We start from the raw sequence: 113,185 nt of genomic DNA on the forward strand, positions 1-113,185 counted from the left end.
CAGTACAACACAAGGAACCAATTCAAAATGTTTTTAGATGGGAACATTGATTTTAGAAAAATAGAAAGGAATGCAGAGACTTAACTTTTTAACATTTTAACTTCGTTTTATTTAACATATTAACAAATCTCAAGGCTAAGAGGAATGAGTTATTCAAATAGGTTGAAGAAACATAACCTATTTAACCTAGAATGAGGGGAGTGTTGACAAAGTTAACCACTAAGCACAGCACAGACACAAGGACCAGAAGACAGTTGGAAACTGAGTTGAGACAGACTTCGGGCAGGGGTTAGGTTTTTTGGTCATGTTGTTGATGTTGACTCAATCAGCTAGCAGAACTGGACAAGCATGCATGCCTTTGTAAATCTTAAAATAATAAAATAATAATAATAATTAAAAAACTAATGCTGAATAAAGATTAATGAGTCTTTAATGTTGTACTGGATTAAATTGCCAGGTTGTATTTTGTACAGCAAGCAAACCTAAAACCACTGCCAAGAAAGAAAGTCAAATTTACCATCTATGAATAACATAATAACATAACATCTTTATTTTTATATAGCACCTTTCATAGTGGACCACCGTCACAAAGCACTTTACAGAGTTAGGCTGTGAACTGCATTATATGCAGAGTCACTTACAACAGGACACTGATTTAACATTTCACCTGCAGGATGGAGCACAAGATGGTTAAGTGACTTGCTCAGGGTCACTAACCACTGAACCACACTGCCTTCTATAAATTAAAAGCAACATTGTGCCATGTTACTGCTATACTATAATTACCTTCTTATAATCAAAGGAAAAGAAGACACAGTACATCAGTTATAAAGAAAAAACAAAATACCATTAATAGGTCAAATTGGCAGTAAAAGAGTTATCAATAGTAGTTATGTATGTTATATAATATATATATATTTATATATATATATAATATATATATATATATATATATATATATCGGATATAGTTACAGGAAAAATAGCTATGTGGATTCACTCAACATCTTCCGTTTCCCCCTTTGTTGTGTTTGGAGTCTTTCTGTCAATACCAATCAAAGAGTCTATAGTCACCAGACTCCTTGCACAATGCAGTACTGAAACCAGAAGCTGGTATTTACAAGACACCGACTCTAGTAACCCAGGGCCATCAATTATACATCCCTTGCTTTGAATGTCATTTCTGACTTTGGTATAAACTTGTAGAAAACGTCTGTTTGTGCTTTTAGTGTTGTAAATGTTCCTGGGAATGTTTAGCACAGCGTCTGCTACAAGGCTGCACATTGTCTTCACTTCAGGCTGCAGGCTGTGCTGGGCGTACAGCCGGAGATAGTGGTGTAAGAGAAATTCAAAGCTGCCTCCTACTGGCAAAACACTGCCAGCTTCTATTAAGACATCTGCATGCTCCTGTGTGAGGGCACTGCCTCGGATATCCCTTTGCGTATTTTTAGCTGCAGTGCTGTCTTTTTGAATGGCACAGCTGCTGAGAGCACAACCATGTTGTCCTAACACACTGCCCACTTCTCTTGCTTTGTTCACACAATTCATGTTCCTTTGCTTTAACTGTTCATCCAAATTATCACCTGTGGTCTTGCATCCTGCTAAAATACCAGTCTGTACGTTCCTGATGTCCAAATTTACAGCACCTGCAAGGCTGTTTTGATTTCCCCTTGGGTCCTCCCTTATAACTTCCCCCTGCACTTTATCACTGACCAAATTACTGCTGGCACAAATTTCCTCAGTTGTAAGGCGGGGAATGTCATGTCTGTCGCTGGTTTCGTTAAGTGTATCTATAATTCTATCTTTTTGAACAACTGTTTCCAAGCTGCAATGGGCTTCATTTGCATTACCATTGTTTGGATTTTTGTTGCACGGTCCCTGCCCTTGGCATAAATCAATAGACTCAAATAAATGCTGCAGCATTTTAAAACCACTGTGAAAGGCAGAGACACACTGCTCGGTTAGACCAGGAATGGGCCCGCAAAGGATAACACAATGTGGGGAAAAATCACCTCTATTCTTCAAACCAATGTGAGCATACCTATGGGCTCCGAGCAAAACAGGTTTGCAGAACACTGCGTTTGCCAGGTCTGTGTCTCTACTGTGAAGAATGTCCCAAGGTGATGAAAGAGGAGCTATTCCAGCAAGATAACAGAAGAGAGATAACTCATCAGCCTCTATACATTGCACAACAGATATACCACACAACTGTGCATGATAGAGGACCACATCAGACTGCTTTACACTGGATAATAATAATTTCACTTGGTTCTGTTGCAAAAAGTTCATTATTTCCTCCACTCTTTTAGCGATCCAGATGTTGGAAGACTGCAATTGAAAGTTGGAACGGTGGAGCAATGTTGTTCCAGCATCTGAAAGAGGAGGCTGGATTGGTTCTGTGACAACCAACACTTTTAACTGACCATCTGTCTGGCAGTAAACTGTGAAATCTCGGTGCAGCACCAGCCCTTCCAGGATCCTTGAACTCCTTATAGGAAAACCCTTCACTGCAGTGTGAAGGTCTAAAAAATGTCTGCAAATTAAATTCAGAGTCTGACCTCTTCCCTGATCACAGGTGCACTTGAAAAAGTAATCACAGGCCATCTCACTTAAAAACTTGTAATGAACATTTCCTATTTTGCCACAAAAATAGGCTTCCATAATTGACCCCATTTTGTCATTTGTCAGAGTCATCTTATCACCTGTAAACAAAGATGTGACATGCTGATTAAGGTGATGTCTGATAATTTGGTCCAAAACTTGTGTCTGAAATGTAAGCAGACAATCGGTCACATGCGTCACCTCTTCACTTCGCTCTTTCGCTCTCCCTAAAAAGTTGTGACAGGTGGATTGTTCTGCTGTGCCCTTGTCTACTGAGGCTTGAAGTCCTCGGAGCAATGCAGACAGCAGTAAAATGAATGACTTGGTGCCATCTCCAGTCACACTGCAGTGAGCAGAGACACAATCCACGATCATTCTGGTAGAAAAAAACAAAACAAAGCAAAGGGTTCTTAACTCATAGAAGCCAGAGTACTGGTACATTTATACTGTTAAGCAAAATTGTTATTTTTATTTATCTTTTTGTTATTTTTGTTATTTTTTACTTAGATTTTAAAAGCAAGAAGCCAAAACAACAAATAAATAAAACAAATAAACAAAACTAAATTACTGTAAAGCTACAACAACAAAACATATATAATGCATTCCGTGTTAAGTTAATAAATAGCTTTTCTAGAGATTGATTCAGAAATCATGAAAATTTGAGGGGTATCATACTCTAGGGAACTTACTGATCTGTCCACTGCGATAGTTCTTCAAGGTTATGTGCAATTCAAACACTCAGTCATAAATGTGAAGAACATTAAATAAATACTGTAGTCCAATAGACAAACACTTTAACAAGATGCCTTTGTGAGGTCAACTTACCTTGTCTTGGAATGCCCTCCATTGTATAGATAACAAATTACAACTCTGCTCATGTTTATTCATCTAAATACTGTAGTAGTTTCTCTAGGTTTCTGTATCAATCTGCCCTTTAAAGAGGACTGTATACTGATATTAAATCTTTGCTGAATCTAATCAAATAGTCATGAAATATTATAAATCCAATCTTATAAATCTCAAAAGGGCTCAAAATGAGCACTGCATGTTTTTCATATGTCATGCAGCAGACAGACATCACCATACTGATCTATGGTGTTTTTATTGCATGTCTATCGTTGTAGCAACTGTTTATAGAGACAGGAAGGGTCTCCAACTAAGTTTTCTGAATACCTGGCAATGGGATGGTCCAGAAGAAGTGAATTCAGTACCCTCTTTCCATCTCGTGTAACAAGTAATTCACCTGTGGCTTTAGTAAAAAGCACTTGGCCCCCATTCGGCCCAAAACATTGACAAACAACAGATTCCAAGGTTTCAGAAATCTGTATCAGAGTGCCAATATCCAAAGAATGCACATGGTTCATTTTAGAATATCACATTTGTTGATCTAAAAAAAAACAAAGGTTCAAAATTACTGATTTGTATGTTAATATAAAGTCAACAGTATTTTGCATTCAGTAAACAACAAGTAGGCCTGCCATTTATCCTAAAATAGCATACTGTACTAAACGATACTGCAGATTAATACATAAATAAGTGTAGTGTACAACCCACTTACTGATTTCAAGACTACCGTAACTAACTTTAGATAACTATGAAAATACATTTTTATTCATAATAAATCTTCACAGAGAATAAACAGGACTAGTGAAACAGGTTCAGAATGCTTGTCAGGGATATACAGTATTTAAACAAATGCTGTGTGTGTGAGCTTAGGATTATGTGTTGCACTATGTATGGATGTGTAATCTCTCAATATAATATGCTAAGGATGGATACAAAATAAAACACTGTACTTGACTCTACTCAAAGGCAAAATGTTGAGAGTTATGCATTTATTAGGGAGTACTGAACTAGATGTGACTCTTACCAGTCCTCTTTATTCTTGGGGGACTGATTCAAACTGGATCAAAAAAGCGAAAATATCATAGGGAGATAGAAGTAGAGGCTGACTTTTGGCAGTGAAAGCTGTTGAAAAGTGACATATTTGGTAATAACAGTATTGATCTTTCCAAGCAGAAGCTTCAGTGTTAACCATTCACACATCACCACACAGTGTTCAGGTTAGATGGACACAAAACCCAGACAAAACATTAATAAACATTAATTCTTCATTCTGTCTAACATATTAATGGAACTTTATGATAATTATATAATGTATATTCCTAACATAATAGCACAGGCATAAAGTAATCCCCCAAAGTGTTTCTATTCCATTTAAATTATTAAATTATTACAAAACAGCCAAGGTATTCTAATTTCTTATCTTGTACATTGGGAGTAACAGGAAGGGCTTGTGTATATATTAACACCATTATTTACACAGAAACCAACTTCTGTTTTGTTTGTTTGTTTTTGTTACACAGACTTTGTCAAACATTCTTTCTGCCACAGCCATTAATCAGTATATATTGGCTTGGCAGAATAGGTTGTAAGGGAATAGGCAGTTCTACAAAACTCACCTCGGTAAAAATGGCAGGGGCCGACCCAGCGACCCTTTAACTTCAGAAGCCAAACAGTGTAGATCGGCAACAGATTTCTATCAGAAACTAGAAGGCTGGGAGGCTGAAGAAGAGAGTATGTGTCAAAATGCATCCCGATACACGCGTTTGAAACACAAGCTTTCTTCTATAATTCACGTACTTTAAATATAAACAGGCACTCTGTGCTAAGCCAATCTTGAATTCCGCAATTCCACCAGTACAGTATATTTGTATACAAATGTTTAAAGCTCAATTCTTTTTTCATATAAATGTAAAGACGCCAAAGTTCAAACCCTTGCTCAAACAAGTTAGACCTCGTAGTTTAGCAGTATTATTGCCCAAACGTTGCGTTTTTATTAATATGTGCACGCTTTATATTAAATTAGTTTATGAATAAATACGACTACTAATATTAATACAATAATAATAATAATAATAATAATAATAATAATAATAATAATACATGGATTCACATTATGGAAACTTACCGCAGAGGCTCCTTTCTGCCTTTCCCATCAACCACATTCCATCCTTTAGATTTTTTTATTCAGAAACAGAAAAGCGTTGAGCGTTCTGCTGTATCCTAGAAACCCGACTCTTCCAGATCCTGTCAGGTGAAAGACTGAGACAGGAAGGACTTTTGACTGTATGTAGAATTCAAAGACGTGAGATATTTATAGATTGTTTTTCCTGAGCAATGCTTTCTTCTGTGTATGTCACTAGTTTTTGGTATCTCCGTCTTAAATGCAGTAAAATACTAAAATTCAAGTATTTTTCAATGTCATTAAATAAAATTAAAAAAAAAAAAACTCTACTAGGGTACTCTTCCAACCTACAACTACAGTACATAAATGCCACCAGTACCTCTCCAAAGATGCCTGAAGCGTCAACAAAATGGTTTATAAAAACAAACAAACAATACAAATATGAAACTGTGTGCGCTCAGAAAGTTTTCTAAAATAAACATGCAACAAGTTAACCCTTTACGGCATAGCGTTTCAAAATTGAAAAGGGATAGAGGGATAGAACAGAATTTAAACCAAATCCTGAATGGAGAGCCACCCAAACATTTGACTGAAGATCTCTACCCCAGTGGAACTGTGAACTTTTCTTAGAAGTTGAAGTCACTGAGTTGATTGTGCATGGCAAAAAGGAAAAGCCAACTTCAGTGTCACAAAACCAGAGATGCAGGTTTTTCTTGCCATACTGTTCATTTATGGATATGTCCCACTGCCAAGGCGAAGGGATGTTCTGGGAAAATGAAAACAATGTGATAAATCAAGCTGTTATCCAAGGGATGTCCATCACATTCACTGCGCTGACAACACCAACCTGCTTCAAGGTTCAAACTTTTTTCCTCACTATCTTTTTGATGTGCTGCATAGCCAACGGATTTTTGCCACAGGTACACTCAGAGTCAACAGGACTGAACAGTGGCCACTGAAGGCTGTTGATGCTACAAAAAAAGAAAAAAGAGGAGGCTTTGACTTCAGGAGGGAAGTTTGATTCTGACCTTGTTATCTGTAGATGGAATGACAGCAGTGTTGAAACAATTGCCGGTACTGCCTTTGGAGTGAACACACTACAGACAATCGGAAGATGGTCACAAAAACAGCACATTGAAATTGTTCAGCCGCGATTGGTGTCCTACTACAACATGTACATGGGAGGAACTGATCACATGGATCAGAATATTGGCAGCTATCAAATCGGCGTCAGAAGTAAGAAGTGGTGGTGGCCCTTTTTTGCATTTTTGCCTGATGTTGCCATGCAGAATGCTTGGCTGCTTTAACGCCGTTCACCTGCTCACAAGACCAAAACACTTACACTTGGATTTTTGACGGGAGGTAGTGAAAACCTACTTTTTTCCTTATGCCTCTCGACCAGCTATTGCACATCAACTGGGTAAACCACAGCTCCTTGACAAACGAGTACCACTGAGTGTGTACAAGGATGGAAAGGAACACCTTGTTGATGAAATTGAGAAGACAAGAAAATGTGCTACTTGCAACAAAAATACAATGTTTATATGCATCAAATGCCAATTTGGGCTTCATACACGATTCCGCTTCAGATAGTTTTACCATTAAACTGGCTGGAGAATGTCAAAGATAACAATGGGAAAATAAGTGTTGTTTTTTTCTTCACATGGTTTGGCAGAAAAGTTGTTGTATTCTGCTATTAACTGGTTGGGATCTTGTATTCATATCTAAAAACAACAACATTTTTAGTATAAGTTATTAATATTATATTTGAATTCAAATCCAATTTTAGCTCTGTATGAAATATAAAATACAATAGAAATTATACTGATTAGAAAAAAAATTCAAAAGACACTTTTAAAGTAAGCTATATGTGCTTATTTATTGATGAAATATCTACTTATCTGTTTTAACCTTGAACTAAATTAAATGTTATTTATTGGATGGTTAGATGTTCAAATAATTGTTTTTAAAATAAGTTGCACTGAATTTAGAATTTTGTAATGTATAGCAGTTACCTATGTGAGTTATTTATTGTGCTATGTATATATTTTATTTAGTTTTAATTGAGAAGAAATTTAATTTAGTTTGTACTTTTGCAGTTTTACAAAGGTTTTGCTATTTTATATAGCAAAAGCAATCAATAAAAGAGGTTTATACATTTCCATATTTAGGTTTTTGTTGCTGTAAATTAAATCTGTACTGCAAGGGATTAGAAAATGAATGCATATTCATTACAATCTACAGCAATCTTAGCATTTTGATCTTTGACCAAAATCAACCATGTATTACATTAAATCTTTTTTATTGACAAAAAGTTAATAAGTAATAACTGAAACTATAATGTAAGAACATTCATAACTAGACACCAAAAAACCTGTACCCTGTGGTGCATAGCGTTTCAATTGTTGCTATATAATTCAGCAACCAAAAAAACAAAAAAGTCATGCAGTAATGGGCTAACTACATTCATCATAGTAATCAAATACTAGTATACGTCATCGGTAATTAAAGTCTTGCTGGTATTCAACTGTTCCTCGAATCAACTAATGTTTTTTTTTTTTGTTTTGTTTAGTTTTTTCAGGTTAGGTGGCTAAGTGATTAGCTCAGGGTCACACAATGAGTCGATGGCTGAACTGGGTCACAAGCCTGTTTCTTTAGCCATTGGACCACACAGCCTCCTATAGTGGTTCTTTTTGCAGTTAATAATATTTTGTATTTTGTGATATGATTGTGTTAAGGTACTTTAACTATGGGTTAAGGAGTGGCCCTTCCACTCTGGTTGCCCTCTATAGACACAGGTAACATAGGCATCTGCAACACTAATGTACCATGAACTTTGTGGCATTTGCCTTTTGCTCTGTAGCATTCTTTCTTCAGTATCACATTGAAACAGTTGGAACAATGCACAAACAAAACCATTTAAAAACCAATGCTGCGATGATGCCAATGAAAAGATTTATTTTGGTGATATGTTAAGATATGATACAGTAGATGATAAAAGCTTACAGAAGTGTTTTACAAATAAATAGTAATGTGAGGACATACGCAGGCTTGACAGTTACACACATTGACTGGTTCCACATTGTTAAACAGAATCTCTATTTAAAAAAAAAATAAAAATACTGATAGTTTCAAATTATATTCTATAAACGACATTCATGTGGAAAACAGACAGTTACAAAACGAAAATTGTATAACGAAAAAATGTTATAGATTATGGAAATAAAACAGACAATTGCCTCTCTTTGAAGGTGCCTTTTCAGTTAACAATGACAGTAAACTAATAAAACGTAGAAAATTAGGCTGCAGTGGCAGGAATAAATGATGAGAAATTCTGCAAGTGAAACAGAAACGCACAGTCACGGTCATGTTCAGAGATTTCTCAAAGGCTTTTTATGGCACAACCACATGACAGAATGTATTCACCCCTCTCCCAGTCAGATCCATCCTAAAGGCACTGATCAGCAATAGTTCATTACAGAATTCTGAATTCTCACTTTCAGCAACAAGAAATGATATGCAGAAAACTTCAAAATGACAAAAGCAATGAGCAACAAGGTGATCTTCACCGATTCAGTGCTCCAAGAGATGTGTTTATGGACCAATAGAAATATTTCTTTGTTAAAAAGTTTACGCACAGTAACACAGTGTATTTACAATCACTGTACCAGCGCTCCATGTCCCTCTTACAAGTGGCATTTGGCATTTTCTATGAGCTTGCACTATTTAGTTTTGTTTATGAGTCTAAAGTTATGCGTCTATAAGTTATAAGTTATGTACATTGCAAGGGGTGCTTTCTAGTAGCTACTACATTAGAAACAATTTGTTGTCCTGCAGGCCTGCATTTCCATACATTTCTACTTATCTGTGTTACAGAAACACCCAGTATTACCTAAGAACGGATTCAAAAAGTTCTCTTTTCAGATTGGTTTCCTTTTTGTTTTGAAACGGTATACCAAACTGATCCTAAAAGGATTATTTTGACATTCAAAATACATGTTAGGGAAAATAAGCAGATCTAGAGAGCTAATGACCAAGTGGTTTAAAAACCATGTGCTTAACTCCCAAGTTCCTTATTGCGCTGCTGTAAATGGTCTTGTTTTCCAGACTACAGTAGAACCGCCGTGTCAGGAATAGAGGTTGTTTATGCGTCTGAAGTGTCTGTAACTTTACATTTCCAATGATTTAATATATGTGCAAGGCCTACAGATTTAATTTGAGGAATAACAACAAAAAAGTAAACCAGGAGGCCTGTGTTTAACTTTCTGATCTTTATGTCTTTTACAGCAGCCAGGAGCCATGTGTCTGATCTCAAGTAGTTTGGGGTTGACTGGCCAGTTTGTAAGTGTGGGCATCCTAACTCTGAGGTTCTGCTGTGTATTGAAGCCACTTTATCAAGCCCCATCACATTAGGCACATGACTTCACGGTTCTTGGTCAGCTTTCTGCAGCACTGTTCAGTCCTAGTACACTGGAATCTGGTGAGATCCAGAACACTGTGTTTCTTTACTGAAGGCGTTAGCTGAAATGTTTGTCCAGTTGACTTTGTTTCTTACATGTTTTACTCAACAATCTGTAAGTGGCCAGGTGGTGTACTTTTAATTAATTTTCCCCCACACAGGATCTTAGAGATATGTCAGTAGTAAACTAAAGGATCCAAATTAAATTATTGTATTTGCCTGTCTTCACAGCAAATTGTACATGACCTATAAATAATATTTTTTTTTTTTAAATTGTAAGGAATTATAAAATCTCTACCCAATTGTTTTTTTAACCCTCCATTTTGGTTCCCTGTACTAATTTACAGAATTCTTATTGGCTTCATTCAGGAGCTGTTAGTGGAAAGGGCAGCACTGCCACAGACACAAATCTGTCTGGTTCTCCTTCAGCATCTGTTCCTCCTCGTTCTCCAGCTCGGGTTTGGAGCAGCCTGACTACTTGAACAGGAAGTTCATGAAGATCTGGACGAAGATGAGAAGGAAGATGATGATGTAATCCCTCTGCTGCAGGAAATTGCTCTCTGGTGGAGGCTGGCCTGCCAGGGCACGACTTCGGAGAGCAGTGATGCTTCTGAAAATTAAAGATGAAACAATAATAAAAAAGATATATTATCAAATGTGTGTGGGGTTTGCCTAACCAAAATACTTTTCCAGTCTTCCAAGAGGAGTTGGGCAATAGAAAACAAACCATACTGGGAGACAAGAGGATGGTTCTGTGTGGGTAACCCAAAAATAATGATTGAGTGACTGACTGAAGACAGGGCCGTCACATACCTCCAAGACATGAAACAAACAACAACAATGAACTGTTATTATTATTTAACCACAGCAGACGTGTAGGGAAATATGCCCATATACATTTTTTAGTTACTTATTGCTGTATAAGACACTGAAACTAATGAGTTAAGCGAATGGATTAAATCCGTCATAATTTTGAGTCATTTCGACTTGCTGAGCACAAAATACGTAGTAAAAAAAAAAAAAAAAAAAAATTAATCTGAAAAAATAAAAAATAAATTATATACATTCAGTGCCTTGCAAAAGTATTCAGACCTTCCTATGGTGCCCCATTTTGTGAAATTACAAAATGATGCATACACATTTTTTTAAACTTAATATTTTATTCAAAACTTGAATGCTCAAACTGAAGACGTCTAAGGGTAAGATAAGTTACAGTAAATGTCAGCAAAAACTAAAGAGAAAAAACTGAAATATGTTGCAAGTCTTTTTGGGTAAGTCTCTACCAACTTTGCACACCGGCTTGGTGCAGTTTGTGCCCATTCTTCTTGGCAGATTTGCTCAAGCTCTCTCAAGTTGCCTGGGGATCGCTTATGGACAGCAGTTTTCAAGTCTTTCCGCAGATTCTCAATAGGATTCAAGTCAGGACTTTGACTGGGCCACTCAAGGACATTCACTTTCTTATTCTTAAGCCAATCCAGTGTATCTCTGGCCTTGTGCTTTGGATCACTGTCCTGCTGAAAGGTGAATTTTTGCCCCAGTTTTAAGTCTTTTGCAGACAAACAGGTTTTCCTCCAGTATTTGCCTATACTTTGCTCCATCCATTTTTCCATCAATCCTAACACGCTTTCCAGTCCCTGCTGAGGAGAAGCATCCCCATAGCATGATGCTACCACCACCATGATTGACTGTAAGGATGGTGTTGTCTGGGAGATGTGCTGTGTTGGGTCTGCGCCAAACGTAATGCTTGGCATTTAGACCAAAAAGTTCCAATTTGGTCTCATCTGACCACAACACCCTTTGCCACATTTTTGCAGGATCACTCGATTGCTTTGTTGAAACTCCATGCGGGCTTTGAGATGACTTATTTTTAGTATGGTTTCGTTCTTGCCACCCTGTCATACAGGCTACTTTTGTGAAGTGTTCTGGATATTGTTGACTGATGCACATTATCTCCCATCTCAGCCACTGAGCTCTTTCAAAGTTGTCGTTGGCCTCACAGTGGCATCCCTCACCAGTTTCCTCCTTGCCTGGCTGCTCAGTTTGGAGGGACGGTGATACAATGCACCTTCCATTTCTTGATGATTGAGTAAACTGTGCTCACAGGGATATTCAGAGACTTTGATATTTTCTTGTACCCTTCTCCTGATCTGTGCTTTTCAATGACTTTATCCCTGACTTGCTTTGAAAGCTCCTTGGTCTTCATGGTTGAGTCTTTGCTTGAAATTCACTACCTGACTAAGGAACCTCAGAGAGACAGGTGTTTTTATTCTGAAATCTTAAGAACCACTAATATTGCACACAGACAGAGACCACTCAACCAATTGTGTGGCTCGTTAAGGTCATTTTGTGCACCTGAATTAATTTAGGTTTACCACAGCAACAGGTTTGAATACTTCTGCAATCATGACCTTTTTCCATTTTTATTTCATATTAATTGTCTATTTACTTCTTTCTTTGTGTTTTTGCTTTGAATGTGTGGAGTAGGTTGTGTATATAACACATATTAATTCCTACTTCAAAGTGTCATGACTGCAAGCTTTAAAGCAACAAAATGTGAAACTGGGAGAGGGCCTGAATACTTTTGCAAGGCACTGTGTGTGTGTGTGTGTGTGTGTATATATAGATAGATAGATAGATAGATAGATAGATAGATAGATAGATAGATAGATAGATAGATAGATAGAGTTTACACCAAATGGGATTAATTTACAGTATTCATGTTCTATAATATAATACCAACACAGGAAACGTCCCATCAGCGTGCTTAACCTTTAACTATATATTACATTGCTTAGCTGCATTTCAAAAGCATATCACAATCAGAGCAGAAGGAAAGAGAATTGAAGAATTCAATAATCAAAGTGTTACAGTACTGTATGTCCTACCTCATCTCCCTTTAATTCAATAGATTAAGAGAAGGTCAATGGAAAGCCCTATAAAAACGTATGCTACTTTATTTGAGTACTATGACTTTGTTACATGCTCAGGTTGCATTAGGATCACCACAGACAATAACATAGTAAACGGAATTCCTGAACACCACACGTTCCACAACAAACACTGGCTTTTTACTAGACAACATGAAATGCAAATAAACAGTATTATTAAAGAAGAACTCTCTTTCTCTTGCCTGTTAATTTCCTCTTGGGTGTGTTTAATAGAGTCAATGGCACTTTGAAGGTCATTGAAGTCGGCACCTTTTTTTCTTAACCTTGAGCTGTGCTTTATTTTGTGTCCTGAAATAAAAATAATACAATTGTAGAACAACTCAAAACAACATCTACTTCACTGTGAGGCATCACAAGTTTCCCACACAGCCTGCAAACTTTTTAACAAGCAGCCTCATTACTCAAGACTAGCTAAATATATCTTGACCAATTATTATTTCACTTTATCTGGATTTTGTCTCTGTTGTATGAGGAAAGGTATACACAAGCACATGAAAGCAGCCTTTGTTTAAATTAAATACATCATGTGACTTTTACAACACTTTCTATTCCTCACCACCACCAGTGCTAGTGTTACAGCTGAACCTTGGCTGCCCTGTTCCATTGCAGTCTGGGACTCCATTATTGATGCACGTTGGAAAGAGAGGCAGAGTTTCCTTACTTTCATTGCCTGAAGAGTCACGTTGATCAGGTTCGGGGGAGGAGCCGCCACTCTCCACACTTTCCGGCTTATCAGTTTGCTTGTGCTTTCTTTTAGGAACAGTGACCTGCAATGCATCAGTTACCAGCAATAAAGGACATCTGCAAAAACCAAAAAGGGCTGAAAAAGACACACATGCTGCACATGATCGTTTGACCAGCCTTGCAGCAAAGCATGCAAGCGTGCTTATTTGTGACATTTTTTGGATGCTGTAGTGCCCATGTTTCATGGAAATGGATTGTCAAAAACAGGGAGGAACAAAAAGATATCCTTATACAAGACTGGGTGGGGATGGTGCAAAAATAACAGTATAGAGTATGACATGTTCAAGTTTTTTACTGCCCCCTTTCCTTTTCCATGAAGTTGTTTTTATTAATTTATTCTGCAGTTTGTGTAAGATGAGTTGTGAGGGTCAGATATTAAGGTTTGAACTGACTTTTGACTTCCTTGCACTAAATACATTGACCAGACGCAAAAGTAAAGCTACATTAGCAAAAGCCAGTAGAATGCTCAGAGCCAGCTCCACCTACTGCACTGACATGGTCAATTAGGTTTCCTTTTATAGCCGTGCACTAGATGGCGCTAGCACTGTCAACGCTACAGAGTTTCAGAGCTTCATACCTGCTGGATTTCTATAGGGAACAAGGACAGAATTACAAAAGAGCGAATTACAGAGCAAGGCAGTTACACCTAAATGACAATCCTCAAATTCAGCTCAATCAGACAAAAAATAATATTTGAGTATTCACAAACATCTTAAAAAGGGGGCTGCAAAAAAAAAAAAAAAAAATATATATATATGTGTGTGTATGTGTATATATATATATATTATTTTTTTTGGTTTGGAGCTATTTACTCTTTACTCTGTTAAAAAAAATCTAAATAGATGTGTGGGTTTCTTGGGAGTCACCAACAAAATACTGTATGATCGAGGTAAAACAAAAATGACCATGGGTTTGGCACTGCGCGAGCAACAGCGAGATTGAAGCAAATGCTCTAGCCAACAGAAATGCACCAACCTACCTGACATTTGCAATTGTCCCGCCTTGCCCCCTGGTTACTGAGACTAATTACACTCCCAGAACGTACCATAGGTGTGCGGTGCCTGACTTTTGTCTGGATCCAACCCTCTTTCTCAAACTGTACCATATCATTCAGAGGATCCCAAGGTCGGGTACTGCACAAAACAACAATACAAGGTTAACAGAAGTCCTCTGGCTAGGCAATAAAATACCATATTCCTTCCAATTTAAGTGTTTTTTAAACCAAATTGTTTCTTCTCAAAAAATGGCCTGCGTCTCAAATTCGAGTACAATATAAGGAGGCGTGTATTTAAAATCACCAACAAAAGATGTGACTGCCCGAGAACACAAACAGGAACGTGACTGGCTGCCAGTTGAAGGGTTCTGTAGTATTTATCCTGCGGAGTGGACGCTCTCCTCCTCGATGTAAACAAAGCAAGCTTTCGCTCAACGCCTGCCTGTGTTGCTATGGCTGTGATGCAGGAGCTTTAAACTGGCACTGCTGCTGCATTCTTAAACAGCATAGGCTCCCGACATGCCCCCCAGCCAATCAGGACGTCCCAATCAGCTGAGCTCTGGGCAAGCCTTCCTATTTACCACAGCAGCAGCACAGCTGAACCAGCGACAGGGTCCTCCCTGTCAAAAAGCTTCACTAGCTTCCTGAGGAATTTGAAGAGAAGCTTTTGCAATTTCAGTGTCACGTTATTAGGCTCAGTTCTAATCAGACCCCCGTATTTTTCTACTTGCCAAGCAATACCACAGTTCACAAAAAACATTTGCGAATAATCACAACTGGAAATGAGAAGCAGCACATAAACTGTAATGCTCAGTGTGACAGCAGACTGCTCCAAACTACCTCATATGTCATTTTCTTATATGAGTAAATGCATCTTTATTTTTCCTCAAGTTGAGGGTGGGAAATTTGGGCTGCATCTTAAATTCAAACAAATACGGTACTTTCCAGCTAACATGTATAAACTCCAGAAGCCCTGAAATACAACAAAATACATACATATTTTCAATGCTCTTAAAAGTCCACTGATGGCCCCATTTTATAAGAAACCTGGGGCAATTTATTCACCCTGAGTTTTCCCTGATGATTTAATGATTTAGAAATTTGATTACAGATGGACTGTAACCTGGGAAAAGCCATTTATCCATTTTTTTCAAAGGGGTGTAACTTTAGGATACACTTTTTATATTTTTCTTTCATGCAAGCACACCAAAATAAGTTTGAAAAAGTGACTTCAGCTTTACAACTAGGTCAAAAAACAAGACCCACCCCCTCCCCCAGACAAAATGTGGTGCTGGATGTAGTGGGCCGCATTGCCCTGTGCTTGCCCGTGCTTACTCTGCATATCTATACTGCCACTCTCCAGTGATGGGGTCCTGCTCAAACAGCCTGCATTTCCACTCCTCGCACTTGGCTTTCCTTTCCCGGGTCGCCTTCCTCTGTGCTTCCTCCAGGATGTACTTCTCGTTGGTGGCTTCCACCTGGTCTTTGTTATGGATGGCTTGGGTAACGTGCTGCCACAATCTGATCAAAGGAGAGCACGAAACAGAGAAAGGGCATCAGTGGAATGATAAAACTGCTTTGTTCCAAGGGGGCGTGTTCATCCCAGTGGATTGGCAATGGCAAACCCGCTATCAATGAATCGCACTGCAGTTTATGCAGCTACACTGAAAAACAAAAAGGATTTCAATGAAGGATCAGCCTTGCTATAAAATATTTGCATTTCCTACAGTATACTCTTAAAGCAGTTTTTTTTTTTTGTGTAAAGCTATGAATGGAATAGTTATAATGAAGAACCTGAAGAATCACAAAATAAATTACTCCACAAGCCTTTATACTGTCAGAGTGTGCCACAGGAGTATGCTACAGGCAACCATACTGATGGTTTGTGTATTTAAAAGTTCCTCAATTTGGCCTTTAAGGCTCCATAACCACTCAAGTGGCATTGCAGGCCGTCAGCTGCATTGAAGCCTCAAAGCACTCAAGCATCCTGTGCATCTGCTGCCTGATCCCTCACTTTTCCGATTCCCAGTCCTCTTGCTCCTCGGTCACCACGGTGCACCTCATCAGCCGGCTCTGCCTCAGCTCAGGAGTCGGATTCCAGAACGTGTCGGAGATTCCGGTCTTCTTATCATGGATAATGACCTCACTGTCCTATATAATAAATGCAGCAGGAGCTTCAGAGTTACTTGTGGCTTCTGTAAAACTATTTTACAACAAAACACCACACATTATACAGTACTGTAATTCTATTGGTCAACTTTTACGCATAGTTTTAAGCAATAATTCCCAAAGCGTTACTATAGGTTATGGTTATCGATTCAGTGTTTTAGGGCCACTGACTCATTACAATATTCAATAGGTGATCTGACATCACAGAGATTGAAAAATCTCTCACCATAAATATTCAAATGGACACACTCACCCAGTGGCCCTCCAAAGTAGCCAGTACTTCCTTGCCAAGTTTGATTTTTCCAGATATTTGGTTAACACTGTCGTTGTTGCCTAAAAACGGCTGTGAAAAGATTCAGCTGGTTACTTTCATTAGTAACTGAAAACAGCTATTTAATTACAAGTAGATTCAACCCTGGCAGCCACAGAAATCACTAAAAACTTCTTCTGTGAGTGTGTGAGTTTGGGTCACGATGAACACATTAACTGGATTTGGCAAGCACCTCAGCTGAATGAACGTATGCCAGCACAGTTCTTTTAAACACACAGGGATACATTCATTACGCTTTTGTCATGCTTTTCTTTTCTACATTTTCTTTTTGTTCTTATTTCTTTCAATGCGTTTCGATGCATCGCAATCAGCCAAGCACACAATTACCTTCAGTTTGAATTCAAGCAAAGCGCTGTATCCCGTTTTCTCACACATGATGTTTATCTGCCCTCCAAGCTCCAGAGTCAATGTACCATAAAGAATTCCTTTAAAAAATAAACACATAAATCACAGCATTCAGCATCATGCTGTCTGAAGTCTGTATTGGGCACAAGGAAGGAGGATCAAACATAATTTTAAAACTAGACTACAGAGATACATGCCCATTTTTTATTTATTTTTCAGTATACACTGTTTTGTCCCCCTACCATACCAGGTAAACTGTATGGCTATGGCCAAAGGTTTTGCATCACCTTATAGAATTAACCAATGTTACTTCATAAAGTCGAATGAAACCTGCTGAATAATGTTACGTCAATATATTGAAAAAATGCCGCTTTGTCGTTTCCCATATACTGATTTATACCCGGTTTTTGTCTAATATTCAATATTTTCCCAGTACTATTTTCTAGGAAATAAACAATATTTTGATTAAAATACTGCTTTACTTTCAAATTGTAATAGGCATCTCTACACTGTATCCTAGGACACTGCAGACACTTACAGAGGATCAAAAACCTTCAAACGTGGTTCTCTGACACTTCACAAACACATTATCACCTGATTATGTTAGTCAATCAAAGTCTGATTATTGTGGCAATTCCTGGGCATGCTAACTACTAGCTTGATCAAAAACTAAATTGAAATACTTACACAAATATAATATTTTTAGTGGAGGAGGAATGGGGAGAAAGCGTAAATCAGTTTATGATATACAAAAGAAATATAGAAAAAGCAAAAAATAGCAGAAGTGGGTCGGATGAGGTAGAGGATGCATAGCGCTGCAAATACAGCTGCATTGAGGTGCATGTTCACGCTGACAAAGAACAAACTGAAAAATAAACGACACATTAAACTAAAACAAGAAATGAACTGAGAGTGAACTGATCAATTTATGCAGCTTTTACAGAAGATTTAATAAAAAGAGAGTGCAGAATGACTGTGTTAATGAGTTTATCAGAGCGCTGTGCTTTGCTGGACAGTCACTGTTTATTGCAGAGTGGTATGTATTGGTGACTTTGTGCGAAGGGACTGTCTGCCCGTCGGCTAACACACTGCCTAACACCAACAATCCTCATCGTAAATATCTGACAAAAATGGTGATGCTTTAATTGGTAAACTTATGAAACGCATTAATGGAAACGTCCAGTGTGATTTTTGATACGTCTCCCGATGGCTTGCACTGCCCAGTTCTGTCAAATTTCTTTTCTTTTTAGGAACCTGGCTTGTTTTGTGCTGATGTCATGTGCATACCCTCTGTGATACTATTTCAGTCAGTACATCGATTGCCCAAACGTTCGCAGCTTACTTGGGAAAATGTGGCTTCGACTTGCACAGATTCTGATTCAAGACATCCCAGGGACATTACAAAACAACTAAACCCCCTACAAGAAGATATCTTCGGCCAGCCTTCGGGTAGCGCTAGAGTGACCAGCAAAGCTCCTCTGAGTTTAAGTTTTCACCATCCAAGCTGAGGACGAGGTAAACAGACAGCCCTTGTTTTATCCCCTGCTGGGTTTGCTTATGTGAAGGACTGCTGTGCTTGTAAGTAGTTCATCTTGGGTTGTCTGTCAGAACTGTACCATAAAATACAATGTGCTGACTAAGGTGTGTGTACATTAGTTTGTATTACATGGTGGATTGAGGCTGCAGTCTCTTTGAGGGCGTCACATGCATACAGCCGTTTCTTTCTTTATGTTTTGAGCAGGGGTAAAAAAAAAAAAAATCTTTACACTTCGTTATTGAGAGCAGTGTTTATTCGAGGGCGGTGTCTAATAAAAAGCTGATATCCGAGTGAGGCGTTAATTCGAGGGCGGCATTAATTCAAGTAATACGGTAAATATATATTTTTTTTCAATTATGTCTCAATCCTAAAAATCTAGGTGATGCAAAACTTTTGGCCACTTTTTCAATATACGCTATTTTGCTGTAACTGTAGGTTCAACCAAGCTGCAACAAGATTCAGCTTCAGCTTTTATAGTACAGACAATTTTTTCCAGTTAATCCAAAAAGCTCCTGGCACAGCTGGTGATAACCATGGCAGCTGCATTCGGACACTTTCTTCAATGTGCTGAGACGATAGAGACATCTGTATATCAGTGAACTAAACCCACGATTCAGCTCCTATCCTATCCAAGAGGAGCAGGTGACACGGTGTGCAGGGCATGGTCAAAAGTGTGGTTCAATCCCTTCGACAAAACATGAGGTATACCTTTGCAATGAGCATAAGGCATATTCATCACATAATCCTCCCCCCTGTTCAGGAAAGTCAGTCTGGCTTCTCCGTCCAGTATGGCAGATAATGAGTTGCCTGCAAGAAAATATTTTATGAGTAAATCCCTTGAATGACACCAGTGACTTGTATTATTGCATTGATACGGTGCTATTACAGATTCTATTACAAGTGAAACTTTTCAGCTATTAATTCTCATTGGGATCGTTCAATACCACTACACGATACAGGGTCCACTGTATTATGGGTATAACTAGAGGACTTCGAGACAACGGTCTCCCTCACTAGTACACAAACCTCAGGCATCTCTTGTTGACTCCAGAATACTTGTCTCCTTGTATAATTGATGCTTCTTGTAGTTACTAGGTAAATATACTAGAGGTGCAGGATTTCTTGCTACTCATCTGCATGCTTACAGGTTCACCTTTAGTTATTTTTAATGCAACTTATTATATCCAAGCAGATTCACAAACATTCCAGTATCTCATATGTGACATTCATTCAGTTAAACCAGACACTTGACCAAATGACCAGAAAGTTGTCCCAAACCCTGAAATATTTCATTTGGTTAAAACGCCTATAATGAATACGATTGACAGTATAATGCTTTCTAATGCTCACGAGAAAACAGAAAAGAGGAGTATTATACAGCAAACACATGATAATTAGGAGTCAAAAAAGAGACACTTTTTAATGTTATTTGCTCTACTCTAATATTCATAGAATAGTATAATCTAGTGCAGGACAGTAGTGTGTATGAGCACATAGGCTGGGTTTAAACTTGCAAAACTACAATGTGTTAATTAATAGAACACTACGAGCTGCAGCTGGAAGCAATGTAGTGGCTGTGACAATGTTTCCATACAGGAGTGAATAGGAGCTCCACTGAATGGTCATCAATAAAAGGTTTCTGAAGAGGGTGCTGCAGCCACAATCAATGGAAAGGATAGTCATACAAAATGACGGGGGTAGTGTGAATTATGGGGGCAGTCAAACACATGCATAACCTGTGTAGAATATATAAATGAACTCACCGTAAAACTTTGATTTGGCCAGGATGCTACCACTGAGGCAAAACCCATCTTTTCTATTACTTACATAGAAGGCAGACACTGGCGGATGATGGGACACCTATTGAGCACACAACACACAGCACTTGAATGCATTGCAAGCGGGTATGAGAGAAACTCTGCACAGCACACATCGCATTAACAATGAGAAACAACATTTCATATCAGAAAACACCAAGAAAAAAGCTTTTCAAAGTAAATCATACCGATACATTTTTAAGGGTATTTTCGTTACCTGTTCAGAAATGTAAAACGTCTTGCTGTTTGTCTGGGGATGGATCCACAAACACCTGAATGTTTCACCAAGAATTGGATTGTAAGGTTTCTTCAGTCCCTGAGAAGAGAAAGCAAAGGAAGGGAACCTTATTCAAATGAAAACCCTTACGGTGAAATTCCAGATTCAACTGTAGAATGTCTTCAAATATATGAGGAAGAACTGGAATTACTTAGAAGAGCTGGAGATTATTATATATTATATATATATATATATATATATATATATATATATATATATATATATATATATTTTTTTCTAAAAATCGTCCCTCAAATCGCTACTTGGGCGTTGAGCACATCCTTGTGTAAACGTGCAGAAACCCCCCATGTTATTAATAATTACAAAACAGACATTTCACTGTTTGTAGTGCTGCTTAGTTGCAGATATTTAGATCAATTTTAAACACTGCAGAAAAGCCCACCAGGCCAACATTAAAAGGTATAGCACCTTTTAGTTCTTAAGAGAATCATATTACTGTTGCTCTTTGAAAAACAGCCATGTGAAAAGGCAAAAGCAAATACCAGTAGTTTTTTTAATTACCTGTGGCTTTTTGTAAAATCCTGAAAGGTACCATTTCACAACCTTCTTCAGTCGATTGTAGGCATTTTCTTCAACAGCAGCCCTGTTGGCACAAACAAATGAATGCCGATCCTAGCAGTGTGTTTTATCAATCAATTGACTGGAACTGTGCGTCATGCTTCTGCAACACTAGTCTAGCTTCCCATATACAGAATCTTCCTGTTCATGAGAATAACCAGTCATAGCATGGGCATTGTTAACATGAGTGGCAGTAATACAATCTAATTGGCACAGGGACTGACATAATGTTAACACATATCGTAATATATCAATCTTCTGCTGACAACAGTGCTAATACAATCAGCACTGGTGCACGCAGATGATCGAGGCATGAGAAACATCAAGTAGAGTAGCTAACTAACAAAGTGTTGGACTGCACAGAGCGCAATGGGAGTTAATACTTCTGCAATAGGAAACACAACATGTGAACAGACTGCCTGTGACTGGATGTGATTTTTGAGCAAAAAGATAAACTTAAGCAGGGCCCGGTTTAATGTGTTTCTTAAGAACTCATCAAGTGCAGCTTGATGTACGCTTTAGTATGTGAAAAATATGCAGCAGCGGGAAGCAAAGTCACTTCTCAGACACTTCTCCTAAGCAGGCTAGCAATCAATGAGACTCCTGTCTAACTAGCTATGTACATTTAAAAGGACTGGTTTTCTTATTTAATCCAGTCCCTTCACTATTTAAATCACCCAGTTCCATGGCCATAGAGGGGTACTCACTCCGAGAGGAAGTTGGCGTGATAGTAGTAATCGGAGAGCTTGTCCAGGAAGGAGCGAGGCTCCAGGATGAACGTAGGCAACACCACCTTGGATAGGTCCATCCCAGGACGCACCTGCTTCAGTAACGTCCAGATGAGGCTCTTGTTCTCCTCGGACACTGTCTCTGTCTGAGAGGCCTCCCCAGCCTGCAAGCAAACAATCAATGAATCAACCAGTCAAAACCTTGATTTACAGATCAGTCAATTGAGAACAAATTCTCATTTACAATAACGAGCTGGCAAGAGACTCCCACCACCAAAGCAAACAACATCAAACACAACAATTAAGAAGTAAAAAACACATCATCAATCATAAAACATAAAACTCAGCAGGTGTCAGTCAGCAATGAGTCAACCGTACAGCTAAAAGCAACCTCACGTATGAACCTTTCTAATTTTAACTTTTGTTGAAACTCATTCCAGGCATGGCTGCTGCAAACTGAAATGAGTGACGACCAAAAACTGGTTTATAAAATAACAAGAAATCTACAGAACATAAAGAAGATCAAACAGGATGGGGAAAAAATGGGTCAGTGTCGCTCTTCTCAAAATCGTTTCTATTCATTCGATTTTCTTTATTGTACGTTTAGTAGAAAATAAAGGTAATGACCCATACAAAAAATAATAATCTAGTTATTAGCATGAAGGATTGCAAATCAATATGATATTTAAAATGACTAAATCCGAGTTGATTACTAATGACCGATTACTTTAAAACAAAACTGTGTTATGATGGCCTTACAAAAGTTATAATAAGCATTTGAAAAGAATCTTCAATAACACAGAGGTTTATAGAGCGGGCTACACAGAATCTGTACAACCATATCTGCCAGTAGATGGCATTGCAACTGATGAACAAAACACAGACTACTGTTTTGTTCACAAGAGATCTACTTGAACAACCTAGATCGTAGAGGATTAATAACAGCACAATAATTTTATTAATAGCCCGAGGAACATCATGCAAAACAACATCAGTTAAAGCTAGGGAACTCGCTTCAGGACCCGAGACAACACACGAGAGAAACAACTTGCAATGGAAACAAACTGCTTTGTGCTCGATTACTGACATTCCCATCCTCTAGACTAATGAATAATAGCGCTACAGTCAAATGCTACCTCTGCAATTGAGGGAAGGGGTGTGTTACATTTATTTACAATTAAATTAAAAAGATATTTCATTGGCAAAAGACCTTGAATTATAGACATTGATACCTGGAGCAACAAGCCTCAGCAATTAAATGTTCTGTTATCGGTGTTAAGAAAAAAAAAAAAAAAGCTGTAGTTTGTTGTCAGGAGCACTGGATTATGAATTGGCTTATTCTAAGAAGTTGTTTCAATTGAGCTATTTGATTATGAAAAATCGCTTGAGTGAGAGTGAATAAAACTGAATTTTTGGGTTTGTTCTTCTGGATGAATAAGGTTTGTGTTGTGTGTCTCTGTTGTCCAGTCTAGTCATGAATCAGGAGCCATACGAACGTGCATTGCAGCGAGGACTGCTAGGAAGGCTACAGCCCTGCACTGTGCCAGACCACTGCCTCTCCAGACTGTTCCAGGCAGGTGGTCTCGCGCAGCACCTCAGCCCTACACTCTGCCAGCCTGATCCCTCTCCCTCGTGCGAGCACTGCTGCCTCACCTCCCCCAGCTCCTCGCGAGACTGCTCCAGGTAGGTGGTCTCACGCAGCACTTCGATGGGCTCGGGCTCCAGGTAAGAGTCATCCTGCCGCTCCGAGGTGTCTGTGTCGCTCTCCTCGCTCTTCTCCAGCCCGTCATTGTCCGACTCCTCATGGTCCTGCTCGTTCTCCCGGTCCGACTTGTCTGAGTAAAGGTCGTGGTCCCTGAAGTGCTGCGTCTCAATTTCATTGTCATTGAAGCTGCAAAACACACAATTCATTTTTTTTTAATGGTGGGACGCACTGGAGCTTGGAAGTTACCAAGAGTGACACGTTATATGTTTTAAATCCTACAAAGGACAACATATTTTGGGTTAAGTAACCTGTTCAGCCACTGCTGCTAACAAAAATTAACTTATTTGGGAACCATGCCAGATTTATTTATCAAATTATTCATTTATAAGAATAAAACATTTTACTCAAATAAAATAGGCAAACACTGGACACAGGCTGCTGATGTCACTTTTATTTGGCCACTCTTAAGCTATATATTGAGAAGTAACTCTTTCAACAATATAAGACAACTCAGCAAAAGATAACACTACGGCAGTAGACCTATAAGAAAGAGATCCATTGGAAACAGCAGGCGATTAAACTAAATGTTGAATATGCCTATGTATGCCCTATTTTTAATCATCACTATTCAGTGTCAAGCTTTTTTTTAATCACAAGCAGATCAGAGAATGTTTTTAAAGGATGGTAATGGTCAGGAACAATGCTTATGACCACTCAATTACAGACACGCTGGTGCACAATCCTGGTTTAATCCAGTGCTAGACTACAGAGCAGTAGGATTCTCACGAGAAGTTGTCGGGTCCTTGCAGGTTGCTGGCTCGCAGCAGGCTGTAGAAGTTGACCTGGGAGTGCTCTCCTGAGGATCCCAGTTCTAGCTCCTTGCCTTCCCTGATCATGGTGCGCTTAAGGAGGCTTGAGCATTTCAGTGCCAGCTCCAGAGCATCCAGCCAGCACCTGCCTGCCAAGGGGAGAGCAGGAAAGTTAATTCTTGTAATGTTAATGTATGGCCACCAGGTGTCACTGTGGTTTAATTTTTCTGGCATCTCTGTCCCAGCCATGGCATCCCGCCAGTGTCCCTCAGGCAGACAGGCAGTTGCTATTATGATGATCACTGATATCCACGACTATGTAAAGGTTGTAAATTCACTGATAAAAACCGCCTCTTACCATCTGACTCGGAAGCAGCCCGGAAGATCAGGTAACTGCTGGGTAAAGGCTGAGTGATGGATCCTACCGCTTCCCCTTTCGGACCCTGCAATTCAACAGACATGTGCTTCAGAAAGAGAGTTTGGTATTGAAAATGTCTAAAAACAATACCATGGCAACCACAGAGTTACTGTTCAAACACAGCACTTCATGGATCTTTCAATGCCATGCCTGAACAGTAACTCAGATGCTCAGCAGTGCCTGCCACATCAAAATACCAACCCGCAATACAGTGACATCACAGCGTCTGTGGGCTACTGATAAAAGCATTCATGTGGAACTCTGGCAGATGCTGATAACTCTGTGCAGCCTCCATGGAACTGTGCTGTCCAAAAACACCACTCCATGGAACTGTGCTGTCCAAAAACACCACTCCATGGAACTGTGCTATATAAAACACCACTCCACGGAACTGTGCTGTACAAAAACACCACTCCATGGAACTGTGCTATATAAAAACACCACTCCATGGAACTGTGCTATATAAAACACCACTCCACGGAACTGTGCTGTAAAAACACCACTCCATGGAACTGTGCTATATAAAACACCACTCCACGGAACTCTGCTGTACAAAAACACCACTCCACGGAACTCTGCTGTACAAAAACACCACTCCACGGAACTGTGCTGTATAAAACACCAAACAAAATGTCCAAAATGAAATGCATTCAATCTATTAAAATTATACATTATAGTGTGACATTTTGGTGGAGAACTATATCGTAGAGGGTATTATTGACCATTGCCTGTCTTTCTTGCCGCAAACCTTGCCTATTTTGCAATATTTTTCTGTTTATTCAAACTTTCAAACTAAAAATGCTTTAGTTCCTTTAGTGATAGGGGCCAAGTGACTGCAGTGCTCATCTCATATTTGATAAGTGAAATCCTCGATCAGGTATGACGTATACATTTTCCACACACACACTCCCCGGCCACTCAGTGGTTCAACTACAAGAAGTGGACTGTATTTTCCACTGCGGTCAGGGGTGCAAATGGGGTTGAAAACTGGTGCTAAACTATTCAGTACAAGACAGCCTACTGGTGCGACCAGTTTCTGCATCTTCCCACACAACACAATCCTTCTCTCCTGTGTATGTCAATGAGTGTGGGCAGGTCATGTGAGTAGTGCAGATACAATGAGAAACTATCACCTTGTATGGTTCTTAAAGAGCAAGAGCGAGGTTCAGACAACTGTTTAAATAGCATACCTGTCATTTTTCTTTTCATTAACAGTCTAACAACCTTTTACACTTACAAAGTTAAAGTCTGTTTTATCACGAGGCTAGTTATGCTCCTTGGCCTGGCCTGATGTGGAAAAAATGCAAAATTAGCACAGGTGTTCAGGCAGGATCTTTGTCTAATTTAGTGGTGTATAAAGTACAGAGGACACAGAGGAGGTTTTGGTGCATTACAGGGGCCAGTTCTTCTGCCTGCCAAGAAGGGATCTGAAGCAAGATGGTTACCTTGAACCCCAGTGAAGAGCAAACAGAAAGATGGGGTTCCACTTGACCCAAAGAAAAAAGCTTGCTGGCCTACAGCGAAACAGTTTTTCTTTAAGTATAGCCACACACTGAATTTCCTATATTTAAAGATAACCTATACTTTCCAGTTACCAGTTTATTTTCTTTGAATAATGAACCACTATTGTTTTCAAATAACATCACTGTTAAATAACACCACTTTGGATCTTTATAGACTAGGAAAAAGATGTCTATTTTCCAGCTGATAGTTTTTTTAAAGAAAGAATACCACATTGACCGTTTGATGAACTAGTGTGTCTGAAACTTTTGTTAACTTATTTTTATTAACCAAGAAAGTGCAGGAACTGGTCAGTTATCTTACTGAGAATATTAAGCTTGCTAAAATGATTGTGTTATTATTAACACATATTAACAGTGCTGTATGAACTTGCATGCCATCTGAACTTCCTGCCCTGTACTTTTCACCGGGCAGTCTCTGGTGGTCTCTGCTGGCTGAGAATAACAAATTCAATCTAACACCTCAAACTCTCGCTGCTTTCTAAACTAACCATCTTTTCTGAAAATAAAGTTTAAACCCAGTGATAGCCATCTAAATTATGCACTTTTCCAAAAAGCCAAGGTGTTGTTTCATCTTACGACATCACCAACTACAAACTGGTCTAGTAATGTGCTTCTGAAGGAATATCCTGGAGCATATTTTTAAGGGAGGTGTCTAGACAGGATCCGGGCAGGATTTTTAACTAAGTATATTATTATTTTAGATGAACTGTTGAATAAGCCCATAATTCATATAAAATCAAACTAATGCATCATAATTATAATTACTTAGTGCAGCATGTGCATTCTTGCTTAAGTCTATTATAAGACCATTTAAGTGAGCTTGATAGTTCTCAAACACATTGCAACCACATGAGTAGGGGAGTTGTGGTGACATCAAGCAGGGCAAGTGGAAAACTGAAAACCTGGGTGTAAAAGGCACAAAACGACAGGAAGCAAAGCACAGGTCGCAGGATATTAGCACCCCGACACAGATGAGAGGAGGACTTGCATAAACACTAGTGATGAACCTAATGATCCTTGTGAACCCGATCAGATGAACCAGCGCAAGAGAGAAAGGAAGCTCAACGGGCACAAACCTGGAGTTAAATGGCCAAGGGCTTCTGAGAAAACAGTGCCAGACACAGTAAAGACTGATCTCTGTTTTGCATTGGAAAGGTTAGTGGGAACAGTCGAAAAGAAGCTGGTTAAATTTGGGGATACCATCTACGCATATGGAAGCAAGTGGTTTGGAGTTGAAAAAAAAAATAAGAAAGTACAAACTATTCCTGTAAACTCTAGATGGCAGGAGATTGAGTGCTTCGTTAGAGAAAGGAGGCAGCTGAGGAAGCAATAGAGGAGAGGAGAACAAAGTCAGAAGGAGGTATTCAATCTGTTACAAAGGGTGATAAAAGATAAGATTGCAACATTGCACAGAGCTGAGCACCTACGGAAACACTACAAAAAGAAGGAGCTTGTGAGAACTAACGTTTATAAAGACCCATTCAAACTGGCAAAGAAGTCATTCACCAGGGAGAAAAATGGCACACTAAAAGCAATTAAGTTTGAGCTGGAGAGATATCTCGAGGAAACGCACACAGATTAAAAAAAAGGCAGGAACCTATGTCAATTCCTTCAGACATCCCGCCTATCAATCCACCATAATACCAAGTGAAGGGCTCACATCTAAGTTGAAAGAAGTAGAGCAAGCTGTTAAAAAGGCAAGGGCGTTATTATCTCCTGGGCCTAATGGAGTTCTGTACAGAGTGTACAAGAGTGCTCCTGGTGTTCTATGAAGGATATCTACATGATCAGATGAAAGGAAACGCAGATGGATCACATTAGTTTACAGTAAAAGAAGCTATGTCTTAGTTGGTGCTTCTCTTGGTGAGAGCCGAGTCCAACATCAGCATGAAGTGTAACACCTACCCTCGTGTAATGGAAATCAGTATATGCATGTATAGCGTGGTTTAATTCGATTGGTTTGTCTGACCAATGCAGCAACTGCATTTAACTACTTTTCTTTCGATACTCTGTTTATGGAAAGCTTGTTTAAATAAATGGGATAACATTTTCAAATGTGATAAAACACTGTTAGAAACGTTGCAGTATTGTTGTTTTCTTAATTGATTTTATTAAGCATAGCCTCTCTGAAGGCGGCTGTTGTTCTAACACAAGCGTCTCGTAATCTGGGATTACTGTTCCCTCTTGAGCCTTTTCTTTATAAGGCACCAACGCCAGAGTTTCAGAGCTCTTTCCAAAATGTCCGCTCATGGTGCCAGAATTTAATGTTGCTGCCGATATATGAGGTACCACAGGTACACATTTGCACCCCTGTGCGGTGCAGGCCCTTTGCACTCACCTTGACGGCCCAGATGGACTGTTCCAGTGGGTGGAACAGCTTGAAGCAGAAGCCGTCCTTCTTGGAGGGGCGCTCAATGAGCTCGCAGGCATTGAGCAGCACCGTGCCGACCCACTGTCCGTTCTTCAAAGTCTTGTAGATTAGCAGCACACCCGGCTTCAGCACACACCACAGCTTCGTCCAGCTCTTCAGCGTGCCCCGGATCTGAGACACACAGACAGACAGACAGACAGGCAGGCACAGTTTTCAGAACTTTCACTCTGTGATGCACGGGAGCCTCGCAGGAGACCCGTACTCCAGCACTTCATCCCTGGCTTGCAAGGACACTGCTGTGCAGCAGGTCCAGTGGTCATGGCTGTTGTTAGACATGTGGGGTTACAACGTATTACAACTGCTGTTGGGAAATCGCAGTGGCTAAAAAGTCTTGAATTAGAATTGATTTTCTAATTGAATAGTGGTAGAATAAAGGGGTGGAAATAATACTCCTATTGCATAGCAGTTTCATCCATTACATTCACATCCACGGACAAACAAAACCGAAGTTATATACAATTATGTGCGTGTGTGTTAGACATATTCACTGTCATGGACACGAATATCTCTTGCCACGGACATGCGTGTCCTTGTACAGACAAGTTGCCACCCAACCAAGAATGGATCAAACTGCTATGCAATGGGACTCTTATTTCCATCCACGTAATTCTTTAGCAAATTATAACATTTGAGCACTATGATAGTAGTGAATCAGTGTTTTGCTCAAGCTACAGGATGGGTTGTTGTTCAGAATATACTTACTAGTACTTGTGTAGTCTATTTAACATTTTTGTGGTAGTTTTTGACAGATATTTATATGCTAAGGTTGTGTAGAAACAGCCAGCGCAGAAGTTGAAACCAATGTCATAACTCAGGTAGCTGGAGCACACGTTATATACATTAGCACATTCACATCAAAGTAATACTAGTTTGAATCAGCTATAAAAAAAAAAAAAAAATAATAATTAAAAAACAGCTGCCATCCTTACTGCTGCAGAACCATAAAATCGAAATAACGACCAAACACAATTTCCCTTTAAAATGAAACTACAGAAATAATATATTCTACCAATGTAAACACTGCAGTCATTGGCTCCATCACTGTTTAGATCCTTAGAATAGACTTCATTGTCTACAACCCCATGCCTTCAGAAAACACTGACTGGGCCCCCGGATCAATATCAACAGAACTGCTCTGACCTTCAGCCAGTCTGCCATGACAATCACCGAGGGGTCTGTGATGGTGCTGAGTAACTCCTTAGTCGCCCTCTTCTTTTCTTCTCTGTAATTCTTCTTCTGTACCTGCAATAAAGATGTATGCATAGGCTACTCATTACTTAATCACTACTTACTGCGTTCTTAAATTATCCATGACAGAACATGACCTAAACAACCATGAAATGTGTGTACTGCAAATGAAGACAGTATCTCAAAGCGTTAGGGCCAAATAGTCACATGACCACAATAATAGTTAGTCAGTTATCTTCAAAAGTCAGAATATTAAGTTGTCAATAAAACAAAATTAAAATAAAATAACGAATATAAAAACATGTTGGAAGCAGCAGCTATATAGAGCTCCAGAAGAAGCTACAGCTCATGAACAATGATAAGACAGGTATCCTGGGTGCACACCTCAGCTGAGCCACTGACTCGCCCTGTAACCTGTGCAATAATCACATCGAAAAGATGCTTCGGTAGATCAACCCTTTTCAAAGTGGCCTTGAAAGCTGTTCTAATGCCAGCGGTAGGGTGCAGATAGAAATGTCTACATGTGCTTAGCAACCATTGTGCTTAGAAGGGTTATCCTTTTAGATAATTGAGCACTTGCCTTCATTTTACAGGCTAAAGACAGTATATTTGTATTTACAGAGTGGAAAGGTGATGTATCTAGGTTGGACCGTCCATGAGGTTTAATTTCAAGTGCTGGTCGGCCTTCATGCAGTACAGGAGCAGACATACTAATAACTCAACACAAACAATATTGTGCTGAGATTCCGCACTGCACCCAATCCATCAAAACTGTACCCATACAAGATCTAAAAATATCTGCAGTGAAAAGAGTGTACTGTGAGTAGACAGAAAAAAAAATTCCTCAGCCCTTCAGAATGAAACGTCAGATTCAAGTCCTTCACAGCTTCTATATTTCTAAAATAATACACAATGAGCAACATGTTTGAAGTTGCCTTACTTTAAGAGACTCCTTCTTCGTAAGTTTGCTCTCTGTGGATGAAACCTCCTTGTCAGACCCATTGTAGAGCTTTGATTCAGACTGTGAAAAAAAGTAAAAAGAAAACTAGATATACACAGTATAGAAAAATACAACACTTTGGTGAACAGGTATTAACCAACAATGCAGGATTCCTGCTAGAAAGAAAAAAGTAAACGTAATGAAGGAATTCCAAGTTAATGCGAAATCTTTGAAGGTTCGTCAAGCGGCATGTATGCACTGTATGCTCCCCCCCATCCCCCCACCTTAACAGAAACAGTTTGGCAATGTGTGAATACTACAAAATCACAAATTAAATGTCACTCACATGAAAACTCCCATCTTTTGATTTGTACAATGCATATTACTTAAACAAAAGTTGTTGTATTAAAATCTCGACAGCAAAACGTTGTATAGCGTAGACTGTACTGAAAGAAATGTCTCGAAAATCCTCTGCTGTTTGGGATTTCTTTTATTAAATGCCCCCCCAAAAAAGTTGAATGCAAACTATGTAAAACAAGCATAAACTACTAGTATACAATGAAATATGCAATCTTGAGATAAGAGTCTTCACGTCTGAGTGAGTGTCTCTCAATGAGCCCATTGACTGTGTGTAAAAATGAAACAGCATATGCTTCGCTCGTTAAAGAATGGGATATTAAAATACTGTATATTCGGGCCTCACTGTTCTGCTGAAAGATGTGAAAATGATCTCAGGTTTCTCACTGATTCTTCTGTCCATTTTAATCAGAGTAGATCTGGCCTAAGCATCTACGGCTTCAGTTTTATACCATCATCGCATGAAAGCATTGCAGACATTGAGAAAGACACCTACCTGATACGCTTGTCATTGAATTTATTAAGTTTCTATTAGTGCCTCTAAATTCAGCACTATTGATCCTCTACAGGAACATTATGGACAATGGGCACTTATTTCTAAAAGTCCCCTGTCTCTAGTTTGGGCAGTTGAAGCCCAACTCAAGGGGAGACCTAAAACCACTGCCTCCCCAGCACACCAGGCCTGGTTGTCAGGTTATCTGCAGGCATCATTAGGTTATGAGCTGTGTGCGTGGTCCCCACTTTCATATGCTGGGTGAAGTTGTCCTGAGACTGCCCACACCAAGGCCCTTTTTCCCAAATGAATAATGTCCTCTTCCAAGGTTTGCAGCAGGCTGTCGAATCCCGAAGTGAGGATTTAAGTGTTTAGACTAGCCCGTCACCTTTAATTAGGATAACGAGCTCCAGGATATCTTTGACACCTCTTATCACACATTCAAAATGACATCCAATTAGCAGCTGAAAGCTACAGGTTTTTTTTCTTCCAACAAGAGAATATATTTTTTGACAAGGGCAAAAAGTCATACAACCTGCAAAGCATAAAAGTTCACAATTTAGTTATAATGCTACAAGACCATTACAATAATTACTGGTAACACTTTACATTAAGTGTCTCCAATTACTGTTTCTTTACATGGCACATACATGTGCACATACATGTAATTACAATGTTATTATATATAGTTACAATTATTATTATTTGTTTATTTAGCAGACGTCTTTACCCAAGGTGACTTACAGAGACATAGGAATGTGAACTATGCATCAGCTGCAGAGTCACTTACAACGTCTCACCCGAAAGACAGAGCACAAGGAGGTTAAGTGACTAGCCGTGGACTTCATGGTTACAATCCCTCTTTTTTTAACCTCTGGACAACGCAGCCTCCTTACCGATATATGCGGTTAGGGTTAGGTTTAGGAGGCTGTGTGGTCCAGTGGTTAAAAAAACAGGTGTGGTCCAGTGGTTAAAGAAACAGGCTCGTAACCAGGAGGTACCCAGTTCAAATCCCAGCTCAGCCACTGGCTCACTGCATAACTCCAAGCAAGTCACTTAACCTCCTTGTGCTTCGTCTTTCGGGTGAGACGTTCTTGTAAGAGACTCTGCAGCTGCTGCATAGTTCACACACCCCAGTCTCGTATCTTGTAAAGCGCTTTGTGATGGTGGTCCACTATGAAAGGCACTATATAAAGATTATTATTATTATGCATAATAGCATTGTAATTATGTGTAAGTATGCATGCATTTACGAAGTAACTACTACAGTATGTAAATACGCAGTAATTAGAGACACTTAAATTAAAGTGTTACCTAAATTCCTTTCTTCATTTTGTTTTTAAATTTTCAAAGGTCTCCTGAATTATGCACACATCCTGCTGTGTAGCAGTCTGACTTCTAGAACGAGGATGTGCAGGTATCGGGGGAGAAGAAAGAAAGAAAGAAAGAAAGAAAGAAAGAAAGAAAGAAAGAAAGAAAGAAAGAAAGAAAGTAGTGCTTCCTAGCAGGTAAAACTACCCCTGGGAATGTTTAACAAACTGCTGGAGAAGGTAAACAAGGTTTTCCCAGCAGCTGCTTAGAAAAGGTGCCCTTTCCCCCCTGGCTTAGAATCAGTAGCAAGAAAGTGACTCAGAGGCTTAAGAAACCAGATAAACCCTACAATAGAGCACACAAATCCCATTTAATTCCCTCTGTGCTGCCTCGCTTAAACGATTATAAAAAATGCCTGCATGCTGTGGCGGTGATCACAGCCTCAGAGCCAGAGACATGGCAGTCTCAAGCAGTAATAGGGTGACTGCATCCACTTATAACCCGTCAAGAGCCAACTCAGTTCAGTTGCAAAATCCCTAGTCTCCCTTCATCAAAGTCTGACGCATGTTCCATAACACCATAGAAACACACACCCGTCAGGCAGACACTTTAAAGTGAGAGTGACTCATATTATCAAAGTAACTGAGGTGTGTCGTGAAGCTGGATGAAATGAAATGGAAGACCATTTTAAATGTCCTTTATGCAAGATGTTATCGTAATGAAACAGGGCCCGGCTGCCAATGGTGGCTTTACATCCTACTGACGGGCGATTGTTGGAAAACATGGATTGAGAATTGATTAGCAGTTTGCTACGCATGTGGACTGGCAGAGCTATACTGGTGTTTTTTCTGAAAAGAAACTAATATTGCAGATAGCAGACTGTCTGGTTCAAATTGCATGTACTGCTTACAATTGATAGAGACATTGCGTCTACAAGTTTCTTGCCCAACATTGAATGCAAGCTAACGAGATAACAATGCTGTGGACTAGAAGGGAACAGGCTCTAGACTTCAGAGAGATCAAAAGAGATAATCCCACTGGCATCAAAGGGGGTCGCAAGGAGATAACAAAAGGCAGATGTATGGACCTTTTGTCTCCAGGAGTGTGAAGAATGCACTGAGTTCAGAGGTTGTCACACTAGACCACACACACAGACACACACACATTAACACTCACACAATAAATTAAATTACCTTTGCAATTGGTTAAGTGTCAGAGCAAGGGGAGGTGGACCATCTATACAGAAGGGTATTTAATGTCATGCAAACATTGTAATGTTGAGTATTGTTTGTCCTGTACCTGGGACCAGACTCCCTGCATATCTCAATAAACCTGGCAACTGACTGAAGAAAAGGACTCTGTGCATTTTCTTGAATCTACTTACTCACCATCTATTTTTGGTAAGTTACTTCAGCGATTCTCTTTTTTTTTTTTGACCTGATTTAAAATTACTTCAGATAAGCGCTGTCTTTGAGTGGCTCAGAATATATCCAATTTACCTTTGCATGCAGCTGCTTTCCAAGGCTAGACTGAAACACAACTAAAAGTTTACTCTACAGTATCCATGCAACAGTCAACAGTAAAAATGAAGCAAGTAAGAATTATTATGACGACACTCAGAACCTGTAATTTTATACAAACTTTACAGTAATATAATGTAAATAGATACACTTTAGAAAAATCACTGTAACTTAACACCTCATTGTGTTCCTGCTTACCTTGCTTTTAGACATGGAAAGGGTAGAGTCTTCTTTGAGCTGTAAAACGTCATCCTTTCCCCTATCGAAACCTGCAAAGACAAAAAAGCAGCTGTTGTAAAATAAAGCGTACATTTCAACGGATGGAAGAACTCTAGTTCAGCGTATCTCCTCAGGCACACAGAAGTAATGAATGAATGCTGAATCTAGTCTTCCCAGCCACGGTGCTGGGGAGTGAACGGATTTAAGTTTGAGAAGAAAGTTTAAGTTGAATGTGTATTTGGTTCATCTAGAGACAAACAAGTCTTGTTTAGAGTCAAAGGTACCCATTTTACAACACTGGGGTAATGTACAAAGACAACATGAAGCAAACCTGTAGCTGACTATCACAGCGTGCACTATGGAACCGCTAACACGGCCTGCTAAAGCACTTGCTGCTTCTCGTAGCGCCACCCTAGCACCCACTGGGCCCAGCCTTACATGAATCTTACGACAGTCTTAGGGATCTTAGGACAACAGAATCCACGGCCTTATTGGTTGTCTTGCTAGTCTGACTTCGATCTTGTTGAACTATCCTTTACTGGACAGGAATTTCAAATCAGGTATTAATAGGTATATTTCTGGATACACAGAGAATATAAAGTGTCTCTATACCAGACATACAGACTTGCCGTCACTGATAGTGTTGTGAGGCTGCCAGGTTAATACCCTTGAGAGCTATTGTACAGCTTCCGCTGTCTCCACTGTTAACTGAGAACTTCTGGATAAAGTCCACCCCTCCACCCCCCCACCCCTTTTTTCTCTTGTCAGCAAGGTCACATTAGGAACGTTGGGCAGAATATGTTGGAAATCTTTCACACAGAGCCCAACAGGATGAGGTCACTGACATGAGGTTTCAGATTTTTATGCATACTGAAGGTATTTTTGAAGTCTGGGCTTGTGGGCAACAGTTTAAAAATATATATATATATAAACATTGAACTTTAATATTAACTGTAGGCATGAATAAATGATTGAAGAGAAGTTTATTAATTAATAGTGTACCGGTAGAAAACCAAGATAACCACAACATTTAGCCATCGATGGCATTGTATACCATACACATATTAGATTAGCAGCGAACACTCTCTCAATCACAAAATGACAGAAAAGCAAACCTGTAACTAATACGTCCCCAAAAGTTCACTTAGAAAATGCTGTTTTGAGACTTAGTGGATAGATAGAGGAGAAGGGGGTTTACAATTTCATCTTCTTTGCCATCCTCCCACTCTACTCCATGCTCTAAAAAACCTTGCTTCATTCACATAGCCCTTTCTTTAAACTCGGAAATGCACAGGTCTGCCAAATTCCTGAGCATAACAAGAAATACAAGAAAGCAATGTTCTGATGGACTCCACTTTTGGCCTTTAAAAAGAACCCAGCACAGCGCCCACAGAGATGCATCTACTGTTATCATACATTTAAAATGACAAATGTGAAAACCAAACCAAAGCAAAGAAAAGCACGGTGCCTACACTTCGTGGTATGCTGCAGAATTCAGATACACTGGACTGAAGACATCATTCTTTCTATCTCAGCATTCCTAAAGAAACTAACATTTCCACAGGCTTTATGCTTGCCGCAGACATCTCAAATTTACACTGTTGATCACCAGTGATCGAACTTATGACCTTCCCAACCACTGTCTATGTATTTCAACCTCTCCAAAATCTTCCTGGTGGCTTTCACTGTCCTTTCGTCCCGGACTCCTAGACGTGAACCCACAGAAGACAAGTACATGAAAAACTCCACACTTCGGGACACAAGCTTAAAATATACAGATGTACTTCAGTACATACTGTAATGATTAGGATAGAATGTTACTAAAACTGAAATGATAGGAGAGAAGTCTTGGAGTCTATGAGTAGTAGGGTTCATCCAGAATCAGATTATTGCGAAAAAGTTTACATTTATTTGAAATATTGAGGTTTAACTAATCAGTTATTAAAGAATATTTTTTCAAAGTCAATAGATATCAAACTTTATTCATAAAAAACATCTTCAAACATACTTCAGCTCCTTGTGAACAGAAGTTTTGTTATCATAAATGTAATTTATCATTACATAAGCTGAAAATAAAATCAATCTAATTTAGACATACTCACAATGAGGCACTGTACTTATCTCAAGACAAATCTTCATTGGATAGAAACTGGTAATGACTGGATGGGGGTTACTTTCTATGTGAAAAGTAACTCTAATTTCAGTGCCCATTCATTTGATTTCATCTTCAATTTAAAGTAATATGTTTGTGTTTTTTGGGCTTTTTACTGGTGAGCTCGTTAGTGGTTTGGCTCTTATAACCAAAAAGATTGAGACAGCACAGCACTGCACTTAGACAACAGACAGTGCACAGTGTAGTGTTGGACTCTTCTGCAATGAGTAAAGTGGCAAATATGCACAAATAAATAAATACATGAATAAATAAATGCATGCATAAGCACAAACAGAATCCAAATCCAGCCAGGTGACATTCAGAAATATTGTGTTGTAAACAATTCTGCCAGCTTTTATGAGGTTTCTCTCGTAAGCTTCGTGTTCACACTTCATGATAACCTAATTATCTGCTCATTAAATTGTAACCAAAGAAAAATAAATGAAAGTACCTGCTCTGAAAATAGCTCCTGCAGCATCCCACAAAACAACTTCTCGATCTGAATTTCTTCTTGATTATAAATGGGTGCTTTCAATATGTTGCGCGATTCATTTTCATACAGCTTGTTTATTTAAGCAGCTTTCAGAGTAGGGTACTGCAAGTAGAATTGCATGCTATTTTAATTTGCTTGGTTGGGGACGAGTTGAAAAGTGATAGTAAATCAATATGGGAGCAACAGGACCTAGAATTCCTCAGAATGACTGAAGCAAACACCATGGACGTGAACCACTTCGGCACCATGGACGTGAACCACTTCAGCACCATGGACGTGAATCACTTCAGCACCACGGACGTGAATCACTTCAGCACCACGGATATTAAGGGGAATGAAATAAGCAAAATTGTTGGTCTGCTACTCTTCTGTACTCCCAGAAAGCACGAGAATCCGTCACACAACTTTTAGAGGAGCATACTTATAAATCACTTGACTGTCAAAGACAATACTGGACTCATTGACTTTTAAATTCATAAAAAGAATGAATCAGTTTATTTTTCTGGGATCAAAGATGCCAGTATATCTGAACTCTGCCCATTATGCCTGGTTTTGAGGCTGTTCAGCTACCTCATAAAGAAATCTGAAAACAGGGCATTGGCAGTGCTACGGTTGCTAGGAGATTGTGGACTGTATAACTCCGCTTATGAGATGTCGTTCCTGCCCGCTGTGGGGGTCACCATCCCAACAGAATTTAGGAACGTATTGATTTTCTCTTCTTGTGCCTTGAGGGCACACAAATTAAATTAAGTGTACCTTTAAATTCTAGTCCTCATACAGGCCTGTAGCAGGATTTATGAGTTAAATCTTTAAATAATGCTTTGTCAGTTCCTTAAGCATTTGACTGTATAGTACAGTATAATTTAGTATAGAATAGTACAGTATAGCATAGTAACAAAATGCAGAACTACACAGCATGACTGCAATCACCAAAGGGAAAAGCGAGAATAACATTAAAATGCCATTTGAAGCCATTAATATTTAGCACCCCATATGGACTGTTAATCTAGAAAGCTATAAGTCTGTGAAGGAAATATAAACTGCATAGCAACAGTAGTTCTACAAATTTAAAACCAAATTCTGATAGAAAGGACAACTGAGTGTGAGTGAACTGTTCTGGCCTGAAATGTTTTCAAATTACGTTATAAGACTTCAACCTAGTTCTTTCATTCAAAGTAATATATTTCCCCTGACTGTCGTGCCGTTTTCAGCTTCATCTCCCCACCTCCTCAATAGGGTCATTGCATTGCTTTGTGTTTGTATTTCAAAGCCACTTTCCAATCTTGTTCCTTTGTAAGGAAACATATTGGGCACGGCCTCATAAAAACGGTTTCTAAACTGTTCTTTCCAGACATATCCAGCCTGTATTCAAGACTGTGTGCTTTGTGAAGCTATACCTCTTTTAGTTATTTGAGTATTTCTACAGTTATACATATATATATATAACACGATTCAGCCAATCAAATATTTACAATTAAAAGTACCACTGCATTGTGCATATTGTACTCATTCCCATCTAGTTCATTCATACTTCATAAACATTCCAACAAGACATAACCTACAGTAAGGGAGGAAGATTGGATAAGACAAGGGACCGTCTCAAAAGTGATGATTCTGAAGAACAGAAGTAGCTATTTTTGAGGGATGGTCATGTAAACCCAAGATCAGTTAAACCCCTTGCAGACTGAAGGTAGTAGAAGCCTTGGCTACTCATGACAGCCTTTAGTCCCCAGGGTTAAGCCAGATTTTTTTGTGTACATACACTAAACTGTGTAGTATAGTATTGGTTTTGTAAATACCCATTTCAGACTGACAGACTAATGCAGGAATCCCTTCCCGTGTCCACACAGAAGCTGCTTTAAAACTAGAGACTATTCTACAATATGGAACTGTTAAATAATTCAGTACCCACTGCTAAAGCAAGGAGCACACTCTGTGTGTGTTTGAGTGGGCAATGAATCATTGTAGATCACTGTGGTATAATTTAACTTCGAAGAGACGTGCTGTACAATGCATAGTGTGGATAAGAATCGTGTTAGGAGCACAACCAAATCAGCCAGAATCAAAATGCTTACATAAACACTGTAATACTACATCTCCTACAGAGGCCTGCACGTTTTTTAACATTTTTTTTAATTTTTTTTTTTTTTTTACCAGCCCTGTGCTGCATAACCCAAATGAATTAAGGAGATTTTGTTTAGTCTGTGTGATAACTAAAATACAGGCAGCAAGTACAGCGTCTGACAATCTTAACAGACCTTCTTTGAATCCAGATGCTAGCTAAGATTTGCTACCTTTGAAATATTCCAAAACGGTCAATTGTGACTCCATTATATTTACCATGACCTTGGGTTCCTAGAGGAAATTATTACCAAATGTAAAGATGATGCTGTTAATAAATGTATAATAAAGACAGTAAAAGGAAAATAGTTTGGTTTTGCATTATGTACCAAAGTGAGGCTCGGTTATTTATGCATTTTTATTTCATTTTTATTTTGGGAGTTTTTAACACTGGCAGTGATTATTGCTCAGCAGTATAAAAAAACACCAGATTTCAAGTAATTTCTTAAGTTGCTCACATGGAAACTATTCGATCATCAGTATTACATGGTACAAAGGTGTACACTTGTATGAAATAGAAATGTAATTTCAGAGCATATTCTCTGTTGTGAGAACAGGGAGGAGAAAGAAGTGTCAAGACAAGCAATATTAGAGGTATTAGAGCGTCCACCAGCTATAAATCTGTGCCTGTTAATCTGCAGAGTCACACTCCTGCAAATCTACCCTCTAGGTACCCTTGCTGTTCTTGTGCTTTTCTGTTCATAAACTTACCACGATGTATCATTTTTAATTTATTACTTTCAGGACTTGGGCTGCATATATTAGACACTTTCTTGCTATTTGTTCATTCTTTCTTTTACCCACGATCGCTCACACTGTATAATGCACAGTCATGCTCCCAGTGATGCAGCGGATTAGACTGACACACAATGAGATGTAATTGAAGGCTGTGCTAGATTTTGAACCACCATCACCTGGTCCCCAGCCCCCCTTAAAAGCCCCAGTTGGCAAGAGCCACCTACAGTAGCAATGCTTAATGACCGAATGAGACGGGCAGTAGAAGGTTAACACACCTCTGAGAATTACAGCCCTAAGAGGTGAATATGCACACAACAGGTGTAGTATTTTGTAAAAATTGTAGTTACAGTGCACTACTAAATTATGAACTCCAACGATCCAAAAATTGCTAACACTAATCTGTACTGGTTTTATCAAGTGAAACATTTAGGGAACTTTGAAGATTTGTTTTAGTGTGCATCTTTGACCCTTTGAGTAAAAGAACAGAAAACCTGCATCGCAGAAGCAGATTTTGAACAAAAAATGTCAACCCCCCACCAATACAGACACACTATGGCATTTAAAGCAGAAATGTAAACATACAAGCCATCACCTCACAACAATGGAAACTGACCCTTTGAAACATCAGCAGTCTTCACTTCCACAATGCAAATAACGGAGAAGAGCAGAACATAATGTGCCGTGTACTAACTGAAACAGGTGGCTGGGAGAAACTGAATGAGGCACAATGAGGTTCACACAGTACATGCGTTTCATTTTTATGAGATTTACATTAGAAGGAAAGATACCTTACATAGCATTACAAACGAACAGGCAGATGCATTTTTTGCATTTAACGCAAGGTTCCTGCACCACCTGCCAAATCAGTAGGTGAAGTTATAAACCTCATGATATAACTCCCAGACCAAAAAACATAAATCGCATTTACAGTAAAAAAATAAATAAACTGACATTTCTAGCATACCTGCAGTTTCAGGTACAGTAACGTTAGAGGTTGCATTGAAAGAGAATAAAAATAAAGTAACTAACCTGACAGGATGGGGGAAAGCTCATTGTACCCCCCAAAAGAAGCATTGCGAATGAGTTTGCGCCCATCAGTTCGAGGCAAAAACATGACCGTCACCCCAGCGCAGGTGGAGAACCTCCTGCGCAGTACACCCTCCTCTTTCATCATAGAGGCGCCGTACCCTGAGCAAGTGTCCCCTCAAACACAGAGGACTGAGGCTTCTGTGGCAAGCAGCGAGCTACCAGGAGCTACTAGGAGCAGTGAGACTCACAGGCAAGCAAGAGCAGCGCTTAATACAAACACGACCACATGCACTTTCCGTCTCTCTGTCTCTCTCTCTCTCTCTCTTCTAACTGGTCACTGGATCTCAAACCAGCGAATCAGCAGGAACTCCTCTTGCAAATTCTGGTTTCTCAAACAAACTGTAAAAAAACATCACGAAACACTTAGCATTTTTCTGGGGCAACAGCACGGCTATTCTAGACTCTCTTTTTTAATTCTGTATCCGCACTCCTTTGCTGTAAATCCCTTCTGTGTGAATAATGCACGTTTCCCTTCATTTCAGACCATGCATATTACAACTGGCTTTTGAAATGCTCAGAGCAATAAAAAAAAAAAGCGACATCTTTTAATATATTATACTCTGCCTACTTGTCTCTCAGCATCCTATAACACTCTCCTGTTACCCTGAAAATGACAGGATTGCAAAACTCTGCTGCCTAAATACATCCTTGCAAATCTTTTTCAGTGCTCAACTACCTGCAGAGACAACAGTGAGCTTAATTGGCAGGCATTTCAAACACAGGGTTCTACTGATAAACCCCTGAAACACACAGGCATTTCAAAATACAGGGTTCTACTGATAAACCCCTGAAACACACAGGCATTTCAAAACACAGGGTTCTACTGATAAACCCCTGAAACACACAGGCATTTCAAAACACAGGGTTCTACTGATAAACCCCTGAAACACACAGGCATTTCAAAACACAGGGTTCTACTGATAAACCCCTGAAACACACAGGCATTTCAAACACAGGGTTCTACTCATAAACCCCTGAAACGCACAGGCATTTCAAAACACAGGGTTCTACTGATAAACCCCTGAAATGCACAGGCAGTCTTCCTTTATGCTCAAGAGAACCTAAAACCCTAAACGTAATTCACTTTTGACTTGCTCATTAGCAAGGTGGCATGCACAGGGTTGCTAGGCAACCTCACAAACTTCACAGTCTCCACAGGCTACTCAGCGAGGGAGAGTAGGCCTCTATTTAGCATCCTCTTCTTCATTTGGAGCATATTAAATTGTCAGGAAAAGAGAATACATGTATAAATCATACCAATTAGCAGCCTGGTGTGAATGTGTGTGTGTGTGTGCAGATAGCCTATGATTTTAATCTGGTGTGCATGGAACAGGACCACTTGTACAGCTCTTCTTCAGCAGGTCTGCCTCACCTGACTGTAAACAAGGCTCCTTACTGACTATTTGTGCCGTTGTTAATCTGACACCACAACATTATTCTTAGAAAAGGTACAGCATAAAGTAGCTTGGAATATAAACTTGTTTTATGGGGGAGAGGTTTTTTCAGTCATTATTTTAGCATTTTCATTCGTTCAAAAATGCAGGGCGTGTTTCCACATGCAGCCAGGTAACATTAGGTTTCTGCAGTACGTCAGTCATGCCTCTGTTTTGTTTTGGTGCTTCGCCCTGAAAACCCAGGTAGATTTGCAAAACTTGATCCCTCATTATTTCAGACACAAACAGCATTATTGCTTTTGCTCATCGCGTAACATAACACTGCTAGGTTCATGCAATGAAGTGGGGAGGACTTATCTATTATACTACAGCAGCACACTGATACACTGCTCTCTATCTGTCACCTGTGGAAATCCGACACTGCCTTCGTTTCAGTGCTTCACACTGCACCAAAGGTCCTTAATAATCCACCATTTCCACAGCCAGACTTCTTCAAAGGCCTTTCCTCAACTTATAATTACAAATAAGCCAATGTATTATGTAGATATAAAGCACACTACAGTAATGCACTCCGCAGGAATTACCTGTGTCTTGGGCTTTAGCTTGGGCCCAACAGATCTTTCTACAGCTGCCCGTAATTCCGTTTCTGAATTCATGCCCAATTTATGCCATATCAAAATTCGCTTCCCTAACATTTTTAAATGAGTCCACTGAACACAGCCGAGCAGATAAACAGCACTGCTCTTGGATATGCCCCTATACCAGTACATACTTATTTCCCCAACAAGATAGTGAAAGTATTTAAATCAGTTACAATAGTGCTGTCTTCCTGAAGTAACTTTGTGCAGAAATAGCTGGCTGCTGTTTCTTATACATAGTGATCAGGCACAATCATCACAGTCTGCTGTCTATGGCAAAATCTGGCCTGTGTGGAAATTCTATTAACAATGAAAACATACAGTGCACAAATACCATAAAACTCCATACTTCTAAAAAGAACTAAAGACCAAGTCAAATTCCTAAGAGGTTTCACATGGCATATTTTAAGAACATGACCTCCCGAACAGAAAGAAAATCAATACGCCCTTTTCTACTATTTACTAAATTATTTAACCAAGAGAAAGCCCTCGAGACAGAATCCCTCATTCAGAATACACAGCATCTTCGAGTGTCTACTTTCAGCCAATAGAGGAGAAATGATTCCTTAGTGAAAGGACTGTGCAAATGAACAAGCACGTAGGGCATGTTGTCTACCTGTTACAACTACCCTGTGCTTAACATTAATTATTGCAGTCAATGTACTGTGTGAGAAGCACATCTCCTCTTGTGCGGATGCATACCACAATTCCCCCTCCACTTAACCTCTGCATGCGGTAAAAATCAATTAGTTGACAGAGACCAATGACCATGTGACCAATGTAACCCAAGGGCTGGATTCTTAGTTTATTAAATTCCTAGTTACATCTGTATCCAACATACAATACAAACGGCGTTTCAGATTTAATTTCCAAGGAATTCCCAATCTCTCTTCTACGTTTCAATTTAGTCCAACACAAAAAAAAAAAAAAAAAAACAAAAGGCATAGAAATGTGTTGTACTAAAGGTTGAATTAAGTTTGTTGCTTTACAGTTCGACACATCTATAGCGTATGTTTCTTTATTAACGTAGCAGTAAACTGAACCCTAACTGCAGTACAGTACTTGCACTGTAGTGCCACTGGCTGTGTGTGGCATGCCTTTGGTAAAGCTACTTCAAAGTTGTAGTGCCCCATGGTGTTCTAATATCTGGTACAAATTAAAGAAGGTTAACCTTATCAAACGATGCTGAAAACATGTCTCCTGTAGAACAACGGCAGTGTTTGTAATTCAAAGGATGTCCTCTGTTGTATGTCTGGAGCTAAAAGACCTTGAGAATGGAATCCTTATCTACTTCTGCAAATAAAAGCATGATACACAGCTGGGACATTGACAGATTTATTGCAGTGGCAAGCAGGGAGCGTGTGATTGGGCAGAGAATGCCTATCTATGGAAGAATGTCAACATTCCCCAATGGACAGCTTTTTATTTATACATGTAGTCTCTGTTCAATATTTTATAACGCGTGGTATCACTGCAAAGGCGTGAAATGCAAATGCTATGAAAACACTGAATGAGGAAAGCTCTGGAGATTCAGAGAACACACACACAGAATACATTATTTGGGTACTTCACCATCCCTTTAACATCTTCACCTCTGTCACTGTCACCTCTGAAATGTCACTGTGAGATCTCTAGGCATTAGCACTGCACGTGCTTTTTACTTTCTATCCACTGTGAACACTGCTGCTATTAAATTAGTGTTAATAAAGGCTGTAAAATCAATTTTCTTATAGCAACAATGTCACAGTTCCCTAGTGTGTCAAACATCAGTTTGATATTTGCTTTGTTCTCCTTTAATTCATGATGCTGAATTTTCAAAAACAAGATGACAAGCTTGCAGGAACCAACAGTTCACACTTTAGAAGTCTAGTATAACAATCTACACTTCAGAAGAATAACAAATTACAAAACATGTTACAGCAGTGACAATATTGTTAACCGTATTAAACGCTTATTACTGCTTTAACTCTTCAGTCAATGCAAGAGGCTTTTGTAGATAGACGACATTTGCAAAAATGACTAGATGCTAATGTTTAAACTAACTGGGCTCCACCTCCACTCATGTCAGCTCTGACTAAAAGGCAATCAGTGACTAATCGAGTATTGATCTAGAAAGGAACTAGTCTTCCTTCTCAATCAATGCATGACTAATATTCTCTACTCCACCCCCACCCCAGTGGAGTTTGACTCAGTGACAGACCACATGCTGCCAGAATTCTAATTCACAACCCTCGCAGACGACACGTCCCGTCACTGCCTCAGGGCCACTTGCCTGCACATAGATTATAAAAGGATTGGCCAAGGTCTCAGAGGGAAGTCATTTACTGTTATTTGTTGAACTCCAGCTATTTTCCCATCCTCTTCAGCATTTCAAATCACTTCAGCTGGAAAACCCAGCTCCTTGTTACAGTAAACTACCTCCTGAAGCTGCGGTCTTCCCAAGGATGCAGAGGTCATCTCATTAAACAGGTACCCGCTGAAGGCACTCAACCAGCATTGGGTTTAGCACACCCCCTCTAACTGTATTTTACAGAACTATAAAAATGATAGTACCTATTTATAGTTATGGATTAAGTACAGCATTAGGGAAGCTATTAAAAGTTATGGTATCATACATTTCAACTTAATAGCTCTACATAATATGTACTATACAATATGTAATACGGCTATTTTAATGGCCCTGTTCATTATACAAACAAGGCATGTTATTAACATATATCCCTAATAAAGAAGATATACACAGTTTTTAATATGGAGCTGTCGGTAGATCAAATAATTAGTCCAGAAATCCTAATTCTGCTAAGCAAGATAACCCAGTTTCTCTAGAGAATGTGTGCCAGCTAAGGAAATGTTACCTAGATACTGCTGCATGCAAGAATACTATTACTAACACCCAACGAAACAAATCACATCAATACACCGAACGTGCCTCTCAATAAAACTGCTTTCAATGTTCTTTTTCCATTACATGATTAATAATTCCACATGCCTCACAATATTGTGATATAAAAACACACTGTTAATAATCTGTGGTCCTCACACAAAACATCCATAGTAAGCCAAATGGAGTACAGTACATATTCAAAGCCAGGATGCGGTAAACTACAAGACCAGGACATTACTAAATCATACTTCATTTTGATGTTCAGCTGACGCATTTAAAGCTCACTACATTTTCAACACTGTACTTGCCTTTTAGTGTAACCTGATGACAATCTCTAGCAAAGGAGCATCACCAACAAAACAATGAACAACATCCCTCAAAAACAAATCTTCCTGTTTCAGATACAATACACTGCTTTAAACCTGCCACCCAGGGCCCAAGACAAGTGCTTTGGCCTCGCTCTTTTAGCTTTCCCTTCACAGTCCAAACCAAGCGTACACTTTCGGCTACAGGGTTGAGATACTGTTGTCTTTACTTGAGGCTCCTTGCCTTAGGCTTGATCAACAGAGGCTTTCTCTCATAGGGCATTGGCTTAGCAGGAAGTAGGTCAGCTGTGTCCAGATTGGTTGGAGTGAGATCCTGGTTTCTCCCTTCTCACAATCCTGCTTTACCTTAATCTGACAGAGCATGATATGGCCCCCACCCCCCTTAACTGGATACTAAGCAGGCAAAGGAGTTTCAAGATGTTAAAACAAGCATTCTTGAGAGGGGTGTGGCAAACTGAGAACACATTCCAGGATGTATATTTCTACACACACAATTCCAGAGCACTACAGTATTGTGTGTGCTATACAATACCTTACAATATATAAATACATTCCACAACGTATACAGTATTTCCTGATAAATACATATGTTAAGCAGAATTTCTTGTGCATATTGTCTGCAGGCGATATTAAAAACAGCAGCTGCTGTACAATATGTATGGTTGAGTATGGTTCAGTATGGGAGTTGGGACTGGGGCAAGGAAACCCAAGTAAAAGACAATCACATCTCAATCTTTAGTAGCAGAAGGCGTACAACTGGTTTGAGCTGTGAGGGAAAGCTAATGGAGCCGTGCTAGCGCACTGGTCTTGTACAGGGTTAGGACTGGGCAGAGGGTTGAGACTTTTCAGATACCGGAAATAAATGATTGCTTCTATGGCTAGCACTGGAAAGCACATTCGTGCCTAAAGGCTGCACCTGTTTGTAGCAAATCAAACCCGGCCATACAGGCAAATACAAAAGACTGACTTAAACAAAGCTACCATGTTTTCAAGAGCCTCCCAAATGGCACAAGGGAACAATACATTCACACATATAACACAAATGGCCTAATTACAAAACTGAAGCACACATAGTTAAACACGTCCCTTGCATCTAAACAAGTAATTCTGCCTAGCTAACCTCACTGCTGTTTAACATCCTCACAAATACGCTATTAAACTGATATGCAAATCCGCTCATTATAATAGCTTTTGGTAGATATTTTCAGCTAATAAAACCAGATTTTACTAGTGTATAATCTGAATGGGCAAATCTTTTGTTACAATTTCTGGAGTGTGCCAAGGACAAACAACTGAGATTTCAATATGAAAACAGTAATTACATTTGCATTGTAATTGTTGCAACAAAGAAATGGACATTACAGTAGGTCCACTTGAATTTCAAATTGGATATTCATAACAGAGCCAATGCATCCAACCCACAACTGGTTAACTCATAATGTTTGTCTTGCAGAACAGGGTTTTACAAACAAAAGAAACAATACAATAAAATTAAAGGGTTTTACGAAGAGGCAAGCAATTCATTCAACATCCCCACACCGAACATTGTGGGAGGGAGGAGATATTGTGTATTTTCAGTTTTTGAGGCAATTATCTTTCTGCATAACGACTCCTATAGTGTAAAGTGTAGCCTAGCAACATGTCACATTCTCTATACTGTAGTGTATCAAAAAAAAAAAAAACTGTAGTTTTGTTTCACAGGAGCAAATGTTTGTCTTTTATTCACGAAAAACATGATGTGTAGAGGCTCTTAACAACACTAAGACTTCACATGAAGTGGTGGATTCAGGAGTGTTTTCCAAGGGGATGTTATTTTCTGTGGCCATAGGTTCTGTCCATGTCCTCTGACGCCTGGGTGTTTGGATGAACACTGCCATAGAACATGAAACAAAACACACAGTTCACAAAGTGGTACTGTATTAATAATGAGATCTAGTTTTGTTCGAGAAGGCAGTGTTGTAGATCTTAACAGCATCAAGACCCTCCAGTCTGAGGCCCATGCCTGTGTTAGCTGGTAATGCTTTTTTTGTCTGGTTTATGCCTTAAAGTCACAGCTATTTTTTTTTTTTTTAGATAAGAAAATACTGTACATCTTGTTTTCCAATCCCTTAAATTAGACATTTATTTGACAGAATTTTCATTTTTTTGCAGCACAGCATTATAGTCCTTTACGAAGGGAATTAATGTTGGTTTATACGCTTTTGAAAGGGCACTAGGCCTGTTGTCCAAGTAGAAGTCCGTCTCAGAAGTCCAAGCCAGAGTTATTGTATAATAAACTTACATGTTACTTCCTTGCCCAGTTCAACTGTATGTTTTATTTTATTGTACTGCACAGTATGTCTTTGTACATTGCTTTTGATATAAAAGGAACAGTGATCAAAGTCTGTTTTGATTAATAAAATGTATCTATTCCCAACTCAGATTACACAGCACACCAATGATTTTTAAGGGTGGTTTGACCCGTCACTAGCACACTACCCTGTCATTTTTCAGTAGTTTCCTAGACATAACATTTTCACTTTGACTTCTATTTATCCTACCACCAGATTAGATTAGGTTCAGCTTCCTTCTCAGCGTGTATTAAGATCCTGCCTTAATTTCTATGTGCACCCAGTATAGTGCAAAGACAAAGTGGTTCCTGATAACTGTTGCACAGGAAGGGAATCTATTCTGTGGTGGCAGCATAACGAAGCCTGAACAGTTTCCATTTTGAAAACATCTTTCCAGGGAACAATGAATGCCACAGTGCAAGGACTGTTAAACACATTCTTACTCACAGACTAGGACTCTTGACTGTTGGTGGCTTGTTCTATAGAACGCAATGTCTTTGTTAACAGCTCCTAGGTTTGAACACCCCAAAACAGCACTCTTAAAACAGTAATCCACTTCCTATAACACAGTCTAGTGTCTCCTGTCATGCTACAGTAACCCCTTCTCATGGTACACAATTCAACCAGGCAACACCACAGCGGACGGGCCTTCCCTGGAAATGCTGTGAACTTCGTACCCTTCCTGGTAACCAATGCCAATCCCAGATATCGGGCGTCACCTGCAATCTCTTCTAATGGACACGCACCCAGTCACACTGCTGCCTATGTGCTCTAAAGACTGTCTTGTAAGTAGGTAAGTAAGTAAGTACTGTAAGGACAACCATAAAACACTGATTGCAGCATTCGCAAAGCTTTTAGTTTTACTTCTTTAAAAATCAAAATATTCGAATAATCTTTATATATATTCTATATATATATATTATATATATATTGATGCCGTATGGGAAAGACGTATTTGCACGTAATTTCCTGGCACATCACCCTTTATGATTAAATCTAGGCCAGACAGAATGGTTGACAATGTTAAGCGCAGTAAAAAGCGAACGAGTGTGCCTAGACTGCCCTAGAACTACAATGAAAACAGCAAATTTGGTTTAATGTCCTCTGCATATAGCAGTTATTATAGTACTTGAGATTAAATTCATCCTTTGCTCTCCAGCGCCGTCCAGTGGTAGATAAAAGGAAGCCGCATACTGGATTTTTAACTGAGCAGATTACATCAAGCAATAATGTTTCCTTCACAAGAGATGTGTCGTTATCAACTCTGGTCATCTTTGTGATGCACACTTGGACAGTAATGTAGAGTAATGTGTGCCCAGACCTCAGAGTTAAACAGGGCGCTGATGTTCCTTACCTATGCTGTAGCTGACCCCCGGGCTCAGTGCGCTGGGCTGTAGCAGCTCTTTAGTCTGGATAGGATGCCCTTCTTTCCCCTGGCGTTGGCTCATCTTTCCAGGAGTCACAGGCTGAGCTTCATCACTGGTCATTAAGGCAGCTGGAAAACAAGAGGTCATGTGATTACAGACAATTCCCACAGGAAGCTGCAGCTCCGCTTAGGACAGGGCAAATATCAATGAGCATGTAACAGCAAAAAAACGATATTAAACAGCTCCCTTTAGGAAGAATTAAAAAAAAAAACAGGCACACCCACTGCCAATTCACAGAGCCTGATACCACCAGCTTGAACTGAAGAACTGTGAGCGTTCCGACTGTCAGTTCCACAAAATAGCAGACCCTGTGCTACGCAGCTGTGAATGGGTGCTGCTTCTTTCCATACCAGGGTGGTGGTAACATTATTATTACAAAATGCATACATTCCTTGCACTCTTAATCATTAGCCAGCAGAGATTTGTGTAATTGTGATAAGGCGGCACTTAGAGGTTCTTTAGGGACTCCTGAGATGAGGAGCTTTATGACATTAAATCTAAGCCTGTAAAGTCTACGGTGCATATCCCAGCCAGGGATAGAAACAAAAATGGAATAAGAATCACAGACTAGCTTTTTAAAAACTGGTTCTCAAAATGGTACCATGCAAAACTAGAACAGCAAGCATGACCTATAATGACTGACCAATGCAATTCAGAAAATGTAAGTATAATGAGAAAATCCCCTAGTCAGCAATGTGCAGTATGCAGATGTACGTGGTTCACATGACCTACATACAGTAAGCCATGTGAGAATTGAGTGCAACTTGAACAAAAAGGACAAGCATCTCAATGACTTCATAAGGGAGATGTGTCCATTAAGACAGTCTTCCGTGAGTTTGTGGAGAGGCAACATTCACAGAAATCTACCACCTGAAAGCATAAGGCTTTCCAGTCGTGACAGATCAAGCCTGCAGATATGTGTAACATGGGACAAGAACAAAAACATACAACAGTTGCGACGCATTGTGGGCTACTTAAAACACTGTCGAGTTTTTCAGACAGTGAGTGTATAGTCACAGCTTCTTCACTGCTAATTGAGGCAGCTGTGCTTATTGACAATTACCATAACCTTCTCACAACAGAGCAAATGTAAATGTGTATTTACTGCATCATTCCCCTGCTGACAAACACAGACTGCTGCATCCAGAACACCACCTGCTCTACGCAGAGACATGGCCAACTGCCATCTGCTGGTGAGAGAGAGCCACTTGCTGCCTTTCATAGGACATATATTTTTTATATTATTTCCTGGATCATTTCTTTTTGAGATGTGTTAGTTTACTTACACAATGGTGTTATCACTGGTCTGATTGAGATTTTGGTTTGTTTTGTCTGCTAACTTTAGAAGACAAAGCACAATACACATTACAGGTAGATACTGTGCAGTATCAGTTGCAGGTGCTGGTCAATGTCTCTTTAAAGCAGGGCTAAATCCACAGAAATTAGGTTAATGTACCAAAACAAGCTGCAAGCAACCATACTTAGCCGCTGATCTCCGCAAACAAAGCCCGATAATTGTTGTGTGTATCACCGTAATGCTTAGTTACCAGCAGCTATCTCATAACTCTGCATTTCTTTTATCTCAACAGGCTGTTCACAGGCCCCAGGCTCGCCATTTTCATTAACTGGGTGATGAAAAACAGAAGTGGGCACAAGAGAATCTCAATGACAACAGGGAGCCAGCTAAACCAGCCTGAGCTAGACCCTGGTCTATGAATGGAGGAAGAACAGACAGTGCTGTAAACTAGTCTCTAATGGGATGGGTAGTTTATAGAACTACATTCAGTTCTGTACAAAATGTGGGTAGCAGTATACATTATGGCTCAAAAAATAGTTATGCAATTATGATTAATAAAACATATTCCATCTTTAGCCTCATCATTGAAGAGGACATGAACAGTCAGTGCTTTCCATATTTTGGGCCATATTCAAAACTGCATATTTTATCAGATCAAATGTTTGTGTGTATTGATTTGCAGAGTTGGGGGTGAGATGTTAGTAACGTAACGTGCTACTGTAATAATATTACATTTCTTAATAGCGAGTTAATATAACGTGGTAGAGTTTTAATTTGAGTAATATTATAGTTACTTTCCATTAAAAAAATAAAAATTAACTAATATGTAACACTAATATTATCACTTTTTTTTTGTTTTTTTTTTTTTTTTTTTTTTTTTTTTTTTTTTTTTTTTTTTTTTTTTTTTTTTTTTTTTACTTTTTTTTTCTCAGGATCGAATAACGACTAATGCATTACTTTTTATCAGTAATGGCCTCAATAATGTTGATTTGTTTTTCCTGTGAAGTCAGTCAGTCACACACGCACCCCCCCCCCCCCCCCCCAAAAAAAGGTCGTCAAATATAGCTCATAGCTAAACCACAGGCTAACCAGGACTACTGTGACTATGGTCCGATGTATTTTTTTTTTGTGTGACAACGGTTCTCGCTCTGAAGGTCCTTATCAACACTTATTTTTAGACTGTAAAGAGTTCTCAGGGTCCTCGGTTTTTCTTGGTCTATTAATTTATTTATTTAGAGCATTTGCAACACTGACCTGAAATGAGGTGCAATAATAATAGTCAGCCCAAGAGAACTAGGTCTTTATCTCGTTTTCTAATATTTTGTACAGCAGCTATAACAAATAGATCCAGTTAAATAGCACCATTAAATCTGTAGCAATTTCACCAAGGTTTTTAAAAAAATGATTCTCTAATTGGCAGAAAAACATTCATAAAGTAACAGACAAACTAACATTAATAAACTACAGTGGCTCTCAAAAGTATTCACCCCCCCTTGGACTTCCAGATTTTATTGTGTTACAACATGGAATGAAATTGGATTTAATTAGGAGTTTTGCCACTGATCAACACAAAAAAAGTCAATAATGTCAAAGTGAAAAATAAAATCTACAAATTGTTTTAAATTAATTACAAATATAAAACAGAAAATAATTGACTGCATATTCACCCCCTTTGCTATGAAACACCTAAATAAGCTCTGGTGCAAGTCACATAATTAGCTGAATGGAGTCCACCAGTGTGCAATTAAGTTGTTTCACATCATTTCAGGTTAAATACACCTGTCTCTGGGAGGTCCCACAGTTGGTTAGTACATTTCCTAGCAAAAACTACATCATAAAGACGAAGGAACATTCAAAGCAAATCCGGAATAAGGTTCTTCAAAAGCACCAATCAGGGGTAGGATAAAAGAACATTTCTAAGGCATTGAATATACAGCAGAGCACAGTAAAGTCCATTATTAGAAATTGACAGAATATGGCACTGTGAATCGTCTAGAACAGGCCATCCTCAAAAACTGAGTATCTGGGCGAGAAGGGCACTAATCAGGGAGGCCACCAAGAGGTCTATGGCAACTCTAAAGGAGTTACAGTCTTCCACGCCTGAGCTGGGAAACACAGTGCATATGGCAACAATAGCCTGGATGCTTCATAAAACTGGTCTTTATAGGAGAGTGGCAAAAAGAAAGACATTTTTGAAAAAAACTCACATCAAATCTTGGCTAGTTTGCCAGAAGGCATGTGGGAGACTATGAGACCAAGTGAAAGAAGATTCTATGTTCTGATGAGACCAAAATAGAGCTTTTTGGCCTCAACGCTAAGCACTATGTTTGGTGTAAGCCTAACACCGCACATCATCCTGAGAACAACATCCCTACCGTGAAGCATGGTGGTGGCAGCATCATGCTATGGGGATGCTTCTCTGTGTCAGGGCCTGGAAAGCTTGTGAAGATAGAGGGCAAAATAGATGCAGCAAAGTACAGAGAAATCCTGGAGGAAAACCTGCTGAAGTCTGCAAGAGACCTGGGACTTGGGAGAAGATTCATCTTCCAGCAGGACAATGACCCCAAACATATAGCCAAAGCCACACTGGAGTGGCTTAAAAAGAAAAAGGTCAATGTCCTGGAGTGGACATTGCCCGGACCTCAATCTAACTGAGAATATGTGGAGAGAGTTGAAAATTGCTGTTCACCAAAGGTCCCCATCAACTTGACGGAGCTTGAGCAATTTTGCAAAGAACAATGGGCAAAAATTTCAGTGTCCAGATGTGCAAAGCTGGTACAGACTTATCCAAATAGACTCATGGCTGTAATTGCTGCCAAAGGTGCCTCTACCAAATATTGACTCAAGGGGGTGAATACTTATGCAATCAATTATTTTCTGTTTTGTATTTGTAATTAATTTAGAACAATTTCTAGATTTTATTTTTCACTTTGACATTATGGACTTTCTTTGTGTTGATCGGTGGCAAAAACTCCTAATTAAATCCATTTTGATTCCATGTTGTAACACAATAAAATGTGGAAAAGTCAAAGGGGGGTGAATACTTTTGAGAGCCACTGTAAATGTCAAAATAAATTAACACAGCACCCCTACACACGTTAAATGCAGGAGCAGCAGCTCTAGATTCATTATGAGTACCTGTACAGGAGCAATACTCAAGACATGCACGATATTATTTAACAGAATGGTGAATCAGCTCACCAGAATGGGAAACACCTAATTTGCTCGGCAACGTCTGTTTAGATTCAGGATTTTTTCAGGAGCTCGAACAATTTCCAACTTTCTGTAGCAAGAGAACAGCAGCGTGTTTCGTAGTTTGTCGACATGCCATTTCATAGCGATGAGGTGCACTCGCAGAAATCAGAATACAAAATGAGGCAAAGAAATGACGGTGGTTCTGGAAAGACTTAATAAACCAATCCAGTGTGCCTCAAGACACTCTCGCGATGACAAGTCACATTTGAAAAATCAGTTTCACTACAAGGGTGTTCTCTTAGGCAAAGTGTTCTCTCAGGAGGAGTTCCTATAAGCAGAGACCACTACCTTATTTTGACCTGTTCTTATATATACATTTTACTTTTTCTCTATTTTCACAACTCCAACTTTGAAGTTCTTAGTTTTCTCTCTCAATTCACCCCGTGTTACAGATAGGCTTCACCTGATCCTGCAAAGCTTTTGTATTTTATTAAAGCCTTTGTTGATACACTTGTACAATAAAAGCATTAGTTTGGTTGAGAAAGCAGAGCCGCAACAAAACAAGCATACTGTTTCAAGCTAACACTAAACGAAAAGCGAAGGAAAAAGGTTGGTGTGATGTGACAATGAGGTGTTGCAGGGTTAGGCTACTGTACATGCTTCTGACTGGATACACTTTTAAATAAAAATATATAAATTCAAACCAATGTGTCTCAAACATGCCAACCAGCATTCATTGTAAAAAAACAAAAAAATAAATAAAACCTGGAAAGTACAGCACAAAAACAACATGTTAATTGATAGAAACTGCCAATGATGTAATTGTTCCATGTGACCTAACGCAATAGTATCGTACCAGGATGCAGCACCTAGTGTTGAACCTGAAATATCAGCATGGACGAATTTCAACCTGAGCTTGTTCAAACCCAGAGAAGAACCTGTGTGTGGAGCTTCTTTTAGAACTGAGCTCAGCACGCCTCTGCTGAAAGATGACCACAGCTGAAGGGATCAATGCAGAGAGGTGGACACCAGTGACTCATTGAACAGGAGAGGAGCGATGCACAAGCAATCTCTACAAGGTAGAAACAGAATACATTCAGATCATGCACTGTGCACAGAACAGAGATGCAAGGGAGGGATTTCCCACACTATTAATACTGGATGGCAAAGCTGGTACAGACCACTAGTTACAGAGCAGGTTAACAAAGGTCAGTCTTTGACCTTTAGTGAAATGTTTTGCTCGCTTTCTATTTTCTTTGCTGTTTAATGCTAAAGGGAAGGTCAGTCACTTACTTGATGTTGCAAGGTGGTCTTTGATCTCTCCATGTTGCTGTTTGTGTTTTTGGGGAGGGGGGGTAAATGCAAAGCAGATGCAGGTCCAGCCCGGGTTAGAGATATAGATTGAGCAGCAGCAGGAGCAGGAGCAGAGGAAACAGGAGGGAGAGAGAACAATACAATGCAATATGTTAGTAAAGTACATGAACGGTACCAGGCAAGGTGTGCAAACAAACAACATGGATTCCAGGTCACAGCCAAACGGGTCACATGTTGGCTGTCGTTATGCACTATAATAAACACAGACTGGGATTTTAAAAGACAAGGAAAGAAGCAAAAACTATGTTTTATTGAGTTCTGCCACACCTGTCTGAGCAATGTTTTGCACTGCAAACATTACACAGTACAAAATCTGCCATGCAAGAACCACCATGGTAATGTTAAAGCACTGCCAAACACTGTTGCTTTCATAATAAACTCATTTTCAATTTGCAGTCCTGATGTGTTTCACAAATTCACTTTAAGACAGTGATCTTCTAATTTTTAATTTTTTTTTTACTTAAAAAGATTCAAGAACTTAAAAACCGCTCATTTTATGCCATTTCGAAAAGCCGAACAGGAAAGTTCTCTACATACGGTACACGAAACTCTCACACCCTGCTCAGACTTATTCTTGAAAACCAGGCACAATGAACATGGGAAAAGGGGATTTTATGACAATACAAATTCATACAATATCTGAGTTTACCCTAGAGCCTCATGAGTGTAAATGGTTCTGAATGTGTACTTTGACATGTTGGAGCAGCACCAGACAGAGCCGTTGTGCTGTGGACTGTTTGGACTGCTGTTGCTGCTCATGATTGTCCAGCACAAGTAACCAGTGCCATCAATCCACTGAAGTCCAGAGAAAACAGCAGAACAGAGACAACAGTCATGAGCTGCAGAACCTCCAAATACAATAAACATGCATCCATCGAAAACAGCAACCCTAAATATTGAGTTTATTATACCAAACATGTGGAAATGCGTTATCTGTGGAAAAATACCGTTTCAACAGCAATCATGACACATTTAGTCACTGCAGCTCTGGCTCCATGTTAAAAATAAGCTGCTTTGTGCAGCAGACAAACCGCTAAACAGTATATGCACTAAAATAAAAAACAGCATTTGTTCACATTTGCTTTAAAATCCAACTGTTTATGTGCTACGCTACTGTATACATTACTTCTGTTCAAGAGAAACAACACAGAATGGAAACCTAGCTCCTGATTACGACTCATTTTAAAAGGCAGTAGGTGCAGAACAAGCATCAAATTAACCTGAATACTTACATAAACGGAGCCAGGCATAGTTAAAGGCATACAAACACACCGTCATGCCTGTTGAACTGTCTTCCTTGCTGTCTCATCTCACCAGCAGCACAGAATGCTTTTGTTTACTAAACATTTCTCCTTGCTGCAGTTGTGTTCCAGCCCACAGGCTTGGAAAGGCATGCTCCCAGTATCCAGGTCAGTCGTATCTACAGCTCAGTTGCCAAGCTGCCACCCATCTAGCTTCATACATCAAAAGAAGCACTCTGTCATCCTGCAGTGCTGTGTGTGATGGTGTGTTCAGAGCGATGCAACCTTTCAGTGGTAGCCTGCTGAACAGAAAGTTCTGGAACTCGACTGAAGAGATGTCACAGTGGCACTGCTGCGAAGTACTCCAGTAAACTGTGCTGGTTATTAACAAACACTGCTGCGAAGTACTCCAGTAAACTGTGCTGGTTATTAACAAACACTGCTGCGAAGTACTCCAGTAAACTGTGCTGGTTATTAACAAACACTGCTGCGAAGTACTCCAGTAAACTGTGCTGGTTATTAACAAACACTGCTGCGAAGTACTCCAGTAAACTGTGCTGGTTATTAACAAACACTGCTGCAAAGTACTCCAGTAAACTGTGCTGGTTATTAACAAACACTGCTGCGAAGTACTCCAGTAAACTGTGCTGGTTATTAACAAACACTGCTGCGAAGTACTCCAGTAAACTGTGCTGGTTATTAACAAACACTGCTGCGAAGTACTCCAGTAAACTGTGCTGGTTATTAACAAACACTGCTGCGAAGTACTCCAGTAAACTGTGCTGGTTATTAACAAACACTGCTGCAAAGTACTCCAGTAAACTGTGCTGGTTATTAACAAACACTGCTGCAAAGTACTCCAGTAAACTGTGCTGGTTATTAACAAACACTGCTGCGAAGTACTCCAGTAAACTGTGCTGGTTATTAACAAACACTGCTGCGAAGTACTCCAGTAAACTGTGCTGGTTATTAACAAACCCATATGCTTACAGTACAAGAACGCAATGTGTCTCTCAAGATCTACTGCTAGGAAAGGGGGCGCTCACCAGAGAGTCTCATTTGTATTAGTTTTACATCATATACTGTGCATACTGCACTGCACACTAGATATGCCAGTACCTGTTTAGCACATTTCACTCTTTTTTTTTTCTAAAAGACTAAAATCTGTCCCAGCTACTCTAATGTTGCTTTCCCTTTTTTGTTTTGTTAGCTTGCTTTCCATATATCTTTAGTTACATACAGTAACTTATATTTTTCTGGCTAATAAAATTAATCTGGCTTTGGTTTCTGTATATATTGTTTTATAAACTTTTATGTAATTCAAGTTTGAAAGCTTAAAAAAAAAATCTATCCCAGCTATGCGAGCAAATGCAGTAATATTAAGAATAAAGACAAATTGAAAACGAAATAAAACACACACACACACACAAATACTGTTTGTGATATGACCAGATAACTTTGCACTACTTGTGAGGTTTACAAGTGCATAAAAGCACCCAAACATTATTGGGCAATAATAGCACTCAAATGACGACACTGTCTGCATTCCCTTTTCAAAATAAAGGAACATGCCACTGCAAATGACTGACAGCAACAAAAAAAAAAAAAAAAAAAAAAATTAACAAACCAACACTTAAAAACTAACCGTACTGTGCATGCAAATTGAAATCCACAGATCTGTATTAACTGGCATGCAAATTAAAATCTACAGCACTGTATTAACTGGTGTGCAAATTGAAATCTACAGCACTGTATTAACTGGTAGAGTCAGATTGCCCTGCCAATTCTCACACTGGCCAACTGAGAAAAAAAATGCTCTCTTCTCACGGCTTGATAGTGCTGTTAGGTTAATTGATATGCCTGTACTGAACCACTCATTCTGGCAGGCAAGAAGAACACATGAAAAATAGCCTATTAACCCAGTATTAGCAGCTCTGGAGATCCCTCTCGCTGGGTCATAGAACAATATTCTCATTTCCTCCCCGTGTAAATAACTACATTCAGAGCAAGTTTTTATCAATCCATTTCCACTGAGGAAGTACTAAATATTATTCAGTTACCTAAAATGCATTTACCTTAAAACCTCACAACTCTGATTTAGTGATTGCACTTGCCTATTGAGAAAATGGTTGAAACAACTCAATGCACAAACACACAATTAAACTACCAACTATAAAAGCAGTGAAGAGTTTTTGAAAGCTCAATGCAACACTTCAGAATGCTTAAGATGCTCACAAATTAGAACACAGTATAAATCACACAAAGTACAGAGCACTCCTAAAAGCTGCACAGGCTACTGCTGTCTAACACACTTACCTGCAGTCGAGTTATTCACAGAAACATGTACAGGCAATGCAATGCAGCTAGGATCCTAAACTCCCCTGCTGTGGGCTACCTTTTGTTAGGTTTTCTTTCACGGGATCTTTAGACAAGCTTAATATCAGAAGTAGAAGCTATTCTATAAAGTCCTGGCTTTCTAATCTTCTTACTCGCAGCAGCTTTCTGGCTTTTCCCCTTTCATCATGCACATTAAAGGAATGTCAACAACGCCGAACAATTACAAAAAACCCAATCTTAAACCTTTCCCTCACCACTCAGGCACAGAGATAAAGTAAGAGATTACTAGCAGTACTTCAGGGCAAAACACAGAATAACCAAACAGGGCACCCAGGAGAGCTTTAAATAAGATCACAGCAGGCTGCTAAATTATTAGTACACAGTGGAATAGTGTGGATAGTGTGGAATAGTGGAATTTTCTAAATGTAACCACGTCTCTATTTCTTCCTAGGAACAGTGCAATATAAAGCCAATGAATGGCAAGCGCAGACATACAGACACAAACACAGAGCACTGTATTTATGTATGACAGACTTCCTCACAAGAAGCCTCTTACGGGTAAAATAACCGTTATAGATTATCTACATATTATGGTATGCCTCGAAATGGCTACTAATAATAGTGCTGGGACGAACACAGGATTTTCCTGTTCGGATATTCACTCAATTTAAATACTCATTTGAATATTCATTTGTTTTTCAAAAAGTAGTAAACGCCATTATATTGCTCTGAATTCAGGCAGAGACAGCATAGCAGCAGGAGCAGGAGGCGTGGCTATGGCCCCTGTGTGTATGCGCGTGTGTGTCTTTAAAATAGAAAAATATCCCAGGAGTAAATAATACATTGTGTAGGACTTATTTTACTAAATAAATACATTTTAAAAAATCAATGTCTAATAACTAGAAAAAATATCGATTGTGTTTTGAGGTCCATATTCATAAAGACATGTAGAAGTAAACACTAAAGATCAGTGAAACTAGTAACATGACTATCACATGCACAGAATAGAATACACAGAATAGCTCACTTCATAATATCATGCCTAAGTCACAAATACAGAGGGATTTAACAAAACAAACAACAAACAGCACGTGGGCCAAAACAAACAAACAAACTAGCACATATTGTGCCGACGGTTCCAGCACAGTAGCGGTTGTTTTCATTTTAACCTTTATTTCTCCTCCCTAGCTCACGTTTGTTACTCCCTGAATACTCTTTACCCGTTGCAGCCAAAGCTGCAGGTTTTTATTGTGGTGAACAACGGATTAATTAGCTATACAATAAATCATAATATTATAATTATAATAATAATAATAATAATGGCACACTTACTATATGTATAGGGGGCAAGCACTTTGCCACAGGGATCCATTCCAGGAAAGTTATGTTATGATGTAATAAGGTTCACGTATTCATGATAAAATTCACATTCTTTGAGAGAACATAGCCTTGACGAAGCTTAATAAACAGACCTACAGTATAAAACACTGGTAGGAGAACAGACAGAACAGCACACAAGGCTATCCATACTCAATATTAAAACATGCGGCTAACCTATTGTAACACACAAAAGCTTCTTTCAATATTGCACACATGCTGCAGCTGCCAATAAACTGAGCTCTGACTGTAACGCTGAACTCCACAAAGAACATGTGCGTTAACAATCCATTGCTGTACTGTATATGAGCAGGCCATTTTTCTACCAGGTACCCTAGCACGGCTCAACCTCCACACCTCACCCTCTCTCAACAAAAACCCCCAAGGATCAGTCTTGGGTCCTCTCCTGTTCTCTCTCTAGACCCGCTCACTGGGCCCCCTCATTGCATCCTATGGTTTTCTCATACCATTTCTATGCTGATGATGCTCAGATCTTCCTCTCCTTCCCCCCTCTGACCCCACCATCCCCTTCCATATCTCTACCTGTCTGCCTGCTATGTCCTCCTGGATGCACTTGCATCACCTCCAACTCAACCTCTCTAACTCTGACCTCCTTTTCCTCCCCTCTTCTGATATCTCCATTCCTCTGGAATCTGCCACACTCTCTCCCTCCTCCTCAGCCATAACCTCGGAGTAACCCTGGACCACTGCCTCTCCTACTCCCAGCACATCTCCACTCTAGCTAGCACCTGCCGTTTCTTCCTGAGCAACATACGAAGAATCCGACCCTTCCTCACCAACTACTCCACGCAGTTCCTCATCCAAGCCCTGGTACTCTCCCGCCTAGAATTCTACAACACCCTCCTGGCAAGCCTCCCTGCGTCCGCCACCCGTCCGCTCCAGCTCATCCAGAACTCTGCTGCTTGCCTGGTGTTCTCTCTGCCTCACTGCTGCCACACTACTCCACTGGCCCCCGATCTCCGCTCATATCCAGTTCAAGACACTTGTACTCGCCTACCGATGTCTTGGCCAGACTGCACCAAGCTACCTGCAGACCCTCATCTCTCCCTGCACCACAATCCAACCTCTCCACTCCGCCTGCACTAGAAGATTGGCTGTACCTCCTATATGTTCCCCTGCCTCCAGAGCTCACTCCTTCTCCAGCCTCGCCCCGCAGTGGTGGAATGACCTTCCTATGGATGTCAGGACTGACCAGTCCCTGACCAGCTTCCAGCGCCTCCTCAAGACACACCACTTCAGACAACACCGTAAAACTCAACTTTTCCCTACTGGACAATATAGCACTCTGCCTTTAATGCACTTTAACTTGCACTTATCAGCTCCCTATTTTACTGTATTTAATCCTGCACTGAACCCAATCTGTATTATCTTGTATTTCACTTGTATTCGTATCTAACCCTGATGTAACTATCTACATTGTTATCTGCTCTTGAACTGCCCCGATATCAAATCGTGTAGTGTTTTTTTTTTTTTTTTTTTTTTTTTGCTCTTCTTAGAACTGAAGTCATTGCATTTTGTATCTTGCTCTTAATTGTACTGTAAGTCTTGATATGTATTTTTTTGTATACAACTGCAAGTCACCGTGGGTAAGGGCGCCTGCTAAGAAATAAATACAAAAATAATAATAATAATTTTGCAGTTTGTTTTAATACATCTTCCTAACTTTGTAAAAGCTCTCAAAATGGCACACAATACAGCCAGAATCCTGTGCTATCATGCTGGTCCGCACCCATTAACAGTCCTCCCTGCTTCCTTTGCTTCTTTCCAGTTTGTGATGCACAATCCTGCTTCCCTGAAGCTCCAGTGTGGGCAGGTGAATGACACACAAGCTCAAGATTCTCAGAAAGGGCCCTCAACCACAGAGAGCTGGGGGGCTCAGACACCAGTAGGCCAGCGTGGAGCAGAGGTCAGGGTGATCTACAGTCTAATTACAGTCTAAGTCTGTAAGAGATTTTAAAACCTTCATTCAATACACTGCAATAAATCACTCTGTACTTTTTGTAGAAAGCTAGGGGAAGTCTATTTGCCAGATATTGATTATTCAGGAGATGGATGACTTAAAGGTCAGTGTTTCTGATGGAAGATGAAAGAGACCGGGCAACAGAAAAGCAGAGTAATATAAGAACATAAGAACATAAGAAAAGAAAGTTTACAAACGAGAGGAGGCCATTCGGCCCATCTTGCTCGTTTGGTTGTTAGTAGCTTATTGATCCCAAAATCTCATCAAGCAGCTTCTCTCCATTTGTGACCCCTGGTCCTTGTTTCTTTTTTCAGGCTGAAAAAGTCCCTTGGGTCGACACTGTCAATACCTTTTAGAATTTTGAATGCTTGAATTAGGTCGCCACGTAGTCTTCTTTGTTCAAGACTGAACAGATTCAATTCTTTTAGCCTGTCTGCATATGACATGCCTTTTAAGCCCGGAATAATTCTGGTCGCTCTTCTTTGCACTCTTTCTAGAGCAGCAATATCTTTTTTATAGCGAGGTGACCAGAACTGCACACAATATTCAAGATGAGGTCTTACAAGTGCATTGTACAGTTTTAACATTACTTCCCTTGATTTAAATTCAACACTTTTCACAATGTATCCGAGTATCTTGTTAGCCTTTTTTATAGCTTCCCCACATTGCCTAGATGAAGACATTTCTGAGTCAACAAAAACTCCTAGGTCTTTTTCATAGATTCCTTCTCCAATTTCAATATCTCCCATATGATATTTATAATGTACATTTTTATTTCCTGCGTGCAGTACCTTACACTTTTCTCTATTAAATGTCATTTGCCATGTGTCTGCCCAGTTCTGAATCTTGTCTAGATCATTTTGAATGACCTTTGCTGCTGCAACAGTGTTTGCCACTCCTCCTACTTTTGTGTCGTCTGCAAATTTAACAAGTTTGCTTACTATACCAGAATCTAAATCATTAATGTAGATTAGGAATAGCAGAGGACCTAATACTGATCCCTGTGGTACACCGCTGGTTACCACACTCCATTCTGAGGTTTTTCCTCTAATCAGTACTTTCTGTTTTCTACATGTTAACCACTCCCTAATCCATGTACATGTGTTTCCTTGAATCCCAACTGCGTTCAGTTTGAGAATTAATCTTTTGTGCGGGACTTTGTCAAAAGCTTTCTGGAAATCTAAATAAACCATATCATATGCTTTGCAATTATCCATTATCGATGTTGCATCCTCAAAAAAATCAAGCAAGTTAGTTAGACACGATCTCCCTTTTCTAAAACCATGTTGACTGTCTCCCAGTACTCTGTTACCATATAGGTAATTTTCCATTTTGGATCTTATTATAGTTTCCATAAGTTTGCATATAATAGAAGTCAGGCTTACTGGTCTGTAGTTACCTGGTTCAGTTTTGTTTCCCTTTTTGTGGATCGGTATTACGTTTGCAATTTTCCAGTCTGTCGGTACCACCCCTGTGTCAAGAGACTGCTGCATGATCTTGGTTAGCGGTTTGTAAATTACTTCTTTCATTTCTTTGAGTACTACTGGGAGGATCTCATCCGGCCCAGGGGATTTGTTTATTTTAAGAGCTCCTAGTCCCTTTAACACTTCTGCCTCAGTTATGCTAAAGTTATTTAAAACTGGATAGGAACTGGATGACATGTGGGGCATGTTGTCAGTATCTTCCTTTGTAAAAACTTGTGAAAAGTAATCATTTAACATATTTGCTATTTTTTTTCTTTCCTCTACGATTTTGCCATTTGTATCTCTTAAACATTTAATCTCCTCTTTGAATGTTCTCTTGCTGTTGTAATATTGGAAAAACATTTTGGAATTGGTTTTAGCTCCCTTAGCAATGTTCATTTCTATTTCTCTCTTGGCCTTTCTAACTTCCTTTTTGACTTGCATTTGCAGTTCTGTGTACTCTTTCTGTGTACTTTCTTTTTGGTCCTTTTTTAATGCTCTGTAAAGTGCCTTTTTTCGCTGAATATTTTTTTTAATTGATCTATTAAACCATTTTGGCAATTTAGTTTTACATTTAGATTTGTCTACTTTAGGGATATAATTGTTTTGCGCCTCTAGTACTACGTTTTTGAAGAACAACCATCCTTCTTCTGTGGGTGTTTTCTCTATTTTACTCCAATCTACTTCTGTTAGTCTCTGTTTCATACCTTCATAGTTTGCTTTTCTAAAATTGTAAACCTTAGCTTTAGTCTTTACTTTTGAGGATTTAAAAAACACTTCAAATGAGACCATGTTGTGGTCTGAGTTTGCCAGTGGTTCTCTGACCTCTGTTTTAGTTATTCTATCTTCGTTATTTGAAAAGACTAAATCAAGGCATGCCTCCCCTCTAGTGGGTGCCTTCACAAATTGTGTTAGGAAGCAGTCATTTGTCATTTCCACCATTTCTATTTCGTCCTTCGCGCTACCCACCGGGTTTTCCCATTTTATTTGGGGGAAGTTGAAATCCCCCATTAGTATGGCTTCTCCTTTGCTACACACATTTCTAATGTCATTGTATAACAGATTATTTTGCTCACCGTCTGAATCTGGCGGTCTATAGCATGCTCCTATTATTATGCCTTTTGAATTTTTGTCTGTTATTCTGACCCATATTGATTCGGTTTTATTTTCTTTGTCCAGGTTTAACACCTGGGCTTCAAGACTGTTTCTTATGTATAGCGCTACCCCTCCTCCTCTTCTGTCCTGCCTGTCTTTCCTATACAGTGTATACCCACAAATATTATATTCGTCCCCATCACTCTCAGACAACCAAGTTTCTGTAACACCTATCACATCATAGTTACCTGTTAGTGCAGTAGCTTCAAGTTCTAGAATTTTGTTTCTGATACTTCTAGCATTTAGATAAACACATTTAATGGTTGTCTTACCTGAGTTGTTGTTCTTGTTTTGATGCGGTCTCCCTTCTGTTTTTTTGTTGATTTCTCCCCCCTTCCTTTCTAGTTTAAATGCTTCTGAACCTGCTCGAGGATCTTTTCTCCAAGTAGACTAGTTCCCTTGTTATTTAAATGCAGTCCATCCCGTCTATACAGATAGTCCTCGTTGTAGAAAGTGGTCCAATGATCAAGATAGGTGAAGCCTTCCCGTGTGCACCACGTCTTCAACCATTGGTTTTGATTTATTATTTCCAGCTGTCCATATGGTCCTTTGCAAGGTGCGGGTAGTATACCAGAAAATACCACAGTTTTGGTTTTCTCTTTTAATTTCCTTCCTAGCTCTCTGAATTTGTTTTGCAGGGATTTTGGTCTGTCTCTTCCAATGTTGTTTGTACCGATGTGGACGACTACTACCGGGTCGTCTCCTGTTCGTTCTAGGAGCCTGTCCACGTTCTTCAGTGATGTGCTTGACCGAGGCTCCCGGAAGGCAGCACACTGTTGTAGTAAGGGGGTCCAAACTGCGAACTGAACTTGCTGTGTTTCTCAATATGGAGTCCCCAACAATCATGACCTCCCTTCTTTTTGCTGTCTGGTCACCACTGTCAATGGGGTCCTGGATGTTGTTCCTTTCATTCTCTTGTTGTTGGTTCTGCTCATCAAAATTCTGAAGTGACTCAAATCTGTTGGTTGTTTTGATTTCTGGTGGTTGTGTTTGACGAAGTTTCTTTTTTTCCCTGCTTCTGCCTACCTGAACCCAGCTGTTCTGACCTTCTATCTCCCTGGTGGCTTTCAGTCTGTTAGGGGTGATGCAGACTTCCATGAATTGTGGGTGTGCCAGTTCCTCAAGATCTTGTTGCTGTCTCACTTCTTCCAGCTCCATTTCTAGCATGCTTACTAGTTTATGCAAATCCTGGATCGCGCGGCACTTTACGCACACTTGGTTTAGCTCCGCTGGGTTTTCTCGGATTTCCCACATCAAGCAGGTGTCACAGATTACTGGCTTGAAGACCATGTTGAGGGTTTTTTTTTTTTTTTTCTGTACTTTTCCACGCCTGTACTTCTCCCACTCGCTGTCGCTTCCACTCGCTGTCGCTGGGAAGACTGCCTCGTTTAACTGCGTTGTTCTGCTGTGCTGTCGGCTCCTCCCCTCGCCCGTGTCTCAAAACGGCGCTGAATTTGAATCAGCTGCTCCGAGTTTCAGCTTGTTTGTTATCAGAAAAACACACGCGGCTGTGTTTCCCCAATGTCCTCTGTTTTCTGATTAAAGCAATTCAAGATGCAATTTCTCCTTTCTGCTTCGAAACTGCTCTGTACTTTTCCACGCTGTACTTCTCCCACTCGCTGTCGCTTCCACTCGCTGTCGCTGGGAAGACTGCCTCGTTTAACTGCGTTGTTCTGCTGTGCTGTCGGCTCCTCCCCTCGCCCGTGTCTCAAAACGGCGCTGAATTTGAATCAGCTGCTCCGAGTTTCAGCTTGTTTGTTATCAGAAAAACACACGCGGCTGTGTTTCCCCAATGTCCTCTGTTTTCTGATTAAAGCAATTCAAGATGCAATTTCTCCTTTCTGCTTCGAAACTGCTCTGTACTTTTCCACGCTGTACTTCTCCCACTCGCTGTCGCTTCCACTCGCTGTCGCTGGGAAGACTGCCTCGTTTAATGGAGCAGAGATTACAAAAACCTGGAGCTTAATCTGCTTCAGCCCCCTGATCCCAAAACAACGCGATCTGACCAAGTCCACATTTCTAAAAATATGTGAACCTGAAAGCAAGCACGACAATACCATACAAAGAAAGACACTGTATTTTGTCAGATGTATTAAATTACAGATAATACATTCTAATCCAGGTTTAAAAAACACAAAGAACAGATTTTTTTTTTTCCAAAAAGCAGAATGCTCCCTAATCAGCAAAAGTAGAGAAACCTGAATAAATGTTGTTTGCTAGCCAAGGACTCTTGTCGCTTATCTAAAGTATCTTAGAGTTTGCTTGCAGTTGTATTAATCTATAACAGCCCCAAGAGTGGAGCTGTAGAATAACTACATTTTCTTTTAACTTTCATTGGCTGAAAACAATTACAATAAATCACAATCATAACCCAATTTACATATAAAATAAATTGATAGCTACAAAACAAATTATTTATTTTTTGCAGTGTAGCATAAACATCAAGAAACTGGAACAACTCAATTTGAATGTTATTTTAAAACTACATTATTGTCAAGAAAAAAATATTATCACCATTTGAATAACTGTGATACAGTAGGTAAGGCTACAGGATTAATTTCCAGGAGAATCTAGGTTTCAAATCCCAGCTCAGGCTCTAACTGACCCCTGGCCCTATCCCATGACCTCCGTGGGATTATGCCAACCTAGCTGGAATAATCCCACAGGAAGCAACAGTAGAGGCTAAAGTACAACTCGCTGAGCCAGTGGTGAGCAAATTATTTCTCGAGTGTTCCACAGTTAACCTCAACATATTCCTTTTTGGGACAGGGTTGAGGTTATTTAAAAAAAAAAAAAAAAAAAAAAACTGTGTCTTTACCTCATTTTTAACCGAAACCACCAGTGTTTACAAAAGCCAAATAAGTTGTGTTGTTCATTGTTTAATACAATAAACAGGGCTCCAATCCTGAAAAAAGTTAGTGATGTGATATGTAAAACATGAATAATTAACCGAAAGCTACAACAAAAAAAAGCAGTCAAACCATTTTTTTCTAGGCCTACAGTTTCATTGTAAATGATCTACTTAATCACTTACTTCAAAGTTTTAACAATGGTTTACTTGCATTTTGAACCTCCTAAACTCTCCTCGTGGGAAGTTTGTGTCCGATATGTGCTGCTGGAGAGCTAACTCAATGGAGACCAAGCTGCACGGACATCAAACCCCAGGGTTATACTCCACGCTGGGGTGCTTTTTAACTTAGAGATCTACCTGCAGCTATGGTTAGCAATAGTGTCTGTCAGTGCTGCTCCCACCTTTAATGTATTCTGAAATCCAGACTGGAAGGGAAAACTTTACGAACTTCACACTCTAGACAGCAGTCACTGCGACGTACACTCCAATACCCTCAAGATCAAAACTGGTCATAACTTAAAACGTACGTGTGAAACAGGTACCGTACTAAAGTACCCAGGGGGGTATGCATCCCTGCTGGCGTACCTCATTACAGTATGAGGTCCATAACACTAAAAACTGACTTCATGAGCAGGCAGCAAAAGCACGACACACAGCAGGTCCCAAGGAATGCAAAATGCAACAGGATTACTGTTTGCTCTTCTACCCAAGGTTACAGTTTATAAAACCATCCTTATTTATGTCTGGTTCATGAGCTATTCACTTGCCTTTTCAAACATTTTGATCGTTCTTGAAATGTTAGACACCTACTGCATCATCCCACATAAATTAGTGTAAAGCATGTTTACAAAAGACTAGAAGGAGAATGCATGCATTCCAAGAATCTTTCTACGAATTGATTACTTAACCTGTCCCAGGTTTATTAGAAACACAGCTGCCATAGCAACCATGACTAATTGATACAGTCTAGAGTACTCCCAATACCCTGCCCTTTTCAATACTGTCTGGGTTGAATGGATTAGAGTTACAATGGTAACACTGCATAGGTAGTCCAAGATTAGTGCTAACCATGGTCTGTAAAACCAGCCCAGCTTTTTAGTTCAAACCTTCTGTGTTAAACATGTTTTGCTTCAATCTTCAGAGAATAAAGCACTGTTTTTTAGTGAAGACAGTGCTCTATACTGTACAGGAGCAGCCCTAGTGCCTGATAGTACAGTAACTCACATTCATTACTGTGACAATAATGTCAGCCATTAATATTAGTATCCAATTTACAGTGCAACAAAACACAACTAGCTACGCATATGCCTCATTAAAATATGAATATTAATTTCTCTGGGGGGCATATTATGCAGAGGTGTAGCAGAAGCTAAAAATGAAGATCTTTTCACACACCAACTGTTAATTTGTGTTATAAATAAACCTCTAATTAGCGCAACCCAGAAAACAAACATGTTCGGATGCTGGGTTATTAAGACTTTTTTTTGGTTCACCATGCGTTTAGGGATTTGCGTACTGATCATTTGTTCTTTTACGGTTTTGAAATTGTATTTCCATACAGAAGTAAAATGGGTAATTACAAACACTCAGAGTATACTTCAGAGTGTGTTTGGTTTCATAGACTCGATACTGGAGATGCAGGAACACAACCACGCCAAGTGTTATTTTGAATAAGGCTCCGGTTGAATGAGGGAAAATATACCTCTCACCAGTGGGTGCTCCTTCGGGAGTGTCTGCTTGAAAACAAACAGTGGAGGCAGGTCTACTTATATAGCAGGTAGCTGTGCTAGTATAGCTGTGCTAGTGTAGTTAGTGAGTCCTAGAAGAATTAATGAACACCTGAGTTGTGTACTCCTTAGCAGTCATTTACACAATGTCTAATATTACAAATCATTGGCTATTTAAAAAGATTCACCTTTATTGTGACTTGGAAGGGGTGGTGCAGTAAATGGTTAATGGATATCCAACAAGTTAGTTTCAAAGTTAAATAACAGAATCTCCTGGCTCAACTGCAAGCCTCCTCGTTTGGACTTGAATCGGTTCACTTAAACCCTGTTAAATGTGACTGATACGCATTAGGTATCTAGTTACCGTGCATGTTTACTGTTCATTCACCACTGCAGTGCTTCACAGCATAACTAAATACTCCTTCCAAAGCCATTCTAACTGCAGCAAATCCCTGAGCACAGAAAACTGGGATAAAAAAAACAAAACCTCTGCTGGAACAGAGAAGGTAGTTTGGTCGAGTGGTTAGAGCAATTTTCTATATCAATCACATCATTTCAATTTTATTTTATTTTATTTAACCTGTACAATATACAAGACCCTTGAGAGACATAAATCTATCTAATTTTCAAAGCAGGACTAAGCTTCCTACCATTTTCACGACTCCTTGTGAAGCTGAGCTTTTAATTTCCAATACATTGTCCTCACTTTGAAATCATCTCTGAAGACACAACATTGGAGAGGAAAGTCTTCTCACTCAAGCTGTTCCACACCTAATATATTCCCCCATGCTTCCCTTTCCAGTTACAAATCAAATTAAAACAGATTCTTCCATTTTATTTATCCCCCACTGTTTTCCAAATATCTAGAGAACTATTTGTCCAATTGTGCCAAAATTTGCTAAGGATCAGCACAAATTCATAATTGTGGGCTATATAAGGCAGCTGTTTGGCTGTCCATCTGACTGTATATCATTTTTTAGTTATCTAGAGATTTGCTTGTCCAAGTGATGAAAGTGGCTACCCTTCTTTAGAGCATATTACTGTGTGTCATAATCTGGGCATGTCTGTCCGCCTCTCCCATTGCCTGCATGTCACTGTAGCAGGGCAGCAGGAGAGCTCTGCACATTATTAAAAAGGGGCAGAGCTCTGCTTGTATATATGTTGTTGTTATTATTATTATTATTATGATGTGCAAATATGACGGCGAGGGCAGTGTTGTTTATTTGTATATAAAAATGTCTGACGGCGTAGCCGTCAGTTTGTTTTGTTATTGTTTTGTTCCTGAAAGAGGCGAGATTAGCCAGTAGTGCAAACTGGTCCAACACAGCACCCTGCAATACAACTTTTAAAGGTTTTCTAAAGCAGGCTGAAACAACACGCATTCAGCTCAAAACACACACAAACAAGAAACTGGGAGAAAAATACAGAAATGCTACAGTACAGTACCTTTAAGTATTCCCAAACACAGAGCAGCCCTCCTGTCCAGCTGACATCCGTGACAAAGCAAAGGGAATTGTGCTGGTTAACCACTCCAGTATGGGACGCATCATCAGGTGACCACACCGCTGGATAAAGCACTATGTTCGAACGAAAAACATTTGAAGCAACCTTCTGTGTCAAATATTAGACAGCTTGTACAATCCCAGCCAGTGCAAAACACAGTGCCTGTATGGTCGACTGCACCACTAACAAGACCAACAGCAGGTTAGTGCTAGACCAGCAGGATCAATTGCAGGTCCTCTTCAACAGATTCAAAACAAAGGAATGAGACAAGAGACACTGTGCAGGCAAGGCAGGCTCAGTCTTGTACCTGGTCCCTAGAGTGATGTCACGACCTGATGCTCTGGCTGAAGGTAGATTTTCTGTTTTAGAGTCCATTGTTCACAGATAATTACATTCTCTCTCTCTCTCTTTTTTTTAAATACCATGACTGTGTCACAATTGCCCTGCCCTCTCCCAGGACTACACCATGGCTAAATGTTTCTGATGAGGGGTATAACTAACCCCAAATGAAACAAAACTAACTAAAACACACAGACTGGTTCTAAAAAAAAAAAAAAAAAAAAAAACTAAAAAAAACAGATACTGCATGCCTCAAGGCCCAGCTCAAAGCTAATCGTACTCAAAACATGGCAAAATGTTTTGATTTACAGCTTTAAAAACGAGGCATTGGACCATCTCCAGAAAAAAAAAAAAGCTTAAAACAGACAAAAAGCTTTCTATACAACAGTTTGGTCGACTATATCATCCTTGTAAAAGTCCTTTTATGAGCTTCAACAAAGACTCCTCCGCTAAAACCGATTTCTAACAGACGAGACACTTATTTCAATTTTTGAACAACATAACTGCAAAGGTGTTTTTTCAGCTCATGATGTCTCACTTCTGAACTGAAGGTAAAAACAAACAAAAAAAGATTTATACTCATTTAGATATTTTATTTTATTCTATTATTTAAACGGTGTAAAGCACCTTGAGATGTGCAGGTCTGCACATAAGGCACTCTATATAAATCAAAGTTGATGTTAACTGAACACATTTTTCTCAACATGGTTCTATTATATAGCACATCTTTTGGGGATAATTGCCCTCAGCTACAAAGGTAATTGATGTGTTAAGGAATAGCAAAGATTCAGAGGTCTATTTGCTTGAGGGTATAGCTGTGTTTTTGCTTCGAAGAAATCGCCAGAAGCAACCTATTTGTGGCTCTTCACGGACTAGCTGCTTTATAGGTTGTCTGCATCTTTGAGTCTCTAGAACATGACAAACATGGTGCTGCTGCTGCTGTCACTAAAGCCACAGTCTGCAAGTGTTTTATTTATTTATTTATTTATTTTGTCAGAATGCGTCTAACAAAATCATAATGCAAAATACACTGAACAGCGTTTACCATGCATCTGAAAATGTTATTTACAAATAACAGAAACAAAAACAAGGAAAAACTTTCCTGCAATCAGGTGACAGAAGTGGGGACACCACTGTTCCTTCAAATGCTGGTTGTGCGACTTCTGAAATCACTTCGGTGTAGGCTACGCTTATCATTCCAGTTGCTGTTCAGACTGTCCTTCAGTTGTTCCCTTTACCGATTCACAATAGAGACCCTATTTGTTTCTCCAGCTTGGGCTTTTTTTTTTTTTTTTCAATGATTTGCAGCACACTGGTCTAAACTGAGTGGAATCCAGACTTGCCTGCTGGAGTTGGCAATAGCTCACTGTCATCTGATGCATGGAGGCAATTCTCCCTTTCCTAAAAATGCACACTGTCGGGAACCCGCAGCTGCAGTTCACGATTCTGATAAGTTGGATGGTTGACTGGTGTAACTTCAGGAACAAGTCTGCTTCCAGCTGAGGAGCAGGAACAACATTTAAATAAATTAATTAATCAATAAATCATCCCATCCTGATACAAAATTAACCGACTGAAGACTTATCAAAAGAAGCATGTGAAAATATTATTAGCATTTGTAACATAAAAAAGCAGATTACCATGACCCTCATGCAGTACTGTAGACCGTATGCACATGTAAAAAGTTTAACATATGAAAAGATTCTTTAGATATACTGTATGTGCAAAGCTCTTAACGTGTGAAATACACAGATAACATTCCTTAAGTCATTTTGTGGAGTCTATGCCGCTTTCTGTTAAGGCTGTTATCTGAGCAAACGCTGGTCTACAGTAGGTACAAGTCCTAAAAAATGTGTAATATCAACATAAAAACGCACCTTCTTTTCAACATTCATGGGAAAAAGCCAACTGTCCAGTACTGTAGTTAGCCAATGTTGCTCACACAGCACTTTCCTCAAACACTTTTAATTGGGTGACAGTGACACAGTAAATGGCTGCTTACCCTCAACGCAGTCTGTGGATGACAGCTCAACAATGCAACCAGCCTGTGTGTGTTCTGACAGCATTGTACTCTAATGCAGAAGAAGATCTAAGGGACAACTCATGTAAATACAAGCTGAAAGGGGAAGAATGGCGCTCTCCAGGTCTGCAGAGAGTGGGACAGACCACAGTCCTATTGAACAGCAGCAGCTCACAGGTGAAAAGCACCACCACCATTTCAATAGTGAAGCATTACTGGAAGAAAGGAGGGAGAAAGAGAAGCATGACAGGAGCGAGTCGCTTAGGGTCACAAGAGAGAAGGGAAAGGAGATGGTAATAAAAAAAGTCATGCTCTCAATGTTACTTAAAACACACGATGGTAAGATGGCCTCAGCACAATTTGTTCTGGGTGTTGAGACAGCAGTTGACAGTGTTCAGAACGATACGCTGCAGCTGTTTCTACTGTGCCGTGTTGTTCTTGAGAAGGAACTCTAGCTGCTCAGTCTTTATATAATATATGCATTCACCTCGGCCTTGGAGCATATTGAGCACACTGCTTTTCAAACGAATCAGCAACCAAGAGGGTGCTTCATTAAATCCTGGGTCTTTTTAAATTTAAAACTGGAATACTTTATGAAGAATAAACCCTAAAGCTACACAAAAAAATATTGCAGACTGCTGGGTGTGCTTGGATTTCAACAATACAAATGTGTCAAATCTACTTGCTAAAGTCAAAATGACATGCTCCAAAATACAGTGCTCCCTTTATATTTGCTATCTGGCGTATATAGTATATAAAAATAAATAAATTAAAATCAGGAAATACATATGGAATTAGTGAAAGGCCTTTTTACAAAAAAAGTATAGTTCACGACAATTGACTGTCAACATGGCCGCACTGTCAATTTGTTATTAACGAGGGAACAATTGTATTTTTATTTATTCATAAAATAAAAATTCAGAAGCTGAATGATAATAGCTACTGGAAAAAAAAGATGAACATATTGTGTTATGTATCGGATGGTCCCTACTTCACTCCAACATTTGTGTTTGCTTATTTATTTATTTATTTTTTTTTAATTACATTTGTTTCCGATGTTATTTATAACTTCCCGATATACCCCAGAGTTGCACTTTCTCCTTTCAAACTCCTGGGGGACGCCAGACACACACACACACACAACACAGTTACATCATTCAAACGAAACAGTGAATAATGGTCCTGCTTTGATTTGCAGTTCTCTTAAGTGCTGTGCTTGAATTTATTGATTTGTTTTAAATTCCACTCATAGGATAAAACACCTTTGTGATCAGCATCTAATTGTCAATATGCTCTTGGGGGGCTGCAGTAATAAACACTCAACAGCTGCATTCATTCCTGTAAAGCAATGCATAATAATAACCCTTGAGAAATTGGTCCACACTTTGGTAGTTAATGAGAGCTAATGCTTGGCTTACCACAGCAGGTAAAGCACAAGTGGCCTCAGCTGTGGGTATATTGTGAGTAAGTCAAGGAACAGTTCAAAAAAAAAAAAATAATAATAATAATGCTGACTTCGACAAGACAATTTGCAGAAACATAATGCATGAAATATTATGCTTGTTTGGTTTGTACATCACATTGTATTAATGCACGTTATTGCCTAACAGGATTCAAAGTCTGGGAAAATTAGACATAAGTATCACCTAGGTCCATGTCCCTGGGACAAAAGACAAAATTACATTATCAAGATCATTTTCAAACACGAATGACTGTATACGATCCTAAAATTACATTATCAAGATCATTTTCAAACACGAATGACTGTATACGATCCTAAAATTACATTATCAAGATCATTTTCAAACACGAATGACCGTATACGATCCTAAAATTACATTATCAAGATCATTTTCAAACACGAATGACCGTATACGATCCTAAAATTACATTATCAAGATCATTTTCAAACACGAATGACTGTATACGATCCTAAAATTACATTATCAAGATCATTTTCAAACACGAATGACTGTATACGATCCTAAAATTACATTATCAAGATCATTTTCAAACACGAATGACCGTGTACGATCCTAAAATTACATTATCAAGATCATTTTCAAACACGAATGACTGTATACGATCCTAAAATTACATTATCAAGATCATTTTCAAACACGAATGACTGTATACGATCCTAAAATTACATTATCAAGATCATTTTCAAACACGAATGACTGTATACGATCCTAAAATTACATTATCAAGATCATTTTCAAACACGAATGACTGTGTACGATCCTAAATGACATTATCAAGATCATTTTCAAACACGAATGACTGTATACGATCCTAAAATTACATTATCAAGATCATTTTCAAACACGAATGACTGTATACGATCCTAAAATTACATTATCAAGATCATTTTCAAACACGAATGACTGTATACGATCCTAAAATTACATTATCAAGATCATTTTCAAACACGAATGACTGTATACGATCCTAAAATTACATTATCAAGATCATTTTCAAACACGAATGACTGTATACGATCCTAAAATTACATTATCAAGATCATTTTCAAACACGAATGACTGTATACGATCCTAAAATTACATTATCAAGATCATTTTCAAACACGAATGACTGTATACGATCCTAAAATTACATTATCAAGATCATTTTCAAACACGAATGACTGTATACGATCCTAAAATTACATTATCAAGATCATTTTCAAACACGAATGACTGTATACGATCCTAAAATTACATTATCAAGATCATTTTCAAACACGAATGACTGTATACGATCCTAAATGACATTATCAAGATCATTTTCAAACACGAATGACTGTATACGATCCTAAAATTACATTATCAAGATCATTTTCAAACACGAATGACTGTATACGATCCTAAAATTACATTATCAAGATCATTTTCAAACACGAATGACTGTATACGAACCTAAAATTACATTATCAAGATCATTTTCAAACACGAATGACTGTATACAATCCTAAATGACATCAAGATAATTTTCAAACACAAATGACTGTATACGATCCTAAACTTAGTAAACACCAAAAAACTATTAAAAAAAAAAAAGACAAACACACATTCATTTTACCTGATGCCTTTCAATACTAAAGAAGCTGTTAGTCTACTTGACTTTCCTACAGCTTCACCTCATCGTACATCATCAATCAAATCTAGTCTAGTACGCTGCCTTTCCTAACAGCCAAAACAATCAACTTACAGTACTGTATATCCTTTAGGATTAACGATAGCAAAGTAAAAAAACATACATACTGCAAATGATATATTATGCCAATTCTCAATGCTCAGTCTACATCAGATGAACAGCAAGCCTCTCGTGTAAAGCTGTGCTCCCCCAGCCCGGTGCTCTCCACATGCTCTGAGGTGCCTCTCAAGCAGAATGTGACCTCTCTGTGGTCAACAAGTGATGAGAAACCTGTCTGAGGAAGCTGACACACACAGGAAGCCCACTGGAGGGTGTGCCTCTCTCTCTCTCTCCATCTCTCTCTCTCGCTTGCTCACCCTCTTTCTCTCACACACCCAGCCTGCCTGGTAACCAGTCTCCTCTCTCTGGCAGCCTGGTGTACTGGCTATTTCTGAACCAAGAGGTGGAATGGGCAGCCTACAGTAATCTCCCCTGTTGTGGTAGAAGACACCAAACAGTAAGTTAGAAACGTATACAGTTATCAGAATACAGCAGGGCTTTTAATGCTCCACCTTCTAATTTCAATTTTAGGTTTTACAGTGCTGTTTCCAGCAGGCAAGAAGAGCCAGTTTCTGAAACTTCTGAGTTACTGCTTGTACTTCCAAGGTCAACTAGAGGTGTTTTAAACTGTTTTGTTTCCTTTACTTAATTAAAATATTGTGCTTTTTTGCTTGATATACAATCATACAGGTGTCTCTTAGGAAATTATTGCAATTAGATGGTTCACCTCAATGTTTCTCCCCCCCACCGAAAGCAAAATATTTTTAAAAATACAATTAATTCTTCCCTTTTAAATGTGAAAAAGCATCTGTTTATGAAACAAAACGGACAATTTACAAAATAACAATTTTAAAATCATATAACAAAGCATGCAAATCCTCTCTTTCCATGCCTAGCTTCTGATAAGCCTTTGTACTGTTTGAAAAACTCCAGTCTCGCTCTGCAGGTATATAAACGGAACACCTTCGCAATGCAGGTGTCTGTGAACTATCATGAGACTATCAAATCAGCAGGGGGTGAAAGTCAGAAAGACTGTGCAAGACTTCATGAAGTAATAACTGGGTTTTAAATGGAAAGAACAACTTGTACAAGAAAGAATCATTACTGGATACAGATGGAACAAATCTACAAAAAGTATCAATCTACCTACACAGAACACCTCACCATAAAAGAATGCAGTAAGATTAATTACAAAAAAAAAGCTGTTACACTGCAACAGCTTTCAAGATTAACTGGTTTTCTTACTCAGTTAATTAAAAATAAGCTGCTGACCACATTAATATAGGACTAGCAATTAGCAGTGGCTTAAACTAAATTAGAGATTTCTATCCTAAGTTGTTGCTTTTTGTGATCAACTGGAACGGTATTGATATAGTAATATTTACAGTGCTTAGACGTTGTATGACCACGGAGGAGCAGCACAGTATTGGTGACTTCACAAGGGCCATGTTACTGGCTGCCTGTGCAATTGGCCCATCCCTTAACCCAGCAGCTACCCTCACCACTGTGTCCAGAACAGGGTCCTTGTTGTTCATGGATTGGCAAGGTTTGCAGAATAGCCACCACTGGAAAGCACAACTCTCATCCATCACGGGTCAAGCCTGTGACATTTGCAATGTATTGTGACAACAGACAGAAACCTTCAACACTAGATAACACTTCACCTGTTTCCACTCCAGAACAGTACAGCGGGAGCTATGTGGTCTTAACCACTATGGAGTTCTACTCTATGGGCCTGTCGGTTTAATAACAGTATTGATAACTATTGACTCATACCCCCCAAAAAGCAAACAAACTACCGACTCCTATAGTATGCCCTGAAGTTTGTTTGGTATTAAAGTGGAGCGCCTTTACTGGATGCGGCACTGGGTCTTGATATTTAATAAACCCTGTTATCTATAGGCTACAAATAGAAAGGTAGTGAGTGTTAAAATATTTCATTTAAGCATGCTATAGTTTTTTGTCTTAAATTACATACAAGTATACCTTCTGTGTACATTTCTTCTTCTAATATTCTTCAACTGATGGAGCGAAACAGTGTGAGTTATTTTTCTTCTCTCCCAGGGGGAGTATGAGCCAGTAGTTATCAATACTATGTTATACACCGACAGGCCCATTGAGTATAAGATCTTTAAATACTAGTGGCGTGCTACTTTAACATTCCTTACAACACGTAGTTTTTCTCATTCAACATACTACAATAAAAAATAAACAAAAATGCCTGAATGGGGTATACATTTTCCTGTGGTTTCTTTGACATACAGAGTTACTAGTGAACTGACCCAATCGGATTACAAAAAAAGGAGACTAGACTAATCTGTCAATCCAATCTCACTGACCTCACCATGCAAGCAGATTAAGGTATGGGGGGAGGGAGGGGGGGGCACAGGAGCAAGGCTCAACACTGATGAACTACAGAACGATAAAACTCATCCATGAAAAATCTACTGAATATCAGGATAAGACCCTGAATGTCAGACGTTGTGCTGTTAATTAATCCTGCTCTGTTCCCTTTCTGTAGGACTGTTTGATCTAAGGTAGAGGAGGCTAGGTTTCAATGTCTACCCAGTTATTGGCTGTGCCAAAGCAGTTACTCCTTTGGTTTAATATACTGGCCCATGCGTCTGTTTAAGTGAATCATGCAATCACAAATAAAAATCGCTCCTATGACTCAGAATGAGTGCCATGTGTGTTACCACATGGTAGTTTGTGACAGTAAAATTCCTAAAAGACCATATCACAGCTTTGTAACTGGATTTCCAAAGTGGTAGTAGCTGACAAAATATTTTCATAAATCTTTGATTCACTATATAGTATGCTTCAAATGTTTAGTTTTGAAAGAAAAACATGCTATAGAAAACATGTAGCTATTTTCATTTTATAACGTGATATCTGGTCTTACACAGGGTAAAAGAACGTTCAAGTTTGCTAGCCCTGCCTTCCCAGATGTCTGTCACTGCTTCACATCCTGCAGGACGCCATCTCACTCCAGGTATATGCTTTTGGGGTTACAGCAGCTGTAAAGCATGTCAGTCATCAGGGGAAGCAGCTGGTTGGTTACTGATAGGAAAGGAGGCCCTGAAGGGGTGGGGACAGGTTCACACTCCTGATGAAATGAAGTACAAGACAACCTGAAAGCAAGGCCTGCTAACAGAGATGTCTTTAACCTGGTGTGTTACCAGATATCATGTAGTCCTTCACCAAGACCACTCCATCAGTCTGTCTACACCTTACCCCAGAGGGATTGGTCTTCAGGGAGGGACTGTGGATAATTTAGTTTAAAAACTTTAAATACAATTTAAATTAGCGTACTACCCTCGTAAAAGTAAATGAAGCACAAAATACAGGTTTCTATTTAAACAGGCAATTGCAGATTACAGAAAGATTTTAAAAGGCTGAACAGAAAAAAAAAAGACTCAAATACTAAAATCCTAAGGCAAACATCAACTTGTACAGTAAAAATAAACTTGTGAAAACCGACTGCTGAAAAACACCAGGTGTAAAAGCATACTGAACATCTACAGCCCACAACACACATCTGAAAACTTGCCTGCACTTCAAACTGAGTTTCCTGTTTTCTGGGAACCGCTGACATCTCCCACTGTGACAGCGACAGATGTCACGGTTTGATTTCCTGGTTTGCACAGTACCACAGTGCCACCTATTGAAATGTACTGCATTGGCAGTACAACGCCAGACCTTTCCCAGTCACCTTCAAAATCAATAGCTGTCTGGAGCACCACATGCAAAAGCACATTAGAGTGCATTACATATCACAGCTAAAAATTTTATTAACCTGGTGAACAAAAACAGCAGAGCTACGGATTATTCCACGGACTCAGAAATGAAATCAGAAACATCTGAAAGGCGGTTTAATGAAAAGTCTGATCACAACTTAGTGTTTCTCCAGGTATATGAAAAAATGTAAGTGTGACACACAGATGAATGGACAGAGAGACAGCCCCCCTCCCATATCACCAGAATCTCTCCAAAACTAAAGCTAATAATGTTAACAGCAAGATTCATAACAACTGGATAAGTGGATCTGTGTAAAGAGTGATGCCCCCCATATTAAATTCCTCCACTACAGCACACAGCAGTAACCGTCTGTCACTCTGGTCAAACCCCCAGAGAAAGAAAACTTATACTCACAATCATCTTGAGCGATGACTACCCATCAAACCGTCAGAAAAAAGATCAAATGGATTATCATTTATTGCTAGATTATGAGACATGGATATTGTAGGCATAAAAATTATAAAAATCAAGCTTCCCCTCAACAATATCATCTCAAACTGTCTTGCACTTAAATTAGAGGAGGCTGATGTGTTATTACACACAGTGGCAGGATAATCAACAGCGCTGCATGTACAGTACTGTAGTTCATACACCCAAGCTATAAACTACATTCCAGTATTCTGTAAACCGTTGCTGGGAGGCTACTGTATGTATGTCTGCTCTATGTAGCATTAAGGATTCAGCCATAGAGATCAAGAGATATTAAACAATGCTGCTGCTGCTTTGTTAATGGGGTTAAGTGCACAGTGGAACATTATGCAATGACTGAAAACACACAACAGGACATTAAACAGGTATGAAATGAAATACTAGCATGTACTCTGGATTTTTATTGTATTTTGCTGCTTATATTTAAAGGTGCAACATGTGACAAAGGCAGCAGTTATCCTCAAAAAAGAAAACAATATTGACTAAATTAGAACTCTCTTCATGGTTTTCATTTCTCACCTTTAAATGAAGAACACATGTGAGAATCTCAAGCCTGCATTGTATCATCAAGTAATTCTCAAGTCCATAGTTTCAGCTTCAAACAGAGAGCAGAGAGAAAGAGTGAGAGAGAGCACATAGTGAGAGACAGCAGAGAGAGAGCAGAGAGTGAGGAGAGGGAGAGACAGCAGAGAGAGAGCAGAGAGTGAGACAGAGTGAGGAGAGGGAGAGACAGCAGAGAGAGAGCAGAGAGTTAGACAGCAGAGAGCAGAGTTAGAGAGCAGAGAGAGAGCAGAGAGAGAGAGCAGAGTTAGAGAGCATAGAGTGAGAGAGAGCAGAGAGTGAGACAGAGTGAGGAGAGGGAGAGACAGCAGAGAGAGAGCAGAGAGTTAGAGAGCAGAGAGCAGAGTTAGAGAGCAGAGAGAGAGCAGAGTTAGAGAGCAGACAGTGAGAGAGAGAGTAAGGAGAGGGAGAGACAGCAGAGGGAGAGCAGAGAGTTAGAGACAGTAAGGAGAGGGAGAGCAGAGAGTTAGAGAGCAGAGAGAGAGAGAGAGAGAAACAGCAGAGAGCAGAGAGAGAGAGAGAGAGAGAGAAACAACAGAGAGCAGAGTCCAAACTCACCAGAGTTCTTTCAGGTTCCCCTTGTGACTCGGCAGCTGGCTCCATGTCCCTCCCTCTTCCTCTCCTTCTTCCTGACCGTTAGCGCTGTTCAGAAACCTGCATGTCTTTCAACACAAACACAATAGCCTGTCACTGACCTAAAAGTAGCAATTGCACCAATCACCGACAGAAAACAAAAAAGCTTGTCATTGCCATTGCAATTTCTATTGGAATTCAACATACATCGGAGTGCAGGACAAAAGACAGGGGAATAAAAAGGGGGCGAGGATGAAAAGAGACTCCTGCTGGAGGAGCTTTCAAGAAAGGTCTCATTTCCTGTTTGAGACGGCAGCACAACAGAAGCCGTCTCATAGCGATAGACCATAGGTCCAAGCTATCTGCAATTCCATTTGCAAAAGGAAATTGGTTTAAATACACAGTCAGCACCTCACTGCGAGTGTCAGGAAATGGCACGGCAGAGTGTGTGCGACCATTCAGTACGGGTCTTGTTCCTGCTTGGTGTATACATCCACTTTCGCTAAATCAGATGCCATTTTACATAATAACTACATTTAATAATGTATTTAAGGACTAAACAGCTTCAAATTAATTAATTGTTTTCTTTAAAGCAACAATGGCAGAAAAAAATATGAAATACAGAATAATATACTGAAGGAGGAGGTAAAAAAGAGGCAAAACAAAGCTGCAAAGAATCACTTTTTTTCCTGTAATTTTGATTACTTTAAGAGGCACTGGTTCTTTTCTTTTATATTCAGCACAGAGACAAAGGCTTAGTAAATGATGTCCAATGTCTGGCATTACAAACAGATGGCTGTTTGGAACAGAAGATATTAAGTACAAAATTTAGAGCTACTATACAATGTACTGCACAAGATTCAAACAAGACCTCAACAAGCTACATTCAAAACACATATGAGGAAATCATTTTCACATGGCATGTTTTTCTTCATATGCCCTCCTTCAATGGAAAAATTCAGGAAACCATAAATGTATAAAGCCTTGAGAGAAGATAAGATTTAAAAACACGAACTGCAGCGGGTTACAGTCCTGTACTGACAAGGTGTCCTGCATTACTGCAAATCAGAAAACTAAACTGAAACTGCATGCAGTAGCACTGCAATAAGGTTGGACGATAATTAAATTTGACATTATTATCAGCTAAAACTTACCACGATCATCTGAAATCAGGTTTTAACAACCCATCAATTGGGATTTGCATTGTTCTTTCTATGTCACGAACTTTTTTTCCAGTCTGCCTTTCACTTCTTTGTATTTATTTATTTATTTAAATTTAGTAATTGCCAATTATTTTTTGTATTTTCCCCCCCAATGTAAAATATCCAATTTTTTTTAGGCTCAGCTCACCACTACCAACCCCGCGGGAGCGGTGAAGACGAACTCACCTGTCCTCCGAAGTGTGTACTGGCCGCCGACCGCTTCTTTTCACACTGCAGGCCCACCATGCAGCCACCTCAGAGCTGCAGCGTCAGAGGATAACGCAGCTCTGGTGGCTTACAGACAAGCCCGCAGGCGCCTGGACATACTACAGGGGTCGCTGGTGCACAGCGAGACGAGGACAACATGGGTGGCGCTCGGCCAATTGCGTGGCGCCCCCTGGGTGCTCCCATCCACGGTCGTCAATGGAATAGCCAGGACTCGATCCAGCGACATCCAGGCTATAGGGCACATCCTGCGCTCCATCGAGCACCTTTACAGGATGCTTCACTCGGGAGCCCCCTTTCTTTTTGGCTTTTTAAAATAAAGCCAAACCTCTTCTTGTTCTTTCCTACAATGGAGTGTATACATTGGTTGTCTTCAGGAAGAGAGGAACAACAATATGGGTAGCAGTGGCATTTGAGAGGACTGTGTGAAAAACGACTATTGAACAGAATATGATTATCACATTATAATATTTTCTGTACAATAAGTAAATTAATATTAAACTAGTCATCAATAATATCACAATAAACAATTATTGGACAACAGAGTTCACAGAAAATGTGATATATGATAAAAAAGGGGTTCACAAATCCAAAACAAGATAAAGACAGAGCTACTTTGGTCTAAATGCTGGAAGACAACGACTAAGACCTCTCACTCTCCGTACACAATGCGCAATGCATTGAGATTTCCCTGCTGCTCAGATTCAGATTCTGTGTGTTAATCGCCCTCAGCTTGTGTAAGCACACCTTCAAAATGTTAATCCTATAGGCCTAACTATTCCCATTGTTTTACTGAAACAATTTCAAATATGCTGTGCCAGATAGGGCAAATTCTTTAATTAAAAATACTGTAAGCTGCACCCAGTATGTGCAGGCGAGTGTGTGTTCCAGAACTCACTGGTCATTTGTAATGGAAAATATGTACATTGAGTAAACAAAACATTCAAATACCAAGATATTGTCATTTTATGTCCATGCTGGAAATAGCACTGAAAGAATCTCTTCTGATCTTTCTTTTTTTCAAGATAGCACATGACTACGAATTGAAAATGCAAACTAATGCTTTAAAGTTAGCTTTTTTAAACAGTATTACTGGATCCCCACTCACAATCTTTTGGTTCTTCCATTTTTACGTTTTAATGCAACACCTTATAAGCTGCTTCATCCTGGACCACTGGAGTGAGGTTTAAAGTGAAGTAATTGGGTACTAGGAAGTAGCAGCAACTATATTGTTGCCTTTGAGACATCTGCATATTCCAAATTGAAAATACAAGCAAAAATAGATATTGAACAGAAGGGGGCAGGTTACAGTGCTAAAAAGGATAATACAAGCTCAATTAAAATGAGATTTAGCACCCTTTTAAATGCATCGCCATTGCTAGATGGCACCGCAGATTAAACCAAATTATAGATACTGTAATGAATGGTGGCTTACAAACTGAGCATGCAGTGCAGTGCAGATGTAGAGAGTCAGGCTCAGTCAGGTGGATGTGCTGTACAGGAATGAGATTTCTGACAGTCTGCATGTTGAGGATTTTGTTTCATTGCCAAACAGGATGGGAAGATAAACGTCAACACAAAACGAACACCTGCACAGCTCTAAGAGCCTCCATTCTGCTTTGGCATGCAGGACAAACTGGCTTCTACTATTCTACTATTATCCTAAAATAGCCTAGGTCACTGCCGAAGCAGGTTTTTCTCCTTTTGCAGTTAGCAAAACAATTGGGCAGCTCTAAGATACGACAATCTTTCTGGTTTAAGTTATAGCCGAAGTCAAGTTAAAGCATTACAGAACACCCCTGTGAACTTTTATTGTATATGAACTTTTGTTCCAGGTGTACTATTATGCATTGTTACAACAAAATGTTTTAAAACACATTTCTTAACCTTTTTCTTCATCCCTGTAACCCTAGTGAACTCTCCCTGGGGAAGGAGGAATCTCCCTATACGAGTCATAGTGTGCTTCTACAGCAAGTAGTCCTTTTCTGAGTCACCACCGTTAACAATTACAATGAGGGGGGATTTAGATCTGCGACCATGTTATAAATGGGCACACAAACTCTGCGACTGCCACCATTGCAGGCAATCTCTCAGCCAGTCTGAGGAGCTCAGTAAGAATGTACCCTCCCTCTATTGGGAAGGCAGTGGTTGTGAGTTTGTGCTGTTGTTTTGATGTTCAGTACCAGCTTTATACTGTACACTGTCACTACATGACTGGAGTTTCCAGTGACACACATACTAAGCTGTTACATAATGGCAGCCTGATTCATGCATTGCATTCACCTGAATCTGAGAATCTTTAATGGTATACTTAGAGGTGTTCTGTATTGAAAGAATGAATGAATGTATGCACCCAAGTAGGTTAGCATGATTTAATGTACAGTTAGTTACGTTATTTTTTCTCATTGTATTTTATATGTGTGCCTGCTATAAAAGCAGCATTAAGTCTCTGATTCAGGTTAGCTTTACACAGCACATTTCTTAATTGTCAGACCCATGAATCATTAAACATATTCGTTACGGATGTACTATAGCATTATTGCCTTTTAAAACCGATCATAATGATAGTATTCTTATTTCTTTAGTTTACACAAAGCACACAGTGTTGTGGTTCAGTGTGGCACATCAACACAGCAAGACAGGTAACCCTGAAATAGCAGCACTGCATTAGCGCAAAGACAGAAGAGATTCCCATTGGTTTTAGGCTAAGCTTGTTTGGATTCAGCGTCACTGCGATTCACCAGAACACAGGTCAGCAAGGGTCACTGGGACAGAAATGAATTCCATCAAGGAAAGGAAGAGGCTGGGAAACCAGGGCATCACCTGAAAAGCAGAACTGACTGTATGACGGCTTACTTGCGTGCATATAATACACAGTAAATTGTGCCTGTATTTAAAATTAGCAAATTTGGCTTTGCAGGTACTGTAATCACATGATTACACCATTAGACTTGCAAGAGTCACAAATAACACATTGCAATAATGTAACATGTTTTCTGACTACTCTGATAAGGTGTACTGCAGCTGTCAAGTTCTAGCTATTTTATTAGCTAGAACCCCTTTTAAGTGCCACTAAACTCTATTTGCAGTAATTTCTCCCTCTGCCACTTTGCAAAGACTATAACCATGGATTAATAACACAGCTGAGTGCACTTAATTCCCCCTTTCCTGTACTGTAAAATATTTTATAGTAAAACCCCCATAAGACACGACAAGCCAAATATTTATTCTCATGACCCAATCTTCAACCTGAAAAATGTTATGACAATGCATTCGACAGTATGTTCCCATAGAGATCTTTCTGACACATTGTACGCATGTCAAGGCTGCTCGGATCTTAAAGACGATCTAGCATGTATTCTTTATATAATAACAGTTCAGCCTGTTGTTTTTCTTCTAGAATTCTGGAAAAGTGTCAGGCATATGAATCTTTATTTAATCTCTATTTAAGACAGAAATAAGACATGTGTTGTGGCCCACGGTGGCAATGTGAAGTTTCTAACAATTTTCATGCATCTACTGTAGTAAACTGCAGCTGAGCTTTAGCAATATATCAATGCCCCCTTTCTAGCATCATTTCAGCGTTCACATTTTCAAGACCGGGCATTGTTTGTTTATAAATAGAAATGCGACTATTTAAATCACATTTAAAATTGCATAGATCAAACATAAATTTTTCCTTTTCTGTAAACATTTAAATAAAAAGTTATCATTCTTGTTATTTAAATAAAAAGTTATCATTACCCTCTTTTTTGATAGGCTAAGCGGACGAAATTCGAGAAATGGTTTATAACGGCTCCAGCATCCACCATTCTGTGAAAACGCAGGACTCAGAACTGAAATGATTCATTCCACTAGAAATTCACTTCCCCACAGCAATAGAGAACCTTAATGGCCACCTTTTGGAAATGCTAATCAACTCTGTATTCCGCTCTTTCATTCTGATCATTAAACTGGAGTACAGACAACATACTGTAGACGTAAGATCATGAAAGGCACATGATACCCTGATGGAATACAGCAACGTTTACGGTTAGCCTTTTCAGTAGGCAATGCCTTTTTTGTATCTTATTTTATTACATGGTAAATGTCTCCATAAAAAACATCCCCACTCTGGTTTTGATACACAATAAAGATTGAAGCCCTCAGTGCGGTACACATCGTCCTGAGTTCTGAAAGCACACACATTTGAACTTGTTTTGTGAAACAACAGTTATTATATACAGTAAATGCTGTCATTAATTGCTTTTTGTAGATTCACGCTTGATGCACTACTTTGTCACAACGCATTCAGGAAATTGCATCATTATAAACTCCTCTCTCCATATAAGGTAATCTATGTCACGCAAAAGTTGCTTGTCCTCAAATGAAGACAATGGCACTTAACGGGTTCATTTTCAGTACAGTAGCCTTTTTACAAAAGTATTATTTTATGGGGCTGAACAGTTTCCATTGAGTAGTATTTTAGTGCTCTTACAAAACAGGCCCGTGTTCGACCGAAAGAGTTTTGCTATGTGCCGAGTTTTTTTTTTCTTCCAGTTGAAGAATTCATCTAAAATTCTGTTTTTCCAGATGGTCAAAGTCCTTAAAAACGCCTATCGCTTCACTTGTTGCTATAATTCATTTTTTTTTTTTTTACTAGCCTTAAGTTTCTCGTTATAAAGCAATGTGCTACACTGCTAACTTACCCTCAAGAACAAATGTCTGAGCCAGAGTAAAATCTTTACAGAAGTTCAGAATCGCATTAAAAAAAGCCACAACCCTGTTAAAGAACAAAATGACTTTGATTGAAGTAGCAGACTACACGCTGCCAGTCCCTCATAATTCAGTTGAAATAACAAGAAGGAGAAAAGCAGTATACCGTAAGAGTTGGGTTTGCCTGTCTGATAAAAGAGAGATGCTAGATAAGTGCTGAACACTGCAAAAACCATTACAATCATGAAATGGCTTTTCCAATAATGATCCCATTTAATCTGGAGATAATACTCCAAATCTAGCAAAGCTGTTTAAGGTCACTTATTTTGTCACAGTACAGTTCAAGCAAAACGTGCTTTTATTTGATTGGGATCAAGCACAGCTGGATTTTATTAGAGCATTTTACAGTACCTGCGAATGCCGCTGGATTGCATCAAGCACTTATTTCTAGGGGTTATCGGCAGGATGATACAATCCAAGGTGATACAGGGCTGAAGTTACGGATCAATGCTTGGTTGTATTTTTTAAAGCAGAGTGCAAAACAACTTATGTGCACTGCAAAGGGGTTTTCAGAACAGAAAATAGGAGGCACTTTTTTACACAGAGAATTGTGAGGGTCTGGAATCAACTCCCCAGTAATGTTGTTGAAGCTGACACCCTGGGATCCTTCAAGAAGCTGCTTGATGAGATTCTGGGATCAATAAGCTACTAACAACCAAACGAGCAAGATGGGCAGAATGGCCTCCTCTCGTTTGTAAACTTTCTTATGTTCTTATGTTCACTGATTTTCTAACGTGTGGTTTTACTAATTTCTGTTTCAACAGTATTTTTGTCATATTTACATTGTACAGCACAGTATTACCACATTTACAGCACATTAGGACTTATTAGGACATTAGTTCTTCCTCATATTGCTGTACTCTACAGGTAGGCCTCGATATGTATGTGAATACCCAAGGTACTTTCAGCAGTGCTTTTACGCATGTGCAGTGAATACATATTTCAAATAAATGTTTTAGCCCTTCATTCTCCATTGACTTCTTGACTGAGGTTTTCATTCTCTGTGAACGCTTGTGAGCATTAGTGCCTCGGCTGTGCAGAGTGATATGGTACAGACTCAGTGCTCTTTACCTGCAAATGAGAAGCATATTCCTTAGGTACATCAGGACAAAAATATAAATAACTATCTTTATTTTTATATAGCGCCTTTCATAGTGCACCACAAACACAAAGCGCTTTACAAGATACGAGACAAGGGTGTGTGAACTATGCATCAGCTGCAGAGTCACTTACAAGAACGAAAGACGGAGCACAAGGAGGTTAAGTGACTTGCTCAGGGTCACAAAATGAGTCAGTGGCCGAGCTGGGATTTGAACCAGGGACCTGCTGGTTACAAGCCTGTTTCTTTAAACACTGGATGACACAGCCTCCTGAGTTATAGGCCCTCTTTTAAGAGACCACCTGTGTTAAGACACCATTATTAGACTGTCCCTTGACTGGTCTCTTAATACAGGTTTGACTGTATAGGTTTTATTTTGAATATAACCTACAATATTCTGTTGTTGTCTCTACTGGACCTGGCAGCTATCAATTCCTTCGTTTTGTACAAGGAATGCACCGGGGAAAATATCAGTAGGAGAGATTTCATCAGAAGCTAGCCACAGCGCTTCGGCAGAAACATTCTAATCAGAAAACTGCAAAGCAGCAGGCTACAGCAGCTCAAACTGGATTCTGCACTGCATTGAGTGACACACATGCAAGATGTTTTAATTAAAAAAACTACTTTTGTTTTTACAGTTGTATACGTACATCTACCTGTTTACACCCATTTACACACTAGTTTCTTTTGAAATGTTTATTTTATTGTAGTTTTCCATTTTTTGAAGTAGTGCTTTATATGTGGCAAGTTGGAAAATAAACCCTCTTATGTTTAATAGTTCATTTAAATACGACTTCTCGGCTGTGCAGATGTTTGATATGATGTGCTTAAATAAAACGTTTCAGTTGTATCGGATAGTTTGTCTTTCATTTTAACAGCTGAACAATCACAACAATTATGTCTCAAAATATCAATTCCAATGCCAGTTCCTTCCAAGAAACTGGAATTTGAATTAAAATTGGGATTTGATTTTAAAAAGCAATCGGAATTAAAAAGCAGGAAATGACCTCAACCCTGGTCCATTCTGGAATTTTAAACTTTAATTTCTGAGTTAGCTATAACACAGTTAATTGGTCCAAATCTTCGGCTTCTGCCACAACACTTCTCAAAGTCGAATTTAATCGACTGGCAGCAGTACTTTTTACAGTTCATTCATATGGGAATACATTCAGTGGAGGGTGATAATGGGGTCATTTTTAACATGGCTTTTGAAAGGGAAGACACTTGCAGTACTTGACAGATAAGAAAATCATAAAATTTACAAACAAAAGGAGGCCATTCGGCCCATCTTTGGTTGTTAGTGGCTTACTGATCCCAGAAACTCATTGAAGGATCCCAGGGTGTCAGCCTCAACAACACAAAAAGTGCCTCCTATTTTCTGTTCTGAATGCCCCTTTATCTAATCACCACTTGTGACCCCAGCTCCTTGTTTTTCTTTTTGCAGGTCCAAAAAGTCCCTTGGGTTGACACTGTCAATACCTTTTAAAAGTTTGAAAGCTTGAATCAGATCGCCGTGTAGTCTTCATTGTTCAAGACTGAATAGATTCAATTCTTTTAGCCTGTCTGAAAAGGACATGCCTTTTAAACCTGGAATAATTCTGTTCGCTCTTCTTTGCACTCTTTTTAGAGCAGCAATATCCTTTTTATAGCGAGGTGATGAGAACTGAACACAGTATTATAGATGAGGTCTTACTGATGCATTGTAAAGTTTGAACATTACTTCCCTTGATTTAAATTCAACACTTTTCACTATGTATCCTTTTTTTATCCATTTTGTTGGCCTTTTTTATAGATTCCCCACATTGTCTAGATGAAGACTTTTCTCAACATAAACTCCAAGGTCTTTTTCATCGATTCCTTCTTCAATTTTAGTATCTCCCATATGGTATTTATAATGCACATTTTTATTGCCTGCATGCAGTACCTTATACTTTTCTCTATTAAATGTCACGTGCTATGTGACTGCCCAGTTCTGAATCTTGTCTAGATCATTTTGAATGACCTTTGCTGCTGCAACAGTGTTTGCCACTCCTCCTATTTCTGTGTCATCTGCAAATTTAACAAGTTTCCTTACTATACCCAAATCTAAGTCATTAATGTAGATTAGGAATAGCAGAGAACCTAATACTGATCCCTATGGTACTCCACTGGTTACCACACTCCATTCTGAGGCTTCTCCTCTAAACAGTACTTTCTACATGTTAACCACTCCCTAATCCATGTGCATGCATTTCCTTGAATCCCTACTGCATTCAGTTTGAGAATTAATCTTTTATGCAAAACTTTGTCAAAAGCTTTCTGGAGATCTAGAACAACCATGTCATATGCTTTGCAATTATCCATTGTTGATTTTGCTCCCTTAAAAAAATCAAGCAGGTTAGTTAGACACAATCTCCCTTTCCTAGAACCATGCAGACTGTCTCCAAGGATACTGTTACCATATAGGTAATTTTCCATTTTGGATCTCATTATAGTTTCCGTAAGTTTACATATAATAGAAGTCAGGCTTATTGTTCTGTAGTTACCTGGTTCGGTTTTGTCTCCATTTTTGTGGCTCGGTATAACATTGGCAATTCTCCAGTCTGTCGGTACAACCCCTGTGTCAAGAGACTGTTGCATGATCTTGGTTAGCGGTTTGTAAATAACTTCTTTCATTTCTTTGAGTACTATTGGGAGGATCTCATCCGGCCAAGGGGGTTTGATAATTTTAAGTGCTCCTAGTCCCTTTAACACTTCTGCCTCTTATGCAGGCGAGACTCTTAAAGTGAATATCTTATTTGGCAAGAACAGAAAGCAGTCATGAAGCACACTGCATGAGATGTACTGCAGGTTACAAAACGGAGATACAAGTTACTCATAGAATAGGACCTGCATCTGGCAATAATATAAATGGCACAGCTGGACTTTGTACTGTTGTCTTTGGTATCACTCCAAAATGTCCTTTGTAAATGACAACAAGGTCCCAGTGTGTGCAAGATGCACAGCCATTTAACACTTCAAACAACAAGCTACAATAACACTCATGCGCATACAAGCTCTTGGCACGGCCAGGCGGAAAACTATTTTAGTACTGGAACAAGAAGGAATGCTCAAGAACACATCTGAGCTCCAAACACTGCTGTTCAAAACTTCTGGTGCTTTCTGCACTCGCCCCTGTCCCTCGAATTGTAACTCAAGATTGGCTTTTAGTTGTTTAGATGACTGTAAACTAAACTGAGCTTATTCCAAGATTGCTTCTGTTAAATGTTTTTGTTGCAAGAGATCTTCTGATGTGTGCAGTTAAAAATGAGAACTTAAATATGGTGTCTTTTGTAAAATATACATGTCATCAACAAGAGCTACAGAATCACAAGCTTGTGATCTGGTGTTCTTGTTATACAACCAAATTCCAATGCGACTGTATTAGAATCACAGTGTTAACACTCCCCAGTCCCACAGCTAAACACAAACACGGGCCTGGCTCAAAATCTGCGGAGTTCAATTTCTCTTCCAAATTGGATTTGGCCATTTATTTATGCAACTCTGTTTTTCAGTTTTGCATGGTGTAAATTGTAGATGACGATGCAAATATTTTACAAAACAGCTACCCAATCCATGCGCCAGGTGGTAAATACATTGCCAAAGGGGCCAATCTGGTCAAGCTATATGGAAACATGAGAAGTCTGATTTGCATGAAACTAGGTTTGGTTTCATAGGTTTTATGCTATTAATCAAGAGCATAATGAAACAGGTTAGTCTGACATGGACGTCGACAGGGACACTGCAATACGTTTATCCTGCCCAGGTTTTTAAATGGATGAGGTCATCCTAAACATGACAGGTATTTTTAAAATAAGCGGTCTCTCAGTTTATTTTAGATCTAAGCACTGCACAAACTAATAACCAAACTACAATATGCTCATTCCCTTCCATTAAGGGCTGGGTACAGTAAGTCCACTGTATTTTTCAGTACATTTATTCTTTTACATTTTTACAACACTGTTACAGACATAAAACAAATACCATGGAATGGCTGAGCAGTGTCTCTGCTGGTGTACTGATTGACTGTTCTTTCTTTATCAGGAGAAAGTAGACATAGTGTCTCATCCCCCTGGATGCTGGCACTTAGCAAATACTCCATATTGTACCACTGTCTTTGAGGCTGCTGAGAATCTAGTTTATAAACACAGTGTCTTTTTAGTTGGCACCACAGTGAAAAATAGCTCAGGTTTCACAACTCAAACTGCAATGTAACTGGCTGAAGATATAGAATAAGTTTATTTACCAAGCACAAAGCCACGTGGTCTGTGGCAGTCACGCAATATAATTGTTCAATTCAACCGTGAAGCCAGCTTGGAAGCCTTTTACACAACAAACAGCCAAGGTGTCTGGTAAACAGACCACTCCTACAAAATAAAAAGGACCACACTTTAACCCTTTACGAGGAGGGGCTTAATCTTCTGTACCACAGCCCAGGTTAAATCAGCCTTGTCACCAAGCACATTTCAGCAATACAGAGAGGCAGCCTTGAAATCCAAATTTAACTGGGTTACCGGGTTTTGTACTCTGAAAGGAACAGCAGTTCTGAGAAGCTGGTCCGGCAGTCCGGAAGCTCCTAGTGCGCTGTTTTTCAAGACTACTTAGACTGTATGGATAGCTACCTGGTGGTATGAAAAAAGGTTTCAAGAAAAAACTGGTTTGAAATAAAAGTACTTGGAAAACCAAGGTAATACCAGGAGGCAGATAACTGGAATAAAAACCAAGGATGGAAATTGCTGTCAAATACATGTAAATTATGAAACTTAACAGCAATGATATTCTAGCTTGTAGTAAAACAGCTGTCTAAGAGACATATAGAGTAGCAATTAGAAATCACATGCGAGAGGTAGGACGGTAACCCTTGAAGGATCGGAAGCCACTTCTCTGAACATGTAGTGACTCTGTTTTAATGATCTACATAGAGACGTACTGCTGTGGTTTAGGTCAGTGGTTCTCAAACTTTTTTGTTCACGGACCACCTGATTTTTTTTTTATCTTGTCGGACAACACAATAAATAGTATAGCTGACTGAAAAAAAAAAAAAAAACAGTTAAAACCGTGACTTGCCTTTCTTTGTTTTAATGTGATGGGCGGGCCTGTTTCTGTGAGCAAAAGTTATTTTAAAATTGGAGTTTTAAAAGAACTGTTCTAGTTTACTTTTCATTTCATTGATCATTACAGCAGAAACTGATTTAAGCGAATTAAGAATCTGTGAGGTAGAGGTGGCACCACACCAATTTCCAGCTAGTATCATCTTTATTTATAACGGAATGCTTGGATGCTGCACGCTGATTGGCTGTACAATGAATGGTGCAGCTTATAAATACACATTGTTGTGAGAGGTCTTTTAAAGTTTTTTAAAAAACAATACCTCATCCTTGTGCTGCAATAAAATCAATGGGTTATTTTGTAACGGATCCTTCTGAATGAAGACAGGATTAGAGAAAGTCAGTGTGTACCTAAACCTAAATGCTTTAATTATTTGCTAATCTCTGATTCCCATAAAGAATGTGGCAAGTACTCAATGCTGAATATGTAACAGCATAGTCTGTGTGTTGCACGTTTAAAATAATTAGCATCTGATTTTTTTACTGACGAATCGCTCCTCCAGCTTCTGCCAAGCTGCCTGTGCTGGCATAACTATCTGTTGAATAACACTGAATCCTCTTTAAATGCTGTAACGTAGAGACTTAATGGCTTGCAATCAAGGGAACTGAAAATCAGGTACTGCAATATATAGAATACATAGCTCAGACAGGGGGTGATGGCTGGGTATGAAAGCCAAGGCCTGTTAGTAATTTACCTTGTTCCTGTTAATCTTTGTGACCACATTACACATTTCTGTTATGATACAGGGCTGAAGGGTGGCACGGATCAGCACTTTGGTGGAGTTTAATTAGCCTAACCGAGTTTTTGCTGCACCAGTAAGAATGTCCCTTCTTCCACACAGCTCCTCCCTTAGGCAGTCTGACACAGATTGTGTGTTTAAGAATGACACACTGGGAACCATCATTAAATCCAAATGGCTGTCCTCTGCTGTACAAGATCTGAAAAGATTCCTTAAACTGTGCTAAATTGGGTGCGTTCACCGTGTTTAAGCTAAACCCTTACCTGGGGCTAAATGTAGACAGAACGCGTTCAGTGCTGTCAAACACGAAATGCTGTATTGTGATGCATTTCAAGTATTTATAACAGAGGAGATTCAGTATTACTGTATATACTATACGTATGATGACACTCATAATTACATGCAAGTAGTATGTCAGTGCTATTAAATAAATCATAATGTGTTGATTTCATTACAATTGAGTATCAATTCACTTCCATACTGTGTTTTAAAGGCCAGCTGGAAACAAATTTTCCTCTCATCCAGGAAGATGACGTTTTTATTGCCATACTGCCATAGAGGCCATAAACTGACAATGAAACTATGTACCCAAAACTAGCACACTCAACCGATTCATCATGTAAACACGACCTTTTGTTAAACCTAACTTGAGTTAGAGCTGTGGAAACTGGGATATGTATTTCTTTGTGGAGTTTAATCAGAGATAACACCTTGCCCAGGGCTACAATCCCTCAATTCACTGCAGAGAGGATGCATTTCTGAGGAAACCAAGGAAAGTGGAAAAAAAAAAAAAAAAAATTTATATCAAACTGTCAGATTGTTATTGACTGATACTCAATAATTGTGTAAACAAGGGGAAACAATACAGTGCTGTCTTGAGTCATGAACACGTTTGAAAACAAGACAGTACTGTTTTGAGTCATGAACACGTTTGAAAACGATAGTACTGTTTTGAGTCATGAACACATTTTTTTCCACATTTTTTTCCATTCGCGGATTGGCCGTACGCGACACGAAGCTAGGCCAGCGAGGTCACACCGAGAATTGAGTGAACGGCTGCCCACAAGCTCGAAAGCAAGGGAGAAGTGCAATAGGCGAAAGGCACCGGCAAACAGAGGAAGGGCAAGGGGGAAACGCCACGTTCGCCGCGACAACACACTGGCAAATGGAACCCCCCGGCGCTTTTAATGTGGCGATGTGCAGTACCTACCACGAAGCTAGTCCATCTATTTCACACCTAGAATATTGAAAGTCTGCCCACAAGCTCTAAAGCAGTAGAAGCTCAAAGCGAAAGCACTTCAAACCATATTAATTTCAATTAAAAAGCCACTTTCCTCTCACAACACAACTTTCAATCTGGACCACCCAGAGCAGATCTCCAACTTGGAGGTTGACAGGAGGCGGGCTGGTCTTAGCAAGAGGTCATCCACTGCTCAATGTGTAATTCAATCTTAATTATGTTGCATTTGTTTTTTGTGGCTCAAAATACATCTGTTTGGACATGGATGGTGCCATGCAGTGTTCCAATCACAGACCTTTCCTGGAAATTCAACATTTGTAGGCTCGTTGCAGCTCATGTTACTCGAGTATAAAAAAAGAACACACTGTGACAGAAAATACAATACAGTGCAACTAAAATTAAGTAATAATGTCAACTCCAGGCACTACAGTATGAAGATGATTTGCTTTCACACAGCATTGTTGAATCCTCCAAAGGTACTAACTGTTTCTGGTAAAATAAATAATTGCAATGTTGATTTGAGCACATCTCATCAGTTTATGCAAGCGTAAACTCTTTGCCAATTTTATAACAGTACCGGTCAGTGCAAGTTCCATGGCTTCTTGCGTTACTGTATCAAAGTATTCTAAGTAGGTGACTTACACAGTATGCACAGAACCAGTGTTGCAAGTCAATGTATCAAACGCTTCGTAGACAGAGGCTAAGCACGGATAAGGTTATGTATTACAAACAGCTCCAGTGATACACAATGTCACTGCTCACCACTCACACTAAATACTTAAGGCAGCCTGGTCAGAAGAGCAGATTAACCAATATGCAAAGTGTACAACCCTCCAGAGTGCAAACTTTTGAAAATGTGGATCACTTCTTTCTTGAGAAGCCTTTCTCCGTATATTTAGAGAGACTTGCTGTATAATGCCAGGAGCACTTAAGATGCGTGCCAGCAAGCTGATAAGATATGAGCCATCATAAATATTCTAGCAGAGGTCAGACCCTATTTCTCAGCTCTAGCCAGTTTTCTCCATTCAAAGGAAGAAAAACACAATTACTGGTTGCTAATTCCTTCCTTCTATACCCAGACATGCAAATGGAAATGTGTGGACTGCAGTGTAGCTGGTTTAAACTTAATGGCCAAATAATCTTCACAACCAAGGGAAGCAGTCATCAACATAACCTGTAAAACCCAGTAATCATAATAATAACAGCAGCAACAATACTATTCTGTTACCTACAACTAAAAGGTGCTTTACTCTGTAATACAATGAGCCCAAATTTTTGTTACAACAGTTTTGCAGTTTCTATTCCTTTGGGCTGTATGACAGTGACCCATGTTATCAGGATACAAAGACTCAGATGAATACAGAGTTGAACAGGCTGACTGTGGGTTGCTGTGATTCAGTATATAAAAGGGCAGCCACGTTTAGCTTCAGTACCATCAACTGTTCTTGTTAAGTGAAGTGTAACTTTTAAATTTCCAGGTAACATTGTATGATCCACTCACCACTACCACTTGACATCCCTGTTTTTATGGAAGACTCATTCCAGGGCTTGAAGAACAAGCTAGAAAGTGGAGCTAACTGAATGTACAGTACAGCCTAGATCAAAGTAGAATTATGAGGGACTTGATTGAGTTTTTAAATCTTTAAAAGGAATTAACAAAATTAACCATAGCCACTACTTTAAGAGTACTACAGAAACCAGGACCAGAGGACAGTTGCAAAATAGAACCAAATTTCACATACTTTATAACTTTATTTGAAAAGTTTAAACTAAACTGACAAAGGCAACTGAATTGAAACGAAATAGTGGAAATGACAACACCACCAATTTTCAAAAGAAGAACAGTAGTGTTTGGTAAAGTAAAAAACAAAAAAGTATTTTATAAAATAGTTGCAGGCTTCTGGTGGGTTTTTACAGTATAGCAGCGCTACGGTAGTTCATTACATTTAGAATTACAGATCTTTTGAGACAGCATGAAAGTTTGATTGTGATCCATCTGTTAATTAGCTCCATGAAAGAAAGAGAAAGACAGGAAGCAAACTAAATCTTACAACTAAAGTGCTTTATCTTAAAGTGCTTTGCACTACAGTAATCAATTCAGTGTAATTTCTAGCACCATTATAGAGTGATTCTTCTAAGCGAATTGAGTTCTTGTGCTTCGCAGGAGAACCCTGTAATCTTCAGCATTCCAATGCGTCAGGTTTCTAATCTACCACAGAACTGCTCTATCGCTATTTATTACAAAGAGAAAGCCCAGTAAGAGACAGTGGCAAGGCAAGCGTTTCACCTACCTCAGAAAACAGGCAGACCCATGAAGACAGGCTGATACACTATACAACACAGTATGTGTCTATAGGCATTCAGAAAGAATAACCCAATCAACAAAGACTCATCTAAAAATGACACTTGCACAGTTTGGTCAAGTCATTATGTGGCTTTGGTTCTCAAGAAGCAAACAGAACCAATACGGCTTGATTTGCATTTCAAAAGGCTGTTGCTTCATATCCCCATGTTGAAAATAACTGTTAAACTCTAGAGACATTTCATGTACAGTAAAACTACTTTTTGACATTTTTGGCTTACTACTACTTCTTTCATGTCCGCATGGTGATGCACAGGAGTCGCATCATTTAATATGTGATACACTAGCAACTCAAAGTTCTGAAAAAAGAACTGTGGCTGAATCTGGTTGCTTTATTGGTTTTGAAGCGTCTGGTCATTTAAATTTAATTCAAACCATCTGTAGACAAAAGCTCTGGGGATGCTCAATACTGTGCACACATGCAGTGAAACCTGCCTCATCAGGAGATGCTACTGTAATCACTAAGTTTGAATAAAGAAATAATCCGAGGGGATAGCCATTAAAAAACAAAACTTTGTTCCTTTTTACAAATTCCTCTTCCTTCAAGGTTACAGTGCTACCTGTACTACAAAACAGGCATTAGCGTTATTGCTTGTATGCCTACCAAAAATATTCAATTAATAAATAAACAGCGCTTACAGAACACCACCGTGCTTTATCTCAAGGGAAACAATGACAAAGTAAACAGCTTGAGCCTGACATATTAGAGAGAACAGTCAAAACGGTTTAGATTTAATGCCACAGTCATTTTGAATGACAGTTAATCTAACAGTATTGCACAGTATTAGCTGTATTAGTGTCTAGGTTTCTCCTGTGAAGCTTATTTTACAATGTTTTGGTATTTAATGTTTAATATTATTACTGTTAAAATATTAATAAACTCTTCCTTGCTCAAATGATTAAATTAGAAACAAAATCACAAAACACATTTCCTCTACACTGTATTTCCCACCCCCATGTGGGGAGAATCTGTGTTTTCTGGTATGCATCTTTGAACTACACTTCCTGAAAAGACCTGTGCCTACTGGATATTCGTTCAACACATTTCTTGAGGGAATTTGCTTGGCAAGGCTTATGGAACTGCTAAAATCAGCTTGCTATGGGATTCTGTGTTGTCTGCAAAGCAGATGGTTGCAGTGCAATATGAAGGAATGCACTGGAAAGTGAAGGCAGGGAGGAGGACGTGCTACCCGCTTGGTTGAGCCTCAGATACAGGTTTGTATCACATTAAAAGTGGCTTGTAGGAATGCATGGTGTGTAAGGTGGGTCACTGAGGTCTGAATTCTGGCCAAGCTGTATAGTAAGGCTTGGGATTGCATGGGGCGCACTCACTGGAAGGGTGCATAGTATTCTTCAACTCTCACGTGTCTTGGAGATCTCGGACTCACACTAACAAGAAACTGAAGCCTTGGTTGTCACTCCTTTAAAAAAATTAACTAAGAACAGCATTTTCTCTGGCACAGACTGTCTGAAAGCTCAAACAGCCAGCTGTGCCAACGCTCTCCCATAGTATGTAAATACTACACTGGTGGGAAGGGGTTTTGCCAGTTTGCTTTTTCCCTTGGGATTCAGGATTGCACATCTCTAGGGAATTATAGAATTTCTGAAGGCAAAAGTATAAAACTATTTAAAACGCTGGAATCCTCAAGGCAGTAAAGCACAATGCAGTAAGACTGGACAGTCTTATTAAATCCAAAGTTTTCTGCACGTCATTCAGGTATGAAATGACTTGTCTGGCACCAGCTGTGTCCAAGCTCTGCACACAAAGTTCTTGCTAAAGAAAAGCCATGCATTCAATCATTATCACCCAGATGGACCAATGCACCTGCCTCCCATCCAGCATCCCCAGAAACAAACACTTTTTTTTCACGACAAGTAGTACTTTTTTCCTTATCTGACAACTTTCAAACAGCTTAAAAGTACAGAAGCCTCATTCAAAATGAATAAGTGTTTGTTTAATTGTGTTGTGCTCCAGTTTTCTTAAAGCTTTTGAAAAGGGCTACTCTAAAGGGCACTATGAGCTTGCTTTTCCTTTCAACTCAGATGCTCCGAGGTAAATACAAGACACAAATTTTGGTAAAAATAATAATGGAGAGTCAATCATGTCCAAATGTACCTTTCAATATCAATAACTAAAGCAGAAGTGAAAATGACTCTAACCCTATCCAGTAACCAGTACACACAAATCAGAAGTGAACTGCTCTTATTGTACCAGTAGAGAGAGGCCTATAGTTCAACATTATCATATAACAAAGCACCCTTATCAACACACCAGTAACCTGATACTATATATAGTACTACTGAGTGTGCTTAGGGAAGTAATATGCTGTAGACTATAGGGTAAATAGTTAACCGTGCATTAAGATAATATACAGCAGTGTGGGGTGTGACCGGCTCTATGGGACCTTTTAGCAGTAAGTAAGTACATAATCAGTTAGGTCTTATCTTTGCATGGCACGGTTATCTGGGTTGTAAAACCGATTGAACCACATATTCTCTATCACAGACTGCAAGACTGAGAATAATTATAGGCACTCAAAGAAAGACAAGCCTCCCCTAAGACATCTCCTGATCGATCTACTGCACAAGTGGTTGGACGTGACCGGTGAATGATTGGGAAAAGATGGCACCTGAAAGGAATCAATGGATACACACAATACCCCTAGACTGAGGTACTGATCTCGCTGCATGCACTGGGAGTTAGGCAGGGTGGGTTTTCACAAAGTGATGATGGCAAGGTCTATTTTTATTAGCCACACTCTTAATAACAAAGTTATACTTTATTAAGGGAAGCGTGGCACAAATACTGCAAATAACACTGCGCACACCCAAAGGTAATTATTTCAGTTTGTTAAACCTCAGGAGCCTATGAACCAGCATCTGACAGGCAAATAACTCCTGTTGTGCTGTAGATAGAAGCTTGCCTCCATGGAGCAGCTGCAGTACTTGTATGTACTATAGATCAGTTTCCATCAAAGGCTTTCTAAAGATGTAAAAGATCTGTGATGAAAAACTACAGACTGGAAACATGCAATCTGTATTAATGTTTGCTCTGAGCACAGGACTGGCTGGGAAGATCTAGCCTTTTAGTCATGGCAAAATGTATGCATACAGCTCCTTCACCATCCTGCTCATCGAACCCAACCTTAACCAAGAACAAGCCACCTCAAACACTGTTGACTGGCTTTTGTTTGATTGTTTATAGAGGACACAGAGGACGTCACTCCTTTAATAAGAATGCAGATCTAGCAGGTGTTAATACCATTAGGACTAAATAATGCATTGCTGGGAGTTGTTTCTTATACAAATAAGATAAAGCGTACTTTTCATTTCGGGATAACAATTCTTATCTTTTGGCCATGAACCTAAAGGAAAACAAAATTAAATTGCAGTTATTGACCAGTATTGATCCAGATTAGCCTTTCATAATAGGAAAACACTAGCACAAGAGGCAAAGAAAGAAACCTCAGCTGAACATATTTAGCACCAAGGGTAAGCCTCTAACCCAGCCACTGTTTCCGATAACATCTTCTCATATTGTCCATTACACAATATGACTATCAGGTAGCCCAGCCCAGCGCCTAGTCTATTGATGTTTAAAAGCTCATGATATACCTCCTAAGTTAGGATAACAGTACTGCATTATGCAACAAAAACAGCGTGACTGACCTGCAAGTAATTTTTTTTTATTTTTTTTTTTTTTTTATTTTTACATATTATGTTATGTATGCTAATTGTACCATACAATAAGGATATATAAAATCTATTAAATAAAAAAAAAAAAATCTGAATATTCAATAGGTCAACAGGGTCTGCTGTTTTACTGAGTACAGAACTTTGTAACTAAACAAGCATGCTTACTCACGCAAATATAAAGATCCCACAGACACTGCTGTATAAATAAAAGCATGGGAGCGAGGGATAAACAGAATGGCTGAGACCACCAGGTTATGAACCATTCAGGGATGAATGTTGTAGGAGAGGCCACTACATCTACCTCTTACTTCTAGCTCACGAAAGAGAATCTTTAGCAGGAGTGTAAAAATCCAAACTTGTGCAGGTAATTGTTTTGTTAAGTGAGCTGCCTGTTTTGCAGTATGCAGATTCCTATAGTCACTCAAGCAGCTTCTAGAATGCCTGGTTTCAGCTCATTTCTATTCACTGTGCCGGTGGAAAGCAGAATCTGTGGGATATCACTATATAGACACTGTAAATCTCTGAACATTCAGGAAATAAACTGAAATAACCCAAACCTGCTGCATGCCAGAACAGCCTTCAATCCTTTCCAGTAGCCAAAAGATCAAACAGTGATTAACCATGGCCAAATAAATCTGTTTTTTCTGCTGAATGCACTTCCATCGCTGTCAGTATGAAGGTGTGCTGCTGAACAGGCCTAGCAGGGGCTTCTTTTTTAATATTAATATGTCAGGTTTTGTGGGGTATTATTATTCATTATTCAATGCATTTACATTCTTTTTTTTTTAAACATATGCATACAGTAAATAAGTTTGCTTTCCATCTAATACTAATTGCATAATGATGTCAAATAACTGAAATTCAAGGGCTGGGCATGAAATTGGAAACATATGCAACATGTAACAGATTCTTTTGTGTAAAGGTGCTGTCCCTCACATCACTCAAACGAATACTTATAAATGGAATCTCTAAAAGCTGCATTTCTTTACGGTACGTTTCAGTGAAGATAGGCAAGACTGCAGATCCAGCAGACTTTGACAGAGAGACTGTATTAGGTGCTCGGTTGATGCTTCTGTATCCAAAACACCATGCAGAGCCATCTCAAAAACAGCTGCTGATGATGGTTTGAGACATTCTGAAGACTGATCTTTGATTTCGTACCCCTACAGTATCCACAGGGTCATTCCATCTTAAATCAACTCTTACGTCAATGAAAAACATTGATTTTTTTTTTTTTTTTTTTTGATTTTTTTTTTTTTTAATGCGTATAACTCATATTATTCCACAGTAGACCAATATCCAGAAGGATGGTGTAAATTATCGTTTGAGAAACTTATTTACAGCTCCTGGACTTCCAGTACTTTAATCTGGGGCTATTTTGGACAGTTTTGACACATTTTTTTGTAGTATTTTTTTTATAAATCATTTTTTTGGAACTAAGTTTGTGATATATTTACAGGTATACCTTGGGGCTATGTAATAGAGTTGAAACATTTTTTGTAACACGTGACTTAAAGACCCTTTTTTATTTAAAATGTGTCCAGTGTTCCAGGGCTTTGTGGAGTCTTTGGACACCCCTTCAAAACTGTGATTAAACCACTTTAAACCGTCCTCATTTCAACACTGGACACCTGAGAAAGTTTTAAAAAAAGAAATAAACCAAAATAGTGGAGTGGAGAAAAAAAAAAAGGTGCTTTTTGGCCAAAACAATCAAAACAATTTTGGTGTGCAGGCAGAGCTTTTAAACGGTGCATAGTTTGTTTATATTTAAAAAGTAAAACGTTGTGTTTTATTGCAAAAAACAACGTTTTTGCATTTCTGTCCAATGTTCAACGACGTCCAAAATATCCCCAGATTATGGTAACTATGCATTCATTAGGTACAGCTGAAATGGAACTAATACACACTGCACATACAATGCAACATATTCAGCAGAGCAGAAAAAATGACTGCTTCTTAGAAAGTTTGTGAAACTATGCTTTAAGTCATCTTACGTTATTATCATTTAAGTAACTTTAATGAGCTGCGAGTTCTGTTGATTAAATTATTTTGTTCCATTTAAATTAAGCGGCAGTACATGGCAATGCACTCGATTGACTACATTAACAAAGCCTGCTAGATTCCCATTTCCATGTGATAACAGCATCTTGTTGAGGGTTTCACAACTAAAGCATTCAATTTGTAGCACAGTTACAGTGCAGACCCGTCTCATTTGCCCTTTTCACTAATCTCACAGATTAACAGCCGCCGTGTACAGTATGTTCAACCAGCAACCTGAACGAAGCTGTACTAAACGTTCAAAAGGTAACAAATGTATATTCTAAACTGGCGAAAGCTTTCAATGACAGAGTCACATTGCAGAACACTAAGTCACCGCTCCTATCCACAAGGAGAAAAATTAAAAGTGAAACCTGACAGACGACAATTAAATGACCTCCATTGACTGCTTTAGTGGACCTGGGGTGCTTGACCCCCAAACCCCCAAAAATGCACAATTGGGAATCATATATAAGCAAAAAGTGTGTTTGGCAACAATAACATGGTAAGTGCATAAACGTTAATACAACAGTAAGCCATACAGTACTGTACTGTGCAATGCACAGCTGTTGCATACAATGTCAAACTATTTATAAATAGAGAAAATACCAAAACTTGTTTACCCAGCTGTTTCTCCGTTTGCTCTGTCAATAACCTATACAGTTTCCAGCATACATCTTAGAAAGAAAGCTTCTACAAAGACCTTGCAGAATGATGTGGTATTTTGTAAGTACTACAACAGAAAGACTATACATCATACAAAAGCTTGTATATTTCCTATGGGGATTTTAAAGGAATCATACACCAAAACAATACATATTCCGATAGCATCTTAACTCATATTCTTGTGAAGCAACCCATGACACACGGTATGGGACCTTCAATCACACAATGCATGTCAGATGAGGCACGGTGATCAACGTAAACATACCAAGCTGGCACATCACAATTTATAAAAACTCTATAATAATCCGTTATTTAAAATAGCTGTATGCAAGAAGAAACTGGAATATACAAAAGGGGCATTTGATTTACACGGGGAATGTCAGCACACTGATTTTCACACAGTTTAGAATAAAACATCTTGGGGGGGGGGGGGGGGGGGGGGGGGGGGGGGGGGGGGTCAACATGGTTAAAACTTAAACTAACTAGCTCCGCCAAGACTCGATTTTATTAATCAATGTTTCTTCGGCCACTTACCTATATGTGAACATTCAAAACGGTTGCGTTTTTGTTCATTAATTATTTTTAAGAACAAAGTATTTTCAATACGGTATATAAACATGGCAGTGTATGAAACATGACACAGCTTGATTAAATCATCGTCGAGAATGTTATCTAAAAACCTGTCAAATTCGTAAAAATATCGTTTTTTTAATGTACAAATAAATAATATTCACAACATCAAAGGAAATATACTATATACTATTTTTGTATTACTGTAAATCAAATCCTAACATGACAGAACAGATTGAAAACATGAGTGCAGAGACCGAGTCCTGTACATAAACACCCTCCTCTCAGTGCAACGCAGCAGCATTTAACACTTCTGCTTACCTTTCAAAGGGTAAATCTTCAGATGTAAACGGCCTTAATGTAAATGTGCTGTGCAAGGCGCAATGTGTTTCTGAATCTTTACTGAAAGCAAATGATCATACGAGTTTCATTTTCTGCATCAGTGCGCTGTAAGTTTTCTGTCCAGAGGACGGTATCGAAGATGCTAGGTTTAATATTAAAACTTCAAGCATATGTCTCCATTCCTTATCAGCTGCTCAATTTGCAATCGTGCTCAGCGTTTCTCTTTCCCGACTTGTGATCAGCTGTTTCCCTATCGCCTCTTCCTTCCTGCAAACCTAAACTCCACTGATCAAAGGTTGATTAGATTGCCTGGACTAGCCTCGCAGAGATCATGGATTGATTTGACGAGTCTGGCAATATTCGTTTTCTTGAAATGTGCTGGAATTGTAATAGCGTGAGTTGAGCCCCGCCTGTGGATGAACACGTTTAAATGTGGATATGTTACATATTGAATGTGTCATACAACCCCAAAAGAGGCCAGTCTGTTTCCAAAACATGGTTGTTAGCAGTTCTATCGATACGAAAAAGTCCTGCAAATCTTAGTGAAATCCAGGCCAATAGCAAACGTTGGTTACGTCCGCCCCCTGTCAGTATTTCAAGATATGACCTATTTTTTCAAATCAGTGGTATTTTGAGGAAAAACGAACATTTTGTACACACCAGTAATTAATGTGTTTTGCGCAACTGTAATGTATGTGAGACATTATACGTATATCTCTTTTACTTAAAAAAAATAACCTCTTTATGTTTTGTTTGTAATTTGGACAACCAAATTACGTACGGCATGTAATGACCATGGGCTAAAATGGGTCGTATATTGAAATATATCTGTTGCTTTGCTTACCGTGAAAATTTGAAATCGGAATTGTTATCCCGCGTTATTATTTCTAAATGACAGACACATGGTGGTAATCGTCGGTTTGATTTGGTCAGCCTGTACGCGATTGTATAAGCCAGTGCTGGATTGTTCAGAGCATTTTACAGTGCCAAGAAATACCCTGAATTTTATCGATCGCTTTTTTTCTAGGGCTCAAGTACAGATTGGTGGTTGTGCGATTTCAGGGTGATTCCCACATGCATTAAAATGCTCAAAGGAATCGGTGATTTATCCTGAATAAATTGATCAAATGAACTCCTTTCCAGACCAGGGCTCAATCGTAATTGGAACTGTGCAACTTGCAATGGGATTGGAACTGGAATTGTAGTGGAGTCTTGGCACGTCTGCGTAATTGCAATTATACCATAGAATTGAGCGATTACAGGTTAACTATGCATCATTTGTCATTCGGTCATTATTCTTGTATTTTAAACCACTTCCTTGTGACCTCATTGTTGAAAAAAAAAAAAAAAAAAAAAAAAAAAAAAAAGGTATGTAGTATGTTTCTGTATTTGTTCCTGTGACTGTTGCTTGGTTATTATGAATAAATAAGAGTGAACGTGTTCAGGTCTGCAGTTGTTTATGTTACTTTTTAGTGTAATTTTAATTATAATTGTAATTGCTGCAATACAATTGTAAATGTACTTGTAATTTAACAAAAACAGTAAATCAAAACTGCACTCATGATGTAATTATAATGCAGATTCGTATTATAAAATGCACAATGTTCACTGTGTAGACATCTTCAATCCTCCAACATTACATTACAACATTGCAAGCTAAGCAGGTCTGGACCTTGTATTTAAGTCGATGGGAGACCATGAATACACAGCATGGTCCATATTTTCATGCACTCCAGTTTTTGATTAACTCGACTTTTGAGATCAGCTGCAGGAAGCATTAGCACTGGCTCATTAGGAGGAAGTGCTTTCCCTTGGGGCCAAATTATGGACATTAAAGATCCTATGGCAGTCTTTTGAGAAAGATGCCCTTGCATTTCAGCAGACATAATGTGTGTAAACTGCATATTGGGTCCTAGTCACAAAGTTTTAGATCATTTCAAAAATGTTTTTTTTTTTTAAATGGATTTAAAAAATATAACTACTGTATCAAAAATATAAAGTAAATAATAAAGTGATACAGATAAAAAGGTTATCTATGTAAAATCTAGGAAAATGAATAAATCAAAGGCTTCCAACATTTTCTACAGCAATTTAGCCTCACTGTATTGTAACAGACATTGTTCCAGCCTGTTGTTTTATGAAACAAAATAAGTTTGATGAATGCAAAGCTAATATATGCTAATAAATAGCCCATCAGTGAAAGCCTTCGGAATATTCTACAGTGTTAAAAGTTATTGTTTGCTACAGAAATTTTTGAAAAAAATGAAAACATCAATATTATTTAAGGTTGTGTTCTTTTAAACATTGAGTTACCTGTTCACTGGCCAAATAAGTGAAGGGCTCAGAAGGCAACAGCAGACTATGTGCCAGACTCTCTGACCCAACAGAAATAACAACAGAGTCCCTTTGCTCCAGCGATGTGTTCTAACAACACTGTGGGTTAGACCCAGTTGTCAGGTGAAGACTATGATTGGGTGCCTGGCAGTTTCCTGGTGTTAGTTAAGAAGCTGCAAGTTAAATGCAATCTATTTTGGCCTCTTAAAGTGTTTTAGAATTTCAGTTTATTCATCTTCCTCCATTCCAATAAACAAGTGATTTCAGTAGGAAAAATAAATAGCTTTATAACCTGCAACATTTAATAACATGTAACCGGGGGTAAGCTAGGCTAATTAAACTTTAGCACATATGGTCATAAAAATATTGATCTTATCCTAACCCCCTGTGACAGAAATATAATGAATTCTTGATTGTAAATCTCCCTCCTGACCTGGGAGGGTGCTAAGCAGCAAGAACAGAGTTCCCTGGACTGGCTGGTCTGACAGTTCTTTCCCAGGGTTCAAGAGAAGTCAGCCAGCCTGGAAGGGGACGAGATTCCGTTGCAACAATGAATTGACCCGGATGGGAAACTACGTGGCAGCCGCAGATTGGAGAGGCGGTTGCACTCATTTACCAAGGGGTCATGTGTGACAGCATAAAAGGGGACTGAGAATCGTTCCTTCTTTTGAGCATTTAGCCTGTGAGAGACCCAGTGAGAACTAAATATCTGTGAGTGTTTGTTTGTCTGTCTGTAATTGTCCTGTTTTGTAAATTACTAGACAGCTAAACACGATTCCAAAGCTGTTGCCAAGGGCCAGCACAAACCGGGAGCAGCACTGCACAGTTGTCACTAAAACTGTATCACCCACCGTGAGTCCGGCTGCATGCACCCAGGACTGGTGACTTAGTATTATTGTGGGGCAGATATTTATGGTTATTGCTTATTGTTTGGGATTGCAACCTGTTGCTATTTACGTTGCACAGTACACATTGTGATTTGCCAGGGTCTTATTTGGTCACTAGCCCTGTATACAATAAAATTCCTTTCCAACTGGATTATAACTCTGTTTAATCACACACTGCATCACTCCTGCACCTGTACCCACTTAATCACTTTGCCACCCTGTGACAGGATAACAAAGGGCTGAGGCTCAGGAGACAATGTAAAGTCAAAAATAAAGTTATTTATTAAATAAAATAATCAAATAAACAGGCACAAGGGCCAACAAAAAGAGGTTCAAAAATAAATAAAAGTGAACTTACAAAATAAATGGTCAAGTTTTCAGGTTCTTCAACACCAAACAATAAAACAAACAGAAAGGCCTTCTTTCTTCACAAACATAAAACTCTCCAACACAAAGCAAACTCCCAAATATAAAACACACCTCCCAGTCAGGCCCTCTCCCCTGGCTTTTATCCCCTGTGGCTGGAGCCCAATTAATCAATAATCATTCAATTAGAGCTCCAGCCACATTCTCACATGTTTTCCTGGCCGGGAGAAATTTAACCCCCTCCCTGCCAGTTCCAAACACATTCATATAGATGGGCAGTTCCCTGTCACACACCCCCACACACGCACACAAAACATGGCAAACAAACATTACCAGCAACAGATGCAATAAAGACAAGGAGCAACCAAAGCCCCTATTGCTTTGGAAATCCGTGCCTCAGCATTTTCAATAGACTTGTATTCTATTTGAATTCACCCCTCAGATGCATGCTTAAGAATTGGTGTGAATGATTTTCCAGGAAAAGGCAATGCTGGTTTATGTAAATATGAATTATAAAATTAGAACCTCAACCTTAATGCTTTTTAAGTCCTTATTTTTATAGATGAAAGCAGAAACACATATTTACCAACATAAAGGATATACAATTATAGATAGTTTGCACGCTTGCCATTAAACCACAACCACCTTAAATTAGTCTACAGATATGAATCACGTACTTAGCTTTGGAGAGTGACGTTATCCCTCCTGTTGACCATTAATTAAACATTTTAATAATAAAGAAATACCCATCCCTATAAATAACTATGTCTATTGTGTTTGTAGTTGATTCTAGATCAAATAATCTCTCACTGCACAATTACAGCTCTAAATTTGAACAATAAACAGGAAGTAAACTAGGAAAATGTTATTTTCAAATTGGAAAATGCAGGGTGTCTAAAACCAAAGAAGGCTCTTAGGCTCTTATTATGATATTATATTCTGACATTACACTGTGTCACGACTGACAATTTAATTATATGGCTGCAATTGGAATATTTTAAATACCGTAATAAACCTCTTTAAATTAGTTTGACATTATTTCTTTCTTGCTGTGGCTATTGAATCACATCTAATTGAACTGGCTGTTCATTGTGCTGAACAGTATACTATGATATACAACCATCAGACTTCATATCTCAGATAATGCTGTCTAAAGTTTCTTAGCAAGCCAAATATTTAAAAGATTTAACAGTATTTTAAGATTGCAAATGTATATCGCCTGTCTGTGTATATAAACAGTGGCATTGGAACATTTTTAAAGTGGGGGTGCTGAAAGCTATTGAACAAACTGTAACCCCTGTACAATAAAGAAGCCATGCAATGCCAAGGGAGTGCTTCTGCACCCCCAGCACCCCTAGTTCCAGCGTCCTTGTATATAAAGTGTTCTGGGGGCCAGATGCTTCTTTTTGAAGTGATGCTCTGTGACAGGCAAGTGCAGCACTGGCCATTAATAGAACTTGATGTGACTGTCCTGAGGAGGAACAAGTAGGAAATGCAATGCACGACATTGCAGTGCCACCTGTTGGTAGTACACAGTGTGCCTATTTATTGCAACTATGCAGCAAAATCAGCATATTTTCAAAACTCGGTAACTCAGCAAGTGACTGTTAAACAAAAAGTCTGGGACTAAAAAGGTTAATTGCACTTCATGTAAAACTACTTATTCAACACATCTTAACGGGACAAAGCAAGTGAGTACATTTACTCAAAATTAATAAAATCTTTATATAGTGCTGTGGCAGGCTGGCGAGTGGATAGAGGCCCAGAGACAGACTGCAGTTCAAAAAAATAACTATTTTATTATAAACAAACAAAAATAAAGTGCACAAGGGCAAAATAACAGATACTCAAACACAAATAAAGCAAAAACAAAACTCACAAAAATAAAGTTTCCAGGCTGGGCAATGCCTTCACTGGATTTAGAAAATTCAAAAACCACAAAACAAACACCAACCTGCTTCCTCAGCTCCCTCTCCCCAAATGAGAAGCAGAGGCCTCCTTTTATATCAGGTGGCTGGGCGCTGATTGATCGTTAATCAACCTAATCAACTAATCAACCCCAGCCACCTGAACATAATAAACCCAGGCAGGTAGGGGAAGTTAACCCCATCCCTGCCAAT

At 39.1% G+C, this 113,185-nt stretch overlaps 2 protein-coding genes and 1 long non-coding RNA gene across 11 annotated transcripts; all 3 read right to left on the bottom strand.

Annotated features, from left to right (window-relative positions):
- Positions 1-995: 995 nt before the first annotated feature.
- Positions 996-4,009, bottom strand: LOC121319045 (Bardet-Biedl syndrome 10 protein homolog). The gene is made up of 2 exons (XM_041256268.1): positions 3,774-4,009; positions 996-2,976 (listed from the first exon to the last, which is right to left on the bottom strand). Exons 1-2 carry the CDS (start codon positions 3,962-3,964, stop codon positions 996-998), a joined length of 2,172 nt encoding a protein of 723 aa, XP_041112202.1. The 5' UTR covers positions 3,965-4,009.
- A 261-nt stretch (positions 4,010-4,270) lies between these two features.
- LOC121317933 lies at positions 4,271-5,668 on the bottom strand. Its single transcript, XR_005950552.1, has 3 exons — positions 5,572-5,668; positions 5,063-5,165; positions 4,271-4,568 (listed from the first exon to the last, which is right to left on the bottom strand). It is a non-coding gene; the product is annotated as an uncharacterized LOC121317933 (long non-coding RNA).
- Positions 5,669-8,509: 2,841 nt separating this feature from the next.
- On the bottom strand, positions 8,510-107,786 carry LOC121318044 (oxysterol-binding protein-related protein 8-like). Of its 9 annotated transcripts, XM_041254263.1 has the most exons (24): positions 107,458-107,786; positions 83,404-83,507; positions 56,788-56,824; positions 50,930-51,070; positions 35,390-35,460; positions 31,511-31,591; positions 30,523-30,624; positions 29,290-29,493; positions 25,369-25,453; positions 24,988-25,159; positions 24,150-24,387; positions 22,476-22,660; positions 21,712-21,793; positions 21,130-21,228; positions 20,859-20,955; positions 19,804-19,902; positions 17,541-17,638; positions 17,136-17,225; positions 16,728-16,864; positions 16,049-16,234; positions 14,699-14,852; positions 13,637-13,742; positions 13,158-13,263; positions 8,510-10,637 (listed from the first exon to the last, which is right to left on the bottom strand). In XM_041254263.1, the coding sequence occupies exons 2-24, from the start codon at positions 83,446-83,448 to the stop codon at positions 10,502-10,504; spliced, it is 2,751 nt and encodes a 916-aa protein (XP_041110197.1). In that variant the 5' UTR covers positions 83,449-83,507; positions 107,458-107,786; the 3' UTR covers positions 8,510-10,501. The 9 variants fall into 9 exon arrangements, with proteins under 9 accessions (XP_041110197.1, XP_041110200.1, XP_041110196.1 ...); XM_041254266.1 differs by lacking the exons at positions 83,404-83,507; positions 107,458-107,786 and adding an exon at positions 82,804-82,866 and having other exon boundaries at positions 14,765-14,852; XM_041254262.1 differs by lacking the exons at positions 83,404-83,507; positions 107,458-107,786 and adding an exon at positions 82,804-82,866.
- Between the last annotated feature and the right edge of the window lie 5,399 nt (positions 107,787-113,185).

Source organism: Polyodon spathula, chromosome 7 (genome assembly GCF_017654505.1).
Source record: "Polyodon spathula isolate WHYD16114869_AA chromosome 7, ASM1765450v1, whole genome shotgun sequence".
Lineage (NCBI taxonomy): Eukaryota > Metazoa > Chordata > Actinopteri > Acipenseriformes > Polyodontidae > Polyodon > Polyodon spathula.

Excerpts from the sequence above, each read along its gene's own strand:
- LOC121318044 (XM_041254262.1), bottom strand. The coding sequence starts at position 82,851 with ATGATACAATGCAGGCTTGAGATTCTCACATGTGTTCTTCATTTAAAG. Across the intron at positions 22,661-24,149 it reads CTCGCGAGGAGCTGGGGGAG|GCTGGGGAGGCCTCTCAGAC; the intron begins GTGAGGCAGCAG and ends GTTTGCTTGCAG. Across the intron at positions 10,638-13,157 it reads ACCCAAGAGGAAATTAACAG|AAGCATCACTGCTCTCCGAA; the intron begins GCAAGAGAAAGA and ends TTTAATTTTCAG.
- LOC121319045 (XM_041256268.1), bottom strand. The coding sequence starts at position 3,964 with ATGAACCATGTGCATTCTTTGGATATTGGCACTCTGATACAGATTTCT. Across the intron at positions 2,977-3,773 it reads CTGGACCATCCCATTGCCAG|AATGATCGTGGATTGTGTCT; the intron begins GTATTCAGAAAA and ends TTTTTCTACCAG.